Source organism: Conger conger, chromosome 13 (genome assembly GCF_963514075.1).
Source record: "Conger conger chromosome 13, fConCon1.1, whole genome shotgun sequence".
NCBI classification, from domain to species: domain Eukaryota; kingdom Metazoa; phylum Chordata; class Actinopteri; order Anguilliformes; family Congridae; genus Conger; species Conger conger.
Genome location: NC_083772.1, coordinates 26,365,341 through 26,509,519, shown reverse-complemented (window position 1 = coordinate 26,509,519; position 144,179 = coordinate 26,365,341). Strand labels below are relative to the sequence as shown.

At 41.3% G+C, this 144,179-nt stretch overlaps 2 protein-coding genes across 3 annotated transcripts; both read right to left on the bottom strand.

The window, feature by feature from the left end:
• Positions 1 to 50,695: 50,695 nt before the first annotated feature.
• si (sucrase-isomaltase) lies at positions 50,696 to 110,727 on the bottom strand. Its single transcript, XM_061216812.1, has 48 exons — positions 110,711 to 110,727; positions 107,410 to 107,545; positions 106,833 to 106,906; positions 106,409 to 106,529; positions 105,968 to 106,077; positions 105,253 to 105,401; positions 103,461 to 103,632; positions 102,915 to 103,014; positions 102,502 to 102,614; positions 102,241 to 102,366; positions 100,272 to 100,403; positions 99,502 to 99,618; positions 97,622 to 97,735; positions 97,435 to 97,519; positions 97,043 to 97,160; positions 96,639 to 96,810; positions 95,464 to 95,580; positions 92,955 to 93,109; positions 92,762 to 92,846; positions 87,930 to 87,986; positions 85,994 to 86,118; positions 84,715 to 84,803; positions 82,043 to 82,092; positions 81,420 to 81,593; positions 80,810 to 80,950; positions 78,758 to 78,964; positions 78,348 to 78,502; positions 77,268 to 77,436; positions 75,615 to 75,711; positions 73,612 to 73,724; positions 72,922 to 73,047; positions 72,363 to 72,491; positions 71,400 to 71,513; positions 62,070 to 62,132; positions 61,856 to 61,972; positions 61,189 to 61,279; positions 60,945 to 61,083; positions 60,612 to 60,745; positions 60,378 to 60,412; positions 60,116 to 60,232; positions 55,440 to 55,588; positions 54,802 to 54,886; positions 54,521 to 54,583; positions 54,260 to 54,384; positions 53,798 to 53,886; positions 53,146 to 53,195; positions 52,834 to 53,004; positions 50,696 to 50,919 (listed from the first exon to the last, which is right to left on the bottom strand). Exons 2-48 carry the CDS (start codon positions 107,543 to 107,545, stop codon positions 50,848 to 50,850), a joined length of 5,442 nt encoding a protein of 1,813 aa, XP_061072796.1. The 5' UTR covers positions 110,711 to 110,727; the 3' UTR covers positions 50,696 to 50,847.
• Positions 110,728 to 130,377: 19,650 nt separating this feature from the next.
• On the bottom strand, positions 130,378 to 135,584 carry slitrk3a (SLIT and NTRK-like family, member 3a). Of its 2 annotated transcripts, none has more exons than XM_061217455.1 (3): positions 135,516 to 135,584; positions 135,032 to 135,153; positions 130,378 to 133,866 (listed from the first exon to the last, which is right to left on the bottom strand). In XM_061217455.1, the coding sequence occupies exon 3, from the start codon at positions 133,815 to 133,817 to the stop codon at positions 131,205 to 131,207; it is 2,613 nt and encodes an 870-aa protein (XP_061073439.1). In that variant the 5' UTR covers positions 133,818 to 133,866; positions 135,032 to 135,153; positions 135,516 to 135,584; the 3' UTR covers positions 130,378 to 131,204. The 2 variants fall into 2 exon arrangements, with proteins under 2 accessions (XP_061073439.1, XP_061073437.1); XM_061217453.1 differs by having other exon boundaries at positions 135,036 to 135,153.
• Positions 135,585 to 144,179: the final 8,595 nt, after the last annotated feature.

Below are 144,179 nucleotides of genomic sequence, written 5' to 3'. Positions count from 1 at the left end.
GGGTTGAGGTCAGGTGATTGTGGATTGTCCAGCACTCCTTGCTCTTTTTTGGTCTTTGAGTAGTTCTTGCAAAGCTTCAGAGTAACTTTCATTTGTTTTTATTTTGCCAAATTCTAAAACGTTCTGTTTATTTCCAGGATTACACTAAACCCCCCAAATTTCCAATGTGGCCTCAGACTTTTGGACCCCACTGCATGTACCCAGGAATTCATTACCATCTGCACCATATACTGAAACTATGTGTGACTGTCCCTACTGAGGACTCCTATTATTCATGTGTTATTGGTAGAAGGACAATATTTCATTATTAGATTATCCCCCTCTGATGCGGACTCCATCACTCGTCTATCAGCTCCGATGTACTGTTGCAAATTCACCGTTGCCCAAGGGTTTGTTTGCTGTAATCCTAAATGCTGTAATCGAAAAACCAATTTCATTAAAGCCTTTTTTTAATTGTTTACATTTTTCAATGTCTCAGATTTCCCTCACAGCAGTACTTTTTTGCTGCCGGAACAACTCAGAAGTGTAATAATCTCCAATCTCCAGTTTTTCATTGTGATCCATAACACAACAAGTATTAGGAAAATAAACAAAATGCTAATTATGTGCCCAGAGAAGTACATCTTCACAGTTCAGCGACCATCTTTCATCTCACAGGCCACAAATACACCATTTCTATGTTTCTGCATATGTATTTGTGCGCGGAATGCAAACTGGATTTGGATGTCAGCCTGCATTTATCTGAAACGCTGTGTTCTTAAAAGCACTTGGAACTGGTAACTGTAATCCATATGTTCTGAACTTCTGACCTTCTGAGTACAGGATGCACTTATTTCTTTGTAGCATGTCTCCTGGTTTTCTGTTTTCTGGTTTTCATTGGCCCATTTCTTATAACACTTCTTAGAAAAGCAGGCTGTGTACCTTAATTCCTGACTCTGCATTGTGTCTCGGGTCATTGCTACAAACTCTAAGGATTGCATCCTTCAAATCTATATTTTCATATACAAATTCAGCTTTGTAACAATGTTCTCATTTAAAGTTTGTTTAAGATTGATTCTGGACCTTAACCACACTCAAAAAACAGCACTGAAAAAACTACATTTCACTACTCCCACCCCAAGAAAGGTGAGTTGTATCCTTGCCTATGTGTTTTATTTATGTTGGAAAGTTGTTTTAATTTCAGAGTAGGGAGAATTATTTAAACAGCGCTCATTTTGTTTGTTCATATCTCTTTGTTGGTTCATCCAATTACATTTGCATATCTTGCGGGCACCCTTGGGGGAAGGCAGCAGGCTGTGTGAAGATGGGTTGTGGGCTTGCGTGCCAAAGAGAACAGAAGCCGGAGGAATCACTCCGTGGGACAGCGCCGTTTAATAAACCATTTGGCAACCCCCGCTGATGCCGCTTCTCATCCAACAGTAGGTTGGCCAAGATGCCATCGTCAAATTACTTTAATTTCCTGAAGTGTAGACTTGCATGGCAGCTTCCTCCCATAAGAAAACAGGTTTGAGTGGCATTGGAAGAACGCAGAAGGTTTACGGGACCGGGAGTGGAGTTCGCAAAAGTTTGGCTGCCACTTTTTCGGTGTGCCATTCTTTTCACACCCAGAGTGAGACATCCAGGGGAGTCGACTGATCTTTGGATGTCCTTATAAAATGTTATATTACTGCCTCTGGTGGGGCAGACTGCCAGGGGGCACAGGGTGGGTGGATGGAGGGGGCTAAAGGTATGTGCTGGTTCTGAAAGGGGGTTGTCAGAGCAAAGGCAGATAAGGTCAGATCCGCTTTAGGTATTTTATTGATGCTGGAGGACTGCGGAGACGTCCGTCAAAGAAAGCAGCTGAGATCTGCTCTTCTGAGCAATATCCCAGGTCAGCAGCAGAGACCGTATAACAGAAACACAGCATGTATAGATGCAAAGAAAATACCTCTGCATTGACAAAATGCAGCGATATAACCGCAAGAAATTACATTCATGCAATAGATGCAAAAAGAGCAAATACACACAAGCAGATGCTCATACACAGGCAGATGCTCATACACAGGCATGCACACGTGCACACACAGCAAACAAGCACGCATTTACCCAGAGACACAAATGAGTACTCTGGCAGACACCAGAGATAAACAGACACACAAAATATTGTGGCGTACCAAATATTTTCCGACCATGCAGTTACCTGAACCCTAACACACAAATGAGTAGCCTGTGAATGAGTATGCAGTGGGCTTTCTGACTCAAGCTCACTTTCATCCCTTTCCCTGCCCTTCCTTAATATTCATCACTATTAAGACTTAAAGAAGATAACATCTTTGTTTATGGCTGCCTGTGCCTCTAACGGTAATGTACATTTGTAATTGTAATCCCCTTAGAGATTAGGAATATAAGAATCTGCCATAACGAAGATGATATATTAATTACACTAGATAGATTAGATAGATTGATACTGTAGATAGATAGATAGATAGATTAGATAGACAGAATGACAGATGTTTAACTTAGACTAAACTGTACGGAGGAGTGGAGGTCATTGGAGTCAGTCACACACTGAAGAGGCACTGTAGGTGTCTATATTGATTTTTCACATGGCTGAGCAACCCCCCCCCCCCCCTCACCCCTCCGCCCAACACACACACATCCCACCACTGCCCCCTAGCTCTGATGAGTGTGTGTGTGTGTGTGTGTTTGTGTGTGTGTGTGTGTCTGTAACCACACGGAGGACCCAGACACAGCTTTTCAGATTGCTCTGCTGGGGCCACTGGGGATAGGAGAAAATAATCAGCCACGTGATGCAGTCTGGACCCGTCACCACCCGAGAGGTCCTGGAGCTTGCCCTTCCCTCCCTCCCACACACACCGCAGGACAAAAAAAGAAAGAAAAAACAACTAAAAGAAAGCCTGAAGATGTGTTTTTGTGTGTGTGTATCTGTATGTGCGCACTACATAGGTTTTAACTGGCAAGGTTCAGCAAAAGGGCAGAAGCAAGGAAAGAAGAGAGGGGAAAACGTACAGTACATGCCACATGCCCTGTCAGTTCTAAAATCGCCATAGCTCTAAACCTCTCCAGCAGCCTATTACAGCCAGTCACCTTGACACACGACAGATTAATTAATCCAACTGCTTCTTTCACTTAGCATTACTTACTGCTGCTGGGAGGCAGATAAGCGCAGAGATGAATGTGACACAAGGATGAGGAGAAGGAGAGAGCTACAGAGGAAATGGACCACGTCTTGCAGAGAAAGCCACGGAGAATAGAGAAACCGGTGTGCATGAGCAGAACCTCACATCACATTTTTTCACATTGTCTATTGACAAATTAGCATTGGTACATTTACTGAGGTGGTGCCTCATAGAAGGACAGCTACAGTATATTATTTAAAGGCATCTGTGATAAAAGAAAAACAAACCAAATGGGCATATGCTCTTCATTATACAAAAAGAGAGCGAGACAATCTACCGATTCTCAGAATAAGATCAACAAAGTCACATTGAGAGTCACTATCTCAATCAAATCACAATCATTAGCCTCCTAATGATTAGCCAAAATGTACTTATTGAATTCTGCCTAATAGGTTACTATACCACATATCACAGAAGTACTGTTTCACTCAGCACACAATTATTATTCATTCACATTACTGTATTAGAAAATGCAGCCATATATTAAGATTAACGTCATGTATGAGTTGTCGCTTCTCTCAAACCATTGGACTTAACACGTTAGATCTTTTCCCATATTTTCACCCTTGCAAATTCCTCAATAATGTCCATGAAGTCCAGCAGCTTGTTGCACCAGTATAACGTAAGTTCAAACATAGGCTAGTTTGAACGTTAATTCAGAGTTACAACGCAACATAATTTAAACAGGTAGCACACATCGACTATAGAAAAAAATAGGTTGCAGCAACTGATTTAGTTCTGATGTAGAGTCAAGATACAACTTGCACCTAACCTACTCCCTACTGACTAATGTAGACTCGCTGTGTTCCGAACAGAATACGGGGAAGCGGCCGCTTCCACCAGAAGTTAACGTCCGTTCAATGGTAGTTTTTTTCCTGAGGAATATGGTTTATGATGATGGTTGCTTATTGGCTATTCCAGACACTGAAACACGTTTGATTGATGTGAATTGGACCAATAATTATTAGGAAAATAACGAATAACTACACAACTTCCTTGTGTTCGGAAGACCGTGTTAGCTCACAATGTTCCGAGCGCCTGTTCATGATGTTCCGAACAGCACTGGAAGCACAACTAGCTATGCCAGTTTTGCACACTGTTAGGCAGGACAATCTCTATAAAATCTTTATTTGTTTAATCTAAACATTAATTAAACACTGATACTGTCTATATAAAAAGACGTGTGTAGTTTTACAAGGAACACTTTTGGCTGAGCTGTATATGCCTGCCCGGTTCTTAGTGTTAGCTAGCTAGCTAGCTTGCTTTCATAAGATGACAATAATGTTAGCTAGCTAGTTTGTTTTCACAAGGACGTTATAGTTGTGCTCTATCTTCACTTGGTTAACTAGCTAGGAAAAAATATTATTGGTTAATCAGGGTCCTTACCTTAGCTATCAATAATTGATATACTAATTCAGCTAGCTTCTAAAAATTCTCCCATTCGCTTATCATGGAGATAGCTATGGTAACAAACAACAGTGTGTGGAAAATGGGAGCATGGTCTGTCAATCATAAATAATTGACAGTTCTCATTACCACACCCAGACAGTATGGTTGAACTTTTATAGTTGGGAATTTAGGCTTAGAAAAATAAGTTTAATGTCAATGTCAGCTAATGCAGTTTTTGTGATGAAAACGTCTTTTATTGCGATATTATTCGCATGTTTTCAAATACATCTTAATTATGTATTCTGATTCTGTAAAAGACACCCATGATGTTTGTAAAGGGTATAAGTTACTGATCATAATTGGCTAAAACCATAGACTGGGGCTAAAACACTGACACAACCATGTCATATGGTCTAAACAAAGATAATAACAAGACTAATAGAGTGCCTGTAAAATTTTCTGAGCAGGAGTGTTGTATGAGCAAATAGATCATTATGCGTGATGAACTGAGAATTGGTGTATTTTATTAAATTTTCTTAATTGCGTGCATTATGTTGGTAAACTTACCATTATGTTGGTCAATAAGTCTCGGTGGGTAGCCAAACAGAGCTGTATTTCCATTTTATTTCAGTGCAAAATGGCTCACAATGAAGACTCTTATCTTTTTCAGCAGAATACTACGTGTCAAGTTGTATATTACCCCAAAGTTTGCTGGCAATGCAGACACACATGCACACACACTGCTCTCTCATTCGTGTCCATTTAGTTGGCAATTATGAAGTAGCCTACTTATCGTTTGAAAATACACAGCACCGTGGTGCTGAGACAAACAATTCAAGGGTTCCCGTGCAACATTGCCACGCTGGCAAGCCGTTTGTCACATCGTCTGTGGCTCGCAGTTGTTGTCTCTCTCTTGTACATTGGTAAGAAGAAAAAAGACTTCAACTCCTTATCTGTTTAGTTTTATTGAACAGAGGGGTTCAAGTTTTTCGTCTCCACTACGGTTTTCCGTCATATATTATCCTGTAGAAGCTGTCTCTGAGATCGCTGTAAATTGAAATAACAGAACAATAATGGTTGCAATCCACCCAGCAGAAATCACTGTCAACACAGCTGCCGAGACATTTTTTTAAATTAATCACTATGTTGTTTTAAATAATTATTATGCAAAAAGTCTTCCCTGAGGTGGTGTTTGGTTGAGAGGAGGTAAAACGGGCCTAGCCTGGGAATATTAAGTAATTGTAACGTCAACACACATAACAGACAACAGGCAAGTATTCCTTTAATCATGCAATTCAATTGGACCTGTCGCTTCAATGTAAGTTAAACCTCAACATGCTTTTCTTTCTTTTGTTGGCATTAACCAGGTAAGCTTTGTCCCAGCATTCTGCAATAGCGAAAGGCTTAATAGCCTACTGTGCGTTATGTCATAACGTGTTTCCAACAACTCTGGTGCGTGTTGCCCTTTTGCTAGCTCCTGATAGTACATTAGCCAATATTTATCTTAGAATTTAACCTGATATTCGATGAGACAGAATTAGAAACAGAACAAGCCCAAATGATAAAATGGGCGAAGGGGGCATGGGGTTGTGACAATGAAAAGACAGTCGATAGAAGTTTAGTTTGTGATATAAAAACTAAAGGAACTGGGTGCATTTGCTCAAAGGCCAATTCTGAGGCTGTTATGTAAATAGTTGCCTTGCTTTCTTGTTCCTCAGCTGTGCCAGTTCTAGCCTATATGCCTTTAACCCTGGTACTTCCATATGGATTGGCTTTCTTGTTATGTTATTGGTGTTTTGGGGTCTTGGTTTTGGCCTGAATTCTTTTTCTGCAATTCAAACTTCCAACAATTACAAAATGTTTTCCCTGATTTTATTTTTGAATGCCAATGCCTCTGGATGAACTACAGAAATGACGGACAATTCTTTGTAAAGGTGAAAGTCAAAAGCAAGCATACAAAGCTTGACTGATCAAACAGCTGCCGGGCAGAACCCCTCCCTTCTGGGTTAAGTCTTATGAGTACAGTTAATATAGCTGGTTGAACGGATACAGATACAGATACAGATAATGCAGTACTTGCTCACCCCTAGTGACTAAGATTACGTGTTTATTGCTCCAATCTACCCAGAAGACTTGATGGGCAATTCCGTGGGGTTGTGTTGGTGTTGAAGCATCTCTGTAATGTATTATCTTGAGTTGAATGCGGAAAAACAAGTTGCCAACACCACAAAGCATGAGCTACTGATGTCAGAATATTTTTAATGTTTGTTGAGTCTTTAGTGAATTATCACAGGTGGGCTTACTGTGGTGACACATTTGTAATCCAACAGCCTGCAGTCTAAAGTTAGATAACTTTATATTCTATTAGTAACAATAATTAATCCCACCAAACATATCATAATGCAACACTGAGTTAATCGATAAGACTCATTTTCAAGTGATGCACTTAACCAGTAGGTGACAGGAGTTACTTGGTGAGCTAAAGCCAGGGGTGCACATCTAGCTGGAGAGCCATTTATACTGCGGATCAAGAGAGTAATAGCCTGTGGGTAAGGTCAGTCATGTGACCGCTCATAGCAGGCAATGCCTAACCTGGCAGGGTCAACGGCAGGCCATGTTCTGGGAGACCAGGACAAAGTCAAAGCTCCTTGTCAAGGTAGAATGCCCACACTCTAAGTCCACAATTTCTTTTTCGAATCTCAGGGTTCTGTTTCATCGGAAGCCCAAATGCAATCTTCAAAAGTTGCTCGAGCATGTCCGGGCCAGCCATTAATACAAATTAATCAAAGCAGTGCCAAGAGCCTCCGAGCAATATCCGAAACCTATATGCGCTATTTTCCTAATCGTATACATTTTCATTTAGCACTTATCCAGGGCAACTTAAAACGATGACATTTCTACATTGATACTGTTCCCTTATAAAGCAGGATATTTTTTTACTGAAGCAATTCAGGTTTAGTACCTTGCTCAAGGGAGCAACAGCAGTGCCTCATGTGGGAATCTAGCCTCTAACCCGGGAGTTGCAAACCGACTTCCATTATGCGATACTGCCACCCTCTATAGATGCATAATGGAGTGATAAGTCTCTTTTTATGCTCAGCATATTACAATTAATTTGTCATTGTAATATGTTCTCTCTGGTGTTCTGAACACGGAGGTGCAGTGTGAACTTGATGTTGTAACTGTGTGTAGGAGTCAATTGTGAGTATTGTAGCTGGCACATTTTTAGAAGATAAAAATCACCTCAGGGATCTCTGAAACAATGCACAGCATGACTGTTTGAATGCCGACTTTGACCTCAATGATCTAAAGTACAAATTAAAAAAACACTTTTTTTTCTTGTATTGCACACAGATACAACCCTTCTCTGAAGCCACACACACAAACACACACACGCATATGGTGTTTAACAGTAATCCATTGCTAAAGTGGGTATGCCATAGAAATGACAGCGCAGTACAAACCAATCACATGAAGTTATTTATTTGTACTGTGCAAACAGTAATTTATTTTATGAGTCAGAGTGTCTTGTTGTTCACCTGCACAAAGTGAATGCACTGCAGATGTATCAGATACCTTGCCTAGGATCAATCACTTCAAGGATAAAAAACAATCCCTGCATCCTGGGTCTTATTCCGGACAAATCCATTTCCTCCACTTTGTCCAAGATACAGGCATTGCAGCCGATCAGAAATCTTCATCCTACATGCGACAGGTTTCCTTCCAAAAATCTAAGATTAAAAATGGCCGTTACCAAGGAAACGGCTAACTGTAAAGAAACAAATGTTCGGCATCTTTGTAACACGTGCAAGACAGGTACACAAAAAATTCAACCAGAGCAGTGTCACACACACACACACACACCCCTGTTATTCCTCTCAGTAAATGTTGACAGTTCACATGTACGTTTTTACATATGACATACATTTCTATATACCATTATCTTCAGTGTGACAAAGAGCTGAGTTATGTGTGTTTGTGTGGAAGGGGAGATGCTATTTCAGATTAAGTCTCTGTAAAAGTGGACAAATGAGAGAGAGGTAAATAGAATGAAGGGAGAAGGAAAGCTGGTGAGGGTTTTCATTACAGGGAATGGCTTCAGTCTGGTGGTGATCGATTAAATGGGAACGCTCAGAGGACCTTGGAGCTGGTGATCGCTTGGATACTTGCTGGGGAGGTCTGGTACCAGAGCAGAGTGAGAATGAGAAAGGGAGGAGTGAGAAAGAGAAGACAGATGGAAAGAGTCTGCCTGTCCTTCTCGGGTGCTACCAAGCTGCCTTTCCCATGATATGGAAAGGTTCCGGAAAACATTATCACTGTAAAGTGCTTTCACTGATATCACCGGATATCCACTTAATAAATATTATGGAAGCTTGTAAACCTGTGTATTTATGCAATTTATAATCCTACCACAGGCTCATTTATGGGCCTATTTAGACTCTAAGCATAATAAAATAAAACTGAATTAAAAAACACACACCTAGGGCCTCAGATAGTTGAAATTGTTTTTTAATAGCAAGATTGATCTTGTCCAATAAAAAATAAATGACCGAGAGAAAAAAATACCTCTCAGGTAAACCTCACAAACGCAACATCTGCAAGTATTGACATTTTGAGTTTCCATGGTTATCTTGTCCATTTTTACACCACCTCTCAAAGACTCGCTTCTGATTACAGTAAGAAGAAAATGACAGGACTGTGTCATGGTGCAGATGTCCCCAGTTGATTCAGGAAGGCACTAATTTATTTCACAGCATTCAGATTTCAGATATGCAATATGTTCTGTCACTATAACCAAACACTCAGGAATTTATAAATGCCAGCTATTTTTAGGGGATACAGGCTGAGGCATTTTTCTGCACGTCTGAGTGTGTGTTTGTGAGTCTGAGTGCGTATGCCTGTGTGTGTTTGTGAGAAAGTGTATGTGAATGCAGCACTTTTGTCTGCCTCATACAAACTTTTAGCAAAACTTGCTGCCTCCTTGGCATTGCAGGAAAGGGCTTCGTCAGCAGTCTTGTAATGAAGCGATAGTCAGCACTCAGTCCACAGCCACTCGCTGAGGACCATGGAAGGATTTCTCTCCACCCATATCAGAATCAGACCCTCTCTCTTAAATTTCCTTATATTTGCAGAAAACCTGAAAATATATTGCTTATCCAGCATCCAGCAAAGTATCAGTGTACTTTGCCTAGACTGTGTACAGTATGTGTATGTATGTGTGAGTGTGTGTGTGAGAGTGAGAGAAAAGAGAGAAGAGAGAAAGGTTGTATGTATGTACAGATAATATAAAAAATGAAATAATGAAAGCTCTGAATGTACAAAACTGGAGAATAGGATGAAAGCCTTATTCAGTGCCAGCACTAGAAAGCAGTGGCCATGACATCGGGCTTCAAATCCCTGTTGAGACACTGCTTTTGCAGACTTGAGCAAAATAACTGATTCCGCATGGCTTCTGGGAATATCCTCCTGTATAACTGGTTGATGTGTGAAAAAGAAAACTTTGTATGTTGCCCTGGATAAAGGCATTTGCTGAGTGAATAAATTATGTAATAAGGTCATGGAAATCCCTATCCATTCTGGTCTCACTCTTCCATCCTTTTCTTGTGTCCCTCTTTCTCTCTCTCTCCTCTTTCCTCCCTGCCCTGCTTGCCTGTCTGTATCCACTGAGTATCAAACTTGCTGCTAAATTAATTGGATTAATGCACTTGCTGAGATCCTTGTGATTGTGGAGCTCTGACACGGGTACCAATCTCCACACAATCAATTTACAGCTGTCAGCCAGCCAGCTGTGGGAGCAGATGGGCAACTTCTCCAAGCGAGTTCCCACATTAGCTCTGCACTGTACCTCACTGTCTCCTATACACTCTCTGCACTGTACCTCACTGTCTCCTGCTCACTGCCTACACTGTACCTCACTGTCTCCTGCACACTGCCTGCACTGTACCTCACTGTTTCCTACACACTGCCTGCACTGTACCTCACTGTCTCATTACATTACATTACATTATTGGCATTTGGCAGACACTCTTATCCAGAGCGACGTACAACAAAGTGCATACCCATAACCAGGGATAAGTTCGCTTAACAAAGATAAGGACAAGGGCCATTTTTTTTTTTTTTTTTTTTGAACAAACAAACAAACAGAGCAAAAGTCACCAAAGTTAACTATCCAAACACTGCTTACCTAGCCAACTAAAAATACCGATACACAAAGCAAGTCACAGAGACAACAATTAAGGTTCACAGGGAGGTAGGGAGGGATGGTGGTCTGATGATTTTTTGCAGATAAGCTGGGGAAGACCCTTTAACTGCTTGGAAGGCTAGCACCAATGTTTTGAATTTGATGCGAGCCATGACAGGCAGCCAGTGGAGGGAAGTAAGCAGGGGGGTGACGTGTGAGTATTTGGGAAGGTTGAAGACCAGACGAGCTGCTGCATTCTGGATGAGTTGGAGGGGTCTGATGGCGGACGCTGGGAGGCCAGCCAAGAGGGAATTGCAGTAGTCCAGGCGGGACAGAACCATCGCTTGGACCAGGAGCTGGGTCGAGTAGGGGGTGAGAAAGGGGCGGATTCTCCGTATGTTGTATAGGAAGAACCTGCAAGACCGGGTCACCGCCGCAATGTTCTCGGAAAGGGACAGTCTGCTGTCCATCACCACGCCGAGGTTCCTTGCACTGGGTGACGGCGTGAGTGTGGTATCCCCGAGGGAAATGGAGAGATCCAGATGGGGAGAGGTATTAGCAGGGATGAATATCATTTCGTCTCCTACACACTCTCTGCACTGTAACTCACTGTCTCCTGCTCACTGCCTGCACTGTACCTCACTGTCTCCTGCACACTCTCTGCACTGTACCTCACTGTCTCCTACACAATGCCTGCACTGTACCTCACTGTCTCCTGCTCACTGCCTGCACTGTACCTCACTGTCTCCTGCACACTGCCTGCACTGTACCTCCCTGCATCTTCTATGCACTAAACAAACCATGGTTCAGCAGCTGACAGATAAGATGTAGCTAACATAGATGTTCCAGTATTTACTGTATAACTGTTTCTAATACAATATATCGCGGTGAGTGTGCTTCACTGGTGTAATGTCATTACAAATTAAAGTGTGCCATTAAAGAGTGTTCTGCACACAGTACATCAAAAAATAACAAGGATTTGCAATGCTCCATTTATTTATTTTATCTTGTGCTTTTCCCTTAACAGCAATGTGGGCTTAGTCAGATCTTGATTTAAAGTTATTATTCAATCAGCCGGTCATTACATTTATCGTAATGAAATCTATATCAAAGAAGTGCTGAGCGACTTTTAACTCTGTTCTATAGTGAAACCTGGCCCGTGTTCATTTGAATTTGAAATATGAATAAAAATGATCTTGAAGATTTAATCAAGATTATGCTCATGTTATTAGCATGAAGACTGAAAATATTTAATTTTCCACCCATGAGGGGAAATCAAATAACCTTCACGTAACTGAGGGTGATCTTACAAGGCCTTATCTGATTCTGTGGCGTATTGATGACCTCACATTTCAATAAGTCAGCAGGGAACAACGGTAACTTGTACTGAGCAGTAGCAGTGATTGGACACAGCAGCAAATGTCTTGTTGGTGTACAGAAAAAGAGAAATGTAAATCCTAAATATAATATAATCATATCTGGTTCAGGGGCGGCACGGATGGTGCAGTAGGTAGCACTGCCACCTCACAGCAAGGAGGTCCTGGGTCGAATCCCTGTCGGCCGGGGCCTCTCTGTGCGGAGTTTGCATGTTCTCCCCGTGTTCGCGTGGGTTTCCTCCGGGTACTCCGGTTTCCTCCCACAGTCAAAAGACATGCAGGTTAGGCTGATTGGAGAGTCTAAATTGCCCGTAGGTATGAGTGTTTGAGTGTATGGTGTGTGTGCTCTGCGATGGACTGGTGACCTGTTCAGGGTGTATTCCTGCCTTTCGCCCAATGTATGCTGGGATAGGCTCCAGCCCCCCTGTGACCCTGTTCAGGATAAGCGGGTTCAGATAATGGATGGATGGATGGATGGATATCTGGTTCATATTTTCTCACACCGGTTGCTTTTCTGCCAGTTGAAACCACAGCCCTCCATTCACTATGTTCTACCCCAGGCCCCATTCCCAGATGGCCCTATCCTTCCGCCCTGGAAGTCGCCCTTAACCTGAAGTCCTCAGTAAATATCCTGTGGAATAAGTGGATAATGAATAAAAAGATCAGTAAGTGGCTCTTCATAAGGGCATCTGCCAAGCTGATGAAAAATGCAATGTAATGAAGAATGTTGCACCCAAAGAATCATGGATATTCTCTTCTTCTGCCCTCTAAATTCCAGCAAGAATATCACAGTCCCTCACTGCCTTTTCTGGCCCAGAGGGACAGGGTGGCCTCGTTGTGACAGGCAGAGGGAAGGAGAGAGAGAGAGAGAGAGAGAGAGAGAGAGAGAGAGGTATTGATACCCCACACTGCCCCTTCCTCAATTCCTGTCTCTACAAAGAAGCAATACTCTGAGCAGTAGGTTCATAGTATGTTATGTACATGCATACTGTATGAATATTGCACTTTCATGTGTATGTACATGACACACTCGGAGTATTGCTGCTTCCAGTGTTATGCAACACATTGGCCTTTTTTTACACTTCTCTACCGAAAACCTTATAAAAAGTTGATTTCAGAAGGCACATCCGTTTTGCCATAAATCATGTTCCTGTATTTACGAGGCTGTCTTCTGGATCCTTTGAACAGGCCAGTAATTGGAGCGTTTACAGCCCCGTCAGGGAGAAGGGAGTGTGTCGCTCGGGACATGCTTGTTTAACGTCCCCTGGAAGAAGACGCACGCGCGCGCTTGTCACTTACAATCAACAGAACCCTTTTTATAGAAAGATAGACCGTAGCAATTAGGAGGAAGACTGTAATTAAAATCCGTGTGAGTCTGCACATCTCCTCCTGTTGTTCCCCAGGAGACCCTGCTGAACTCAGATGGATGTCTGTTTAGTCCCAGGGGGGATGAAGTCCTTTTTTTGATCTCAAATACGAGCAGTCCCTCTGCATTAATGACATGACTGCGCGGGGGTTGGGGAGGTGGGTTGTGTTAGAGGAGGCATTTCTACTTGTTGACACCTAGTCCCCGGAGCTGATGACAGAACACGGGGTCCAGTGTGGCCACTGGAAGGTGACAGTGGAGTGTTGACGGTTAGGCAGGAAGATTGTGCGTTTGCTCTGCATGAGAGAACAGGAGGTTCAGTGCCGCTGGGGTTGCAGAGACAGGTCCAGGTTGCCAGGGGGAAGGACAATCAGGAATGATAAGCAGAACCACAGACAATAACACAGATCTCATTTAAGATGTTAAGGAGACAATTTCTTCACTGCTCTCAAGTTTAACTGAGGATAACGCACAAAAGAGACTTCAATTGAGCTGAATAATTTGTTTCATTACAGTTTCATCACATTATTCAGTGTCTCTGTTCAGCTTGTTCACAGAAATTCACTTTTAATTTTAGTTTTGATAAGATTCAAAGAAATAAACTGGTCTGTGGAGGATGTATAAAAATATATAGAGACACTATAAAAGAAAAAGAATGATGAGTGTACATGTAATCTTTTTTTTATTTATTTATTTATTTATTTTTAGTTTACGATATTTTTATATGTATTGATGTCTTTTTGATCACTGCTTGGTCCTCCATTAAATTCTTCTGTTTTCAATGCAGGATGTAATCATTTTTATAAATGTATTCTGCCTTGGGGTTCTAGAAGTATCACAATGAAATGCCCACTTGGTCCTTGCTTTGGCCAGGGATGGAAGGTTTCAGTTGACAGGGTATTACCCGCCTCGTGCAACAGGACCTCCCTGTGTGGACTGGGTGCCTTGAGTCTCCCTGCAGCAGTCATGGAGTCTTCTGAAACAATATCAGGGACACTGCTGAGTGAAAAGCAGCCACCACTGGTAGGGCTGACATGATTAAATATTAAAAATGTGCATTTTCACATTTTGTAAAGACTAACAACAATGCCATCTGCTTCTGTCTGTGAATCTTGCAGTGGCAGGAAAAATACTTTTCCTTTACTTGAAAAACAAGAGTGGAAATATAGTTATTTTGCAAATGAGCACTCCATCAGAGCATTTTCTCATTACAGCAGGAAACATAGCCTGTTTGGTATTCCTTTATAACCAAGAAAGTGCTTGTCTTTGCATGCAACATCAAGGAGGATGCCTAAAATGGGGCGATAGCCTACAATTGGAAAGCATGTCTTCCTTTCTGCCTATAGGCATAAGTATTTTTATTTGTTTAATACTAATGGTGTTGTCCTAATTAATTGAAATTGCAAGCGGAAACATGTTTCTTTTTCTATTCAATAATGAGCTGTTTCCTAAAGAAGTAGTGGTAGAACATGCTTGAGCAGTAGCCTAATGAATTAATAATATCAAGGGTGATAATGATTCAAAATAATTCAATGTCTTGTAATTAGTAACCTACATAGCAAACATTGTTTCTATAAGACAGAGGGCAGGGGATCCATCGACTGAACCTATATGCAGTTGCAGGGAAACCTCATAAGGAGAGAAAGAAACAAAGAAAGAAGAGCAGTAACCAAGGTATGCAATGCTTTTCCTCAAGTTAAAATATAACTAAATAATAAAGGGCTGGGCTGTGTATCGAAAGCCCTGGAAGAAAATGGCGGCTCTCAAAGCACCACCTGTCCTGGATAGAGAGTCCAAACTGTGGGTGAGCAGAGCACAGGAAGGGCTCTGCTCATTTTCATATGCAAACAAGGCTAGGAGCAGTCGGGAGTCCCCAGGAGAGAGCATGGCAGATTGGACCTGCCCTGGTGTTGCCTCAAACAGGTGGCTAACGAGAGGCGGGAGGGGGAGAGGGATGGGAGAAGCATGCCGGCCTCTCCGTAGCATCCACCTGTAAACCTGTGCAGCATAAAAACATAGCGGCTCTGTGATTGTTTGCCACAGCCGCACCCAGCCGTATCTATCCAAGATGGACTGTGCTTCATCCAAAAATCTGCTCTCTTTAAACTCTGCACTCAATAAGTGAAATGAATGTGCCAGAGAGGGCTGTAACGAAAACCTGTTCCTCCAGAACCCCGCGGCAGCAGGCAGGAGCAAACTTCAAAGAGCCGTAGCCAGAAGAGTCTGTGAGCAGCTCTGTATTACCAAATCAGACCGGACAGAATTTGTCAACCACTTCGTCTGGCCAATGGTCACTGAGGATCTACAGAGTGTGTGTGTATGTGTGTGTGGGTGTGTGTTTGTGTGTGTCTGTGTGTCTCTGTGTGGGCAGATTTTTCACTCCATCTCAAAAATAAATGAGTCAGCATATCTCTGACTTGACAGGAATTCAGTAGCACTTCAATCTGGGTTTGAATGAGTTACTAATGGCATAGGCACTAATAGGAAGATAGCAATCCTTGAAAAAAGGCTTACATTTTCAGCTTTATGTGCTCAACCAATACAAAGCAGCAGGGAGCCTCTTTAAAAATCCTGTTTGCTATCCAGTTCAAATACTATAGCACAACTTCGAAAACAAATTATCGTTATGAATACCAAGCCAAATATAGTCTTGCAATTCTTGCACAAATACTTTTTGCAAAACTCTTTTGCGGGAGAGTAACAAGTATACATGGAAAGAATGCTTTGAAAAGCATTTCACAACAAGTCTGCACTCTGAGGTACCATGTTATTTCTTCATAACTGGTATCCTGCATTATGTTCCTAATTAGGCATATTTAAAGTTTGTTAAAAACAAAAACATCTTTCCTTTAGCGTTTTGTATTCCCCTGCAAATTATTCTACAGTACCTTATATGCATGCCTCAAGTACATATTTCACTAGCCAAACTGTAGATTATTAGAAACTAATGCATAGACATTTTACTATCAGTGTAATGCAAGCATCCGTAATGAAACTATAACACCATCTTGACAGTATACAAGCATTTTACACGTCACTTCAGAGAAGGCCATCTCTTTGTTACTGTTATTGATCGCCCCTTGTATTGTAGCACTGAGAGACTGCGGGACACTGTAAGGTATGTATGGTATGCATGGGGGTGCAATGTTTTCACCCGATCAGAAAAAAAGCTATTCTGCTATGAATCACCCTCTTTCACCTCGGATTTCAATGGACCAGTTTCACGTCAATGCTCCATTCACCTCACGTCTTATAAAAGGTAAAACATATTTTTTACATCATGGTTATTTTTCAGATACTGTCTTGTGCTTAGCTGTGAACAAATCATAGCGTATATCATTTGAAAGCACAATTTGTGGGCTATCCATTGATATTCTTATTGACAGGAAACAAACAACCCCACCGGCGGGTCCGTTGATGCAGATCTGTGTCCGATGTTTCCGATCAAGTTTCATAAACATCAGAAATAGTTGATAGACAGACTGAAAATATTGTCACTGTTATGGAAGCGATCTGTTAGCGATCGGGTAAAAGAAAAGTGTCACAACAGACCCCGATCTCCCCTATGTACTGACATCAGAGAGTACGAGGATTTCTCCCTCCTGCAGTAGCCAAGCAAATCTTTAAGGATTTCAGAGGCTGGTGGTTGTTCAGAGAATATAGGGGGAAGAGGAGCAAGTGTTGATCCTCCCTCAGAGTTCAAATGAGGGATGAGGTGACTTATGGGAGACAATGCAAGAAGCAACCACTCAGAGACAATGGAAATTTATTTAATGCTCTGCTTTTGGGACTCACTTAATAACAGTGCTCTTCATTTAGGACTTCTCAGAAATAGAACCTATTGTTGTTGGCGTTGTTATGTAATTTTAACTCTGACTTTTGATTGGCTTTTTATTCTTTTCCCTCAACCTCATGAAGTAGACTGCAGACAGCCGACCTGAAGATGCTAATGGTAATGCTAATGCTCTGACTTTTTGTGACCTTCCCCAGATGCTTTTCTTTTTTTCTCTCCCCAACTTCCAGTCATATTTGCAGGTCCAGCCCCATCGCGGTAACATGGACCATCTGTTCCGGGGAGTGCTAGTACACGCTCCGCTCTGAAAGGTGCGTAGCTGCATAGCTTTTCACTCTGCGGGCCACGCTAGCCGTGCTGCAACTGCGTCAAGTGACTGCGTCGCTTATGTAGCAGGTGCAAAGAGACCAGCGGCGTCCATAGAACAGTTCACCTGGGCAATGCGTTCACCATCTTTCACTCCGGTACATCTGCTTTGTAAACAGGCTAAAGGCTGTTTAAAATATAAAATATTAAGCATTACGATTGCCATGGATAAGAGCATCTGCCAAGCGTAATGAATAATGCAATGTTTGCTGCAGGAGAGACAGATGAGGGACCCATAGCAAAGCAGGTGTGACCATGCCTTCCTGACACACACAGAATCCTCCCCGCAGAAGTTTGAGTGAATTAAGACCGGGGGAAACTTCAAGTCGAAACATCCCAGGTTGAATCCCTCCAGCAAGTGGCACTCTGCCAGTCATTCCGAAGTGCATACATTTCATCTTAAACTAGTGAACTAGCATTGTTCACGAGCGCACGGTATGTCCATGCAGCATTCAGTGTGGATTCATCTACAAGATTCAAGATGTGCAGAAATGGCCAAATGATCTCAGCGGGACCGTCACAAGATGAAAAAGAGTTCTGTGGTAGAGACTGTCATCCCCCTCACCGATCAGCAGTTGTACCAACATATCCGTCCAGTGCTCTGCTTTGGCCAGTTCTGGGCTCTGTAGTCATTAAAGTGGCCTCACGTTTGTAATGGCTGGTAGTCTGCGCAGAGCAGAGTCAAATGCTGTGTACTTGTCCAAAGTTTCTTTCCAAGAGTCATCTTTTCCAAAAAAGTTTTAGAGAGGTTGAGTAAACTGAAAACAATTATCCCTTTTCCCTTCAAAGATAAATTGAGGGGGGAGGGGGATTGCACATTTTGGTAAATCCCTCTGCTGTAATGACTGATGGGACTTTGACCTGTAGAGCATTAGGACGATATATCACAAGTTGGCACAAGGATCTTTATTTGCTGGCAAATGTTTCTGGAAGGTTTTGATTCACTGATTATAATTCTGGCCATATCTATTATCAATGTGTGTCTGACAGGCAGTTGTGTTTAGTTACAGGTAATGAAATAATATTTTTATACATACTGTTTGAAGGAAAATATAGAGCATGTATATACATCACTTTATTAGTACTATATTAATATAATAAAGCAAAAATTATAACAAATAGTAAATATACAAATATACATATCCCTTGCAAAACAGGATGAATTAGGTAAAAAAAAACATTCATGTGTACATTCATGCTGTGTGCTTCTACCTATTTTACATATTTTTCCTCAGTAAAAAGGAGTCATCGCTTACCGATCAAAGCCAGGCTAATAAACACACTTTCTGATATTCATCATGGCAAATAGGCCTGTTTAATAGACAATGCATTTATTGACTTTCGCCTTCAGTGCAAAATGTATTTAACAACAAGACTATAAAACAATTTACTGATCATTTCAAGCTCATCTTTACGCGTATTCAAGATCATCAAGTTGTGACAGAGTAAAAACAGCCTATTGATAATGGGCAAACATAACATTAGGGCTATGATAGCCCATCACCAGCGCATTTACGTTCTCTTTTAATTTGTGGAGATACTTGACGGAATGGAAGTGAGCAGCTGCTGACTTCCTGCTGAAATTGAAAGTCTCATAAGGTTCAGTGCAGTTTAAGATTTGTATTAGCCCCTGTAACCCTCTCCTCCGGCTGGTGGCTTCTCAGTTCGGATTCGATCCTATAAATTGTTGCTTTTCTGAGGTGATAATGATACGTTTCTGAGGTTTTGAGACAAGTGAAATGCATATTTGAAATGGTGAGAGTCATCATTCAGGCTTAAGCTTGTTAATAATAATTTTTGTTTCTTTCTTTTTTTTGTCTGGAAGGCTTTGAATTTCTTGAACTTTTTACTTCCCAAAAAAGTGTGTGTGGCGTGTGTGGTGTGTGTGTTTGTGTGTGTGTGTGTATGTGTCTCTGCCCATCCTGGAATGACAGCCTTGCTGTTCTCCAAGACACAAAGGGGTTCGCTGTGATATACTCTTGATGCAACTCCTCTTCACTGCTGTGACATTAGGGGATTTTCTCGAGATGGCCTCAATGGATCTCTCCTTATGTGATCTGTATTTTCTGCTGAGATAGACCCACGCCTGTTTCCATCTCCAGCAGGCAAGCTTGGGAATTTTGGAGAGTGACATAGGGTTGCTGCTTTGTAGCATTTGAATGCCTTGGGAGACAGCTCAGAGGGCTAGTGCTTCTGTTGACTATGATTCATACTGTGTGTTAGGTGGCCCACTGGCTCTTCTCTATCCCCCCCTCCCCACACACACACATACACAAGCAGTTTCCTATATTCACAGATTATATTAAACTTTAATGTATTTTCATTCCAATCACAAAGTGTATGGCTTCATTGAAATATCTAGCTCAGGTGATTGCATATACCCGCCCTCACAGAATATTTCCATAACAAATACCAAATTCTAGCAATGGCTTTAGCATGAGCACCTAACTGGGTCAGAGTTCCGTGTAGTACTGCAGCCATTGGAGCAATTACTGTGAGGGCTAAGCACCAAATTCACATTTCCAGATCCAATTGGATATTGGATACAAATGGGGGGAAGAGGAAACCAAAATGTGCTTTTCACCAGGTACAAATCGCAGTACCAGAACAGTTGAACCACCAGCCGCACCACATAGGCTGCCAATGTTGACATCAGGAGCTCTTATTTATAAGAGAGTGAACTGAGGAAACAAAAAATAAATCTCATGCATCATATCACAGTTAACCAGTGATCAGAAAAACTGAAAATATACTTTAATATTCTTAAAAATATTAAGACAATAATACAGTTTTGCAGTACTGCCGTCTTGTTCTTCCCCATGCGATATTCATTGTGAGATGCTGCACTTGCTCCCAACATAACCCCTAACAATTGTCCAAAACAAGTGAGTAAACATGTTTGCACCACCTGTGCTTTAGCTTTATTTTAGCATACTGTGATCAGTAAATGTTCAGAGAAAGTATTTTACAAACATCATGGGTGTGCATTACAGTGTCTGCTAGAAAAGGTATACAACATTTGTAAGAAGTATTTAAATGCTACCTGACAGCTTTCATTGGCATCAGAGTGTATTCCTGTCCAAAGTGAAGGAGAGTGATAGGGTCACTGAGGCTTCATACAGACTCGCATGGACTGATGGGACGAGCCAGAGGCTCAGGTGTTCAGGTGTTTCCCTGAGCGCAGTGAGTCACTACTGACATAATTCCCCAGAAGTGAACAATGCAGCTCTCACATAGAACCATTGTAAGTGACTTTGTGGTTGTTCGGCCTAAAACTGGTGATACCAATGTGAATCTTTTCAGCATTGATGTGAAAGCTACTTCGGAGCTCTCTGTGAATTTTGGCATTTCAGAGGCTAGACTTGGAGAAGCTGATTGATTTGCAAAACAAATGCATCTTTAAGCAAAATCACACAGATGAATCCTTGGTGGACATCTGGATGCATTATGTATCAAACCAACCCTATGGTGCAGTTCTTACTTGCACAAGCAGCTTCACTTTATCTTCTACCTGTTTTGGCAATTAATGTCAGTAATCAGTAACTCCCTCTGTGACATGCACCTTAGTGATTGTATGCTGCAATGGCAGGATACCAGCCAGACGTTCCAGCCAAGTCACATCAATCTTTAATAGTTTTTGTAGCAGAGTGTACATTTTCTGTGGGACAGTGTAAATATTCCAACATTCAACAGTAGGTGGGGCAGCTTGATTTATAGAGAAGCATGGGTACAATTTATTTATTTTCTTTTTTTCCAGTTTGTAGTCAGGTTTTTTATTGGAACACATGGTTTTTATGGGCTAGGAGTGTTTAAAGAGGCCACTATTTGTATTTGTATATTTAATTGTTGAGACAGCAAAATTATTTGTATTTGAATTTGGATAAAGCGGAAGTGGTTTGACCTGGCAGTCAACAAGTTTAGTTCTTCAAGTTATGTTCTACCTAGGACTAAACTTTTTTCTCCCATAAAACACTTTACAACGCGGGTATTTATGTTCTCAATGGGAGCATTTACAGTCACTAAACACTATTCGGTAGACCTGTACACCAGCTTGTTAATGCAATTATTTAATCAGCCAATCATATGGCGGCAACTAAACGTATAAAGGCATGCAAACGTGGTCAAGAGGTTCAGCTGATTTTCAGACCAAATGTAGTGCCTGGAAATATCAGACTAGAGCCAAGAACCGTGACAGTGATATGCAGAAGAGCATCTCTGAATACACAATGTGTCAAACCTCTAAGTGGATAGGCTACAGCTGCTAAAGTCTAAAAAATAAGTACCTGATAAAATGCTCACTGAGTGTATTTGTCTATGCAGACGTTCCGACTTGCTCTGATGTAGCAGCAGTTTAGAGTACGGAATAATATAGTAGGCTATCCAGACTACTAACCAAGCTGTAAAAATGGGCTGACAGACAGCAGAATATAAACACTGTAATAGCGATAACAATTTACAATGTTTCACATCACGTGTAAACTCACCATTGGTCATGATAACTGCTTGAAAATATTAAATAATATACAATAATACAGATTTGCGGTACTGCCATCTTGTTGAGATAGTGAGAACACAGGGTTAGACCTTCCGCCATTTTTAAAATTTTCAAAAACAATTATTTTGCTTCTTCTATAAAATTGATCCAATCTTCACCAAATTGAAAAAGAGCATGCCTGGTGTAACCCACGGAAAAGTTATCACTTTTATTTGGATGGAGCAAGCCCTCGACCATGTCCATGACATGTCAATCATTACCTCAAACCATCGACCTTGCGGGTCCCTGTCATGTACCTTAACCAGTAGGCTACAGGCTGCCCTCAATTGTTGTGGGTATCGCCATTTTTACTACAACAGCTGTAACCCATGATTGCTTTATCCAATCATCATAAAACTCGGTGAGTATATTGCAGTCTTGGTCTACTACTGCCCCATTTTATTTGGGATCAGCCTTCCTTTAGAGGTTTCTATAGCAAATGTGCTTGTTTCAAAGACTGCACCTTTGGCTATTGTTAAGGGAAAATACTACTTACATCACTAGATCCTACTCCTTCCAATGACTAACTTAACATTAAGTAAAATCAGTAACCATTTTATATTTTCGCCATTTTGAATGTTTTCTTCTTCCACAAAGTTCATCTAATTTTCACCAAATTTGACACAGGGCATGCTGGGAGTATCAGTTATGACTGTTTTTTCATGCTGCAAACCGTTTGTTCATGGCATGTCAGTCAATTGTTGTGGTGTGCCCATTTTTACTGAAACAGCTGTCACTTTTGAATGCTTTATCTGATCATCACGCAACTTGCCAAGCTCGTGCATAAGTAGCACCTAGAGCAGCATGCCAATGCCCTCCATAATGTTTTGGACAGAGACCCAATGTGAGGTTAAGGGTGATAGAGATCCATTCAAATGCAGATTTGATATACTGTAGCTTGTAGAACAAGCTGAAAATAAGATATCCAGACTCTGATGATGTTGATAGGTCACAGATATCAGGAAGTCATAGCATGCAAATGATATGCACCAAAATAATAAACATGACTACTTTCATTTACATAACATTGATGTGTCCCAAACATTATGGTGCCCTGAAATGGGGGGAGTATGTATAAACACTGCTGTAATTTCTACACGGTGAAACCAAAATGAATAAAAATGCCCTTTATTAAAACCCTTTAATGCCCGCATTAACAAAAAAGCTATTGAAAAATTATGATGTGCTCTACAAAACAGTCAAGCAGAACATTAAAGGGTTAAAATCTGTCAATGTGCACTTTCACCACGTGACTTTCTTTTTATTACAAATCTCAAATTGCGGAGAACTGAGGCAAATAAATAAATGATGGGTTTTTTCATAAACATTATAGAGGGCACTGTAAATAAAGGAAGGAATATAAATAAAGTGCCTCAAACTCCTCAATTCATTTCTGTCAGCCCCCAATTGGATGTACAATGATAAAGTCATATCTGGAAAAATATGGCCGCAATCACCCAATCATTATTCTGCTGTCATTAAAAATTGTGAGAATTCGCCAATAGGCAGCACAACAGTAATATATCAACCTTTTGAGTGCTTCAACACATGTATTTCTCCCTGTATTTCCACTACTGTCATTAGCTTTATTGAACCATATGCGTCTGTGCCTGGAGAGCAAATGTGCTTCAATGACCCACCATGTCCCCCATATTGGATTTCAGCAAATTTGCATTTCTTGAAAAATGCTTAAAATGCATATTCTCCTAAACCAAGCTTCTACAGAAATGTCAATGAATCCTGCTGGAGCAGTGGTCCGGTGGTTAGCACAGTTACCTCTGAGAAATCAAGGTTCTTGGTTCAAATCCAGCCAGGTCCCTTTCTGTGTGGATTTTGCTTGTTTCTGGATATGCCAGCTACTGTGCACTGCCAAGATTTAACCAGTTAACTTATAACTTAACATATCTGTTATAATTAGATCTCTACAACTGCTACGCTCCTCTAAACTGGCTAAGTTTGGATTAGGAAATGTTAATCAGCAATGAACCATTCAAATATTTCTTGATATGCATTGCGGTGTGCATTTCTTTGGCTAGATGGTCAAGCTAGTCAGGCAGTTATTTATTGTACTCCTTAGCCTGTAGGCTACTGCATGTTGATACAAACTTGTAGAAAACAAATAATTGTGGAAGCATTTGTATTACATACTACTAACACCAGGCGTCAAGTAGGCATGTATGTGCACATGTGTTTGGTGCCCCCCCCCTCAGGTAAATGGCGACCAGCCGCCACTAACTAACTGACTATTGGAATAGAATTAACTATCCTACCTTGATTATACTCAGACAAAGTGATGTTTGAACCTATGCACTTTTTTTCTTATTTGCTGAGTTAAAATAATCATACAATAAAGACAAAATAAACACATTCATCATTTTTAGATTCCCCGTTTCAGAAAATCATAAATGTTACATAAACCATCAATAATGTATTTTGCATAACTCCACACTGTCATCATTAATAGACTTAATGTTTTATTAAAGAACCTAAAAAACCTGCAGTTACAATTTATGTACTGTTCTAATTATCTTTGCTAATTACCTTAGGGATGGGGCCTAAAAAAAGATTAGGAAAAAAATGGTAGTTGTGTAAGAGAAACACTGTTTTCACCATGGGTCTAAGCTCAGTGAACTGGACCAGCAACAGGAAAATAACAACTGAAAGTACTCCATTTTCATGCACATTTCGAAACACTTCAGTTCACAAAGATAATATGAATTTCCAAAAGGAAAATTAAATAGTGAAGGTTACAAAAAATCACCACTAGATAATTAAACTAATACATTTATATATGGTATATTGGTGCAGTAGGTACACTTAGGGGTTGGAAAAGGCAAGCATTGCTGTGCTCAACGGCCTGTTCTCACCATTACATTATTTTATGTTATATATTTTTACCTCAGATTAGATGGTGCTTGATTCTGATTGGCTAATAAGCATGCATATGTAGTATTTCACATGACATCATGCTGTAATCCTAGCACCATTTTGAGGACCAAAAACACTGCACATGACTTTATAAATGAACCTACTGTGTCTTTCATGGAGGAAGCTGTCTTGGCCATTAAGGCAGAAAGCAGCCTGCCTTCATACAGAAATTCAGTAGCTGTAGAATTTCTGCCTTTTGTGCACTGGAATGATTGTGGTACAAAAACTACAACCATTACATTGAATTACATTATGCACACTTAGCAGACGCATAAGCAGACATCAGTGTTTGTCTGAGAAATATGAAAATGTGGTATCACCAAGCCAAGGATGAAGGGGAAAGAAAGAGAGAGAAAAGATCAATGTTCAACTATTATTCTACCTTTTCCAAGGCTCTGAAGACTCAATTCTGCATGTTTTAATAAAGTGAGAAGGGTTTGGAAATGCTCCCTGTGGGAGTGCTGCAGATTAACTTCTGGGTTCAGATCTTTCATCTCTGGCTTCTTTCTGTCCCATTTAAATCCCTGATGCCAGCATGTAATTGATTGTTTGAAACCTATGCCAATTAATGGCAGGCAACAGGTTTCCAAAGCTTGCGGCAATTGTTGAGAATGACCCTCTGTCAAAACAATTAAAGCTGCTGACCTCTTTCCATTCATTCATATCATTTCATTTCGTTCTCTCATTTTTATTCTTTTGAAAAACATTACAATCATGTTGTTTGCTACTTGATATTTTTGCTACAGCCATAAATACAAACCCCAAGATTATGTAGTGTATACGCATGTACATATTTCAGCCAGTAAGACATAAAAAACAAAACAAAAAACCAATAGGAGTAATGAAAACAGATTGGTATCATTGTGCATGCTTATAACGGTGACCTGCAGATGTTGAGTATGAAGTATTGTTTGAAAAAATGCTAAGAACACATGGCCCTAACCCCTTGTTCTTGCAGTTCTTGTATTTGTTTATTTTTAGCAGCCTGTTGATGCCTGGCACATCATTGGGTTATGATAATACAGTGTTATCTGTAGGGACACTGACCTACTCATCCTCCTCATCCGAACCTTTGGACCTCTCCACCCCAATATTTAAATGCCTACAATACAACAATATCCAGGCACATGCATTCTTTCTCCCTCAAGCCCATGACTTCACAAATTAACTAATGCATTCAACAATACTATTATTACTGTGAGGATTACAATGGTGAGAGCCATCTGCAATCATCTCTTTTTCAGTGATCTCTGTTGTTACTGCGCAGTTCATTTGTCAACCCAGTCATTATTCGGTGGCTTTGTATCTCACTAGGTAAGTTCATCCAAAGAGGACAAAGAGAACATTTGTAGTGCTCTGACACACCCATTATTTGTGCAAACCTGGTAAAGCTCTCATGTACTACCATTCAGTGTTATTACTCTGATAATTAGGCCAGTCCACAGGAGACATGCACTAAACTCCTGCATGTAAACACACATGACTAAAATTAAGTTTTTGTGAGAGTTACCATGCTATTCTGCTTCCAAATAAACATCTCAGTCCTACAGATGTAACGGTTCTGAACTATTTTCTAATATATTTCCAGGCACTACCTTTTGTTTTTTGTTTTTTGTTTTTTTGTTTTTTTACCCTCGTCGCATTTATGCCAATTTGGTAATCAATTGCACTTTGGCAATGAACGGCGATTAGGTAATCAACTCCCTCGTGCTGACAACTGATTCCAATTGTCTTCCGCGTGTTACCAATCGAGGTCAGCTGTGTGTCTTTCTATATGAGCCGAGTCTTGGCTAGGCTTGGCTTTGTTTGTTGAATTCTCCATTTCATGTTGTTTTATGTTGCATTTGTGCCTTATGTGAGGTTATGTGACTGACGATTCTCATTTACCTGTTGTGACGGAGTCTATGGGAGCTAAACACATAGCGATTCTCCGTCACCTTAGGGTACTGAGGACAGTCTGACACACTTTCACATGCACATTTTGTTTTCTGCACAAATATCAGACACACGACAGTTGGTAGACTGGTTTCCTCTGGGAATTGAGACCCCTTTCACAGCTTCCTTCTGTCTTAGCCTAGTGTTGGTTTTGTGTTTATTTCACCATTTTTTGAATGCTTGCTCTTGTTGGCTGTTTGTCCACTTAGTTTATTTCTGCCTTGTCTGAAATCTACCTTTGGGAGGAAGGGGCATTACGCCCCGTTTCCCGTAGCGTGCTGTTTCTAAGTTTGACAGCCGTGATGCATTCACATTGGTATAGCAAGGTGTTCTTTTTGGTCACTTTTTCATACTCATTGTTTTCATTGTCATCATCTGTGTGTGTGTATGTGTGTGTATATATATATATATATATATATATATAGCGCCAAGGCTCGAGACCTCTTCACACCTCCAATGGTTAGGGGATCTGTGGTGGGTTGTGTATTTAGGTTTCTTCCACATAGGTGTCATGCACAAAATATTTATGCTCTTTGTTACCTCCTTAGAGCATGTTTGATTCTATGTATTACCCTATGGTTAAATACGCAAGTTTGGAGTTGATAGTCTAGTCATTACTCGTCTCATATTTGACTACCGCTGTAATCAGTGGGTCGTGAGGCTGAGTATCTCAGCCATTTCCCATTTCCTCGCTCGAGTCAGATTACACTTTTTGACCATTTTGAAAGGGTCGTTTTATTGGTTGGCTAATCGCCGGGGAGTTAGATAATCCCTTTCTTATTTACCCCTACCTCCTCTGGGGTGCATCCCTTGTCTCTAGGGATGCCCCCAGAAAATATCAGTGGTTGTGGGGGGCGGAGTGGTTAAGCTAAATGACTGGGACAGGCAAGGTTGGGGGTTCGAATCCCAGTGTAGCCACAATAAGATCCGCACAGCCGTTGGACCCTTGAGCAAGGCCCTTAACCCTGCATTGCTCCAGGGGAGGATTGTCTCCTGCTTAGTCTAATTAACTGTACGTCACTCTGGATAAGAGCGTCTGCCAATGCCAATAATGTAATGTAATGGTTCTCATGTCTGGTGACTAACTTTTAGAAACAAACTTGGTCGTGTTTGGTCCTCCGACCCTGCTCCCTTACAAGAGAGATTGGTCACCACACAACTTTATGTAGCACAATGGAAACTGGACCAGTCTGTACCAACAGTTTAATGGACCACAGAAAATAAATGTGAAACCAGGCTAACTGCCATACCAAGTTCAGAATGAATTCCAATGAATTCCACCAACTAATATATACCGTGGAGCTTCAGAGAGCAAACGAATGATCCAATATCTCAAATGCCTTATTTCACACAGACCTGAGCAGTACATCACCTGCAAGTTTTCAAACCTTCAATATTTTCATGACTAGCCTATATTTCCTATAAAACTTCAGTCCGGTCAGTTGGATTATAATGCACTTCCTCAGGTAACAGAACAGCATGGAAAAGGTGGTAGCCTGTGATTTCCCACGAGGCCCATTCAGCACTAGGTTACTGCCATGTGTTCCTGACCCCATGGTCACATGATTCCCATCCCTCCCCCAATATCTCAGCCTGCTGTCCATCCTGGCTGCTATTTCTATGGAGTCATGCAAGTTTAATCAATCTCTTCACCGAGACGTATTGAAAGCATGTCTCTAAGCCTTCCCCCTTCCCTTCTGTTACTCAGACATTTTGACTATGTTGCTCACTGTCCACTGTCTGTGGCCGTATAAATGCACATCTCATTCCCCTATCAGTTTGTCTGCCTTCTTTCATTGTCCTATTCCTTTCAGAGAGTCTCTATTTTACACTGCACCCATCAGCACCCTGCCCCCAGCACTGGACTTCCACACGTCGGCTCTCTGGTTTAATGAATAGAGATGAAAGCTTTGTCTGGCTATGAGCACCTGTAACACACAAAGTAAAGGCACAACTGCTGTGACAGAGTAGACAACATTATTTTTAATATAAACACAACACTACAAACATGAATGCATTAAAACAACGCAGTGACTGGCTCATATGCAATGTTAATGGCAATGCTTCAAAGTTAACAAGCCATAAATTGCTACATTAATAATTTACTTGAAGCTCTCACAAACGAGCCCTTTCACATGATTCCAGAAGCAGACAGACTAACCTTTAGTAGAAGAGGGAAATGGACCAAGGCTGTAAACATTAACAGGAGCCCCAGTCCTCTACAGTGTGGTATATATTGCTGCATCCAAAAAGTCCTGTCCTTCCTCTTTTTGAAATCCACCTGTGTCGGTGTCTACTTTCCTGTTCCTGAAAAGGAATTAAGGAAATGAGAGACTGGATGTTCAGACACCAGACATAATTTATCAAGACGGAAACTTCAGGGACTTCTCCTATAGCTGTCTGCCCTTTATTGGCACATACTGCAGCATCCAGACCCACCCATGGGCAGTAGATTGTGCATGTATTGCTCTTCTTGGCAGTCCCTGTACCTGTGCAAGGTACAAAGAGCTTGACAATGATATTCAAGTCTGGACTGACCTTCGGTGGAATCCATTCTTCTTTCCACTTGCACGATATTTTCTGTGCCCCCAACTGACACACAGCCCCAAAGCATAATGCATCCACCTCCATGGTTAACATTTGGCAAGGTATTCTTCTCTACAAAGGCCTTTTTTTTTTTCTCCAAACATACCTTGGTGGCCAAAAAGTTCCATTTTGGTTTCACTTTCTCATACTTCAGACACTTAGTTTTGTGTTGAGGTCGTTCTTTCTGGCAACTCTGCCATTCAGGTCTGTTGTTTAAAGTATGTTTTATTGTTGTCCTTTGAACAGCTAGACCTGTGTCTGATACTTTTTTTTTTGGGCAGCTCTTTTGCAGTGATGTGTGGGTTCTTCACCGGACTCATTGAAGCCCTAACGAGTAGCCTCCTGGGCTTGGGCCTTAGTAATCATGTTTAAGTAACGAAGAATAATCCAAAAGTTCCTAAACTTTTACATGGGGTCTTTTTCCTTTTTTATAATTTGTAAACATTACAAAAATGAAAATAAAAAGCATTTGTGCAGTACAATTTGTAGAAAGATCTCATGTTTAACTCTGTACCATTTAGAGTTCAGGTTTGCTTTCGATCACATACGGATTCATTGTGACAGACATTTACACCAGCGGTGCCCACATTTTTGCACTGCACTGTTTACAATAGGAATAAAAAACAATTACACAATTTGCGGTGACACGATATGATACTACAATTCCCATGAGCAATGGGTTCTCACTGTGCTCTTCCCATTGCCCATCCAGTTCACCCTCTTGTTGGAGTTTCCGCAATGGTAGAAGGTAAAAACTCCAGCCAGTTGAGAGCGCGGATTCAGATTCTTCAGTTTTATTGGAAACCACAAAGATGACAATTTCAACACCAAATAAACAACAATGGTTTGATATAGCAGCATGAACTTCAACCACAGACAGTTCTATAACTTCAACAGAAACTAAAGTGATTTTGAAATCATGGATGTCTATTTGGCACTGCAAAAAAATACAGTACAGTACAGTAGTCATTGCCACACCACTAATGGTATTTTGTTAATGCATTTAAAATAAATAAAAGTGCATCAGCAGAATTTCAAAGTTGATGTAAATTAATATAAGCACATTATATGCAGACTATGTGATACCATAAGATATAGCCTGTTCTTTCAGTGCAATGTTTAACTTTTTCCAATTGTAGGGCCACCCCAGGAAAATTGATCAAATTTCAAGTTGAAAATATTTACTTTTGCGGGTTTTGGCTTAACATCAGGATACCTGACCCAGGCAGGAGTATACATCTCAGACAGTATAACTTTTAATCAATTTTATGTACCATCTATGCCGCTTGCTTATCCCATTTTTATTATATCGACAACTACGGCACAACAGCCCCGTGGACTACCGTATATCAACGCTGCATATGAAAGGTCTTCCTCAGACTCTGCTCTGTGCAAGCTTAGCAGTAATCTGAAAAGAAGCAGCGGGTGACACAATGTGCTTCAGAGGAGAGTCGTGGAGATGGACATTCTCCCGAATCAACGGCGGGGTTCGAGCCTGAATGGCTGTGGCTGCCGATAATTGGGCATTCAAGATCAGGGTGGGAATTGGACATGTTCAGCCCCATATTGGATGCCAAATTTATATTTTTTTAAAAATGTAAAGATACTCAAAATTCTACAGATGTATTAGTATTATTTTATTTGAAGAAAGCCTCTGCAGACTCAGAAAAGCAATTTCCAAGGACAGGCATTTTTGAAGTGGAACCACCTGCTCCAAAAATGCCATGAGGCAAGACCTTTCCAGAAAAAAAAAAAAAAAAGTCAAATACGACAGAAAGATAAGTCTCGCTAGAGCCATCTTTCCGGCAGTGAGAACTGGGCTCTGAAGCCACTGCCGATAGTGAGAGGAAGGCAATTATCTCTCAAGGCCTGTAATCTTCCTTTAAACTGCTTAAGCGAATCCGTAATTCCTTCACAATTACACCAAAAGGAAAATACCATGCTTCGCTCACACTTCGGATTCTTGGTGTTGCCAGTCTGTCACGCTCCTTTGATACTGTAAATAAATATATGAATTGTGTAAATAAATGGGTAAAATACAAAGTGCAGACTGGTTGTGCAATCATTGCGTAGAAATCTTGAAAAACAAAAAGGAATAATTAATATAAATGAAGCACTGATATGTGTACTGCATCTACAGTGGGCTCCAGAATTAGTGGCTCCCTTGATAAATATGCACTCTACCAAAGTCTTCTATTATTGGCACCCCTGGGTTAATAGTTTGAGCAAACACCCCTGGCAAAGATGTCAGCGATGTCTTTTCCTATAATTTAGGGTAGAGAACACATTTGGAAGGACCATTCCACCATGCAGAACCTTTCAGAATTTCAGGATACCCCCCTCTTCTGTTCAGACCACAGGTTTTTCATGGGATGTGAGTCTGGAGTCGGAGATGGCCATTGCAGAACATTGTTGTTTTCACTTAACCATTTCTGTGTGGATTTTGATGTTTATGTTTATAATAATAATAATAATTAGTTATTCTGATGCTTTTACACAAAGCAACTTATACTTGATTCCCCCTGGAGCATCGTAGTGTTAAGGGCCTTGCTTAAGGGCCCAAAAGGTGCACTGATCTTATTGTGACTACACTGGGGCTTGAACTACCAAGCTTTTGGGTCCCAGCCATGTAATTTAGTCACTAGGTTACAGGCTGCCCAGAGTCATTGTACTGCTGGACAGTCTACCTATGACCAAGTCAACTTCCTTGCAGAGACAACCAGGTTTTGACTTTCTTGAATTCATTATGCCATTGAAAGTGCACTTGGACAACGTGGGGAAGAAATAGTTGTTCCCTGCTTTTTACCATGTTTTTATACTCTAATGAAATAGGAAGTGGAGTGGCACAATATAATTAGACTAAGAAATTAAATTAAATCTTATTGCCAATTACTGTTTGATTTTTAATAATTGTTATTGGTGTCAATAATATTGATACCTATGGTTTTCAGGAAAGAGAAGCATAAATGTAACAAATGTATGTGGTTTCCCCATGTTTGAACAAAACATAGAGATTAGTATCTGTGTTCATTATATGCAGCCTTTTTTATCATGGGTGCCAATTATTCTGGAGCTCACGGTATATATGAATTTGAAAATATTGCTGGTAACTTACTTGAATTTCATCTCCTGTAATTACTGTGATTATAATCTACAGTTAAGGGTTATTCATTTTAATTTCATTGTGTTTTTGCATAGTTTACTTTCATGATGTCACAGGGCTATGGGGGGAAAGATAATCTAAATAATCGTGATTATTAAATTGTTATTAATGTTTTGCAATATAACATACACAGACACAGCATGATTACTGAGTGAATCTCCAAGTGACTTTGCTCTCATTCTCTCAGTCTCGCTAATTGCTGAAAACAGCTTGGTACATATAATGGTTATTTAATGGCATGAATAGGGGCTCCTACAATTTTGCTAATTCATCACATTCTCTCAACCAATATCCTTTGTTTCCTTCATCTATGCTAATATTTGTCACATTGCTTTCCCATCTGTTTGTATATTTTCCACAAATTAACTGCAAGCATCCACTGAACTGAATATGTTTTATCGTGCTGCAATAATGGCTATATACATTGCATCCACTTGGTTCAGGCAATTTAGCTGCTTATAACAAATAGTCTAACCTTCAACATAAAACAATGGCTTGCAGCAGGAGCTTTGTGATTCATAGGTGACCTTTTAGACATTTCATCTTTAGTTCTTCAGTCAGAGGATTGGAAGGAGGAACACACACCAAATGATGGCTATATCTTTTAATTACATGTGTTCTCATGAAGAGGCATCTAATGAAAGTTGGGTGGTTAATGAAGGTGATCTAGATGAATTCAGAAAAGTTGCTTTGAAGCAGGCAATAATTAAAGTTTGGTAATTAAATGCAATTGATGCATGAAATGATTCGCAGCAAGCCTGCTTGGCAACTCTCAATTTCTACTTTCGCACCTTCATCGTGGCATGCTAATTGCAGCCTACGTCTTGGCAACCCCCTTGAGTTTTGGTCTAATCTATCTGGTGAAATCTAAGGAGCTTGTTATAGAGAAGTCAAAAAAGTTTTGACATTTAAAGCTGTGCAACCAAAGTCTCAAAGAGGATTACTTACACTCCGGCATCAAGGAGAGAGAGAGAAAGAAAGAGAGAAAGAGAGAGAGAGATGCCACAGAGAGCAATATTCAGAGCGACAACTCTGTCTCTGCTACACGACTAGAGAAAAATACATTTCCTGTTCACCAACAGAGAAGAAAGGGATCAGCTGCCTCTCTGATATGTGCCAGTCAACAGGGGCTTACATGTTCTACGAACAAGGGAGTGTGGTATCTACTTCAGCGCCATGGTCAGCAACCAGTCAGGATTAAGCAGAATGCCAGCTTAAATTTCAGCACACTGGAGACTCCTCTGAGAAGCTTAAGACGGGAGAACCTGAGGAAAGGGTACTTTCCCTTTGCAGTGGGCTGCCTGCTCTTTTGCTTCCAAAACAGAGCCAGAGGTGCAAATCAGTATTTTTATTTTATTTCATCTGAATTGCTTTGTGCCAAAGTGCCAAACAAATCTCACAACCTCCTTAAAAGTACCAAAGAGATAAAGGAGTTAACACTGGCTGAGTGGGATTTTGTATTTATTTTATTTCATAGCAATCGATGCTGTAAGCACTGATCTAATGCCGAAACACACTCCCTCTCTGGCTCTCTCTCAAACACACACACACACACACACACACACACACACACATCACAAGCACATCAGAAGTAATTTGTGACAGAGCTCTTAAATTATGTTTTACTTTTAATTTAGCAATTCCAGACATTTACTTAGGGCGGAAAAGGATGTTCACTGAATAATGCAGCAGGCTTTGGGGGCCAGCACCAACGGCCGCTGAAAGTTATGGCAGGGAATTTCTCTAGCTTCCATTTTATTTCTGTTCCTGTCAGTCCTCCAGACTTGTTAATCTCTGCTTCATGAATAGATTATGCAGCTATATTTATCTTTTTTCCTTTTTTAAATGTATTCTCTGAGATTTATTTTTATTAAAATACACCTTGAAAGGCATGCATGCATAAATGCCATGGAAATATTACCCTCTATATGTATTAATACACTGCACCAGGTGCAAAAGATGTGTGTATAGCTATCCCAGGTGCAACAAGCGAATTCTTGAAGTTATTGCAGGTGTAACAGGTGTGTGAGTGTGCGACTGTCAAACTAAAATGTGTGTAAACACCATTTTGACCCAAAAGCGTAGCGGTTAAGATATGTGACTGGGACCCGCATGGTCGGTTGTTCGATCCCCGGTGTAGCCACAATAAGATCCGCACAGCCGTTGGGCCCTTGAGCAAGGCCCTTAACCCTGCATTGCCTCCTGCTTAGTCCAATCAACTGTACGTTGCTCTGGATAAGATTAATGTAATGTGATCATTGACCTCCAATGTTGCATGTGATACCACATCTATCTGGTATTGGTTTAATGACCCAGTTGTAGCTGCTAATAGGCACTAGTATGACTCTAGATTTGCAGGCCCAGCATTTGAAGCATTCATACATTTTTTATTTTAAGTTTTGTCAGGTTAGTAATTTATTTTAGAAATGTTTGTGAATAAGCATATATATATCACATATAGTTAAGACATGTTTATGCACATACAGTAATCATATGCACAAGCACTCAAAAACATTGTCTGTTGCTAACTGATTATTATATACAACCTGTTTTTATGTGATTCTTCCACTGGACCTTATGTTGAACGATTATACAAAAAATAATCACCACCTAGCATCAGAATCGAGTATTCACCAAGACCGTGGTATAAAGATATGTAATGCTTTGATGCATGTCTTCTTGGGAGAGAAAATGAGAGTGAGGGGAAGAAGCACATTATGAATAATGCAATACGCTTTAGGGTGTTTGCGATATTTTTTTCCAAAATGGGAAGTGAATTTCTGTGTCAGTTTTAATAGGCTAACCTTTAGTACTGAAAGAGCCCTATTTTTATGATGGGTCAAAAGGGATCAGAGACATTCCTTTCTGGTGTCATCATTGCCTCATTGGGAGTGTAAAAATATCGTGTTCTCAAGAAGAGACAGGAAATGAAATTCCGTTGGACCTTTCCAGACAGTAAATAATTTTCTTTGAGATATGTGTGCAAACAGTGAGCACTGCTAACGCTGCTCTCATTATTGGTACTGTCAAATGCCGTGGGACTGTTACCATAATGGCAAGGCTGAGATTTCACAAGGTTTTGTTATATCCAAATATAACCCCGGGCTAGTTCATGTGTCACCATTTCTATATTGTTTGTTTGCCCTCTCTGTGATTGGGTTGAGATTTGCACAGGAGTATGGACCAGAGAATGATCTTTCATCCACAATGGTGGCCCTTCTCAGCTTGCAGAAAATGACCAATTAACAACAGACAAACAATTCCCGGCTTCTGTGAGGGGACTAATGTCAATATCACCATCCTGTCTATTGTAGGACTAATAGTTCTACTTCTGCCATAAGTGTCAGCAATTCCATCAACTTTAAATAACCAGTAATCATCAGCCTCCTGATCATTATCAGTGTCATTGTCATCACCGAAATGCATAGCAATAGATTTAAGCAGAGCGGGAGAGAGCAGAGGAAGATTGAAATGCAATGTACCATCATGGCTCCGGTGTTTATGTTGGAAGGGCCTTTTTTCAGATGCTCATCAGCCCAAACTGCCAGCTCTCATCCCACTAAAGTTCTGTCTCCCAAGAGCTGATTGGCATCAATCAAAGGACTCAAACAAATGCTTGTAGGGAGTTACCCATAATCACAGAACGGTGCAGGAAAATATATATTTTCCTATCGATTGCTGTCGCCACAGATACACAACTGCCATGGCGTGCGGACAGTGAAAGCAAGCATTTCATTGGTTGCGGTAAATTGTTCTTGCTTCTTTGCCTCTGGTTCTTTGGGGCACTGATGTAGTGGCTGTTGTGTGTAAAGGCAATTAGGGATGGTGACACTAAGATTTTTGTGATAATTGTGTCTTTGCTGTCCAGTGCAGGCAGCATGGCACAGTGTCTAGATTATCCCACTCCAGATTTATGACTAAGGCTGAACATTCAGTCAAGATAAGAGATTGCTGGTGATTCAAGGATATTCACTGGTGCCAGTACAATTTAATTTAACTGGCACCTCATTCCTCAGATGGAAAAAAGGCTTAGGTACGAATGATTTGAATTTCAACAGAAGGCGCTCTAAACGACCACGGGCATTTCAGTAAGTCAGGGTGTTATCCCACTTAATAAAATGTTTTAAAAAAGTTTAGATTGACATCAGCTGTAGTTATTAGGGCGATGTGGAGCAGCAAACCGTATTCGTTGTGGAGCAAGTATTAGTTCATTCAAGGATAATTTAAAATGGAGCCACATTACCATATAAGTCGAATCGTTTCACATCAGGAAAAGCAAAACAATTACTCATTCAACTGCAGTTGTATACATACTATAAAAAGCTTGGACTGCTACTCAGAGACCAATTGACTGCAACCAAACAAATCACATAGCCCATTGTGGTTGACTGAGCATCGACTGGTTTTTGACAAGCTATCATAATATTCAAGACCAAACACAATCAAAATATAAGTAGCACATTACACTAGCCATAAAAAGAAAAATAAAACGCACTAAATGTGTTGACATTTATTCCAAAAATGCAATAAGGCTCAATGAAATATGCAACAAAAATAGCATGGCATTTTAGGAAACTAATGAGAAACAGAGTGGATACTTGCTCGTAAATTCACTCGGCAAATACTTGCATTCCATTATATAGTGGATTTCAGGTCTTGAGTTTTCAACAGAACTGTTTATTGCCTCAACAGAACATAATGGGAAATTTATTTAAGAGGAATCTGCAAGGCTTAGTTATGGCAGAAAAGCATGCTAATGGGTGCTAAGGGGTATTCCAACTCACACCTGTGGACCCACTGTGTATGCTGCTTTTCATTCCTACGATAATTGCAACCCCAGAATAGCAACGAGCTGTTAATTGTTCTTAATTAGACACTTAATGCCTACTGAAAGATGATTTACCCTCCTTAAGGTCACATTATGTCAAATATCAATGTATGCTGTGAAGAATAAATGCGCTCTATTCATATCCCAGTCAGAACAACTAATATTCTAATTTTCTGTAATGCTCTGCATGACAAATGATTCCTTTAGAAAGGGATTATTCTTGACTTGCTTCAATTATTTACTGACAGGTAAAACCATTGTGGCCCTAACTGCCAAAAGTATGATTACCTGACCACTGAATGGAAACTATTTGTGAAAAATGAAGAGTTCAATGACACAGCAAAGGGCAATGAAAACAACCTGCATTATACTGGATAAGGACAAGACATTGGCTGTGACAAAAATAATCATATTATTATTATTAATATTATTAGTATTATTATTATTATTATTATTATTATTATTATTATTATTATTATTATTAGAAATATTTGAATATGATCATTATTATAATAGGTAGTTACTACAGCTTCCTCATAGCTTCCATTCTGCAGTGGAAATCATTCATTTTACTTTGAAAATATGAAAGCAAAAACAAATAAATATTAGCATGTTTGCTTCAAAATTACAGCCGCCTAAAATGTTTTCTTTCTCAAAGAAAGATGAAACGCATGAACACACACACACACAAACCACTTTCTCAATATTTCACAGACAGGAGTGAGATCCTCTCCTGTCCTGTGGAATAATAATGCTGCGGTTTCCCTGGTGACGTGACAAATGCAGAGTGATAATAATCCATCTGTCTCGTCAGCCTGCAGGCTTCAATCACTGTCTGCCATTCGCCTCTTCTCCTCTGCTCCAAGTTCACAAGGGTGGAGCCTCCCTCCCACTCAACTATTAATGTATAGGCCATATGCGACCCCACCCTGTTCATCTCTGCCTCAGTGTATTAGAGAGCTTGAGTACACCTCACCCTAAAAGAAGACCGCCATCCAATGATGTCTAGCGTGGAGAGAGCCATCACTTCCCTCTCTCTCTCAAACACTTTCAGTGCAGAATGAGACTGTGTTACTCATTGAGTAGGGAGAACCTCCCTCCTCTTTAAGAGACTACTTTGCTCGCTGTGCTTTTGCTGCCACTTTCCCTGTGGCTCTGAGATGCAGGACCACGTTCCGGGCAGCTGTACAAAGCCCTTCTCTCTGATTGGCACTCTCCTCGCGTATGCCAATGTCACAGAGTAACCTTGGCACACACACACTGTGGGCACAATGCTCTTCTGGTGCCATGGAGACTTCAGGCTTCACCTTTGTTTAATGATAACATGGTAAAATAATGCCATTTGCCATAGATATAATTGTGTGTGTGCATGCTTGCTGTATATGTTTACATTTTGAAAAACATTTGCAGTCAGGAGTACATTGAGATGTACAGCATTCACATTTCTGTGAACATTAAAAGCTTGGCTGTCATACAGTATACTGAAAACTATTACTTAATGTAGTGTGTAATGCAATTCATTACCATTTGTCCGCTATAATAATAACCATCATTATAATTAGTGACCAAATTTATATTACTTCAAGCAAGAATGATACACAATTACATGCTACAATTATTAACTGTATTTCCACAATGTGACCACAAAATGCACCTGCAGTGAACATTATACAAAAGCTAATTACTGAAATTGATCAGCTTAAAAAGTGACATTTTACTCTGAGCAGCTACATCTGTTTGAGGTTAAAGGGACAATAGGTAAGATTTTTGTATTAAACATTGTTACAAGATCATTGTAAATCCCTTCCTATCATTGAAAAAGACTCACTGACATGTTGACTCACACTTTGCCTGTGTTTATAATCCTTAAATTTCAAAATATACAGCTGACGGGCTGTCACTCTCTACCAAATCATTGCATAGCTGTACAATAATTCAAACTCATTGGTGGAAAAATGATTGTAATTGCCACAGCCAATGGCGTGGGGGGTTATTCTGATTGTTTGCATATAGCTGCCCAAATTGCACTCCAGACAAGCTACCACCGAAACTCTGTATACTATTGCTTATTATGCAAGGGAAGACTACATATCTAGTTATAAAACAATACCAGTTCGCTCTCAGTAGCAACAAGCAAATTAGCCATAGTAAGCTCAGCAAATTTACAAATATCCATATGAGGCAAATGAGCGTTGCGAGCATTGTTGCACACACGTTGTGTCTCAGGTGGATATTTGTAAATTTGGCAAGCTAACTAATGGCTAATTTGCTTGTTACCGATAATGAACTTGTATCGTTTTATGACTAAATTATGTATTCTTTGCTTGAATAATAAGCAATAGTATACAGAGTTTCAGTGATCGCTTGTCTGGAGTGCAATTTGGGCAGCTACACATTCCTTTTATCTCTTTACATGTTGAATCATGCGTGTTTAGCTAAACATTTATTTGTCTCAAAGTTGCAGTTGCATTGTTTGTGGTACACTATCACATCTTGGTTATATAGGCGACATGGTTATGGGGCGACATGGCTCAGGCAGTAAGAGCAGTCGTCTGGCAGTCGGAGGGTTGCCGGCTCGATCCCCCGCCCGGGCTGTGTCGAAGTGTCCCTGAGCAAAACACCTAACCCCTAAATGCTCCTGACAAGCGGGTTGGTGCCTTGCATGGTAGCCAATCGCCGTTGGTGTGTGAGTGTGTGTATGAATGGGTGAATGAGACGCATCAATTGTACAGCGCTTTGGATAAAGGCACTATATAAATGCCAACCATTTACCATTTATATAGCCAGCTAGTTCCATAGCCAAATTAGTTGCTTGTCATAGCATAGTTAGTTAGTTAAAGTGAAAACTTAAAAAAAGACCAAACATATAGTGTTGCGCAGCACACTAAAGTCAACATTTCATAAAGTCACCTGTTTGGCGAATATTTTCTTACTAGAACACTAAAAAAAGACAGCAAAAAAAGACGGCAGGCTCTATGAGACGGGTGCGTGGGGGTTGGACCCAAAATGCACGACTCAGAAACAATAATGGAATAAAGTCCCGTTAGGGCTTTATTTGGGACGAATCCCAGGAGCATAGTCACAACAAGCAAAGTCCATACACGTAGATCCAGCCAAACAAACGATAAACAAACAAAAAGCACAGTGCCGAGGGAAGAGGCAAACTCGTAGTCGGTAAAGGTGCAGGGAGGTCCGGTAGCAGGAGAGCTGTCAGCGGGGCAGATGAACAGGCGGACGGCAGGCAGAGTCGTAGTCGAGGGCGATGCGGAAGTCGAAACCATAAAACAATCAGCGAGGCAAAAGTACAAAACGGTAGGCGAAGACGTGGTCAAAAAACAAACAATGGTCAACGAAACAGAAATCATTAACGATGGTTGGTAAAACAGGCTTGGATCTTAACGTGAATCAAATCAGAAATAATGCTCAAGAGTTGCGTAGTAAACTAGAGGCAGGCAATTTTGCAGTGAACAGTTGCGCGACTGGGCTATAAATGCGGGTGTAGGCAGGTGTAGACAATTAGTTAGAGCGTAGCAAGGAAATGGAAAACAGGTGCGATGGATGACAAGTTTAACAAGGAGATTAGTAATCGTTAGTAATAAACCTATCCTGCCCTAGCATTAGTAAATTAGTAAATGACATGCACGAGAAACGTAAGGTAACATGAACACATGATTAGTTTGTTAGTTTCTACCCAATCCTGGGTAGTTAGTAGTTTTAGTAAATAGACAAATGGAAACAATTAGGGAGTGAATGACAGAAAGAGAGAGAGAGAATAGGCGGAACGCAAGGTTTGCGGAAAAACATGTAAAAGTGTATGCATAGACAACGACCAGTTCACGTAACAATAAACATAAATCAAAACATAACACAAAGCGAAACTAAGACGATAACCACTCAACATAACAAGGTGATATAAACGTACAAAACAACTAGACATGACAAGAAAATAAATCGTAACAAAACATAATTAAACATGGCAAGAAAATAAATCGTAACGAAACATAACTAAACAACATGACGAACCTAGACTAACATGATACATGATAAGACACTACGTGACTAAGACAACATGAATAAACATAAAACATGGCGAGACAGACCTGAAATGTGACACTCTATTGCGTTTGTCACCATCAACTTTCCAAAATGCATGTTGTTGAGGGTGTTTGTTGCTGCAATTCCTCTCTTGACCAAAATTACCTATTGTACCTTGTGGCCTATTGAAAATGGCAGTCAGTTCATGGACCTCTGAGGACATGGAAAACGGCTGTCTGTTGAAGTAAAACATCCCTTGATCTATGGAAAAAGTTGCTTGGTCTATGGAAAAAGGCCCTCGGTTGAAGGAAAACATCCCTCGATCTATGGGAAAGGTCCCTCAGTCTCTGGAAAACATCCTTCAATCTCCATTGTATTTGTTAGCTGAAATCGCTGAATTTAACCAGCCAGTGACTGCAATAGTAGCTGCATTGGAAAATGCGTGTGCTTACCAATGTCAGTCTGGCAGCATACTGGCCAACATAACTACCAGAGTTGAGTTCACCTTTACAGATGGAGGTTAGATTTAATGATAAGAAAGCTGGAACTGAACACATCAGTTAAATACGAGCCACAGAATATAAACACAAAATTACACACATCGGACGCAAGGAAATTCTATAATCAGAAGTTCACAAGACAAAAAGGCAAATAGATGATTTGGTGTTGATTTAGTTTGACAAACATGATAAGTTCCTGCTATGTGAACAACATCTACAGAAACCAAAATGCAATCCATATTTTAAGATTCAGCTCAAGTTTTAACGCCCTTACTTCTGAAAACAGAAACGAATGTGACTATGATTTAAAGATCATTCAATTAACCAACTCAAAGTACACAGCATGTCATAAAATAGAACCAAACTGCCAATGACTTCCGTTTTTCAGTCTATATCATTCTACTGCAATGTAGGAGCTCATTTTCTATTTATTACACCTGTTGGTAATTTATTGTTGTTTTTAGCATGCACACACACACACACACACACACACAATTGAGGAGGCTTTTGAGCTTGAATTCACATTTTGCCATCCTCAATTGATATGTGTGAGAGTTTCAAGTACTCTGTGCATGTGAAGTGTGCGAGCATGTTCAAGAGTCTTTCACTGTAGTTGTAAATTTGTGTCATCTAAAAAGGTCGCTTCATTTATACAATCTTCTGGTGATATGTGGCCTTTTTAAATTCAATTATTAACATTACTGAGAGGAAATGTCATCATAGACATCACATAAAATGGTACACTTCAAAAGAGTGACATTGTAAAAATGGCCAGTGCCTGCTGATTAAATCAAACTAAATTAAATCAACTTTAAATCAACTAAATCAAGAGTCTACTTGAACCACAGCTTCTATTAATTAGCATAACAACTCCATTGCTCTTGTAATTTTTTTAAATTTGAATTTCTCTTAACAGAAAAAAGAAATGCAGAACACTATTGTGGCCTTTCTTTTGGCAGTAAATAGAGGTAGCTGGCCTGCTTTGTGGGCGTCATTACATGTTAATTCAGTCTAAAGAAGCCTTTGTGGAAATTATTGCGTATTAATTTCCTTTTAATGATAGGTATATTCATTGCTCTCCACCTGTGGGACACACTGAAACAGGAGAGGAATAGAGAGGGACGGGTTGCATATCCCAAAGCCACTCTCTCCTTCCTACACCTAACCTTAGAAGACCTTAGGACTCAGACACCCATTTTTCCAAATTTTGAATGCCTATTTCAGGGTCATCGCATCGCCTCGACATCCTATCGATCTAGGAGAGCTTTTCTTAGCGCCCACGTCCTCTGAAATGCATAATGCTAGCATGCCATTTTTGTCTCCTTCTCAATCCATGAACTGCCATGCTTTTGTGGCTAACTCAGGTAAACCAAAATCAGACCGCAAACTACGAAATGACCAACCAGGAAGGGAGCCCGCCCAGAAACATTACAGCCCACAGTTGGCAGTTGACTCATCATTTGAGTCGCTCCACTGCACTAATAACATGTACTTTAGCTGGAGGCACTATGTTTCAGCCCACAAATATAACCTTTGACATGCCATAGCTCAAAAGAATGGTTTTTAACATAAATATTAAACCATATTGCTTGTTTCCTGGTGTGTTTTTTCCCCTTTGGACGTACCCTTATGTTAAAAAAAAAAAAAAAAAAACACATCCTAATTTTCATACAAGCATTGCATCTATATTTATATTGTATATGTATATTTCTGCTTCTATGAGAACTTCACCAAGAAACCCTCTTTGCTCAAATTCAAAACACCCATATAAATTCAACTAAAATAAATTGAGTAAATTTCAAGATATTCTATAGCACTTTGAATTGATTGAATGTGGTAAAAATGAGACTAGCCCACAACCTGTGTCCCATAGCTGGCAGGATGTATGGTGCAGTATGTGCTGTCTGCTACCAGCTGGCTTCTATTTCGGTAAGATGGCGCTGGAACGTATAACGGATCACTCTGCTCCCCGGGAACACTCAGGCCTGCTGAAGGCAGCAGCGCACCGTGTGTTGGCACTGCTCTCAGAGTGGTGTCTCAGAGAGGTGGCGTGCACCAGCCCCGGAGAGAATGGGAGAGTGTTCAGGAGCATCCATACGGGCCCTGAGAGCACAGATTACAGGGCCAGGAATATGGACTCTGGGTCCCCCATGCACACACAGTTCATGTCAACTCTAGTTCTGTCTTATCCTGGATTTCTGGGCGATCCATATGTTATCGATGTTGCCATGTGCCGAAGGTTTTAGGTCTAATGCGTGAGCACACAGATCAAGACTCTCTGAACTCGTACTTTCCATCACACACAAAAACATGCGCACACACACACACACACACACGAATACACACACATGCGATTACATTAACATAAACACACTCCTCTCACGTGACCCATAGTATTATCAGTTAAAAGTTTCATATTTTTATGAGTTTATGGTTAATAAGGCAGGAGATGACAGCTCCTCTCTGTTTCTTGTTGTTATTAATACCCGGTTTTATTCTTTCTTTCCTCACTCCTCTCTGTCCCTTCTTTCAGACGGACACATACACAACACCACATTGCACAACATTAATAACACTTCGACAGAGGCGGCTAGCAGTCAAACACTACAACGCTGGCTGAGAAAACAGCCTTCAAGCAAACAAACCCACACTTTCTGTGTGCCCTTGTTTTATTTGTCCACCGTAATTGGCATATAACTGAAATGAAGATTGTACGGCTACGGTAGGATGCGATGTGGTGAAATTGCTTGGAAGTCTTGGACAGAAGGGCTGTTATTTAGGCTGTTGCTGTGCCTCTCAGTCCTCCCAGTGACAGGCGGACAGACGAACGGTAATCCTCCCGCTATTTCGGGCAGCAGGACCGCGGCCAGCGCGGTTTCTCACCGGAGCAGATCACCCGTGGGCAGACGCTTAAAGAACAGCGAAACACGCAGCGATCCCTCGATACCGCACACCGCAGGCTGTTCGTGAAGAATACACAAATCTGATGCCTGTTATTTAGGATCACGATAACAGCTGAGCATTTTTGGGACGATTCACCGTAAATAAACAAAGGCTCACGGCCCCCCCTTTCAGCGCCAGCTGGTCAGTACAGGACAGACATAGCCACTTCTGCTCCTCCTTCCTATAATCACAGCCATCATCTAAAAGAGAACCCAAAAAATAAACAAATGGGAAGAAAGAACTGAGGATCTTTCTCTTACAACACAGTAGACCAATGCTGAAAACTGTCCAGTATTTTGTGTTTTTCACCATTCTGGCCTCTTGAGTAACAAGCTATGAATAAAAAATGTTTTTCATCGTCAAATTATTTTTGGTGATGTGTCACAGCTTGCTATTCAAAACATTTAGATGTATGAGAACCAAGGTAATCTTGATGACTTTTAAAGCAACAGTTATGGTGCTCTCGTGGTATATGGTAACTCATTTTACATTATAGGGTTCCACTCTACATAGAAAGATTCTGTTTTACACACTCAATTGAGCAATACCCTATTCAGCTTAAAATAAATATTTAGTCTATTCAATATACATATTGAGTGACATACTGTGAGTCAGGATGTAGAGTATGCAGTTAATTTCACTTACCTGTGGCACAGTGAACAGGTAATGACATTCATTCATTATATTACACTCACCTAAACTGAAACACAGTGAATCTAAAAGGGATATTCATTTATTTTTCATATGTATATACATGATACTGAAATACTGCAAACCATAGTTGGCATACTGGGAATAGTACTGAATTATTCGATGGATTAATACTTGCTTGATATTTGGACTGAAGGGGTGATTAATGGTGTTAAAAAACTTGCCGACATTTTTTCCCTACTTTTTCTTCCTTGAGTCACCCCTTGACCGAGAGTGGATTTTACTTCTGAGAGAGGAATGACACATTTGTTGTTTTGCATTACTAGTCCCAGAGATAAGAGCACAAACAAGAGTATGTTGTATTTGTGTGTGAAAAAGAAAAATTGGCTGAAGAATGAAAGTAATATTTATTCATTCAATTTTGAAAGGATCCCAAACCCCAGGTTTGGAACTACTTTCCATATAACTTTCATTTGTAACCCATTGAATTTTATTTTAAATAAATCCTCCTGGTTTTCACCTAAGGGAGTGGATTATGGTGGCTCCTTTGAAACGCTTTAGTGTGTTGTATAGGACTAAACATTGTGGCAATAAAGAGAGCCTTTGATGGCTATATATAGAAGTGTGCTCAACTGAATGACAGAGATAAGCAGGTCTCAATTTCCCCCGCTCATCTGCTGACCATTAAACGTGGCATTTTAGTAGTCTGGATTTGTGCTTTATGTTAAACTATGCAGTGGACACAGACGATGCCAGAAATAAGTCAGATGACTCAAGGTAAAACTGACTTGTGTTTGTTTTTGTTTTTTGTCTTTATGGAAACATTGTGTTTAGAGAATGGCGGATAATAAACAACTTTGTATGCGCGGACAACTGAGACAAACAAACCTTAAGCCTCTGATCTTGGCTGCTCTGTCACTGTAGGGCAGACAGAGGTTGTGGTCCTCGAAAACGTCCCACAGGAAAACAGCAGCTGTTGCTCAAAGCAAGCTCTGTCCCCTACAGACAAAAGATTATGGACTCATGCCTGAGGGCAGAGAGATGACAGAATGCAGCTGAGGGCCATGGGTCAAGGATATTCTGGTCATTTAGATAGCAGGACCACATCAAACTCCATTTTTCACAGCTTCTTTCTAGTGTGAGGTCACGCTATAACATTTAGCAGTGTGCATACATTTTCCCATTGGCTTCGTGTATGTCTTATAATGATGGAACCACATGTTTGGATGCTAAAATGTGCTACATTCTCATTCCAAAACTGCTATTAATTATCCACATCCATATGCCCTCTTACATCCAGCCCACAGCATCATTAGCGTCTTTATACGATGAGCTTATCTCATCATCCACTGTGACCTGCACTTCTTTTGCACACAACACAGAATTGATCAATTTGCAGTGATGATACTGACCTATTACGAAGTGGGATTACAGGATTAGCGATGCACTTTTATAGGTACATTTTCGCAGACATCAATATTTTCATGGGAATATTTTCATGGTTAACTTCACTTCACTGTCCAACTTCACTGAGCAAGTTGAAAACCACCTTCACAATAAGCCAGATTGTGTTTTGTGCAAACTATGGTAACAAAGACATGTTAACCTCTGACAGGTAGATACATTTAAATCAGTTTTATGGGAGAATGACACAGCTGTGGAACAAGCCGGATTTCAAATGATCACTAACTCTTCGGAAAATTAACATTTTGTGTTCCTCCATTTAAGCTTCACACTACTGCAACAAGAAAGTCAAGCCAAAAGTTTGAATGGGGCAAGAATGTGCACATATTACTGGACATTATTACATAAAATGAGCAATCTGTTTGTCATGATAATAAGTGTGTGGGGGGAAAAAAACAAAAGAACCGATCTTGCAGTAAGTGCGTTGTGCACATTTGTGTATATTCAACCTGGAGTTGAGGCATTGGTTTAAGGCAAGCTGCGGATTCTATTACTGTAGATGTCACTACATGAATAATGCAGGGCCTTAACTTCACAGATACGTGTATTAGCCTGTCAGGGTAAAACAATATTTAGCATGCTGTGCAAGATGTGTGAATGTGATATGTTAAGCAAAGCAAACTGTTACTTTACTGCTTTATTACCCCGGAGGCTCAAGGGTGTGTTCTTTATTATTTTCTGCAATATGGAGCTGGAGCGGTTATCAAAGAACAAAAAAGCAACATGACATTTTCTTGGACAGTTTAACTTTCTTTACAGTCTCCACAAGCATCCCCCAATGTGTTTGAAAATAGTTTTTCAAGGATTGTAAAGTCCCCCCTCTCACCAAACCTCCCAAGAAAGAAATGGACTCATCACAGCAATAAGTTTATATTATATATATGTTAGCAATTCCCTTGATGACTCTGCTACACGCTACACCTAGGCAGAAACAGATAAAAGGCTGTCATCCAATATGGGCCGTATCTATACGCTGAAAGCGGTACCTCCATTTTTCTCCTCGTGTTCACTGGGTTATGCAGAAAACAGAAAACTGTCATTGTTTTCTGGAGTCAAAAATCACCAGTCTGCCAAGCAAAATAAGCAATGTCAATTAGATGCCAATGGCAATCTCAATTCAGTCAAAATGAAATAAACATAAAAGGCTATTGAGAGAAACCTTCATCTAATGAGGTATAGCACAATTAGAACGGGGGGACTCGGGAATAAAGGTTAAGTGCACATATGATGTCGGAATGCCTTTTATATATCCGTGATGAAGGTCTGGGATAATCAACAGTAATTGCCTTATTTGGACAGCAGATGAATCCCCAGACACCCTCTTGGGCCGAGCCCCTTCCTCAGAGAGGCAATAAAAACGGAGCGGGCGGATAAATAATTCAGGCTTTAATGCGGCCATTCCCACTGTATTACCTTCACTGTGAAGGCAGGGGATTGTACGGGGGGACTGATAATAAAGAAAGAATGAAGCCACTGCATTAACTCAATTATTACAGACGGGCTGGGAGAAAGACAGGTGGGGAGGGAGGGGAGTTCAGTGTGCCATCAACACTGTCAATCTCACAGTTCCTGCAACGCTCAGTGTTGAAAGGCTTAATTTATGGTTAGGGGGGAAAAGAGAAAGGAGATGGATGTGATGTCATTATTTGTGTTTTTTTTTACACGGGGAGTTAATTAGCGTATATTTCATTGCTAATAACTAAATCTGCTTTTATTTTTCGATGCTCTATTTTTCAATGCATAGCAAAATTGTAAAGCACTTACCTGTAGCTGCAGATTATCAGAGTCTGTGAACAAATGCTCTTTGTGCTCAATATGTCAGGTGTACTGATGACAATCTGATCTGTTTGTATCTTGCCGTTTAAGTGCTCAGACACAGACTGATTTTAAGATCAATTATGAATTTGAAGATGGCCTAAGATTTATGCCTCCTCTGCTTGCCTGTGTTTTAGTTACTGGTGTTCATGATGTCTATTTTAACTGATGCTCCAGGACGTATAGAATTTGTCATATTCAACAAGAAATAAAGACCACCACTATATTTAAAAATGCGTGGCATCTAACCCTTTTTCACCCTTCTTCCCTCCATTGGAATTACATGTAACTGCATGTGGTGAAACTTCTGTTGGAATAGATCCCATGCATTTTTTATTATGGCGGGTCTTTATTTATTTTTTATTCTACAGGTCCTGGAGTGCCTGTTAAGGTAGATGTGATCATGAACACCATAGACATATATTTAAATGATAAAACAATGCACTATTAAGTGTTTAAAAACAGGTTTATTCAATTTAAAGCATTTTTAGTTGTGAAAACTGGTTTAAGCAGGTGGTTTTAATGCTGTGGCTGATCGGTATATGTTTTAGACTATGTTTTTGTTATGATTTTGTACTTCCATTAACTTCAATCTCCACTTCAGAGAAGCTTTTTTCTTTTTTTTTGACTATCTCTTTAAAAAGCCAAAGTTCCATATGATCTTTAGGGGCGTCAATTTATGCAAATCACAAATGTTGTGCACGCACCTTAGATTTACAATTACTTGGTATTTATCAACATACACATGTGGCTACAAAACAAATCTGTGTCTATGTGTGTGTCATGAATCTGCCGAAAGTTGTTAGTTCATTTCTGATCACAAATACTAATAAATTAGGGCCATTGACTTCATACCTACATACTCATTCACCTCAGCATTACTGTGGCGTAGATATCACTTATGTTTTTTGTATCAATGCTGACATTCTACAAATTTGATTGGTTATGCCAGAACTATGTCCAGCAAACAATATAGCCAGTCAACCTCCATAACATGTCTCAATCTCAAAGTTTATCTTCTTTGTTTTGCAGTCTGACTTCTCCATTTTCTTCAACGAATTGAAAAGACAAACTGATTCACCCAATGTGAATATGATATGCATATATTGGCAATTATTATTATTGTTATTATTACGGTTCTGGTATTCTTGGAATCATTACTGAGAGTACTGCTTCTCCTACTTTTCCATGATCATTAGCACCTCACTGTGCTCCACTCTCAATACCTCTCTCCCATCCCCCATCCCAAAAAAATAAACGATGATTGCCAATTAGAGCAGAAATCAATTAAATTCCCCATTGCTAAATTGATACCATTATCTTTACTGTTGTATGAATAATTGCTTATTGTATCATTACATCGGTGTTCAATGGTGCACAAACCTCACACTTGACAAATAGACATGCAGGTAATTCCATCCTCCCTGTTTGTGTTGGCTTTTCATAAATTCTTGTTCTAGTTTTCCATTTGTCTTGTGATCTTTCAGTTTTGTACTGCAGCCCATGCAGTTTTGTCCATAAAGCTTTGTGCCAACACAGCACAGACGACACAGGCATAATCTTCACCAACCCAGCGAAAGAATGAGACTTTTTGAATTAGCAGTAAAACATTTATTCAAGTTTATAACAGGTAGACAACGTTAAACAAACAATAAAACCTGGGTTTATTTATATTAAAACATTGCTCATTTTACTTATCTGTACTATTATTATTATCATTATTATTATACTTTTTTTATTTTTTATTATTATTAATAAATGTTTCATATGGTTTCTGGTCAATAACAGGTTTGTTATTATGTACATGTGAATTAATTAAGAAGACCAAGTCATGATGAAGGCCTGCTCCACTGAAACAGGTATTGTTGAAAAATCTATCTTCAGTTCCTGAAAGAAAAGAGAGAATCCAATAGCATTATTATGGGTATAAGCTAATAAAAACCTATACAGCATATCCTAACTTATTTGGAACTTTTCTTTTCTTTTTTTTCTCATCAGACTGAAAGGTCCCCTGTGATGACCAGAAATTACAGTACATTCCCTCCAGTGGAATGTCAAAGCTGTGCAACAAAGCAGGTAACAGTCTATTCAAAATGCCACCTTCAATCATGATCTAACTTCCAACTGCCAAACAAAGCTTCAAGATCAATGGTGGCCAGAGTACCTATTTCAAGTTTTATGCTGCAGAAAAATTACTAACGGAGATGAATGGACAAACATCTCCCCCCCATATAAAAATGTTTAAAAATATATGTAAATATAATTAAAATGTATGGCCATTCTTTACACACATACGCATGGGGGTATTGTCTTGCACAACATATTCAGTCAACCTGTTTTCAATTGCCAATGCTTGGCCACCAAGTTAATTGAATGATCATGGTCAAAGTAAAAGCAATTATGGTATTCATGCCATGTGATGGCAGTACTCCCCACTGACTTTGTACTGCAGTCCATCTTATATGGTATAAGATACAGGATAAAGATATATGTATATATAGCATGTGCCCATTCCAAAGATTCACTAAGGACATGAAACATTCACTACTGAGACTTAATTACGCAATCAAAAAACGGAGCACCTTAATTTGAAATTTTGCAGTAGAGACACCCGTAAAAATGTCTGAAAGGATATGCTTACACATTCACATCACAGCGTTTCAAAATGGATACAGAGCAACGAGATGCAAGCAGCAAATCAACCACAAGGAAAAGCTAACTTCAATTCACAGATCGGTAAATAGACATAATAGTCAATGAGGTACAGCATCAGAGCACTGTAAAGCATAATATAACCACAATACAGAGGACAGAGTGACAGTCTGGGGGTGGAAAGAATAGACATGGCTGAACTTGTGACAGGAGAATCCAACAGTTATGTCAGAAGGTACAGTATATCTATATTCACAATTTATTTTAAACCCTACTGAAGGCATGCACACAAGCCAATTCTGAACTGTTTGTAAACTATCTGCTACCTGATAACAGACAATATGCATATGTTAAATGAAATAAATAATTGAAATATCATGCCTGAACATTATTGTGATTTGTAGCAAAGTACAAAATATGAATTATTAAATGCCTGCAACTGCGTAGGCTAAATAAAATATTTGGTGAAAGGAAATGGTAATGGTAAGAAACTTCAATATAGCTGGCCAGGTTTAGTTTTTTTGGGGTTTTTTGTGAAGAACAATGAGCAACAATGAGCCCTAGGGGGTTCTTCTGGCTGGAAAATTCGAGGAAAGAACAAATATGAGCAGAAACACTACGGTTTATTACAGTTTTAATAATCTGTCTTTTTTTAGGAACATGGTTCAAGGCCCTCTTTTATATCATCTCCTGTGATTATTGTTGTGCAATATGACTGTCTCACTTCAATTATTTCATGTTCAGGTATCTGCAAGAAAGTCATTCCTGAATAAATGACCCTCTCCCATTACTGTTTTAATTGACACTCGTCAAATTGCCACCTGTTTTGAGTTCTTGAACACAAAGTAAACCAATAAATCGAGAGAAGAGTCAGAAATAAGCATGCTTTAGTTAATTAGACAGAGAACTTCATGGACCTAATTTACAAAATCTCCACTGTTGTTAAGCATGTTCACCCCAGGTAGACCAATGCATGACAGATTTAACAATACATCAAAAGAAAATCCCAATTCTGACCCATTGTCACTATTTACCAAACATAGCTACAGCGGCCTTGCAGCAACTACTGTTGCACTCCAAAAGCAGTTATCCTTTGGTTAATCTGGCCCCCAGCAATTCAAAATAAGGTAAGGGGGACTGGAGGCTCACCTGATTGATGGGGTTGTGAGTGAAGGTAACAGGGACAGGTGCCTCTGCTCCAATCTGCACTGCCACAGTTTTCACTGGCACCTGCCCAGCCCCCCATACCTTCACTTCCCCCAGTACCAGTCTGTCAGCGGGGGCAAGTCCATCGTGCACCACACGGTTCTCCAGGGAGCCCTGAGAAGAGACCAGAGAAACCCCTCAACATCATGTCCAATACACGTATTATATGTCCGAGCCATACTTCCAAGTGACTTCTGTCCTACCAGACAGAACCATTTCATTGTACTTCACATTGGCCATTCTTACAGAACGTACCTTGCTGGCATTGAAAGAAACCAGGAGGTATTGTTTTTTTCCATACGTGTCTGTAAAAAAGATTCAGGAAGAGTCAGGAAGAGAGGATAGACACGGACATCTGTGATAGAAAGCATGTACACAATCTGACAGAGGCAGCATCGCTGATTTTCCACACAATTTTATTCAGCGGAATGTGCTAGTGTACTTCAATGTCCCTTCAGCTGCCCATGAAAAATGGGCTTTCACACTTGAAAATTTCAAACCGATGAATAGAATGCAAGCAGAGCTATTCCTGTGCATTTGGCAGTATGTTTATGTCCTCGCCATAGGTTTCTGTCCTTGCCTTTGCATTAGCTTTTTGTACGTGTCTTGCCTTTCACATTGTTTCTTGATTTGGAGCGCGTTTCCCTTCTTTGTGTTTTTTAAGCGCGATCGTCCCTGTGGGCCATCGTAGGGGCTGTCCAAGGGAGCAAATACTGCCCTTTTATGTTTCTATATTTTAGTAAAACTCTGCATGTGTAATGACATTGTGTATTTTTGGGTAAATAATATGTAAAGAAGTATCCTAACTGTGTATATTACTGTATTATATATGTACATATTATATGTAAAAATCATATACATTTTTTTTTCATTATCCTCCAAAACTTAGGTCATGCTAGAAACATACCGATGCTTTTCCCATCGTCCCAGAACAGCGAGCCATCAGCTTTTCCTTCCGGGCTCAGAGCAACGATGAGCCCTAGGGGATTCTTCCGGCTGGAAAATTCAGGGAAAGAACAAATATGAGCAGAAACCAACTGCGGTTTATTACAGTTTTCTGTCAAAACAATGCAACGGTCTTTAGTTTGCACTCCCACACTAAAATATGAAACCAAGAGTGTCCTCTATTAATATTCACATTGGGGATTTTGCAGCCAATACTTCAGCCTCCAGGATATATGAAATAAAAAATAGCACTTAAAAGTGACGCACCGCATGAATCACAATGCATTGACCACCTGCTCCTAACTATCACCACAATCCCACAATTCAGGATGCGTTAACTACACATATGTGCTTTGTGGTTGGGTTGGGCTTTCCAATGAAAAGGGAAGCGCTACAGCGAAATCCTGTTGGCGGTTGAAATGACCTGTAGTGCGTGTTGTTCTCTGGTTTCTGCCAGGGAAGGATGTGTCCCCCTCGTACGTGGAGGTTGATCTTATCCCAGGGGGTCACCATATCCACCCAGCTGCGTCGAATTCCTATGTCTTTTGCCTGAGGGACACAGTGATCATCGTTTGGCAAGGTCCCTCGTGCTCTCCACATCGGTAACAGCCCAATGAATCAACAAAAGTAAATGTATAGTAGAAACATCCTTACTGTAGGATGCCGGCAGTATGTATGGACTTACTGTATCATAGTTAAACCAACGGTCATCTGGTATGTAAGCCCTCAGCGGCAAGGCGTTGACTGACTGAAATTCAAGGAGAAATATTACCAGAAACCCTTCCTGCCCTTCCACAATCAGTCTATAAAGTCAACCACAAATGCATTAAAATACATCTCACAATCTTCAATAAGGAATCACATGGCCAATTGTGAAACAATGTGCAATTTACATACTAAGTGCACTGTAGACATGAGCATGGATGTATTACTTATTAATGCACTCGTGAGTGTGTGAGTTCTCACCAAATCCAAAACTGGACTGATGAGCAGAGCAGGACCCCAGAGGAACTGCCTGTCTATCTTCCATGTCATCTCATCGTTTAAAAACCTGTGCAAGAGGAGAGAGACGTGGCGAGTCAGTGAATGCAAAGAACCAATCAGCCGGGGCAGCAATGGAGACTGTGCAGAGCGGTCCGACAGAGCGATGAGAGAGGAGACAGAAAGAAAGAACAGATGGAGGGTGAAGGAATAAAAAATGCAATGTGAGAGGTAGAGAAGGTAAGAGAGAACACTGTGAGAAGTGTAACTGGAACAAAAATAGCAGGGTGCAAAAATACCATGAGAGGAAATTAGGAAAAAGAGGAAGAGTCACTCAATCTGTAAAAACAACAGCTGATATAAAAATGACAAAGCCAGGTGAAAATAAACCGCAGGGCTAACTAAATCTTTTATGGAAGGAGAGTGAATTATATGAAGGAGAAGGAGAAGACGAAGAGGAAGGCTGGTAAGGCTGGTAGGTTTAAACCAGCGCTCGATCATTCCACCAGCCCGGGCATTAATATGAGGAGTGAACAGTGAGTGATGAATGTGAGGAGGATGCAGTGTCAGCGTGCGTGATTATTGCACAGTGTCTCCAGCAGAGAGACTGCTTTCTCACTTACTCGTGGAGCAGGGGCCTGACCACAGTGCTGCCCTCGCTGTGGGCCTGGAACATCAGCGTGTAGAGGTAGGGCAGCAGGGTGTAGCGGATGTTCAACACGTCCCGCGATGCATTCGCAAACTTCTCATCCCAGGCCACCGGGTCCTGTCTCTATCGCACACAAACATATGGACACGACGTATTGGCGCGGTGCCTGCTTCAGTCAGCTGTGTGCTCCTCTTCTATATAATATTCTCTGTCATCTTTACATCTTCATAAAAAGATTGATATTTCACCTCAGAGTGAGAACTCTGAAAAGATGCATAGGGTAGTCCAACATAAACCCAACACCCAGATGGGATATACCAGCTGGACTGACTTCTTAGATGTTTGGGCTCTCTCATAAAATGCCTCTGCCTCTATCCTCTACAGACGCCCAGCTTCTGAATAAGTTAAACAGCAATAATGCGGAATGCCTGGAGCTCTCCACTGCACAGATGCACTGATTGGTGGATGGCAACATGAAAAGCAAAATAAATCTCAACCAAGAGCACAGAACTAACAGTACGAACTGACTCCCTGTTTAATTCATAGACAGACCAGCTGTTTGCAAAATTTTACCACGCCCGCATTATCCATAGTGGTGTCACATAAACGGAAGGTTTGACATTTCTCATGTTTTATGTATTTTAAAAGCAATCTTTTATGTTTTAATGCTTTAGTTGACCACCTTAAAAAGCCTGACAGTAGGAGTCATTCCTTAGGACCAACAACAAAATAAATAAATAATACTTCCATATTTTGTTCTCTAGGAAAAACTAGCAGAAAATGGGGTCAGAAGAATGATTCACATTGGAGATTTTTATATGGATATTTTAGTCTTTCCTTTTCCCACATGAAGGAACTGAACTGGAAAATGGACTTGGAAAGCAAAGCTGAGGTCAGGACCTTCCTAACACACACTCATAATTCCTCAGGAGTGCTGGATCCACATAATTCATCCACATAAATCCCTCAGAGAAAACAAATGTGTCAATTTTTATCTTTTTATTTCCAGCAGCTAGTAGCTAAAATATTAATATCTACATGCAACTAACAAACCACTTTGGGAGTCAGTGTGACACCAGACCCAAGTAGTCAAGGGGCAATATTTTAAAGGGGAATCTCCCAAGGATGAACATGCGAGAAAGTTTCAGTTGTCAGTTTTTCAATTTGACGCAAAGTATAATAGAATTCTCAGAATGAACATTTTAACTGTTACGTACCTGATTGATCAGCCACATATTTCTGAAGCACAATTGCTAACTGCACAACTCAGTATATTATCATTAATTCACCTAACCCTGAACAGGGTCACAGGGGGGCTGGAGCCTATCCCAGCATACATTGGGCGAAAGGTAGGAATACACCCTGGATAGGTCGCCAGTCCATCACAGGGCACACACACCATTCATTCACTCACACACTCCTACCTAGGGGCAATTTAGACTCTCCAATCAGCCTAACCTGCATGTCTTTGGACTGTGGGAGGAAACCGGAGTAAACCCATGCAGACATGGGGAGAACATGCAAACTCCACACAGAGAGGCCCCGGCCGACAGGGATTCACACCCAGGACCTCCTTGCTGTAAGGTGGCAGTGCTACCCACTGCACCATCCGTGCCACAGTATATTATTATTATTATTATTATTATTATTATTATTATTATTATTATTTATTTGATTCCCTGGTACTTGCATTCAATTCCTCACTCCCAGTCAACCGCATGAATGAAAATAAAGTGAACGGTAATTACATGCCCTTTCCTGTTCTTTGAGTCACATTCCATTTGTTTGCCCTTCTCTGTCTCATTGTTATTAGCTGTGTAATGAAGGAGCAGGTGTCTGATAATCACCTCAGCCCAATGCAGGGCCAGGAGCCGTGTGTTCAGCCACTGTTACACCTCAGCCCAATGCAGGGCCAGGAGCTGTGTGTTCAGCCACTGTGTGTTCAGGCACTGTTACACCTCAGGCAACAAAGTGTGTTTACTGATCCCAATTACCCCTTCTTTCCACACCTCCACTTTTCACAGATCTGACAGGAAGGCTGACAAAATGCCTTTTTTCCCCCTTTTGTCTGAAAATGCTGGCTCCAGTGTCTCAATGCATCATTAAAGTCAAAAAGTTTGTAATTGTACCAATGTCAATGGCGTCCTTTTTTTTTTATCAAATCATAACCAATAAGAACAGATAAAAGAGGGATTTTTGTCCTCTCTCAAAAGGCAGAGCAGAATGGAGTCAAAGAGACCTTTTAAAAGTCTCAATTTACCTCCATACATCAATATGCTACCAAAATTAACAACAGTGTCCAATCAATACAGGATGAGAGCAAAGGAGGAAGTGCTTGAAAAGCGGCAGGTAGCCATTTCACTTAACACAGAAATGCTTTTATTGTCTGGAGAAAATAAGCCATTTTAATGGCTCAGCACCATTTTATGCTTTTGGCCTTCCTAAGGTCAGACTTCTAATGATTTTCAGCACTATTTATTTATACAAATATTTTATCGTTTCAAAAGTTAATAGATATGTACAGTTTTGGCTTTTGTTTGTTTTGGATTGGCACAGGCAGTTCTGTGTGCCATGTTGTATATTTCAGGTTTTATATGCCGACTAGGTATAGGGGCATTTCCAAGTTTGGGGTGTGAAGCAAGGAAATGCACTTCAAGTAATTAAAAATGCCTTGTAGAGCAACATTATGTTTCCAGAGGCTGTAAATAATAACACATTCATTTGATCGCAATTATTCACAATTAGGACACAAACATACACAATGTGTGTGTATTACCTGAATATTATGTTTTTAAATGACCTTATTTTTGACGCCTGCACTCAAGGACGAACCAGGGTGATATGAAGACAACTACTTATTATTTTAATGTATTTACAATAAACATGTGTTCATTCAGTATGTGCAGCCTCTAGGATCATACTGAAACTACATCACTGTTGAACTTGCTTCGCAGTCACATTAAGTACATTTTTAGTTTTAAACCAGAAATTGCAAATGCAAATGTTTGACAGAAACTTTTGTACATATCTTAAATATCATTGACTGCACACAAAAAACTGTCCAACAGAAAGCATTCACTAAAACTGAAGTGATATCAAAAACTCCAGAAAGTGAACTATCCCTTTAACATAGTTCTCTGGAGAAAGCTGATACCTAAATTATTCCAAATTTATTGTCTCCATTTGTCTGAATGTATCCTCATGCTATGACAACTCAACAGCGATGAATGTCTTCCTTTCATGGTTGTTGTTTTATTTCTGAGAAGCAAGAGACCTCTCTCTCTCTCTCTCTCTCTCTCTCTCTCTCTCTCTCTTCTCTCCCTCTCTCTCTCTCTCTCTCTCTCTCTCTCTCTCTCTCTCTCTCTCTCTCTCTCTCTCTCTCTCTCTCTCTCTCTCTCTCTCTCTCTCTCTCTCAATAAAGAACTCCTTGAATTTCCATATTAAAGCTAATGACCGTCAGAAGGACGATTAGACCAGAGGTCCAAGCATACACAGGCCGAGGTGCTATGTTAATGACCCAGCAGAAACACAGTCCTGCACTGTACTGAATTTGTAATTGTACGGACTTGTGTTTTTGTTGTTTGCCCCATTTACTTTTTAAAAAAACTTAGTCTGTCATGCAGTGTTGGCAATGCTGAGTCTGTTCTCCAACTTGTGTTTATATTACTCATTGTATAAGCATCCTTTCGCAAGCCGTTATGATAGGACTAGAAGCAAGGTGGGAAGAAGGGGGGGGGGTTTCACCTTGAAAATTCAATTTTGCGGTCGCTTCCCATCAGCAATGAAGTCATGTCGTATTTCAACGAGGAAATTTAGCAATGCCACATCGATTCTTGCAGCAGGCTTATTGGATTTTTAGATGTGTTCCAACACTCCTAAAAGGTCAGATTTTAATGGAGTGCCACAGTGAATACCTGAAAACCAACAGGCTACTGCATAGTAATATAACATCATTAATGACTGGTCCACAATTCGCCTAAACTACAGTGGTTATATGACCATGTAGCTTGTGTCCAGCCAGTACCCAGAACGGCCTACCGGATCTCACTCCAGTTTTATCGAATTTTGTAAACTGTGGAAGATACTTAGCTTAGCAGACTTCACCCATTCCAATAGCATCTTTAAAGTTTGTGATTGAAAGGAAAATAAAACATGCACATCTACCTGCACCTAACTCAATGAAATCAAGTAAATTCTATCTCCACTCTCAAATATGTATGTTCTGCCCCTTCTCCCCTCAGCCGGTATATCCAGTGCCTCACTCCAAGGCTGTTTACATATAGAGTATATCTATTATGTTGCAGAACAATGAATGTGCACGCATTTGGAATTAGCAGTAAGGATATTCAATCAATGAAACTTGTTTAGTACCATTTTCAGACAGGCACTGACTGCTGGTCACACGTTTACATACATGCATATAGTAGCATACATCTTTCCACTCATGGCACAATGATCTTTGCACTGACCAATATCCAGTGCAACAAAGTTCAGAACAGTAAGTAAGATATGTACTTTTACAAGTCAATGTCTGAACCTGCCATAGAAGGGCTTTAGGTCACTTAGAGTATCTCACTACTAAGTTCCTATCTTGAACTTCTCCCAACTACCCCCCTCCCCCCCACCCATCAAATTTGATTTCACACTTACTGGGTTGCCTAGCCCATTGTGATTACGGGAATAAGGGTAGAATGCGCCCAACTGCATCCAGCGAAGACACATCTCATAAGTAGGTTGACCAAAGAAGCCGCAGATATCGGCACCAGTCTGTAACAACGAATGCAGAGACATAGAAAGGAACCATATCAATGAAATAAAATATATTCTATGGGGAAATATTGGCATAATCTATGTGCATCCAAATACTTCTATCTATTGTAAAAGAAGAAATAAGAAACTTATGAGGACTTACATACGGGATTCCAAACAAACTAAACTCCATCATTCCTAAGAAATGGGAATAACAGAAAATTAATTCAGCCAACTCAGTTTCTTGGCAATTAGTCCTCAGATGACTCGCCTTTAAAAAAAGACATCGGTAGCTTGATCAGGCCACTCACATGCAGAGAGACAGACACGCTGTTTCCAGCTTACAGACACATAGTTTACAGTGTGTTTTACTGATGGTAAAATTCTGTTCCCATACCAATAATGGACTTGTGCAGCTGGTCCCAGCCAGCATAGTTGTCTCCGAGCCAGTGACCTGCCCACTTCCCACTCGAGGGGTATGTCGACCGAGTCACCACGATCCCTCGCTCCCCGGTGACATTCAACAAGGCACTGGGTTGAGAAAACAAAGACAGACGTAAGCAGAAAGAAGGGTTGGTGGAACAGGAATAAGAAATGATTCTTCACAGGGATATGTTCCACGCATTCCCTTCCAATAGGTGACAGTAGGTCCTAAAGAAGTAGTATGTTTAATGACGAATACAACTGGTCTCATGTCCACAGATCATCCATCCCATCTCCCTGCACTCACTCGTAAGTGGGTTTGGTGTGAGACCAGCCGTACAGGTTGTGGACATCGTAGTGCTTGACCGGAGTTCCGTCAGGAAGGAACTGCTCACTGTTCATGCACAGTGTCTTGTGGTTCAGTCCCATGGACTTGGATTCCAAAGCTGATATGAAAAATTAACCAAAGGAAATTTTAGAATGAATCACAAACACTTGGGAAAAATGGACAAGAAATATTACATTTCCTTTAACTGCAGCTATGGTCTTACGAGGCATGTAAGGTGGCTTGTCATAGATGGGGTTTCCCAGACATTTTCCATCAATGGTACCATGGACAAAACTTGCTGGCTCATTCATGTCCTTCAGATAAAAATAAAATCAATAAAATCAACATGTTAATGTTAGAAATGCTTCTCAGAACTGCTGTTAACCATACATACTGTGTGCATATGTAGCATCCAAAAGGGAGCAGGTGGATTTGGGTTCTACCCTGGAAAGACCACAATGGTCATACCATTGACAAACTGATATGACATGAATTCCTTTAAATTCCCCAGTTACATGCACAAATAATGTTAGTTATAGATACACAGTAGGTTTGTGCTTTGCATGCACAATGCCGTGGAAACGTATCCACAGGCAGAGGCCAGCTTGGGCTCTGGGTCCCCATCGGATTTGTGGTTTGATCCAAATTGAGACTTCTATTGTGGATTAAAACAACAATCCAATAAAACTACAGCAGAAGGTCACTCATTATGTGACATTTGATACACCATACTGACTCACGGTTATCACTTAAGTCATAATTCATAATTACTGCCAACAGCATAAATTTCATGAGCCATTAATATTTTTTTGTATCTCATAAAATGTAAGGAGATGATTGTGAGCAACTGCCCTGACGAGACTGGGATTATTTATTCAAATAACACTCACAATCCATATACCATCAAACTTCATTATGTTGTTGTAGAATTCTTCAATCTCTCTGAGCCACCATTTTGCGGTCCTGTTGCGGAAGAAGTCAGGGAAGGCTGCATAAGCTCTGTAGAGCTGGGAAAATAGACGCAAGATGGTGAAAAACTTCAGAAAAAGGCCTGTTATCAAATCATTGGTGTCTAAGCCAGCCAGTCACTTAACATAGGCATACCTTCACTTGTGAGTCCCAGTCAAAAGAAGTATTCACCGTGACGTTGGGAAAGTCAGGCCACACCTGGAATGCAGTGAGAGATGGGTTGTAGCGTCAACATAATCTGCATTATTTTTTAAATGAGTGGAGTTTATTCCCAGACTCTTAGCTATTGGGTCCAGATAATTTATGACCTCAAGAGGGACCTGAACTAATGGTCAATAAAAATTTAGTCTTATTGCACATATCCTCCCAAAGTTTCATGTGATTTTTATATAGAGATGTTTCTAAAGAGATTTGTAGCATGAGCTATGTGGCGGCACAGTAGTGCAGTGGATAAAGGCATCACCTCAAAACAAAAACGTTCTGTGTGGAGTTTGTGGTTTGCTATTTTATTGCACTTAATGCCTATGCACCATGCTCCTCGACTCCATCCCCTGTTCTGTTGGTATATGCAGGTTTACTTTGAGCCAATGTTCCTGGTTACGTATTAATTTGTGTCTGTGTCTCAATGCTCAATGTTTTGTCACGTTTCAGGTCTGTCTCGCCATGTTTTATGTTTATTCATGTTGTCTTAGTCACGTAGTGTCTTATCATGTATCATGTTAGTCTAGGTTCGTCATGTTGTTTAGTTATGTTTCGTTACGATTTATTTTCTTGTCATGTCTAGTTATGTTTCGTACGATTATATTACCTTGTTATGTTGAGTGGTTATCGTCTTAGTTTCGCTTTGTGTTATGTTTTGATTTATGTTTATTGTTACGTTAAATGGTCGTTGTTTATGCATACACTTTTACATGTTTTTCCGCAAACCTTGCGTTCCGCCTTTTCTCTCTCTCTCTCTCTCTCTTTCTGTCATTCACTCCCTAATTGTTTCCATTTGTCTATTTACTAAAACTACTAACGCTAGATCAGGATTGGGTAGAAACTAACAAACTAATCATGTGTTCATATTACCTTACGTTTCTCGTGCATGTCATTTACTAATTTACTAATGCTAGGATAGGTTTATTACTAACGATTACTAATCTCCTTGTTAAACTTGTCATCCATCGCACCTGTTTTCCATTTCCTTGCTACGCTCTAACTAATTGTCTACACCTGTCTACACCCGCATTTATAGCCCAGTCGTGCTACTGTTCTTCGCGAAATTGTCTGCCTCTGTTTACCACGCAACTCTTGAGCATTATTCACTGTTTGATTACACGTTACGATCCAAGCCTGTTACCGACCATTGTTTATTGATTTCTGTTTTGTTGACCACTGTTTGTTTTTGACCACGTCCTTGCCTACCGTTTTGTACTTTTGCTTCGCTGATTGTTTCATGGTTTCGACTCCCGCTTCGCCCACGACTACGCCTCTGCCTGCCGTCCGCCTGTTCATCTGCCCCGCTGACCGCTCTCCTGCTACCGGACCTCCCTGCACGTCTACCGACTACGAGCTTGCCTCTTCCCTCGGCACCGTGCTTTTTGTTTGTTTGTTATTTGTTTGGCTGGATCTTCGTGTATGGACTTTGCTTGTTTTGACTACGCTCCTGGGATTCGTCCCGAATAAAGCCCTAACGGGACTTTATTTAACCATTGTTTCTGAGTCGTGCATTTTGGGTCCAACCCCCACGCACCCGTCTCAGAACAATTTCGCCACAATGGACCCTGCTGACTCTACTGCCATGTTCCACGCCCTCCAGGAACAAGGAGCCATCGTCCGGCAGCATTCACAAGGAATCTCCAAACTTCACCTGGAGATTCGTGAACTGTGTGCGGAGATGAAGAGGCTCGCTGTCGTAGTCCTGCCGCAACCACGGGAGGAGCCTTCCCACCCACCCACATCCCCAGCGCTCAACCCCACGGGAACCTGCCACTTCCGAGAGCCCCAACAACCCCCTCCAGAGAGGTTTGGTGGAGAACCTGAGAGGTGCAAGGCTTTCCTACTACAATGCGACTTCGTGTTCAAGCAACAGCCCCAGACCTACAACAGCGACGACCGTCGGATTGGCTACGTGATGGGGCTACTCAAGGGGAGGGCGTTGGACTGGGCTACGGCGGTGTGGTCCGGGGATTCATTCTCTCCTCTTTACCCAGTCTTCGCCGATGAGATTCGGAAGGTCTTCCAACACGCATCCAGCGACCAGGAGCCATCCCAGAGACTGATTGCTCTGCGCCAGGGACGGAAGACCGCGGCAGACCACTCCATTGACTTCCGCACCCTCGCGGCGGCTACTAGCTGGAACGATGCGGCGTTGGCGAATCTCTTCCTGGCCAGCCTGAGTGAGACGCTCCAGGACGAGTTGGCGCGACTGGGCCCCATCACCCAGTTCGACCAGCTCGTACGCACCACGATCCGCCTGGACAACCGTGCCAGACAACGTCGGTCGGAGAGACCGATCCTTCCTGGCAACCATTACCCCAGGCAGGGGCCAAGTCCTCGACTGGAGGAGCAGCAGTCTGAGGGATCCGAACCCATGGATCTGTCCCGGGCCGGTACTAGGATCTCTACCGAGGAACGAGCACGCCGCAGAACCACCGGTTCGTGCTTCTACTGTGGGAGGCCGGGTCACACCCAGACTCGGTGCTCCTTCAAGACCAGGAGACCTGTGGAAGTAAGAGCTGTCGACAGACATGAGGGGTCTGACAGAGACAACCATCGTCCCACGCTCACGACTCTGTTAATTCTGCCCGACAGAACAACCCGGATTAACGCGTTGGTGGATTCTGGAGCGGACGCCAATCTCATCGACGAAGTGTTGGTGTCTGAACTGAACATCCCCACCCTCCCTCTACCCCACCCTGAGAACGCGCGGTCGCTGGATGGAAGGACTTTCTGCCGCATGACGCACATCACTATTCCCTTACAACTGATCATTTCTGGGAACCATCGGGAGATGATCCAGTTCCGCGTCATCCAGTCCCCTAATGACCAACTCATCTTGGGGTTACCCTGGCTCCAGAAACACAACCCCATGATCAACTGGAGTTCTAACCAAGTGCAAGCATGGGATCCTAAGTGCCATCTGTCCTGCTTGCGTTCCGCCCCACCACCAGCAGAGGGAGTGCCAGCTCTACCACAGACTCCCAAACCCTCCCTGGAGAGGGTCCCCTCTCCTTACCATGACCTGGGCACAGTGTTCTCCAAGACACAAGCTCTGTCTTTGCCGCCTCATCGACCCTACGACTGCGCCATCGAGCTCCTTCCTGGTTCGTCACTTCCCTCAAGTCGCCTATACAACATCTCCAGACCAGAGAGGGAGGCGATGGAGAAATACATCCGTGACTGCCTGGCTAACGAACTAATTCGCCCTTCTTCCTCTCCCGTCGGTGCGGGATTCTTCTTAGTTCAGAAGAAAGATGGCTCCCTACGCCCGTGCATCGACTACAGGGAGCTGAACAACATCACGGTGAGGAACAGGTATCATCTGCCCCTGATGGACTCCGCGTTCCACCCACTTCACGAGGCCACTATCTTCACAAAGTTGGATCTCCGCAACGCTTACCACCTGGTCCGTATCCGTGAGGGCGATGAATGGAAGACCGCCTTCAACACCTCTCTCGGACACTTTGAATACCTGGTCATGCCATTCGGCCTCACCAACGCTCCTGCTGTCTTCCAGGCCCTGGTTAATGACGTTCTTCGGGACTTGTTGGGTCGCCATGTGTTCGTCTACCTGGATGACATCTTAATTTACTCTAATAATGCCAAGGATCATGAGAACCACGTCAGGCAAGTGCTACAGAGACTTCTAGAGAACAGATTCTTCATCAAGGCGGAGAAGTGCGTCTTCCACTCTGACACAGTTGAGTTCCTTGGATTCATTCTTGAGAGGGGACGGATCAGGGCGGATCCCAAGAAGATTCTGGCGGTCACCGACTGGCCCACACTCACCCCACGTAAGCAACTCCAGCGCTTCTTGGGATTCGCCAACTTCTACCGAAGGTTCATCCGATCCTATAGCCAAGTGGTCTCCCCTCTAACCAAGCTCACGTCCCCTGCGGTGCCATTCCGGTGGAGCCCCGAAGCTGAGACGGCCTTCACCAAGGTCAAGAGACTGTTCTCTTCCGCTCCCATCCTGGTTCACGCCCGACCCCACCCGCCAGTTTGTGGTTGAGACGGATGCTTCCGACTCGGGGGTGGGAGCTGTGCTCTCTCAGGTGGCGGCCGCGGACAACCGACTACACCCCTGCGCTTTCTTCTCCAAGAAGCTGTCCCCGGCGGAGAGGAATTATGATGTCGGAAATCGCGAACTGCTGGCAGTCAAACTGGCGTTGGAGGAGTGGAGACATTGGCTGGAGGGGTCCGAGAAGCCGTTCATCGTTTGGACCGACCACAAGAACCTAGCATACCTCCAGACAGCCAAGAGGCTGAACTCCCGACAGGCCAGATGGGCACTGTTCTTCGGGAGGTTCAACTTCTCACTCACCTACCACCCGGGTTCTAAGAACGTTAAGCCTGACGCCCTTTCTCCCCAATTTAACACCTGTCCTGAGCGTGAGGTTCCTGAGAACATCCTTCCGGCTTCCTGCACCGTGGGGTCCGTCACCTGCAAGATCGAGTCGGTGATCCAGAGGGCTCTACAGGAGGAACCCGATCCTAGGCCCAACCCCGGATTACGCCTATACGTTCCCGCAGCCGCTCGGACACAGGTGCTGCAATGGGCCCATTCATCCCTCCTTTCCTGCCACCCCGGCTTTACCCGCACCTTGGCGGTGCTGAAGAGGAGATTCTGGTGGAGTTCCATGATCCCCGACACCAGACGCTTCATCAAGGCTTGCACCACATGCGCCAGAAGCAAAGCATCACACCAGGCCCCTGCTGGACTGCTTCAACTATTGCCGGTGCCCAGCCGACCCTGGAGCCACATTGGAGTGGACTTTGTGACCGGACTTCCCCTTTCCGAGGGTAACACCACCATCCTGACTGTGGTGGACCGATTCAGCAAAGCGGCACACTTCATCCCCCTGGCTGGATTGCCCACCGCCCAAGAGACAGCTGACGTCCTCGTGAGAGAGGTTTTCCGCATCCACGGACTTCCCTCGGATATCGTTTCTGACCGCGGCCCCCAGTTCATCTCCCAGGTTTGGAAAGCGTTCTGTGTGGCCCTCGGGGCTACAGCTAGCCTCTCTTCGGGCTACCACCTGCAGTCCAACGGCCAAACTGAGAGGGCCAATCAGGACCTGGGGGCCGCCCTACGCTGCGTATCGGCCAAGAATCCTGCCGCATGGAGCAAGATGCTCACCTGGGTGGAGTACGCACACAACACCTTACCCTGCGCCGCCACCGGGAAATCTCCATTTGAGGTCTCCCTGGGCTACCAACCTCCACTGTTCCCTGACCAAGAAGCCGAGATCGCTGTTCCCTCCCTCGCCATCCACATGAAACGGTGCGCCAAGGTTTGGAGGGATGCCAAGGCCGCGCTGCTAAGCATGGCAGACCGTAATCTGCGTTTTGCTGATCGCCACCGCACTCCAGCTCCGGCCTACAAACCAGGTGACTCAGTCTGGCTGTCCACTAAGGACATTCCCCTCCAAGCCACTTCCCACAAACTGCAACCCCGCTTTATTGGTCCCTTTAAAATCCACAGAATCATCAATCCTTCCTCTGTAAAATTGTCACTCCCTGCTTCCCTTAAGATTCACCCCACATTCCATGTCTCTTGTATTAAGCCTGTATCCTCTCACCCCATATGTCCCCCGGATCCCTCACCACCTCCCCCCCGCATTATTGACAACCACCCTGCATTCACTGTTAAAAAGCTCTTGAACATTCGTAAGAGGGGCCGTGGGGTGCAATACTTGGTTGATTGGGAGGGCTATGGCCCTGAGGAGCGTTCCTAGGTCGCTCCCAGTCTCATTCTGGACAAATCGCTCATCAAAGACTTCCATCGTGACCACCCTGATAAATTCCAAGGACCGCCAGGAGTCGGTCGTTAAGGGGGGGGTCCTGTCACGTTTCAGGTCTGTCTTGCCATGTTTTATGTTTATTCATGTTGTCTTAGTCACGTAGTGTCTTATGTATTATGTTAGTCTAGGTTCGTCATGTTGTTTAGTTATGTTTCGTTACGATTTATTTTCTTGTCATGTCTAGTTATGTTTCGTACGATTATATTACCTTGTTATGTTGAGTGGTTATCGTCTTAGTTTCGCTTTGTGTTATGTTTTGATTTATGTTTATTGTTACGTTAACTGGTCGTTGTTTATGCATACACTTTTACATGTTTTTCCGCAAACCTTGCGTTCCGCCTTTTCTCTCTCTCTCTCTCTCTCTCTCTCTTTCTGTCATTCACTCCCTAATTGTTTCCATTTGTCTATTTACTAAAACTACTAATGCTAGATCAGGATTGGGTAGAAACTAACAAACTAATCATGTGTTCATGTTACCTTACGTTTCTCGTGCATGTCATTTACTAATTTACTAATGCTAGGGCAGGATAGGTTAATTACTAACGATTACTAATCTCCTTGTTAAACTTGTCATCCATCGCACCTGTTTTCCATTTCCTTGCTACGCTCTAACTAATTGTCTACACCTGTCTACACCCGCATTTATAGCCCAGTCATGCTACTGTTCTTCGCGAAATTGTCTGCCTCTGTTTACCACGCAACTCTTGAGCATTATTTACTGTTTGATTACACGTTACGATCCAAGCCTGTTACCGACCATTGTTTATTGATTTCTGTTTTGTTGACCACTGTTTGTTTTTGACCACGTCCTCGCCTACCGTTTTGTACTTTTGCTTCGCTGATTGTTTCATGGTTTCGACTCCCGCTTCGCCCACGACTACGCCTCTGCCTGCCGTCCGCCTGTTCATCTGCCCCGCTGACCACTCTCCTGCTACCGGACCTCCCTGCACATCTACCGACTACGAGCTTGCCTCTTCCCTCGGCACCGTGCTTTTTGTTTGTTTGTTATTTGTTTGGCTGGATCTTCGTGTATGGACTTTGCTTGTTTTGACTACGCTCCTGGGATTCGTCCCGAATAAAGCCCTAATGGGACTTTATTTAACCATTGTTTCTGAGTCGTGCATTTTGGGTCCAACCCCCACGCACCCGTCTCAGAACAATTTCGCCACAATGGACCCTGCTGACTCTACTGCCATGTTCCACGCCCTCCAGGAACAAGGAGCCATCGTCCGGCAGCATTCACAAGGAATCTCCAAACTTCACCTGGAGATTCGTGAACTGTGTGCGGAGATGAAGAGGCTCGCTGTCGCAGTCCTGCCGCAACCACGGGAGGAGCCTTCCCACCCACCCACATCCCCAGCGCTCAACCCCACGGGAACCTGCCACTTCCGAGAGCCCCAACAACCCCCTCCAGAGAGGTTTGGTGGAGAACCTGAGAGGTGCAAGGCTTTCCTACTACAATGCGACTTCGTGTTCAAGCAACAGCCCCAGACCTACAACAGCGACGACCGTCGGATTGGCTACGTGATGGGGCTACTCAAGGGGAGGGCGTTGGACTGGGCTATGGCGGTGTGGTCCGGGGATTCATTCTCTCCTCTTTACCCAGTCTTCGCCGATGAGATTCGGAAGGTCTTCCAACACGCATCCAGCGACCAGGAGCCATCCCAGAGACTGATTGCTCTGCGCCAGGGACGGAAGACCGCGGCAGACCACTCCATTGACTTCCGCACCCTCGCGGCGGCTACTAGCTGGAACGATGCGGCGTTGGCGAATCTCTTCCTGGCCAGCCTGAGTGAGACGCTCCAGGACGAGTTGGCGCGACTGGGCCCCATCACCCAGTTCGACCAGCTCGTACGCACCACGATCCGCCTGGACAACCGTGCCAGACAACGTCGGTCGGAGAGACCGATCCTTCCTGGCAACCATTACCCCAGGCAGGGGCCAAGTCCTCGACTGGAGGAGCAGCAGTCTGAGGGATCCGAACCCATGGACCTGTCCCGGGCCGGTACTAGGATCTCTACCGAGGAACGAGCACGCCGCAGAACCACCGGTTCGTGCTTCTACTGTGGGAGGCCGGGTCACACCCAGACTCGGTGCTCCTTCAAGACCAGGAGACCTGTGGAAGTAAGAGCTGTCGACAGACATGAGGGGTCTGACAGAGACAACCATCGTCCCACGCTCACGACTCTGTTAATTCTGCCCGACAGAACAACCCGGATTAACACGTTGGTGGATTCTGGAGCGGACGCCAATCTCATCGACGAAGTGTTGGTGTCTGAACTGAACATCCCCACCCTCCCTCTACCCCACCCTGAGAACGCGCGGTCGCTGGATGGAAGGACTTTCTGCCGCATGACGCACATCACTATTCCCTTACAACTGATCATTTCTGGGAACCATCGGGAGATGATCCAGTTCCGCGTCATCCAGTCCCCTAATGACCAACTCATCTTGGGGTTACCCTGGCTCCAGAAACACAACCCCATGATCAACTGGAGTTCTAACCAAGTGCAAGCATGGGATCCTAAGTGCCATCTGTCCTGCTTGCGTTCCGCCCCACCACCAGCAGAGGGAGTGCCAGCTCTACCACAGACTCCCAAACCCTCCCTGGAGAGGGTCCCCTCTCCTTACCATGACCTGGGCACAGTGTTCTCCAAGACACAAGCTCTGTCTTTGCCGCCTCATCGACCCTACGACTGCGCCATCAAGCTCCTTCCTGGTTCTTCACTTCCCTCAAGTCGCCTATACAACGTCTCCAGACCAGAGAGGGAGGCGATGGAGAAATACATCCGTGACTGCCTGGCTAACGAACTAATTCGCCCTTCTTCCTCTCCTGTCGGTGCGGGATTCTTCTTCGTTCAGAAGAAAGATGGCTCCCTACGCCCGTGCATCGACTACAGGGAGCTGAACAACATCACGGTGAGGAACAGGTATCATCTGCCCCTGATGGACTCCGCGTTTGTTTGGCTGGATCTTTGTGTATGGACTTTGCTTGTTTTGACTACGCTCCTGGGATTCGTCCCGAATAAAGCCCTAACGGGACTTTATTTAACCATTGTTTCTGAGTCGTGCATTTTGGGTCCAACCCCCACGCACCCGTCTCATGTTTGTGCCTATTATGCAACTTGTGCTTGAAACTTAGAAGTTATTTTGTAGCTATAAATAGGCTGACTATGTCTAAAATCTATAATAAACTATATTTTGTGGTTTCAGCCCAAAATAACACTTTTCACACAATTTCATCAATAGTCGATGTCGACTTGATGATGATCAAATATTTTTCCTCCACTCCGTTGCTCCACATACTTCCGGAGTAGTGGGGGAGTGGTAGTGGGGGAGTGGATGGAGTTCAGGAGGGAGGTGGGGTGGTGCGGTGAGGTTGTTTCCAGCCCCTTTACAGTCACTTAACGTAGGATATTTTTATTTACTTAAAAAAAGCATGAATGCCGCTCAGTACCTTCCCCCAGACAATATCATTACTGATGTCACTGGGCCATTTAATGAAGACGTCCTCCTGGACTCCTCGATCGAAAGCAGGATACACTGTCTCATTGCCTGAGATTGCGGGGTCCTAAAACACAAAAGGAAGGGAGAGAGCCAAACTGAGAAGCTATAGCCCTGTATGGAGACAGAGACACTGAAAAACCCTTATTGCTCATTTGCATGTTGTTAAGGTTATTCATATAGTACATCTCTGCTATATTACTATTGAATTATGAAACTCGCCCATATCAAATGTTAAGCAGGAAGGGAGTGTAGAATGAAAGAACAAAGGCAATTATCTGCTGAATCTAAGCATAAGAATTAATAGCTCATTTGACGCCCACTCATCCCAGCCCTGTTCTAGGCCGTTGTTACACGTACATTCCTGGTGTTACATGATTTATAACCCGCTATGTCACTGGCACCCGGATTACCACAATCAGTGATATTCCTGTCGCACTGATCTCTCTTTTGCCGAAATGCAACAAGGAACATAGTTTCATTATTTATTATTGAATATTCATTAACACTGTTTAAAATCAAATAAATAATAACAATCATAATAACGTTTTACTAACAAAAATAAATTCACACATACGGTTTAATGCAAATTGCTGACACAGTGACGCAAATTGGCAAGTGAATTATTATTCCTTTTGGACTGGATTTTACTATGTATAAATAAGGCTGTAACTACACAGATCAGCCAATATAAATGTAAATGCCCTCAAGTTAAAGCTGACAGACTTAACTTCAACCTCATATTCATCGTTTTATTTAAAATCCAATGTGCTGGAGTACAGAGCCAACACAACTAATTTGTGTTCTAAAATGTGAATACTTGCATTTTATCTGTAAAGCACTTTAAAAAAGGCAAGGAATAATGATTCGTATGGCAAAATATTAGACTGGTTTGTGGCATAAAAGAAAATGTTACCAGAATGAAAATGAATTTCATGCCCTCATTTCTCATCTGGTCCACCAGCGCAGGTAATCCCTGAAAGTTTTTATCCAGGGTGAAGTCCAGCTGCCTCTCCATGTAGTCAATGTCTGCATACTGGACATCCTGTACAAGCAAAAGGTCACAGGGTTCATGCACTTGTTTATGTAAACAAAAAGAATCCACCGTTTTTCACCGTGATTCACCGTTTATTATTCATACGTACCAGGCACTCGCACTTTACAAAAGAGGGTTCCTGAGCTTGATTTGAAAATACTTCAAATTCTATTTATGCTGCTCGGGAATGTGAATCTCTGGCTAGAAAGAGAACCCTGGAAGGAAGGCATTTTAATGAGCCACCGCTGAAATGTGGCTTACTCTCGCCACAAATATAGCAGAGAGGTCAGCCGGTGTGAGGGACCAAGTTATTGAGGAACGTCATCCCTGGAAATGATTTTTATCAGAAAACATCTGTGCCTGCACAGTGTGTGTTCATCAATGTGTTTTCATGGCGATATTGACAAATGAGCTGAACTAGTTGTCGTAGGGTGCTTACATAGGGAATGCCAGCTTTCCTCATATCTTGGTACAGTTCTGAAATTTCCGTGTCATTCTCATATCCATAACGACAGAGCTGGAACCCGAGTGACCAGTATGCTGGCATAACTGGACGACCAATGAGCTGAAAGACAGGAACAGGCAGGCAAGCAATTCGACTCCTTTTTTATCCGGTTTCAATGCAAATGTCTCTTCACTGTCTTAACAAAGTGTGTGTTTGTGTGTGTGTGTGTGTGTGTGTGTGTGTGTGTGCGCGTGTGTGCGTGCACATGTATGTGTGTGTGGAATAGTTATTGAAAAACCCCTGTCCGGTGGTACATGCACACACACGCACATGCATGCATGTCCACACAGGTTCCCACGCACACACAAACTAGTGTTATTCCAAATTGAACAAACAAATATTTTTGATTAAAAAATTTTACTCCACATGAGCTGAACTCCCTCCCCCTGCTGTCTTTTTTAAGATGCTACAGTTGGCATTTTGCTAGAGCCAGGCAGACATATAAAGTAAATAATACATAGTAAAATTTAAATTTTACAATGAGTGAAAACTTAAAAATTTGATTCATTTTGATGAATCAAACTTCCTAACGCAAACACATAGGGTGAGTATTCGGCTCATCTTATAGGCCATGTGTCAGTATTTTCAGTGTGTCGTGAGTGAAGTTGATATGGGAGGACTCACGGCAGTATACTGCTGTACCACCATCTCTGGGGTTGGCCCCATAACCATGTAGAAGTCCAAGATACCACCAAGGGTCCGATAGGTCAGCGATGGGACCTGCTGGAGGGTCACATCTGCAGGGAGCAGTAAGGACGCAAACTATGTACAATGGATTTGAAATGAAACAATGCGTGGTGACTGACAGATTTAATTAGGAGGGTATTTATATCCAAAACCTCCTAGTAGGCTATCAACAAGTAGCAAGACCGCACAGGGCTACAGGAGTCTTCCAGAATCTTTCACAATTTTTTTTCCAGCCATTTTGTTGTGCCTATTTTAACCTTTTCTTGTTTGTGAGTTTCAGAAGTGGCTGATTCACCGAAATGGACACTTGGCTGAGATGGTCAACGTCTTAAAAGTCGTAAAAAATAAATAATAATAACAATAATTTAAATCCTGCATTATTATTATTATTGTTATTGTTATTGTTGTTATTATTATTATCATTATTACTATTATTATTATTATTATTACTCTAAGACTGAAGAATTTCAGAGTAGCCAAATGAACATGAAATGAATGCAGCGGAGTAGGCTATGGCATGCAAGATTTTAAAGAGGACACTCTGTGAAAACTTCAGTAATATCATATCACACTTATTATAATGCACTACTTGATATAATGCACAACAAAAGTACCATGACAAATCTCTAGGTGAAGGAAAGCGATAGCGATCCTCTAAACGCAAGTTAAACCCGAGTGCAATTCAACCAGGAAGGACCAAATTGCAAAGCACGTCACGTATAATCACTAATGACATGTTGCCTCTTCATTTTAATCTAAATAAAGGCTTTTTTGACCCCATGGAATAATATACCAAATGCAAGATCATTACAGCTCAGAATGAGAAGGACCATCTTGTACTTCAAAAACAGCATGAGATGGGATTTAACTGAAAAATAGGCAGTGGGGAATGAGAGACCACGCAAGCACCTCGCTATTGGACTAGCGACTCACTCTCGTGCACTAGCTGCAAGCCACTCTCCTAGACTAACAGCTCTCTCGCCTGAACTAGCAACCCGCCTTCCTAAGCTAGCAACATAGGCTCCTAGGCTGGCTTTTCCCAGTCATATGATCGTTATTTTCACATTAGACCACCAGTTTGCATTGAACTAACACAGGGAAAAGCGGGCTTGCATCACTCGTAATGCCTAGCTATCTGATGTCTCTGTTGGTTAACCTTTGATATCCTCTTCATATTGTTATTAATGTAAATAAATGTAGTTGGCTAGCCTCCTGTTGTTTTTAAAAAGTACATATTGTTTTAGCCTATCACGTGTGCACATTCCTGGGAAGGAGTCAGCAGAATGCTTGCATGGCTCTGGTGTAGATGTTTTATTTACACTTTTCCCAGGTGTAATTTCCTCTTCACAAGTTTGAACTGTCATATTAGCTCTGCATATGTGTAGTACCATCCTCTTTTTACATGGGAAAATTGAAATATTTACAGAGCTTCGCTCCGAAGATCTCAGAGAAAATCTGGTTTTTTTTTCACTTTCTTACCCAACTTTGCTGAGAGATTCGTATGCTCACGCAGCCATAAAATTACCCGTAGATAGTTATGATCTTTAAAAAATGACACATTTCCTGATGTGTCAGGATGCAGGCTTTTAGTGAAATCGAGAGAGAAGTGCAAGGTGGTTAGTCAGGTACAGATGCAACACAAGTGTCACAACTGTACTCCCGGACTGGAAAACCATTCAAACTAATGTCTCTGACACCCAAATATCAGTTTAGAAATCAGAACAAAAATTGATTTACCTAAACTTCAATTTAAAATGTATTCCCAGTGTTTTAAAAAAAAACATGCTAATTTAAATCTTTCCCAGCTTATTATTACTCATCCAAGCAGTAACTCATAACACGAGAGACTCATGGAGACTTTCCCTGCTTATTCCTGACATATCTCCCAGTGAAATCAGGAGAAGAGGGCACAGCACGGGGCAGGGGATCGGAGGTCTCACCCATGGCATTACTGTTGAGCAGCAGAACTCCGTGGGCATTGTGAGGATGCTCCAATCCCATGTAGAAGGGATGCACACCATAGCAGTTCATTTTGTACTGGGGAGAAGGTAAAATAGAAGCGATGAGAGAGGGAAAATAATTAGCAACACATCACTATTGGCATGCTGAATGCTAGGAAGCAAGGTGTCAAAGTGTGAAAATGTAGCTTTCAGGAAAATTGTCCAGTAGAATGTGGACATGATGGATGGGGTGATTTGGCGGAAAAGGTCGTTAGCGTGTCTGCTAACTAGGGCTGATTGCTAATGACGGCACACCTTTCCAAGGTTCTCTATGGGGAGTTTGAGCCTGATGCAGCATGAATTATTTCAGGAAATGCCGTACTGCAGCCAAGACTGCGGAGGAACATTTTTTCTTAAATGAGAAGTTTGGGAAAGGGGCCCTGATAACATTACAATGCTGTGATGATTGTTACAATGGCAGCATATAGCAAGGAATAATGCTGCTTTATTTGTTTGAGTATTAATAATAACCATAATCCATGTACCTAAATTGTTTTAATGTTGCTTATATTTATTATATATATTTTTATAACAATGTCCTAATTGTTTTTGACACACACTACCACTGCCTTGGGAATAATAATAATATAAGATAATAATAATTATCAGTATTATTAATATTATTTGTTTTGCTATTTATTATGGTCAGAACATTCTGACACATAAATCCATTAAGTCCTGATGCCTTTCCCTTGCCTTTCCTCATGTCTAAAGGATCACTTGATGAAGATGAAGTTAAAGAAGGAAGCATTTGACCGGCATATACAGTACACTACCGTTCAAAAGTTTGGGGTCACCTTTCTGTTTTTTCTGATTTCATATTTTATTTCCTCCGTTTACAATCAAACAATTCATACATGGTCAAAGCACAGGCTGAGCTTTTATGAATTATATTCCGGTTTCAACATGTAGTAATGACAGCAGTTTTTATATGTTTTATATTTATATCCCCCATTTCAATATTTGAGACAAATTAACTAGACGTCAAATAAGAGTCATGTTTTGTATTTGGTTGCATGTCCTTTCCATGCCATGATGTCTGTGACCCATTAAGATCATCAGTTTGACACATTTTCCTGTTGTACTCAGTAAAACTCAAATCAGGAGAAAACCTTCCTGTAGTACTGCATATCTGACAGGAGCACAGTGGGTGTGAGGCTCATTTGGACCCTCGATGACTTAAAGCCATTTAGCCAACAAATGTGTTCCATGCTGAATCTAGTCCAACCCGCCAATTCCCATAGAGATCCATTCAAATGCAAAGAGTTTTAGTATCACTTGTAGGACAATCTGAAAATAAGATATCCAGACATGCAAAGGAGATGCAACCAAATCGTATTTGACATTATGGTAATTTGTCTCAAACATTGAAATGGGGGTGTACATATAAAAAGTGGTACAATTACATGGTCAGAGCAAAATGTATACACAAAATAAAATAAAAGCCCTGTGATTTGACCACTTATGAATTGTTTGATTACAAACAGAGAAATTTAAATATTAGCACAAACCTTTGAAGGGTAGCGTACATGCATGAATGGAAAGAGGGGAGCAGAAAGAGCGATGAGACGGAGAGGTTGGGGTGTCACTTACTCCTGGAGGCTGGTCTTTTGCAAACATGCCCCATGTGTTCCAGTTCAGATCGTGGTGATATTGTTGGTGCTCCGTCTCCCCAAACCCATAGATGTAGTTAGAGGGAAGGCGAGTGGATATCTGAATGAAGAGGTCAGAAAACGTGAAGCCAGGAAGAGAAGAATCCCATCTGAGAGAGAAACAGAGAGAGGTAAAGAAAGAGGAGTGTAGAGGTAAAACAAACAAAAAAAACATTGTCAGAAGTTCCACCCTGACACCAGGAAGTGTGTTAATGTATTTGACGATGGTTGACACAGAAAACTAAACTGGAATGATCAAATGCAGTGCTCACATTTGGTAAATAAAAGCAGATTAAAAAGTCCAGCTCTCTGCAAGTACAGATGGAAAAATATCCATCTCTAACATTTTAATGGAATGGATGGATACAGACAGATGGATGCCCGGACAGAAAGACGAAACCACAAAAGCTATCAATCATTGAGATCAAGCCAGAGTTTTCCTGTTGTGAATATCCATTAGCACGCTTTTAAACAGAGCGCATCACATCACTGCAGGTTTCATGTAGTAAACAAAAGGCCAGCTTCTGCATTCCTTCTATCCAGTGCACTTTCACCCTACTCTTTCAGGTTCAGGCTGATGACCGGAGCTTCTAGTACTATTCATGAAGTGAGTCAATGCCAAATGCATGCCTCATGCATTTTCCACTGAAATTGTGGCAATACATATATGTTCTGTCTGTCCTTTGCCATGCTCCTTAATGGAATTTGGCAGATTCAGAGCGACATACAGTTGATTAGACTAAGGAGGAGACAATCGTCCCCTGGAGCAATGCAGGGTTAAGGGCCTGCGGATCTTATTGTGGCTTCACCGGGGATCGAACCACCAACCTTGCGGGTCCCAGTCATTTACCTTAACCACTACGCTACAGGCTGCCCTTAATAATGTGAAAACCTTTGAGTGTGCTGCACCAGTGACTAGCCATTGCACCCCTGTAGGTACAATTGTTGAACGTTTTTTTTTGGAAGTGTGCTCACAAACAAACAGGGAACCAAAATCACGTTGTTTACTCATGTCACTCACATGACTCTTCCTGTGCTCTTCCTCACCACGACGATCCCAAAAGGAAAGGTCACCACCTTCACCGTATATAACCTCTTCCCCTCAACCGTCTCTGGTATGTCTGGCACATTTAAAGGGATAGGGACTTCATACCGTTTCTTAGCAGGGTCATACACCTTGGAGAGGACCACCAAAGGAAAGAATGGTTATCATAAATGAATGTGTGTTCATATTAATTTTATTTATTTTTATTTTTTGGATGGAGAGGAGCTCCTTAGAAGCATAAATGTAGCCTCAGAAAGATAATCTCCCTTTCTACTTTGTTTCGTAGAAAGGCATGCTATCAAATTATGGAGAGGTAGGGATATAGGTAACACATTCATTATAATGTACACCATCATATATGATATGATCAAATTATGAGCAGACACCTTGAACTGCAGCATGTCACCACTGAGGTATTTGATTTCCACCTGCAGGAGGTCAATATCTGGCGAGCCCGGTCGCCGAGCGATCTGGCGCTTGCTGTCCCTTCGGATCACAAAGGACATGCCATCGTTGTTTTCTTGCACGTTTTCCACGGCGTAACCATGGTCCCTGGGGTAATAACACCAGGGGATTGGCGACGAGTCGAACGGCTGCAAAATAAGCCGGTAAATGGCAAGTTTAGATGAGTCGAATGCCCTGTTCTCATCACTATGTGTTCATATGTTATAGAAAATGAAAAGGATTTCAGGATGAAATAAAATCATAAAAAATCCAGTGCATCATGAGATGAAGAAAAGTCTTAACTGGTTGTGCAATTAAGATAATGAACGGTATCTTAATAAGTGAGATGGAGACATCTGTGCGTTTTACCCAGCCTTAAACTTCCTGTCTTACATACCTTCAACCCCTTCCGGGACACCTCCCCCATTTTAGACACAAAATGATCTAATTTGTTCACTCACGACTTAACTTAAATGTACTTTTATAGAACATTTTCAATTATTTTTCTTTCTTTTCTTGTTATCTTACACACTGAACATTTAACTACATTTGCACATTTGTATGATGCAACAGCAAATACTTAGTCAGCCACTAGTATTCAAAGATTCAACTTCTCCGGTGGATGTGTGACCCTGAACTAGTAGTTTTCACTGTTCCTTGAGTGTCCCATGGGGCATCTAGACAATGAGCTGTCTCTGAGATTGTATCAGTAGATTGGTTCAGTGGACGAAGGTGGATTCTGTTGCGTCTGAGAAAACCCCTGCCTGTAGCAACATGGTAATACCTTGGTGCTCCTGTTCTGCTGACAACTGAACCAGACTTCTGATCCAGTGTAAGCAAGACTTTCTGACCTGGCGACAGTTTAGGCAGTGGATGGGTGCGATCACGGCAAAGTGTATTGCCTGAAGTACGCGGCCTGCCTTATCTGCTTCCTTGAATTTCCTGACGTTATTATTAATATTATAATCAGTCAGTTTGTTTGTTTTTTTACAATGGAAGCCATTTGACTGACTTATACCCATGTGTCAAGTGATCTATGGTCTTCAGCCAGTCTTGTCTTGTCCCGTAAATATTGTTTACCCATTGACTGCTGATTCTCTTACGCTTAATGATTGTTTTAACATACATTCAGTGTGCAATTTATTAGATAGACCTGTGCACCAGCTTGTTGATGCAAATATTTAATCAGCCAATCATGTGGCAGCAACTAAACGCATAAAAGAATGTGACATGTTATTCTGACAAGAGGTTCAGCTGTGGTTCAGACCAAGTGTTAGAATAGGGAAGAAATGTGATCTACGTGACTTCGACCGTGGAATGATTGATGGTGGCAGACAGGGTGGTTTGAGTATCTCAGAAACTGCTGATTTTCATGCACAACAGTTTCTAGAGTTTGCAGAGAATAGTTCAAAAAACATCCAGTGGGTTGCAGTTCTGCAGGCAAAAACTGTTAATGAGAGAGGTCAGAGGAGAATGGCCAGACTGTTTGAAGCTGACAGGAAGGTGACAGTAACGCAAACAACCACACATTACAACAGTGATATGCAGAAGAGCATCTCTGAACACAAAACGTGTCAAACCTCATAAGCGGATACTGCAGCAGAAGACCAATAAGTAAAAAAAATAAGTCTAATAAATGCCTAGTAAAGTGCTCACTGAGCGTAAGTTTGCACTGAATGTAATATTACTATAAGAGATTGACGATGACAAAGATCAGAAATAGTATAATAATGTATAATTTTAATTAATTAATTAATTTAATTTTATAATTTAGAAGGATTTCTGAAGTGTGTGGGTGATGGTGATCCTCATTGTAGCTGTGATGTAGAGGTTTATCGTTATTTAACTTTCAGTATTGGTGAATTTCAAAGCCAACCAAGTAAAGTGGTTCAGCACGGCTATCAAATAAAGCCAATATGTGCCCATTTGCTGGCTTGTCTACAAGTGTATGGGTGTGCTGGTGATTATGAACAGTGGCTTGATTCTCCACACACCTCCCAGATGCAGCCCCTGGCCTTGCATGTCTCCTCAGTGGCGCGCTCTTCAGGGTGGCAGTCGAACCTCTCCATGGTGTTGTCCCACTCCAGGGTGTAGTCCTGCCCCAGCTCCAGCTGCAGGCCCGTGATGCGCAGGACCTGCGAGGAGGGTGTGGACGAGCGAGATCAAATACCCGGCCGACCGCAGGCCTCTCCTCCGCCAGGTCCGGAGGCTGGGCTCGTCTCGCGCGCTGTTTAATTGGCACCTGCTGAGCCACCTCGGGCTTTAAAGGTCACTGGAAATAACTTCATCTAAAAGGTAGATGAAAGAGTGAAGGGCTTCCGAATGAAATATCCTTCATGGCACCCCCCGAGCCGCTGCCGACGGCAGGCTGGGCCGCAGCGGGGGAGACAGCCCCACGCTCGCGCCCCTGCTTTATTGCTTTTGTCTCATGCCCTGTACCCCGCAGCTCACCCCCCTTACCGACCCCCCCTCCACTAAAAAAAACTCATCGCACGCAGCTTTTACGGAAGAGCTTGTTCTCAGTCACGCTATTCCCAGACCTTGGACAGGCAAGATTGATATGGCGCGCATAACAGCAGACTTAACACCGCGTGGGTCGCGTACCTGCTTGGTGCCGTTGTAGGTAATGCTTGCAGGAGGTACAGGGACGGTGTTGGTGCCCTGGGTGACCGTGACATTAGCGGGCTTGTAAGCAAAACCCAGGAAGGTGATGGTCTCAAACTTCAGGTTGTTGGGATCGGTGTAACCCTTGTTCAGAGCCTGCAGTCTCAGAACGGTCTGTGGTGGATAGAGCACAATCAATGTTAACTCTGTATATTGATGCCTGCACTTTTTTCTTTCAAAAAGGTCAGTCGAACTCCAATACTATTACCCAGAGTAAGTATCTTTTGCACAGAATGAAGTTATGCGTAATGTAAGTACCATGCCATATTAGAAAGTGCTTTGATGTAATTTTATGCGATTATACAGGTACAAGGCCACAGTAATGTAAAATAAGATCCTTGCACTTTTCACTTTTTGATTCTGTTCTTATGTATCCTGGTTTGCAAATGATCCAATCAATTGATAAATTTTGTGTAAATGGGCTTAATTATGGATTAAAAAAGGCTTCAGTATGTATCATAACCATAAAAATAGCAAGCAAAGAAAATGATACTGAAACTGTACAAACATTTTCAAAGTGATCATTATATTACTAATATATTCATATGAGTAAATTCACTTACGGAATCCAAAGAGAAGTTGTAATGGATGTATTTGCCAGATGACACCGTGTCTGAAAATAATGTGAAGATGGTGATTTTAAAACCATATTAAAAAACACAGTGCTGAGGATACACTTTACTCCACAGGGCTCTTTAGAGGCCATTCTAATGAGTCCTACTCACTTCTGATGAGTTAATATAATTCACCTTGTAGAGCAGAGGTGGGCAAAGAGGGCCATATCCCTTTCCGGATTTCATACCAACTTCTGGCCTTAATTACATAATTAGCCTTTTATGCCATCTGACATTTCAGCTATATACATTTCTTGATGTGCATGAATGACAGCTGAAGACTGCTTGTGTCCCCTGTTTTACTGTGATCTTATCTTTGAGTGAACCAGTGTTGGTGCATGCTGCCAATTAGTGCATTTAGCCAGAGTAATTGGTGGAAACAAAAACCTGCATACACACCGGCCCTCCAGGACCGGAATTGCCCACCCCTGTTGTAGAGCCTAATTTTACCATTTGGCCTGACTGCGTGTGTGAGTGCATTTGTGTGTGTGTGTGTATGTTTGTGTGTGTGTGTATGCAGGAGTGTATGTGTGGACGTTCAATGGGGAGACACTGTCCACCCTTTAAAGCCTATGGGTTGGATTCACAGACACATATTAACCTTATTCCTGGACTAAATTGAGTTTTGTATGGAGAATATTTTTTAAAGCCACTTTTAGAATTACCTTGAGTTACAGTTTGGTACCTTCCCTCATTAATTTATTTTGTAACTAACTTTTATTAATGCCCATGTCTGTAGCATTCACTGTTTGTTGAAACTTTAAATGATGTTGAATAGTTTGTCTGGCAAATAAACCTCTTAATTTCAATCGAGTTTCATGTTTTGATTAAGGCTGGTCCGCTAGTAATTTATAATTGGTGTCTTATTAATTTAGCCCTTGATGACACTTGTATTATGCTTTCAGAGTACCGAACATTAAACAAGCATGCTAAGGGTGTTAACTGGATTTAAGAATCATGGATTTCAACAAATTTGCATTTGCCCGATAACCTGCTCTGAAACTCTATTCAAAATACTTAATGTAAAAGAAAATACAAGAAAACCAATTCATTCTCAAGAGCTCATTATTTCATCATGAAGATTTAGTTGGCAAAAGGATGAAAATTATGATCTTTTGAAGAGCATTCCCTCTCTGCAGAACTACCATATAATTATAATTTGTATTATAACAAATACTGTGGAAGCAATTTCAGGGAGTTGTGGCAAATGCTTTGAACACTGACTAGCCAATCCGGTATCATATAAATATTACCTTTACTGTAAGAGCTACAGGTGAAAATCATATTAAAATATAGTGAGTCATATAAAGTCTGTATATTTTTGCAGAAAAGTCAAATAACACTAATCTGTTAACAGATTCTACCTGGTTTCAAGAAAGTCTTTTGAATTAATTTAAGTGGGCAGTGATTATTATATTATTTTCACATTGGCAACAATGTTGAACTGTGTCTCAAAACAAAAAGTCCCCTTTCTTATGTTAAATAATTGCCCATATGATGTAGGATGGTTTAGGCTTCAAGACAATATTTTATGAAGCTCACGTGTAGGGGAGACCGGGGAATAACCAAACACCGGTTTTCGGCAATTAAAATATATATACCCACAGTAGAGCAAATATTTGACATTCAGAAAGAAGATGCATGTCTTTGCTATGACTTTCCAGGACATTCCTGCTGATTACAGTTCAGTTGAAAGCAGCCGGAGTGGCCCGGCTATGGGGCAGGTTTAAACCGTTCCGGGAGAAGTGAAAAGTCAAAAGCTTGTGAATCTTACAGTTTACATTTTGCATCTGAAAATTGTCTATAATGGAAAATTGTCTATGAATAGGTTATTATGGTGTCTGCAATAACCGCATATGACATTATTTATATGGTCTTCATGGAATATACAACGTTACATTAAAAGTTATTGTGGCTGATGCACTAATAACAGGCGGGAGCATGTTGGAACACACCGTTCCAATGTGCCCCGGCAAGTTGTACTCCAGCAAGGCTCACAGTTTCTGCTTGCTTGTGATATGTGTTGAATCTATACAGTCTAACACCCACAAGATGCATATTTAGAGTCTGTGGCGGTCACATATCATCAATAATTCTGAAAATACTTCGGTGAAAAAACATAATTTGCTAATAACTCTTTATGAAGTTCTCAAATTATCCAGCCACTCACACATGAAAAGCGTGTTGCTATAATACATCAATGAAAACAAACCCATCATTCTTGTGCAAATGCAACTATGCAACATCCCCACATGACATGCCCCTGCACCTCTGGCAAAAGAAGAAGGACAAATGATGGCTGTGCTTTTCAAACAATAAATTCATTGAACTCTGGACTTCAGAGTCACGTTTATCTTTGCTTATACTTTGACTTCTCTCAACACTGATCCTACATCCTCTGTCAGATAAGTTTGCCTGTGAAACTTCATCAAGAAGTTAATTAATAACTGCAAATATGAGGAGCCATTGAAGGAACAGCACGCATTTTGGCAATCTCACCACACACACAAAAATGTAGCATGCGTGCGCGCACACAGACACACACACACACACACACACTTAGAAATGAACTCTCTATAAAATAAAGGAATCCATTACTTGTAATTAACAGACCATAATACCTCGAGAGTCACCGTCATCCCAGAATAGCTCTCCTGCAGCTCTGTTGGCGTCATCAAGTGCGATGATCAGCCCCATGGGGTTAAGCCGGCTGAGGGAACACAGGAGTACAGGAGCTCTTATATCACCAACTCATTTTTTTACCGGGAAGAAAATAATAATAATTTAAAATATATATATATATATATATATATATATATATATATATATATATATATATATATATATACTCACTGAGCACTTTATTAGGCCTGTACGCCTACTTATTCATGCGATTATCTAATCAGCGAATCATGTGGCAGCAGTGCAATGCATAAAATCATGCAGATATGGGTCAGGAGCTTCAGTTAATGTTCGCATCAACCATTAGAATGGGGAAAAATGTGATTTCAGTGATTTTGAACAAAGGTCGTCTCAAACTGGTTTCATGAGCATGACAATGAGTTCAATGTTCTTCAGTGGCCTTCCCAGTCCCATGTAGTTACTGTTCTGTAGAAGCAGATGCATTAGAAATATTGGAACTGGAAAGGCAAGATTTGTTTTAAAAGAGGTTGCCAGCTCTGGTTACCACCTTTCTTTAAAGCACTTGGATATACTTGGTTTGCAGGTGCTTTAGACACCTATTTTTCCAGACAAACAGGAAGAAAACCTAGATATACTGTATGAATGACAGCACGATATCCCAGAAGATATAGCTGTTACTAGTGATCGCACTATGGTAACATTTTTACTTTGTGTTCAGCTAATTTGTATGAAATGTGTTTAATAAATAAAGCCTGATTAATCGAATGATATTGTGTTCATCAGATGAAGGAATTGTTCAGACAGGCACTTGCATACAGACATGTACAGATGTTTATCAATTTGGACAGAGGAGAAAATGAGCTTACCTGTACAACCTGGCCTACAAACAAGCATGTAGAACAGTACTAACATATACAGACAAGCCAACTGACAGGTGTTTACCTGTACAAGCACTCATCTAGGAAATACTTAATGCACAATGAAATGGGCCATATCACTGCCAGTATCATTTTCTGATCAGATGAGATGTCTGGAGGCTTGACACTATAAAAATGACTATTATATATATTATTCTCCCTACCATACAACTTTGTAAAAGTTGTAGTTTGAACAGGCAGGTGTTTATTCTTACTGAAATGCAAAGGTGTAAAGACATACACAAATACATTTATTTGAATAGATTTAGCCATGTGAACTCCCAATGCGAAGTGATGTTTACCTTGACAGGCAGGTGTACAGACAGCTCCCTGTGATTACCTGTAGACAGTGGTGACGGCTGGAATCTGTGTTGGGAGAATGGCCCCGCCTCGGATGTGCAGGCCTAATTTGTCAGCAGGGAGGTACATTTGGAGATGCTGCTTACGGGATGTCAGTCGCTCTTCCTGGATGCGGGTGAGTAAAAAGACATTTCAGATCACCAGGATATAACTATATTAGTCACTGTAAGACTATGAACACTAGTCTTACAACTAGTACTTGCTAGTCCTAACACTATCAGTAATTAAACAAATGGCTTTGCATACCAAATATTTAGAAAAAGAATAGTATTGTCAAAGTGAACACCTATCTTCTAAGTTTATTCAATCACTTGTTTTGTAAAGATATTAAAAATGGAACCTGCACCTACATTGTAAACAGTACTGTGTTGGAAAGGGGTGCTGTGTTAGTTGGCATTATCTCCACATCTCCGAAGCCACTCTCCGCTTCACACGAAGCGGCCGCATAAAACCCCAAAATGGCTGGAAGACACTGTACATCTGAAATACCAATTCCTGTGCAATTAATTTCCTCGCTCCCTGGAGGAGACATTCAACAGATCGGAGCGAGGAGAATCTAAAACGTATTCTATCTCTTCTTCTTTTCTTTTTTTTCCTCCTTTGTATTCAGAGGGGTCGATGTGTTCGGGGGAGCTGCGAATCACTGAGGCGGTCATAAGCAATTTCAGATCCTATCGCGCTTCATTGTCGGCCGTGATAAGAGCACTTAGGTTCCTCCGTCTCTCTGCGAGGAGCGGAATCAGGCCCGCTGGCCAGGAGCCGTTCTCTTAATCGACACTGTCTCTGATGACCCCCCCCCCCCCCCCTCCCAATGGGGCCACATGAGGTTCAACCCCCCTGGAAGCCTGTTCCTCTTATCGCCCATCAGACAGACCTCTCAAAGTAATGCAAACCACCCGTCAGGGCCCGGGTCCCCCTACCTCTCTCACACATTTGTTTATACAACAATACAGTCACCTGTCTGAGAAAATAGCATTTGTGTGTAACCACAACTTAATTCATGTCAAATATCAACTCATATATCAGAGTTCTATGAGGTTGTTCCCCATTTTAATGGAAAGGTCTAGAGTACAGAGTTGCTATAACAAGCAGGCCTGATTATGTTACAGGCGGTTAAAAAAAACAGCGCTCTTCATCACTGTTATCACGGACCGCCATGTCATAACATCATGTGCCAAATTATGCATGCAGGGAATAGTGCTGAGGACGAGCGGTCAGAGAAATTCACTCTGGCTGTGTGGGTCATGCATCGAATACCAAAGTGAGAAATGAATGTTTGTACCCTTGAGCAAGGTTCTTTACAAAATCTCATCCTTTAGAGTATGGCACTGTAAATCGGTTACAGAATGTGTAACAAGTAAATACATTAAGCATTACTAATAGGATGAAATGAGACATTGTAAGCACAGTAAAAAGACACAGACAAAATGGCTGCTAAGCAAATGCATATTAAAAACATCATTGTATTTTAGCCTTGAAAAGTGAAACTAAACTCACCGTAGCAGAGACAGTAATGAAGCGCAAATCTAAAATTCTAAGCAAATCAATTCTACTGACCGGAGGCCAAATATTATTGTACTTTAAATGTCCAACATCCCTCCCAATGTTGCCCTGAGTGAAATGCATCATTCTGTCAATATGAATCCCACCACATCTCAGGAGAGAGTGACAGACAGAGCAGGGGACTCCAGTCTTGGATGGGCACCGTGTCTGCAGGTATTTGTTCTTTCCTTTCAATCAGCAGCCAGTGAAGGACTTAAGAAGGTGTGTGGAATATTTATTCTTAATAATAATTTGACTTAAATTAACCACTCACATGTGCTGAAGCGCATTTAAAACCAGCAGGCAGGCTGGAAGTTTGACGCACCTCAACTATAGGGAGCAACTATGGCTTTCATAGAAGACGGGGATCTTACCGTTTCATAGTCGTACCACACTGCATCTGGGATATATGCCCAGACTCTGACCACATCCTGCAGAAAAAAACAATTAAAATAAATTACAACACTGAGAGGGTGAATATGGAACATACCAAATCAGACACTGCAGAGACACTGTTCTCTAGATCATCTAGATGTCTAGATTCCTGGTTAAAAAGCAACAGTATATATTACATAACTGATGTGTCAACAGCTTATTTTCCATCTTGGGAAATGCATACTGCCACAAGAGGCAAGCACTTATGTGGATGCATGCCTGTGACACAAATACACTACATGCAAAACCATATTACAATGATGATAATGAGAATGATTAATAGAAGTTCATGTTGTTCCACAGTCTGAGCCAACACTGGGATCATATGGCCTGGGATCAGCCGTACCATAATGCAACCTGCTCCAGCAGAATGGCTGAGGCTTACATATGGGAATATGGGCTTGGTAAGTACTTTGAAGGGAGACTTCCGGAGAAAACTTAGTTGCTGCTACAGTAGTGCTGGTCTTCCCTCTGGTCAAATAAATCCCAATGCCCCAGTGCAGTGATGGGGACGCTGTGTTGTAGGAGATGCCTTCATTCGGATGAGACGTTTAACAAAGGCCCTGACTCACTGTGGTCATTAAAGATCCCATGGCAGTCATGACAAAGAGTAGGGGGTTACCTGGTGTCCTGGATAAATTGCAAAAACTTGCCTCTCTCAACCTGCCATGAACAGTACTCCATAAATGCTCTTATAGTTGTTATTATTATTATCATTATAAGAGCAAGTGGAGGGTAAGACACTCTTTTACCTCTTAGGGTAATCCATAATGCTGTCACTCATCCTTTCCATTCTTGTCATATTTTGTTTAATGTTTCACCGATTTCCACCATTAAGGTACTGAAGCAGATGAAAGCAGAAGCAGCAGAGATAGCTGCTGCATTGTGCAGTTTTTATTGTGGCTTGTGAATCGTGCATGAAATGATAGAGGAACAGCTTTTTGGTGATGAGGAGTAAAGAGATAAAATAGATTTTTCTTCTTGTAAAAATAAATGCCTGACTGAGTATAAAAGCTAGGCAGCAACATCTAGCAGGATCAAATCAGTCTCCAAATATTTCAAATGTTATTCAATATACTATATAGGCATGAGTGGCTTTGGTTCCAAAACAACAGTAACAATCTCTTTATTTCTTGTAAGTCCTATTTGATGGTTTTACTCTTAGAGCTTTGGCTCAGTCTAGTAGTTATATATATGTGCTGTAAAATATCTGGAATCAATAGCCTTTTTCTCCAGTGTCCTTGTCAATATCACCCTTTGAATACACTTCAATTGTATTGAAGAGAATACAATGCAAACAGTTAATCTCCTATGTAATGGGAGCTTACCTCACCAACATCTTCCTAGCTAATAATGGGTTTCTTACGTCATAAAGGGTGTAGGGCACCATTCCTAGAGGCCGTATATCCTCTGATAATGAGAAAGGACTTACTTCTCACTCAGTCAGTTATAGCTATTTAAGTGGGTCAAATCTCAATGAACGAACTGAATATACACAGACAATAAAGCTTAGCAGATATAAGGCATGTTTCTGGATTTTGCTTTATTCTGCCCGAGTCCCTAATTACACTGCAACTGAGTAAACTTAGTCTACATTTTATTTCAGAATACCCAGGTTTAACAACTGGCTTGATTTAAGCTTCGCAATATCACCTCAAATTAACTGAAACATGCTTCACAGCACCCCTAAATCCCCTCTAACTTCAATCCATAAAGTAGATGGATATAGACCCAGGTTTTTAGTAATACGTTCTTGCTTTAAGGCAGCCAAATAAAGAAAATGGCTTTAAATCTACCCAAAAAGCATAGGTCAAAGAGACAGGGCACAAGATGGCTGCTGGCTGGCAGGTGGATAGACTGCAGGAGGCACAGACAGTAACCGCAGGGATCAGTTTCCCATTCGAGGACATAAAAGGGTGGGGTGTTGGGAAGAAGCTGACTTCACTGAGCAGGAGGACATCTGGTTTGGCTTTAATGGTCAGCTCCCATTATAAAAATGATGAGGTGAAGTAGATGACAGGATGTGTTTGGAAATAAAAGAAGCAAAAATGAGAAGGAGAAGGAGGAGGAGGTGACGGCAACACTGTTGGAGATTCCCTGAGTCTCTCTTAAGAGATGGAGTTTTGCTGTTTTTATCATCTGTAGGATCTGGTATGTCATGAGAAGAGCTTGCAAGAGCCTTGATACAGAAAGGGCAAATCGTTTTTTAAGCACCCTGCATACTCTCCTCTACCACATTATAATTATGCTTCTCTGAAGGCTGTGACATCACCAACTGCATGAGTATTTTTTTGGTACCTTTATCCTATAAATGGGTCACCTCAGCATCAGATCTCCTGGGACAAGGGAAGCTCCCACCATGCACTGTAAACTCAACAAAAACTTTCCACCAGTCCCAGACTGAACTTCTGGGCCCCAGTTTTAATCTGAGTGATCTATTTTGCTTCTTTTGTAACGTGTGAGGGGACATGTTAAATTGGCAATTAATCACCCACTTTAACATGACCGCAATCTATCTTCAATTCTAATTTCTCCGTAATGAGGTCAACGCTCTCATTAAAAAAAGAGAAAGGAAGGGAAAAAATGATAGTGAGGGGAGAAAAGGTTCCCATGGGACATACTTGTCCCAGAGGAGGTCAAGTTAGGCCCACAGGAAGTACAAGCATGTACCCTGTAATTCTTTTGTGATTGGCTGGGATGCACGGTACTAAACCTACTTGTAATAATAGGCTCTGGCTGATGAGGTAACAGTATGTTTGTCTCATTCTTTGTTGCTCTGAGTTCCATTTTACGGGTTAATTAAGATGGTGATTTGAGGTGGTTACTCCCACAATATTACAGTTTATGTGTCATGAAGCCAGCTTATGGCATCCCCAAACACTTATAAATTGAACTTCTCATAAAAATCTATCAAACCAAAAACTGCATCCAAACTCCCGCATTGCGTCCCACTCCGATGCTAATCTGTCCAAAAAAACAAGCTTGTCAATTTTTTTTCCGGTTCGGTTCACCTTGGAACGCTTCAGACTTGAACATATCCCCCCCCCTACAGTTCGAAACCGATGGGAAACAATTCAATTTTTCGTACAAAGACCACAGGTTTTTCCTGTTTAAACAGCCTGTGGATTCAGTGGAGAGAGCATGAGTGGCGAGGACAGCTGGGTGCCCCCCAGGGCCAGCTTTTGTGTGCCTGTGATGAACATCAAACATCTCCACAGCGCCTGCCACGCCCGCACAGCCCTGCACTATTATCCCTATGACAGGCTCGGAGAATTCTGCTCCTCAAGACAATGGCCAGAGCTGTGTATGAATTGCAAATGAGCCTAATTAAAGTGAATTAAATCCTGAAATTACAAAACAAAAAGACAATGACAGCCCAGCTAAAGCAGCTGCCAAATTGGGATTCTGTCTTACTCTGCTGTCTCAGTCACCTGGTACCCGCTCTCCCTTATTAACCGTTTATTTAAATATAGTGAAGAATGGTGACACCAGAGGGACTGACTGCTCAAACAAGCCAGGCCAAATGGAACAATCACACGCAACACAATCACACTGTCACCTGCAGAAACAAAGCACTCAAGTACCTATCCCTGCGCACGTTATACATTCTGCTTCTGATGAACTGATTTATGGTCACAAGGGTACTTTTCCCTCATTCCGCTTTAGCTTGGAATAGAATACCATTTCTCATACACGCTCCTTTGGGTACCATGTATGCTGAGTTTCCACTGAGCATTCAATTAATTACTGTAGGCTTTAGCTGTTATCTGTATACTGACCTGAAATTGACAGTGCTTAACAAATATCGGCTGTTGGTTCTCTAGCTGATAAAGGTTAGAATAGACGGGGGGGGGGGGTTTCTAGTAGAAGGGACTGTACTTGTGAACTTGTTCTCTTTAGCCACTGCTATACCTTTAGCTTTCATGAATAAAACATACAGGCATTCAACTCTCATAAGAACAATAATTGCGCAGGAATAAGTGGCTCCATAATGTTTGTTCATCTGAAAGATATTGACCCTAAACATGAATGTTATTCATTAATTTCATGTACTTAAGAAATATCCATTGACCCAGTGGCATTTTTTTTTTCTCTCAAAAATGTTTGCCAATTCCTCATTTCAAGATTCATGGAAATGTATGAACAAGGAATATAAGCAGCTAAGTCTCTGTAATAAAAAATAAAAAAATACAAATGGCACTAAATGTTGTATGTGTGGTTGCAACCATATTCATAAATTGTGTTATTCTCATTAAAAACGTGCTTACAAGCTAAAGTGGGTAAATGCTTGTTTCTCAAAGTAAGAAAATGAGAAAATGTATTCTATTAATTATTAGTATGAAACATACTTTTAATAAAAGTATGCTGGGCATCTTCTTTATATAACAGAAACAACTCCAAAATAAATGTATTTTATATAGAATGCTCATCAGGTTATGCTTAGATTCATCAAATAAGGATCAGTACTTGGTTCAGCTCATGACAGCCTAAAAAATAGAGAGCTCAACCCAGGTCTGAGCAATACTGCGAAAGCTTATGACGTGGGTTGGATGATTACTGGTATAGTCTCAAGTTCCTTTAGTCTGAAGGAGCTTACATGTTAGCCTGAGGTTGTAATGCCAGTTCAGAATATTTTACTGACAAATGCAGTGCTCCTACTGACAACTAAAGCTGAATGTGTATGCATGTCTGTACCAGTATGTCTCATTCTGTGTGGTGTGTGTGTGTGTGTGTGGGTGTGGGTGTACGTGTGTATACGTGAGAGACTCACAGGGTCCAGGACAGGTGTGATGAGAAGGTAAGGTCCCCACAGGAACTGCCGGTCCACAGTCCAGGTGGCACTGTCACTGTAGAATCTGAGCAATATAAACAGGGTCAAGTCTGCAGGTGCTCCAGTTCAATCACTGCCTGCAACAATAGGCAGCAGATAGGATGTATTCAGGGCAAGAAGCAGTGTCACTCACTCATGCATCATGGACCGCACAACTGTGTCCCCACGAACATGGGCTTTGTAGAAGAGAGTGTACAGGTAAGGCAGGAGAGTGTAGCGGATATTCAGGTAGTGCTTGGAGGTATTCACCAGCAGTGAGTCTGCACCAAATATAGCTGGATCTTGTGGCTGAGAGAGAGACAGAGAGAGAGAGACAGAGAGAGAAAGAACATGAGTGGCTATTCTATTACATCAAGCTGACAATGTCACAGTTATTGAAAAGCTGAAACAGAAGTTAGAGCAGCACTAGCTTCTGCGATATGACATATATACAGATCTTTCAGGGGAATTTTGGAAGGGTGGGGAATCCATTTGACTAACATCAAATGAAGAGCCAGACATTAAATGTGGATGTATGCCACTGTGTGAAAAGGATATTGATTAGAGGGGAGCTGAAATTTGACGATGATATTTAATCGACACTGGTACATGATGATGTAACATCTCGTAAACTCTTGTTTTCCAGGAAGTAGAAAATACACAAGTATTACAATTGTATACATTTTTTGGAATATATACACTCACTGAGCACTTTATTAGGAACACCTGCACACCTACTTATTCATGCGATTATCTAATCAGCTGATCGTGAGGCAGCAGTGCAATGCATAAAATCATGCAGATATGGGTCAGGAGTTTCAGTTAATGTTCAACCATCAGAATGGGGGGAAAATGTGATCTCAGGGATTTTGACCATTTTTTCATGCACAACAGTCTCTAGAGTTTGCAAAGAATGGTGCAAAAACAAAATAAATCCAGTGTACAGCAAGAAAGTGACAGTAACGCAAATAACCACACATCATTAGTGCACATTAGTGGTATGCAGAAGAGCATCTCTGAACACACAACACATCATAGCTTTAAGTGGATAGGCTACAGCAGTAGAAGTCTAAAAAATAAGGCTACTAAAAACCTAATAAAATGCTCACTGAGTGTATATTTAGATAATGATAGCACTATCAGTCGTGGATGTTTGGACACTGCTCATATGTACAGTGAGCACCATAATTAATTGGAAAATGACACATTTTGTGATTGCGGTTCTGTACTCTAGAACTGATACAGTACAGTATACAAAGACAATCAGGATGAAGTTCACTGTCAGCTTTCCAAAAATAACAGTTTGGTTCATTATTAGCAAGACAAAAACAACTGGTGAAGTCAATTATGTCAAAAGACCTGGTAGAGAGAGGAAGACCATTGTTGTGGATGACCGAAGAATACTGTATTGTGAAGAAAACCCCCCTGCCAATGGCCCAACAGATCAAAAACACTCTCCTGGATGCAGGTGTAGATGTGTTCAAGTCTATCATATGTTGAAGACTACACTGGCAGGACATGCAAAGCACTGAAGGTGAAACAGAAAGGGGAAATTAAAGTTTGATTAAAGAAGAGCCCCAAGAGTGCTGGAACTCCTGGACAGATGAGACAAAGATTTATCAGAGAGGAAAGAAAGAAAACCTACTGCTAGAGCAACAAAGGCATTTTTTTACAGCCAAAATATGCCTGGCCAAGTCATTCACAGGATCTGAATCCAATTGAACATGTGTTTTACATGCTGAAGAGGAAATTGAAGGCAAAAAGTCCCCGAAAAAAGCAGGAACTAAAGATGGCAGCAGTCCAGGCCAGCACAGCATCGCCAGGGAAGATAACAAGTGTCTGGTGATGTCAAGCAGTCATTGCATGCAAAGAATATGCAACCAAATATTACAAATTACTTACTTTCTTCTACACTAAGTTCAATATTGTTTGATACCCGGAAATGGGGGCAAAATCTTTTTCTAAACGGCTCATCCCATATGGATGATAATTCCCTTGAATTAATGCTGACAGTCTGCACTTCAACCCCATTGTATCCTTTCAAACTCAAAGTGCACTGTATGTACTGTTAATGTTATTCTTCTGATGTATTTCATATTAGTTGATGTCACATCATTTTATGCATAAAAATCTAAAACTGTTTCCTCAACAGACAGGAGATAAGTATAACCACAGAAAACTTTCCAAAAGGCAGGAAACTAGTCTTACTCTAAAAAAAAGGAAGGGCTTTGTTGTGCTGGAAACATTTTTTTAAACTTTGGCAGTAACTGAAAATGCTGTTCAAGTGAATAAAGCACCTTTTGAATGTGAGGGAGAGAAAAGAAGCAAACATAAATCAAGCATATGACAGATGGAGGCAGATGAATGAGAGCTGAAAGGTCAGTGTGAATTGCTTCTCTCTTATTGCTGGGTGATTGCTTATGTTTTGAGACAGAGGAGTTTTACCCCGGGCCTAAAATTGAATCAGGTGATTAGTGGACACAAAAGGTCAAGGACCATTCATCTGGAATTGGGAGCAATAACAGCGTCAATTTGTCATCATTTCTTGTCTGAAAACACGTAGGGAAATGGCATTCCCGTTAATGTCTACTAATAAATGACTTATTGCTTCTCAGCACTAATTCAATGATGAAGAAGGAATAAATTATTAAATAAAAACGTACCTGAAAATGCTGTGCGTTGTGATTCCGGCTAAAGGGGTAGAACGCCCCGACTTGCATCCAGCGTCGGCAGAGCTCCTCTGTGGTGTTATCAAAAAAGCCACAGATGTCCGCACCAATCTGCGAATGTGTGAACAGAGATCGCTCAGGATAACACTGCCATAATGCAATTACAGCTGCACTATGATAAAGTTCAAGACTGAACAGAAAGGTATGCTGGCTTTAGTTGTTTCTCGGCACTTAACTGATTGCAATTAATGCAAATGAGTACATACAAGGATGCACCACATGGAAACTATAGGGCCAATAACCAACCCAAGCATAGATGAACAAGGATCATCATTTTATTATTTTCAGAGTTTCTTTTTTTTAAGAAATCAGGGAATTTTTTGGGTTTTATGCTTAATTTTTAAAAACTGCTTAGGAGAACGCAACGTATCAACTTGAAAACTTGGAAAAATGTAACACATTTTATTTGCGTAAGTAGAGACCATGCATCCAGAGAACTAATGAGCTTGTGAATTAAAAAAAAATAATAAATTACAAATAACAAAAAAGATCATATATGTGATCGTGATATGTTTCGGCTACTTTTTGAGCGTGACATTTGCATTAATTTGCAGCGTCACTATGCATTGTCTCTTTGGCATGTATTTTATCATACTGGCCATAATTTAACCTTATCAGCCAGTACCAACTGTTCTTAGTTTTTATCAGCCGACATGAAATCAATCCTGATTGCTCTATTATTACATAGTTCACCCATCTCACGTGGTGTCTTGGGCTGCCAATGGCTATTGATTTAATTGACCCCTACTCCACTGAATGCGTATATTGACACTTGCCTCCTACAACTGTATTTAATCGTCCTTCTGTTCTGCACATCAGTCCCCTCTGGAGACTTCCTGTCCAAAACTAGACATCTTTCAGGCTCTCTCTCACCAGAAAACCATAACGCTTTTTGGTAAATGTTTCGTAAATGGCCCATCTTAGGGAGGTTGTATGTTTTTTGTTATTATATGACACTGTATTCACTTATGCATGCAGAGGAAGCTGGATTTTAATAAAGCTAATTTTAAAGTCTTTACTCTAAGCTATGCAGATTAATATCACACTCACTCATTGTCTGGCACTATCACTACCTCACTCTACTCTCCCAGAGTCGATCCTACACTCACATAAGGGATCCCAAAAAGGCCAAATTCCAGCATTCCCGGGATAGCCCACTTGATGTCATTCCAGTTGGCCGCATTGTCGCCTAGCCAGTGTCCAGAGTACTTTCCCACCCCGGGGAAGGAGGATCTGGTGAGCATCAGCGTCCGGTTGTTGCCAAACACTCGTTTCAGAGCACTGGGTTTAACAGGGAAAGGGTCAAAAAAGGGATGAAGACAGGATGTGGAAAAATAGAAGATCTGCTCACAAAGTTCTGCAGGCAAAAGAACAGTCACTGACTGGCAGCTTGAACTTGCAGTACTCAATCAATGTCTTCCTTTCTCCTTGAAAAGTAATTTTGAGACTCATCTCTTTTTAGCAGCCATCAACATACACTATGCACCTTATTGCACTTATAAATTTAACTCACACTTCCGTGGCCAGGACCATCGAGTATCCGTAAAGGCTGTGGACATCGTAGTTGTCGCCCCACGTTTGCTTGGCATCCATACAGAGAGTCTTGCTGTACATGACACCATCTAGGATTTCTTGAATGAAGTGGTACAAAGGCATTCAAGGGGTAAATGGGCAGCAGGCAAATGTTTTGCACAAACCTGTGCATTCATGCAAGCTGATATTCTTATCAGGTTGTTTTTGATAAACTCTCTTTGGCAAAGGAAAGCATTTCAGGCTATACTCAGAGGGAGTTGTACAGTTTCTAGATTATTAAACAGACTTGGAAATCAATGGCACTATATGTTAAACTACTATATTCAAATATTCTAAAAGAAGAGTCATTTAGATGGCAGATTAGTAACTTACTTGGAGTAAAAGGAGGGTAATTCAGGTTGTTGGCAGCACATCCTTTATTAGAGCCTTTCTTGAAGTTTGCCACCTCATTCATGTCCTTAGGAAATTTCAGAAAAACATTAGTTCACAAAAGCGTTCCTTGTCTAAATGATATGATCTCAGGCTGGGTCTGTCAGAGAGGCCAGTACTGGCAACTTACGATCCAGAGTGCATCATGCTTCACTTCTTTATAGAACTTCTCCATCTCATCTGCCCACCACTCAATGCAGGCAGGGTTGGTATAGTCGGGAAACACAGTCTCCCCTGGCCACACCTGCAGGAAAAGATGAAGGTTAGAGTAGTAAAGGGACAAAAAAAACAATTATATAATTAGGACTGAAAAGAAAAAAGAAAACCCAAAATATTCCAACTAGTTTTCAGCACATGCTTGGGGAACAATGGAACAATGGCCTGCACCATCAGTAGACCATCTACAATCAGGAAAGATATTGGGTTGAGCTACAACTTGGTGTGAACCCGCAAAGCCAAAATAAGATCAATAAAAATGCTGTTGATGTGATGATTCACATTAATGCATCAACCACTCAAACACATGTGAATACAGACGTGTGACTTGTGTAAAGGGGTCACTTCTCAGGGAAGCCAATTTATAGGCTGAAACAGGAATACATTTTTGGTAGACATGTGATGCATCCACTTTGTCCCGCAAAGTTAGGGTTAATCTCTCTCTCTCTCTCTGTAGTTATTTGTGTTAATATCTTCCTGTCTTCCTTTTGTACTGTATACTATATGTCCATCAGCAAACATTCAATGGGGTTCTTTTTTCCGAAGGATGTTTGAAGAGAAGATTGTGAAAAGAAAGAGAAATATGAGATCTGGGACGTGGAACCTAAATGCATTGCTTAGAAGCTTAACAAAACAACAAGTATTGTAGGGCTATTTGACTAGGTTGTACATCCAGCAGGATTGTTAATAAAATGTTTTATATTATTATATATAATCATTATACAATCATTAATTTTATAGCCCCACCACAACAATAAAAGAGTCATCAAAGCTCTATGGCTCCTAATTAAGGGAATTATCAAAGGCAATCTACAATGCATGTCGTTTTCCTTATTATTCTGCACACAGAACCTTATGACGTGATAAAATCAGAGCCAGCCCCACTCCCACCCTCTCCACGTGGGCCTGCCAGGGCACCATGTTGGGCACTTGAGCTCCTCCATGCATGTGAGCGCAATGGAGGCTGGCATGCGTGTCACTTCCTGCCGAGCAAAACCTTGACCCCACTCCTCAGCGACTGTTGCGTTTTTGCTAGTATACAGCTCCAGTCCGCTGCACGTCACCCCGGGGTGTGGAGCGATCAATTGTTTACAATTCAGCATGACCTTCCAGTCAGACTTTCGCTTGAACAAACAACAGTCTAAGATTTGATTTTCTGATTGAGCACTCACCTCATTTTGACCCTTGATTTTCATACAACCAGGTAAAATGACAAAGACTACCTCTAATACCTTTTCAAAGTAGGTTCTTTTTTTCAGAATATTCTTGGCAGTAACAGGATTTTTGCTAACCTTGGCCTAGATGCTGTATGATAGGTTTAATCTGAGGAGGCTCATTGCACAGACAGTGGAGATACTGTAGATCTGAGAAGATGAGTAATCACATTCATGTCTTTACTTGATCATGGCTTCATTCTCTAGCTATCTTTCTGTTTCTTCTTCCTCCCCTTCATGAGAAAGCGTTGGTTTTTAACCAGCCATAAAAAATGCCAGGGGAGCATGAGAGTACAGCCACTCTCTTTCAGGCTGTGTCTCTTGACTTATACAGCTGGCTGTGTGCGGTGATTTTCTCAATCAGAAAGTAATCATGACAGCCACATAGAGGAGATTGTACAGTTTATTAGGGATGTAGTATTGCCGCTTGTAACTGCCAACTTGATGCTTCTCACTCCACCACTCTCTCACAGGAGTATCTCTCGTCAAGAAGTGTTGATTTGCCGTCATCTGTTCCAACCCCATATTATGTATATTCATTACCCATCAGCCCTGCCCCACCACCATTTGTCCAGGTTACCTCTCCCAGTAGTGGCGTTTTCCCATCAGACTCTGTCACCCAGGCGTTCTTCGCCGTGCCACTGTCATACGAATCATATGGCCCGTTCACCCTCCGACTGGTGGCAATAGCTGGGTCCTGAGGCAGACGTATTTCATGTGGAGTTAGTGAAACGCAACCTATTATTAACCTAGTATTACTCTAGCCTTACTTTTTAAGAGGCTCTTATTTTCTAGCTATATATCATATTTGTTATTCATTCATTCATTCATTCATTATCCTAACCCGCTTATCCTGAACAGGGTCGCAGTGGGGGCTGGAGCCTATCCCAGCATAAATTGGGCGAAAGGCAGGAATACACCCTGGACAGGTCACCAGTCCATCAGAGGGCACACACACCATTCACTCACACACACACACACACACACACTCATACCTACGGGCAATTTAGACTCTCCAATCAGCCTAACCTGCATGTCTTTGGACTGTGGGAGGAAACCGGAGTACCCGGAAGAAACCCATGCAGACACTCCACACAGAGAGGCCCCGGCCGACGAGGATTCAAACCCAGGACCTCCTTGCTGTGAGGCAGCAGTGCTACCCACTGCACCATCCGTGCCGCCTCATATTTGTTATGTTAAAAACAATGGATTTTTTAAATCCTAGTCTGTAACACTCTATGAATATATGTATGCAGTATGTACAGTATGCATATATGTCAAACTGCATCCTGAGAGTATGTTAAGTGTTTTATTAATGCGATAGCAGCACTACAACATGTTTACACTTACCAAAATGAGAATATATTTCTGTCCCTTCGCATGCATGTAATCAGCAAACTGAGGCAGGTCTTTGAATTTCACTGCATCATATGTAAAGTCCTTTTTGTCTTCCATGTAGTCAATATCTGTGTACTGGATTTCCTATAGCATAGAGTGACATAACAAAAGCAAGTCTTAATATATTCATATTTACTTTACAGATCTGAACTGCTCCTATGGACAGTATGCAGTATAAATAGGTGTAACTTTTTTGCACAATTTTCCTAATTCACAAATATTTTATGTGCCAACAAACCATGTTTGAGAAAAAAGGCTTCAAAGTTTCGAGGCTGGGAGACTACCGATACTGGACTAATGAAAATTTGGGCTATAACTTGTCATCTTATGTATAAACCCTTTAAAACTGTATGTTTACTCAATGCCAAGGGTAAATGTTCTAAGACATACAGACCATGAAAGCAAATACATTAACATGTAGCCACGAATGCAGTTGATGTGGTTGCTTGCGACAAATGAATGGTGACAAGCTGGTTAGCCTCCAAACAATGCTTAATTCTGGTGTTACTTTCACTTCGCGTTTAAAAGCTTTAAAATTATATTTTTACTGTGAATGTGGCATAAAGACATGCTATGTTATGAAATCCAAGACATTGCTCTAAAAAAGTTAAAAATGTTTTACATTAACATCCATTAGCCTATCCTCCTAAGACCCCCACTCTTTTTTGGTATGCATTTTTAATTTCTCTTTGCTATTTGGGATTATTGGGACCTGATAAGTATAAAAACTAAGCATCATCTTTTGACATGATGTAGTTTTTGAGGTATCCACGTATGTGTACATCGGGCCCCAGTTAAGCAGAATTAAGTATTATGGTTGTACAGCCCAAAATGTGGAGTCCACGCATGTGTACGCCAGGTTTTAGGAGGCTAATGTGAAATTTGCCATCGCGATTTCCGCCTGATTAGAACCACATATTCACATGAATCCAAGTGTTTTATTGTCTGGGATAGCCATAATCATAAGCCACATTCCTCAGGAGAAAAACTACCATCGAAGGAATGGTAAATGGCAAATGTGGTGTTGATGAATATAAATGCCGGCTGTTTTTAAATCAAATAAACACGGCTTTAATCAAATCACATAGAGGATTTAGTTCATTCTGTCATGGTTGCCTCGCTTCCTTGGGCATTACCTCTTGGGATTATGAGATAGTGTGCGTGACACATAGTTGGTAATCGCAAACAGGTGTTATTGATCTATATAAAACGTGTATTTTCTAAACCCCGTGTTTCTGTTTGACACTTCACGTCTTTTCATTCACAAAGCCGGTAAAGAGTCGGGAGACTAGAACCCTTTTAAAATTAAAATGATTCCGGGACTTTCCCCAGTTAGGGCTGACGTAGATTGTAGGGAACCCGTTTAGGGGTTTCTAGTTGAGGGGCTCGCTGCCTAACACTTCGGCAGTTTCATATCTCTGAAATCTCCTCTCGCCCGGGTTATCGGCTCGTTTAGTGTTAGCAGAGCAGAAGGCGAGTCGGCTTGTGAATGGAGTTCGTATACGGTAGTGGAAAGACGGGAATGTTTCAAAGTAAAATGAATCCCGGTCCTTCCTGTAGCTAGGTAACCGAGTTTATGGAGTGGCGTTCTTTGCCACATTTCGATGGAGACTCACGGCCTGACACATTCATGTGGTTGACGTTGCATGCAATGGTCTTGCTTGTTAATTCACCTGTTGAATGTATTATTAGACATTGGAAATGAGGCACGGAATAGCTTCCATACATTTGAGAGGTCATTGGAAATTCTATGTACCTAAAATATTGCTAATTGCACAAAAAACATCCTGCTTAATGAAAAAACACACAAAACTAGAACGATGCAACTCATGGCAAAATTAAGGTAGCTCTCATAAACACAAATTTGGGGGTGCAGAGGAAGAGATGCACACAGCAGTTAAGAGGCGAGCCCAGGTCTTACGTAAGGCAGCTCAATCTGGCGGTTCCTTTCCACTGTGCGCTTTACTTCCTCCAGGCTTCCGTAGTCCCACCGGGACAGCTGGAAGCCCAGCGACCAATAGGGTGGGATCACCGGCCTGCCAATCAGCTGGAACAAAAGGGAAACCGGTGTGTGAGCATTAAGGAATGTGATTAAAGTTTGCAACACAAATAGTTAGTGTCAGTGAGGCACAATCAATAAAATAAAGTCTTGCATTCATTACACTGATTTCTGGCCTCTTACCTCAAGATATTCTTGGACCACTTCCTCTGGAGTATCTCCCACAAAAATATAGAAGTCCAGAATGCCTCCGATAGTCCGGTAGGTAACTGCTGGGGCTGGCTGAATTGTTACCTCTTTGTAAGAACAAGACCACAGTGGTTTAACATGAACATGAGCCTTAAACAGAACAGTGTAAAACAGCTGAAAATTGCCCCAATTTTGCTTCTGCAAAGAGAGGTTAATGTAATGTGAAAGCACACATGTCAAGTGTGTAAAATGTCAAGAGACAATTTCGAAATAAGCATGTGCAGAGCATGGACAATGTTAAACGAACAATGCCTCACTCATTTCCTTTGATATTGTCTATCTCACAGTGATTAGACCGACAATGGGATCAGGAAAAATGGAATGGTTCCAGAATTAGCTTTAGTTACCCATGGCATTGCTGTTCATAAGGAAGACACCAAATGATTTTCCACTCTCATCCTCAAGGCACAGGAAAAAGGTGTGGGCGCCATAGAGGTTATGGGTTCCCTGGAAGAGCATGAGGGGGTAACCTTTTAATCAAATAACAATTATTGCATTTCCCAGAATGCACTTCCGAAGCACAGCTTTCAGGACCAACACTGATGAATGGATACATGTCATTTGATAAGTATGAACACACAATATCATGTGATTAGGTCTCTAGCACTCCCATACGTGGGATAGTCCAGGGGGGAACCTTTTCACCCAGACCTGTATACAAAAGACTACCAGTTTACCGGAGTAAAGCATTATTGTCTGTGTATATTTTGTTTACATGCTTTTGTATGTGTGTGTGTATATTCACAGACACGTGTGTGTATTTTCATGGGTGAAATATTTGTAAATGTGTGTTTTGTGAATGAGAGAGAGTGTAACATATAAGCAGACTGTGTGGCTGCTGTGATATTTAAGGAGCAGAAGCAGAGTTAGAAGAGACCGTGAAGCAGACTCACTCCATTGGGGAAGGCATCACGGGTGAAGATGGGCCAGGTCCTCCAGTTTGTGTCATGGCGGAAACGCTGATGGACATGCTCTCCCAGTCCATAGATGTTAGATGAGGCAAGTTTGGCTGAAAGCTGTAGGTACTGATCAGCAAATACCAGTGGACCTATGGTAGTGTCAAACCTGGAATCATGAGGCAAATAACATAAGTGAGAAATCAGCACTGGCCATGATTCCTTTGTTGAGAGGCCATGCCTTATGGAAACAAAATGAAATAAATAATTAACAGATCCACAATACAAGGAACAGGCACCAGCTCAACAAAATAAGTATTCTCAGTTCTACAAAGGTTTTGTTGCGGAACTGAGGAAACCACCAAAAAGGGAAAACATTAAGAAATGAACGGAGCCTGTATCTTTACAAAGATAAAGTTAAGACTCACCAAAACCCTTATTGTCTATGCACACATAAAGATTTAATAAAGCAGACAGTGTAAGTGAACATCATTCAGGCTTGTTTGACTAACAGTGGTCAGATTAGTTAATCCACAGTTGATTAGACCTCAGAATAGCATAGAGCAATCAGATATCTGGATGGTAGATCTCCAGGAACAAGGTTGCTTTGATATAGAGTATTCTCAAGCCATGCCCCTAAGAGTACAAATAATCCAAGTTACAAAGATCACCCTGTCGATGTACTAAAAATATACCAATAATTACTTAATTCTGCCATAAATATTATATGGTTATACAGATTGCTTGTAATGTGCAATAAATTGGGCAGTATAATCCACTAAATACGTAGATACCTGTGTACTATTATCCTGCTAATTCAGTTACACTCATCAAGATATCAGCAGTGTGATATTAAAAATTGTTGAGATAACTTTCATTGTGCATTGTATGAAACTGAGAAAGGATATGTTCAGATCCCTGGTAATCTCAGACAAACTTTGACCCCGGTCTGCACCATGAGATCACATTGTCTGAGGGGCTCTCTATTCAAAACTACTTCAAACTGAAACATTAGCTGTAAAAACAGAATTAATGAAAGGGTCGTTATCTTTCTTCTCTTTAATAATAAGGCTTTAATTGTAGAGGAGAGTGCATTCTTCAGTTCGTTTGAGAAGTAATTGATTCCTCTAATGACACAAATCTGCTGAACAGTCCCTGAAGTGACACAACCATAATTATGTTGTCTCTCCCTCTTTCAGTGACTGACAGGGAACAGGGAAATAAATACTCTTCTTTTAATGAATGCATAATAAAAATATTGCTTAATGGTAAACTAAAAGCTGGTGAGGGATCCAATTTGATATGACAGCATCACATTTGCCAGTTATCCTCCTTGTGGCACGGGGGAGAAGAAACTTGCCGAGGGCTGCTATCCCGTCTTGACCTAGAAAGGCAATCTTGGCGATGATTTTAAAGCCAGCACTAATTCAGTGCTTGGCACTGACATTAAATGAGGTGGGCTGTGGGTATATAGGTGGCTATGCTATATAATAGCTGCACCAGTGCATCTGCCTGTTCTCACAACAGTTGATTAAAACTCTGACCCTATGAGGCAGAAATACCGTACGTGGCATCATAATCTCATGCTCAGGGAGAGCAAAGGTGCCTGATAAAGCAGTATTGGCAGCATTATTGGCTGATATGAAATCTCTTCAGATCAGGCTACGAAGCAGGGTTTTAGCCAATGAGCAAATGGGTTTAGCAAATGCTGTGGAGGAGATGGTTTGGAGATGTGAAGACATGATTGTTGACAGAAGGAGGGAGTGAGGAGACGGGTAAAGAGACTCACAGGACTTTTCCAGACTTCCTGCCCACCCGCACACCAAAGGGATCTTGGACCAGCTCAAACTTATAGTTGTGGGTATCAGGCTGTGGCCCCTCAGGTGGTTTTATATGCTCATGAGGCACTTCGAACCTGTTTTTCTGAGCATCTGTGATCTGAAAGGGAAGGCGTGGGAAAAGGTGTGCAGGTGAGACTGAGTGTCATGCACATATGCAACAGGCGCAGGCACAACCAATAAATTATATATATGACACTCAAAGTCACCACTACAGAGCTAACCTAAAGCCCACCACCCATAGAAAGGTAGCAGTCTGTCCAAAAATATGATCCTATACCATAGAAGAGTACGAATAGCTTTGCTAAGTTCATTTAGTTTGCCTCAGATGTTTTTTGCCATCTGAGCAACAGTATAAATATATCATTTTGATTCAGTATCTGATTTCTGGATGTCAGAATTATGATGTACTCATAATACTTTACCTGAAACAGGACATACTACATCATGTGAGGGGCACATCAGTTCTACATTTTTAAAGCTTCTGTAAACACTGATATACAAATGATATACAGTCAGTCAGGCTTCAAGCCCTCGGTATGTTTTTACCAACAGATTGAAATGAATGGTTAGATTGATGATGAGAAGAGTCTATCACCGGGCTGTGCCACGTGCCCAGCTGGTCTGGGTCTCAGGGGGAATGACGACGCGCTCTCTTGGACAAACCTTGAATCGAAAGCGGTTGGCTGTCTGCATTTCGGCGTGGAACGTGAGCTCCTCTATGTCAGCTCCAAAGAGCGAGGGAGAAGGCATCCTTTTCAGCTGGGCCTTTAGGTCTTCAAAAAGATAAGAACCCACAAGTGAGCCCACAAACCAATGGACATGGAATATATTGGCATGGGACTTACTGGAATTACTGATGCAAATGCAGTGAGAGAGAAATAAATGAATATAAATAGTATTGCAGAATAAAATGGAACAAAATAATAAATAGTAGAGATAATAAAATCACGCCAAACGCCAAACAACTGATGTCCAGGGCTTTCAGATTTATTTGAACTCTAACACGCTGACTGCCTTTTGTCCACCTCATATTGTGATATTGTGGTAACAGAGTGGACTTTGCCTTGGAATGAGACACAAAACAAAAAACAGAAAGAGACATACTTCCTGGTCCAGAGCTTTGCTGAGTCATAACTTCATATCCATGGTTGGTGGGGAAGAAGCACCATGGAACATAAGACTCATTAAGTGGCTGCCAGCAGCATCCTCGAGCAATGCATGAACTCTGTGGAGAGACAGGATGGCATAGTGCACTGCACTTCAGCTAGATGACCGCTCCACCACAAGTCCTAATGGGCTTTGGTGTGTGTATTTCATACACCTACATACAGAAAATTGGCGGCAGTGCCATTCTCAAACGGCTTTGGTGAGTGCATAAAAAACACAAACTTACGAAAGCATAAAACTATAATGGCCTTTGGTCTGTGTAAACAGCAACTACCAAAATGACAGTGTTGCATATTGATGAGTATGTTTGAAAATTAGGTGACAAACTTAGTCAAGTCATTGGCAGTTAAATGTAACTGACCTGTGATGCTCCAGAATCAGGGTAACAGTCAATTCTCTCTCCCAGTGCCATGATTGGACATTCGGGAACAAACTCTGTAAGATATAATAACTATTTAGCATTTACCAGTTTGCATGGAATGTGTGATAGATGTGGAACTTTGGATTCAGTGGCACCTGTTACTGAAGTATAGTTACTCTAATTGGCCATGACTGGAACCAAATTTGGTCTTGTTTCTACATTTATAATCTTTCTCCCACACAATAACAAACACACGCACAAGCACACGAATGAACACACACACGCACACTTTTATCTCTCCCTTCGCAGTGAAGTCATATTCCAAATAGAAGCTTTAATTATAATCACACTGTAAAGTTAATCACTGTTTGCATTTTGTTTTTAATAGAACATAATAGAATGAACTCTTATTATAGTACAATATGAGAATTCTTAATGGTAATCCTTCTCATATAACGAAAGCTGAGTACATCCTTTAAGTCTACTCTTTTTGATTAAAATGCCACTGGATCACTTTGGATGTGTTCATATTCCCAATGGGACTGACTAAGCCCTCCCGTATAGGTATTTCACCCACTGTCGTCACCATCATCCTTAATGACACCGTTCTCCCCAGTGGCCATCAGCGCAATCAGGGCCACTGCAACCACGGACACCAGCAGGAACATCACGATGAGTATGATCTCCAACCCTGAGAACTTCCGCTTCCCCATCTGCACACACCACATAGGCATATTACACACATACACACACATACACACACGCACACATACACACATACACGTGCGCAAACACACACACACAAGCACACCCATACATTACACTACTGAAACATCATACAGTACGAGCTAAGATACACGCAAACATCTTGGAAGGGGATACTGTATACCCCAAGGATAAAGTCACTCATTTTCTAAAAGAAATGAGGCATCCACACAGATTAGCCCACTCATTATTGTGTTAGAAATGTTACAGTTGTATGGATATGACAAGGTAAATACACTGAATTCCCCCTCAAAGCAGAAAAAGAATCCTTAAAACCTATAACACTAAAACCTTTTTAAAACCATGATTACTGCCTATGAAAAGAGTCCAGTCCAGAGTCCTACAAAGTCTTCTCTTTATGATTTGTTCTTTGTGCCAAACAGTTCTGTATTTCAATATGCTCTATGTATTTTATTCCTTTGTAGAAATCATCTCAAATGACTATTATTTTATATTTTCCCAGATTCAGCCCATGTTTTAATGTTCGCAGTAATGCTATTTATTTTATGACCATGTTCATGCAGTTTATTTATCTCGAGTCATGTGTCTCATAACTCCACAAGGCAGATTAGCATGACATGACATTGGCTCATTCAGCTCTTTCACAGAGGTCAGTGGCATGCACACTGTTTCATTTTCCATTCTCTGCTCAATCCATCTTCAATTAATGTTTTCCTTTTCCAGGAACATGAAGCACAATACTGAGGAAATATTGGAAACGCTGTAAAAGATGATGCTTCTGCATCACTTATTTACTTCACGTAGGTTCATCAATCACTCTGGTGCACCTGCTAAAAGAATAAAATCTGAATAATCTTTATTCCCAAACAACTTTTACAGCTGGGGGACTATCACAAGGTCACTTGGACATCGTCCAAAAGCCTTGAGAAGAAAGAAGAGGGGACAGGCTGAGCAAGGTTTCCAGGCAGGGCAACACATGACAAATCAGGTTAACTCTTATCACTGCAAAAACAAGGATTTCTATATTTTAGTTATGCACCGTATAGTATGAACTCGAACACGCAACATTAGTAATTAGCACTGTTTCATGCAGTCAAGTATTTTAAATATACCAGATGAACTTTTATTTTGGTGCTTGAGTCTACTGCTAATACCTTCAGCTAAACAAATGAATCTCTGAGAATAAATATACCTTTTGTTCTTTATCAACACGAACATGGTAAAATGCTTTCTACTAAGTTATAGTATAGTACGTCACACAGATAGTACGGACAAGACCCCTTAGAGAAATGGAATATCAGACCACGCTGTAAACGTCACCCTGCCTGACTCTGACAAATATAGCTAAGATAAGGAATAAACTGTAGGCTCTCTCTTTCATTGCGCCTGTAATCTATGAATGACAAGATGAATTCTATGAATTATATGAATTCACCACTTGTTGCTATTATTCTGAAGCAAGGAATTTAGTTGTAGTGAAGCAAAATAGATTTTACTGAAATTGTGTAGCAGCTAGCTTGGTAGAATCTGAAGTTTAATCGAAGTTAATAAAAATGTTGAACTGAACTGTGGTCTCGCTATTGGGTTCATTGTTCTGAAGCCTGACACGTGCAGTAAATCGTTTTTGAGATATTGACACTTTTATAGGACTATTACAAAAGAAGTGTAAATTGGAAAGGGTTAAGTGGCGGTTTGTTATATTGCATGTCACAATTTATAATTAACAGGTGCAGTATATTGGTACAGGCATAGCCTTTGTGTGTGTGTGTGTGTGTGCGTGTGTGTGTATACTGTATGTGTTTGTGTGTGCGCTGGGTATGTGTGTAGAATCTTAGATAGAGCTAAAGAGAGACAGATTGAGCACTTCTTCTATGAATTCATTCTTGCTCTTTCAAGAACAAAATCCTGCCATTATAAACAAGCAGTCAGGTGGCTTCTTCACTTGGTTCCTTTCTCAGTGCCGAACTTCCTCACCCATCAAAGGTGAGGCATCTGTGAAGCACGGCCAATGGCTTAATGCCATGTGAAGAACGAGGGAGGACACTGAGGAGAGCCGGCCACAACTTGCTTATTTATACCCCTCACTTCACCACAACGGGGGAAACTAAATGCTTTCATACAATGACTGTTTCTGTCTTCTTTAAAAAACTGTTTTATCATAAGCCAATTTTGTATGTATACCAAGGGTATTTACTACTAACTCTGAGGGCCGTCAGGGCTGTCACTAGTTGGTAGATACGTTAGATTGTTCGATTCACTAGCAATTAATGAAAATGAAAATGCGTACAAATGTGTTTATTTTTAATATTGTTTCCACTATCTTCTGTTCTATTGTCAATATAAAATTAGAAAAGTTACAGAACAAACATCCTTAAACTATCTTGCATCATTAAATAACATTGCACTTTATGCACTATTTTACACTTCAGGTTAGATGCCAAACTGTATTTCATTATCATAGTACTTGTACGCTGTGCAGTGACAATAAAGTTTAATCTAATCTAATCTAAAATAACTGTCCTACATTTACCACAACAGACTTTACACATGCAAGCCAATACTCTGTCCTCCTCCAATTACTCCTGTAGGTTCATAAACAATGACTCATTAGTTGTTTTTAACTAAAAGAATAAAGTAATGATTTGCTCTTTTGTAATCTTTAGGCCAAAACAAGTCATTGTAACGGTTTGCCTTTTATCAAACTGGATATGATTCATAGGCCTTATTCTCACAGATGTGTAATATCTGTAATATTTCAAGGAGATCTATGGGTGGGAAGTTGCTGAAACATCTGTCAGCCAAATAATACATTACAGCTCTGCTTTAAATACATTAGAGACCTGCCACAGAAATGACTCCTTTTCAACGTCTCTAATGAAATTTGCTTAGATGACACACATGCACAGAAAAGTCAGATATAACCAAGTGCCAGCTGTTTTTCTTTTTTTTTCTTTTTTTTGCTAAATGGTGAATTAGCATATCCATAGCATAAACATGATTCATTTTAATAGCTTAAGATCTGCCCAAATGTATACTATTGTAGTCAAGTTCATATAAACTCATGACTAGACCCATCACATGTCCTTTCATTCTATCATATGTTGAAGCATTTCATTTTCTTTTTAATTTTGCGACAAAAAGAATTCACTCACACAACTTGAAACCGGGTTGCAGTGGATTTGGGTTTAGCATTAACAGTCAAAGGTTCAAAGGTAGCAATTGATTCTCAGCACTGTGCATTTTGCCAAAAACAATATTTACATTTGTAAGGGATGTAAAACTTGATAATAAAATCTTTCTCATCTCATTACATTCCTGGAATTGTATTTATTTACTTTTCATTTGTAAATTAAGATGAAATGTTTCTTCATGAAATTATCCTCTCCAAATGCCATGCTCTATATATAGGCTAGTCATCATGTGTAGGCTATACACATCATGCAGGCTAGTAGTCTTACCTTAATGGTTGACTTTCTGTATTGTCAGGAAAATGCTTGTCACTCAGTATCAATACACGCCTGATGGCCCCTCTATATATCAAAATTTCTGTGTGTGTGTGTGTGTGTGTGTGTGTGTGTGTGTGCGTGCGTATGTTTTATGGCGAGATTGTAAAGTCTAGGGGGAATAAAACTTAAATATGTTTGTGCGCATGTGTGCATATTTAAGCTTTATTCCCCATAGATTTTAAAGTCTGACAATAAACACGCGGACACACACACACACAGGCACATACAGGTTGAGGCGCTGAAAAGATGGATCAAACAAAGGAGGCGTTTCTCTCCTTTGAAAACATTGATTTATGCAAATTCATATTTTCCCATGTATAAAGTGTACACTGACCTGGGAATCTTATTCTTCAAGCTTGAGTGCTGGTACAGTACCCAGTTTCAGTTATTGAAATAATGGTTTTGCATGTGAGGAACAGGAGAGAATGTAAAAGGCAAAAGTGTGCCGTTTATTTGTCCATTTGATCCTACCAGCAGTGCGACTCGACAAAAACGATTATTGAGATTGCTCTGAGATTGAGAAAGACGATACGGCAATACAAATGTTTCTTGACAGTGGAATATGGTGCTTTTCAGAGCAGATCTTTCTTTTGAAATCTCGAAAGGCAACACTTTCACTCCTGCTAACTTTACCCTGGGTCAATGTTTAACAACTGCCTGCTTTATGTCCTCTCAAAGCGTTGCCATTCTGGGACCTTGAGTTCTTGGGTAAGAAAGAAAACAAGTCAACCCAAGGAAAGAATGCAGCAGGATCCATTTTGCCAAGCGTCAGTAAAATTAATGCCACCTACATAAGCAGCACTAAGTACACAACCCAGCTGGCCACTTGCTTTCCACCTCCAGACTCAAGATTCAACAGTGATTTGCGGTTCCCAAATGTTTAAGGCCCTATGCCCTCATAACATTAATTTTCCTGTGACCCAGTCTTTATTGTATTGTTATTGTTTGAAACTCATTATTATTATTATTATTATTATTATTATTATTATTGATACATGACAGTATAAACCAAAGTACCTACATGTACGTGTACAAACCGGTGCAGACTGATATACCACTTTTGGATCAAAATCTGAAATAACTTATCCATGTGTTTAAATGATTTATAATGATTTTAGCTGGCATATGTATCCTGGTACATGGACATTCCAGTATATTCTTTCAGCATGTACAACGCAGTACTTTCCATCTGGATGTGTTTCTCAGACACAGTGAACACACATATGTGGACAGCCATGTTGGGGATATATTAAAACATGCTGATTACTGTACTTTAGACCAGGATGTGCTGTGAGCGGTGTTCTCCTTAATGGATTCTGTCTGGAGCAATAACCATGGTGCAAATGACTAATGATTGGGGGAAGGGTTGGTGACAGAAAATGATTTTTTTGTCTAGACCTGCAAAATGAGGAAATATTTAAATATTTCCAAAAACAATAAGAACATAACTGGTAAGAGAATAGTGCTTCTAAATTTGGCTCCCTTATAAATATTTGAAGGACGAACTTTCATATTGGGATAGTTTTTTTTTTCTTTGCAGGTTTGCTTGTCTTATTTTTTAAATTAATGTATGACTCATTCCACCTTCAGATGAAACACAAATTCTTATTCACATTTATCTGCGTAGCATGAAAGTTCTATTGTGTTGTTATGACAGCTAATTACTTCATCCATTACTCTGACAATGTTAATGAAAGTGCTGCTTATAGCCTGTATATTCATACAATATTTTCATTGAGAGTATAATGGTCTCTTTGTCCATTCATTTTAAAAATAATATTCCCAGTGGTGATTATCCTTATTTCTATCTGCAAGTGGAAAGGATATTGATATAATTACTGTCAAGTAGTGCCTTATTTTAAAAATATACAGATCACAATAGTAAAGGAGATATTTGACATTGAAATAGCAAAAGAAAATCATTATTCTTGTTTACCTTTTAATTAACATAAACTGCTAACTTCCCATGTCTTGTGGTTGCATCCATTGGCATGCAAACTATTCTATAAAAAAGGCATATGCTGTCATTACTATGTTGATACAAATGGCAGCATTTCAATTTCAGGAGCTGATTAATAAAATCAAACAGATGCTGAGTTCAGAATTCATATTTCCTCTCTACATACATTATACTGAACCTAAGCCGTATGCATAATTATAAGTAATTTTTGGGTATGCTGAGTTGTTGAACAAAATCTGCCACTAAATATCAATACTATTTTCTGTTTGTACTTAAAATGCATTCACCTGCTCATTCATCAGTGTTTTATACCATGAAAGCATGATTATGTTTTTCTTATTGTGCTGTTTTGTGTTGGAGTTATAAGCTATGTACATGTGCAAGGCCAACATCCATCCATCCAGATGTTTCTGCTGCTTGCTAATTAGTAAATGCAGTGCAACTGCTTAATTGGGGTGGTGTCTATTTAAGCAGGAGAGTTTCCTCATTCTGTGAGTGACTCCACGTGTACAGGAGAGGTTCCTCATTCTGTGGGTGACTCCACGTGTACAGTCACCCTGAAGGCAGTGCTGTGAAACCATTGTAACTGGGTATCAAGGGCTAGAGTGCTCGTTAATGTATGTTAAGCCAGTTGGTAAAACAGTAGAAATTAGAGGGATTTAGTGGTTTGTTCAACACTCTACAGAGGAACAAATGTCCCTTGTCTAGTTGTCGGATAGGATGCTTTCTCTTGCCATACCAATAAAACATGCAGGTGTTTTCTTGTATTTGCAGTGGGGTAGCCAGTTCTGTCATTGCCTTCCCATCCAGAGGAAGGGCTGTTGGACTGGCTGTCCAATCCCCATCTTGCTCCTGACAGACAGGCCTTGGCAAACTGGACCCTCTGTCATTTTCCAAGCCCTATATACCACACAAACTGCAATGAAGTGTTCAACCATAAAACCAGGCCACTCTGTGTCTCTCATTCCGTTCACTCCGGAGAGATGTTATAGTCTGTTCGTCTTTTTGCTTACAATCCCTTGCTCTGATTAATGGGGAACTTCACAGTTACTGCATATTCATATCCTCATTAACAATAATAATGAATAAATCGTGCTTCTTTTTTCCCTTTCCCTGTTTTTTTTCTTCACTGTACCCAAATCCCACTCGTGGCACAGATGGCCAGATTCGGAGCGAGTGAAGACTGCTCGCTGCCAGCTGCCTGCTAAGGCAGGTCTGCCATTACTCCCTGCGCATTCAGAGAGACCGTCCTGAGTCTGTGACAGAGAGGCCTCTCAGTGATGTTCCGACTGGACCGGAGAGGACATATGTTCGGTACTGAAGCCCGTCTCAGCAGCCACGGGCCCGGCCCATAGCTTATGCTTTGACTGTACCGTGTGTTTGGACTCAGCCGTATGTTTAGATTGCACCATATGTTTGGCAATGATTTTTCAACCTTGCTTTTTTTGTGCCATTAATCATCATTGCTTATCTGGCAATGGTGATGGGGGGGTAAATAGAACACGACCAACAGCAACACAAATCACACCTACCCACACTATTTTTAAAGCTTATTAGTAATATATTCTTCTGTAGTCCTTGCACATGCCGAAGTAGACGTAATAGCTCGTATAATGACGAGGATCAAATAATGACATTTCTAAGCTGATTACCGATGATTAAATTCATGTGAAACCACAATCCCAGTTTAAATACGATCAGAATCAGGCTCCAAATTACAATGAAGTGAGGTGTTATTGTGTTGAAATGGAAATGCTGTCAAAGAAAATATTGATACCAATATACGTCATGGATGCACATTCCACAGCAAAGTAGTTTTTTTCGGAGCTCTAAAATGAAAGTGTAAGAACGGAGATCAGGGAGGAATATTCAAGTTGTATTCTATGTATAGATAATATTCTGTTTCCTGTTTTTATATGAGAGAGATCAGCATAACCTGGTTTTATTTCAATTACACAAATAGCTTTGAGATTTTGTAAGGGGATGCATGGTAGGATGATGTTATCTTTATCAGTGAGCACCTTGGGTCAGCTTACTTTCTCCCAATAATGGAGAAATATGATCTCTAGCACTAAGCCAGGAAACACATCTTCCTCTCCCCTGCAGCAACAGAGCGAGAGTTCAGGTGGACAACAAGATTCTAATCCCCCAGAATGCCCTGCAACACAATCTGATGGAATAATGAGAATGCACTTTTCTTAGTGAAAGTGTTACACACACACACATTGCCAAAAAGTACAAATAAAGACAAATTAAAAGGAATGGACTGGCATAAATGATCACTAGCTGGTCCTACAGAGGTGCTCATCACGGCATGTCCTGGGCTATATTGCAATGACCAGCACTAATTAATCACCAGTTACTCACTAATGAAGTGATATTCCATGGTATTAAAACGATTGGCCACAGGTCAGAGAAGACCGACCCAGTTAATCTCCCTCTGTTGTCCCAGGGCTGTTGGGGGCATGTCACCTTTTCAGTAGTTCCTCGTCCTGCCCATTGCAGTGAGATGTTGGGGAATTATGGATGTGATCTGCTTTGTCTGCTCCAGAAGAAGAGCAAAAGAGAAATAAAGGGGACTCGAGGAAAAGTGCTTCAGTTAGTGTGGAACATTTCTCTCTCTCTCTCACGCACTCACTCACACACATACACATACATTCTCTCTATTTCTCTTTCTTTCTCTCACACACATTCTCTCTCTCTCTTTCTCTCTCTCACTCACACACACCCATTTTTCTCTCTCCCTCTCTCTCTCTCTCTCTCTCTCTCTCTCTCTCTCTCTATCTCTCTCAACAGACACTGTTGGGATGCCTGGGCCCCAGCGAGACTCCCTCCCTTACATGTGCTCCAGGGTCAGATCCCAACAGACGCAACATCAACACGGCCACTGCTGCACTCTGGGAGGGACGGATACAAACCCATCCCTGCGGGAGGGGGGAAGGGGAGGGAGACAGAAATGTGATAAAAACAACCCTCTGTGTCAGCATGATCGTGTAGCCGCCCCGCCATCAAAGTGGACCCTGATTGAGTCAATCTAATATTCTGTTTAAAGTGGAAGCTCTTTTCTTCTGCGGGCAGAGGGAGGGATGCAGGCCAGTACTGCAGGCTCCAAACGCTCACCCACACAACACATGGTGCAGCAGAGCAAGCAGGTCTAACCTGGGCCCAGTCCCTAAATCAACAGTCTTCCCATATTAGACCAACACTTTATCAACATCAGAGGCAGCAGTCAAAATGCAACACGCCGCCAGCAATGCATAAGCAACATTTGGGTAACATAAGAAAACAGAAAGGCAAGGTTTCATCTGCCAGATTTATTACAACAATATTAGTGCACCTAGCAATTGTAGGAAAATACTGTTTGACAGATGAAGCTCATGTTTTCCATTTATTATTTAATCCTGGCCAATGTCCGTTTAAACTGCACTCATACATATGTATTGGGGAAGTCTAAATATGATCCATATTCATATGAAATGTGAGGCCAGCTCTGCAGTCAAAGCACACGTGTGCACATCAGGACAGCTGCTATTCACATGACACATTAGAGCATCACAGACAGCCTTCAGCTGGCCATTGCAGTGCAATAAGCGGCATGCATATTTATCTGATACTGATATATATCTACACACTCTGCATACTAAGACAGGGAGAAATAATATGGAGATGGGACCTGGGAAAAGAAAATGAGAAAGATCTAGCAAAAGGAACAGGGGAGAGGGAAAAGAGGGAGGCAGAGAATGAGAATCAATGACACACAGACACACACACATCACACTACACACTCACACTTGTACATACTCACAAAGGTGCGTATTGCATAGACACAAATAGGAAGAGGAAACTTTGTCTCCATTTCAAAGTGAGCGAAGTTGGCCAAAACCAAGTGATTCATCACGCAGACGGAACGCGATGTCATTGGAGGGTTTGTGCCACACTGACCCCATCTGTGGAAAAAGCTGTTGTGTCCAAAACGTTTTTCGAGAGAGCACTGGCAGGAGGAAAAAGGGGGAAATTCAATCTCAGAGAGCCTGTCGGAGCTGATGGTTAGAACCATGAATCACTCACTCCCTGACAGCAGCGGTTCTGATCCCGGCCGGGCCAGAGACCCAGAGAAGAGGGATGGTTTAGCCCAAACCACCAGGACAAGCTTAGAGATGCACACAAGGTGACAGATCTTATCACTCACATGTCCAAAGCTGTCGCAAATGCTTCTTTTTTTGACACCCAGTGCAATTGTTTCCCATGGCTCCTCAAAAGTGGACAAGCTGATCCTGCACCACTGTTATGTAATGCTAATTGGAACTTTGGTTTCTTTGACCCTTCCCTCGATTTATTTTTCATCGCTCTGCAAGGTGACTGATATTCTCTTTTGTCATACTGAAAACCATAACGATCTCAGAGGAAATTTACAATAAGAAAGAAAAAAGCCCAGCATGAGGAGGAGATAAGAGCATAGGGGAAGACACAAAAATGAAAAAGGAAAAACAAATAAACAACCCTCATCAAATCACATTTAACCAAATCACAAGTTCAGCCTCAATTATTTATCCCTGGTCACATGGACACAATGTCCACTTATACATCCACATTGTGATTCTAATTTCATTCACAAAACTCAGGCATTCTGTTTATGATGCATACAGCCCATGTAAACACTTTATTCTGAAAAGCGAAACCCAGAAGCCCTTATTCTGAATATGCAAATAGCATTGGTTGTATATGCCTCGAATAACCCTCAAATTAAAAACATGTAAACACCTTATTTGTGTGTAACACTTCACCATGGTCTGCATGTACTGTGTACATTCACAAGGTGTCTTTGGTGTTGCAGACAGCCTGCTAGCCTACTGTAATAATAAGCAAGCCTGAAACTAGGGCTGGGCAATAAACCATAGACAGTTAGTTTTATGCATAATAATAATCACTGCTGTCTTGCTGCCTATCCATGCCATTAGATTAGTGCCATTAAAAATTGTTATATTGATTAGTTGGTAATAATTTGTAAACCTTTTTTCTTTATACAGAAATATAATGTCATATATTTTTTGCACTCATTTAGGGGTGGGGTCTGTGCACTGACTGACAGCTGCCCTGGAGCTCTAGCCCAACCCAGACCAAAACATACGCGGTGTGGATGGTTGAATGCACACACTTCCAGCAAAGCATTATAAACATAGCAATGTGCTAATAGGCGCAAAACATAAATCTAGACTATGGACTGATGTAAGAAGGGCTGTTCTGGGTTTTACTCTGTGCAGTTATCCAGCTAACTCAGTAATTCTGCTTTTTGGAACGGGCCCCTGATGGAGTGTTGCTGTTTATTATTATACTGTGGTTTCTTCTGCATAGAAAGCATGTTTTATATAACAACAAGCATGTACAAAAAAAGCATTCTGTGCTTGCCAAAAGTCCAGATCCACCACACTTGCGGCGATGTGATCCATAACCTTTAGTCTTTGCTGTAACGTAGGGGAACGTGGTAGGCTATAAGGTACTGAAACCGTATGATATGAACAGCAATAACTGCAACATTTAACTGGTATAGCTAGCTACTATTTGCTCAAGGGCAGTTGTCACGCAATGCTGAGACGCCCATGTGAGAAGAGTGCCAAAACTGTAATAGAAGTAACGGAGACTTGAGTGAAAAGTCATTACAAGTGCAAGGAACAAAGCCAAAGGTGAAAGTCATTTCTGATCAAAGAAAATTCAGAATTGAATAGAAAAGCATTTACTTACATTGGCAATGTTTTCAAACATTATAGATTTTGTTTCTAGAAAACTCTACTTTTAAAATTGAATAATTATTACCAATCATATTTTCTATATCAGTTTTTAATGGCACTAATCTAATGCCATGCATGTCAGCTTTTTTTCTCTTTTTTCTTTATTCATGTGCTAGTAAACATCCACACTACAGATGCCACGGGACAGGAAATGATTCCAGGAAAAAAACAGACAATAAAATGATTGCCACCTTTTCACGTGTTGATAAGACAGGCCTTTGCTGCTTCCCTGTGTTTAATAAGGACAGGTCACATGGGAACTGTAGCCTATGACTGCTGTTGATGGACATATGCTGTCTATGATTGGTATTACACTTATCAAAAATATATAACCATAGATCTACACTTATGGGGACTGATTGGTATTTAACACAATAATAATAATAATAATAATAATAATAATAATAATAATAATAATAATAATAATAATGATTACACTCTTGTGTTGTCTTCAGGGTCAAAAATGACCCACCACTATGTTTAAGAGCAGATAAACCCCCTGAATGATCTTTTTTCACCTTGAAATTTGATGACAAAGTTTGTGATGAGTGACAGGTTGTCTCTTCATGCAACCGAAATTTGGGGTTTAAAATTTGATTAAGTTGCTTAATTTTAGGGGTTTAGTGAAGGCGATCATTTTTGTCCCTTAGGACAAGGGGAGTATACAGAACACCATAATTATTGCAAATAGAGTTACTATGTTAGCATTAGCAGCCTTCAGTTTAAGGCTTCTTGTGTTTCACACCCAGCTAATTTTAAACACTTAATACAGAGGGAACAATTACTAAGATACCATTCAGGGAACCATGTATGCAGGAATAAAACTGGGCTATTCCTTTCCTATGGCCAGAACCAGAATAACGATCATTATGTAAACTTGATCATTGCTACCTAAGACACCTTATGACGTCTGTCCATCATTTGTCGTCTGTCCATCATATCTGGAAAAGTAATGGCCAGATTGCCATGACACTTTTGGTGCATGTTCAGGCTCCCAAGAGGAAGAGACCTGTCGATTTATGACCCCATAACCCTTCCTTTCATGCCACCATCAGGTCAATATCTCATAACAGAATAAGTGGATTGCCATGATATTTGCGGTGCACAAGAGGAAGATTGTGGTGGCTTTGAGGTCTGCACTCTCCTGAGTGCATGGTTCACAGAATAGTTGCAAGTAAAATCATTTCATTTTCACGGGACATAGCAAAGGGAAATAAATAGGATTACATTATGAATATACTCCAATGTAAAATGTCTTGACTGTACTGGAAATACACACACATGCAAACCCGCATTCTCCAACGGGGTATACAGTATATCCAATCTAACCAGGGTTCCATTGACCATCACCGTAGCCTTAAAAATTAGCAGTGAATGGTACAATGTGTGTGTGTGTGTGTGTGTGTGTGTGTGTGATATCAAAATTAAGACAACACCCTGCATTTAAATTAATCCTGTAAGTTCAAATATAGAATATTTACTTTTGACACAGACCAGTACAGTACATACTGTCTTGACAGCATATAACAGTTGAAACATATGTTACACAATGACTTGGTGATAAATAGCACAACACACTTTTGTGGTCTTATAACCATCCATCCATCCATCCATTATCTGAACCCGCTTATCCTGAACAGGGTCGCAGGGGGGCTGGAGCCTATCCCAGCATACATTGGGCGAAAGGCAGGAATACACCCTGGACAGGTCGCCAGTCCATCGCAGGGCACACACACCATTCACTCACACACTCATACCTACGGGCAATTTAGACTCTCCAATCAGCCTAACATGCATGTCTTTGGACTGTGGGAGGAAACCGGAGTACCCGGAGGAAACCCACGCAGACACGGGGAGAACATGCAAACTCCGCACAGAGAGGCCCCGGCCGATGGGGATTCGAACCCAGGACCTCCTTGCTGTGAGGCGCTTATAACCATCTTAATACATATTATTTGTCCAGAACTCAGAATAACTGTCTTGGCATGCTGCTAGAGCAGTTATCCTGAGGAAGTGAAACCCGGTCATGCTCACAGTCATTTTCTGGCCATGACTATGGAGCGCAACACAAAGATCCACGGCATCACCCAGGGAGGCTGGGCACCAGTGAACACGATTCCCCCACCTCCTCACTCCTCCTCCTGGTCGATCAGCTGCCTGCAGGCTCCTGGAGCCAGCAGCACATGAAGGGCAGTCCTCCGGGGCGGTGGCTGCAGCTCAACCGCTGGACTGCAGAGCTGAGAGAAACAGTGGCTGGCTCTGCTTGTCTGGGCTCTCCTGAACTGACACTGGACGCCGAGGATGTGACAGGTCAACAAATAGCACTGAACATTCCAAATATGAGGTAAAAAATATGTATGGATTTAAAGAATGTTAAAAAGCAGTCGGAAAATACGATACAAGATGTATTTCTGAAGGTCATCTCTCGGTGATATCACAGATAACTTCCCATCACTGAAAATGTAGCTGCTGTATATTTTCAGATATGACATGGGGAAATAAGTAAAGAAAATCGACGGCCTGCTGGGTTTGGTTAAGGCACTACACTGTGGTGCTGAGATGAGGTTCACGTTAACAGGCTGAATCTGGACCATGCCCCACTGCTGCCTGTGGCCTGTAGCTCCATAGGGGGTGATGTGCAATTGGTGATTGCATCCCCCAGGCTATGAGGGGTTTCGGCTGGTTAAGGGCCCATGTTTTGCCAGCGCCTCCTTATGGCTAGAGGTGAAAATTCCAGGGGTCAGAAAGAAAAGTCCTGCCATTTGTTACCCATGAACTCATCCAGCTGATTGTATTCATTAGTTCTACCTCCTGGATGAATTATTGCGCACAATTAGCAAACTCAGGTGATTGCTTCAAAATGAAAGAGGACTTTTATTTTCAGAACCTGGATGTTCTACCTTTGCGAATGGCCTGTATGCTAAAACCACATGTGAAAGGTCCTCCTATGACTCTGCTCTGTGCAAGCTTAGCTGCTGTTGCAGTGTGAAAAGAAGCAGTTGGTGACACCATGGGGACCTGCAGTTGTCTCCCGAATCAACAGTGGGGTTTATGCATGAAGCTCCGGTCAGACATTTCAAAATAGGGTGGGAAAAGAACAAGCTCAGCCCCGAGTTCATAATAAATAAATTAAAACATAAATAAATAAACTGGTTCCACAAAAGTTACATATGGTGTTTTATGGTTACCTCATGCACACATAGTTATTCAGCATTGTCTCAATGTTTTTGTAAAGATACCCATTTCTTGCCGTAAAACAACACAACTTTCATGACCTACCCTGACTGACAGTTTTGTTTTTCAATATTGAAACCTCAGTGAAAATATGCACCTAGCAATTGGCTGTTACATAGAGCCTATTTTACTTTTCTGCATTAGCATCCTGAAAATGAGTCGACACGGTATGCATATACCATATATGCATACACATACGTAAGTCTGTACTGACATTTATACATGAACATATACATACATTTATCCATGATGCTGTCTGCTGTCTCAGCGCACTCAAAGACACATGAGGCACTGTGGAGTCAAAGCCCTGTCTCTCTGACAGACATATTCATAGGCTTTCCCATAGGCTTCCTATAGAACCTTCAGTGGTATCCTGACTGGTCTCTGTTTTTCCCTTCCTGACATTGAGTGCATTGTGTGCATACTGACAGCATGTACACTTGTGCATACTGACAGCATGTACACTTGTGCACACAAACAAATGCACAAACATACATCCATCTGTACATACAAATGCCTGACCCCACAGACTTGCAAATTCCCACACATACATACCCACAGTGAGATAAGGGAAGAGAATGCGGGAGAAAGGAGCTCACAAACACACACACACACACACACCCACACACACACACAGGCATGCACACACACAAACACGCACATCCAAAGGCACAAACAGCAGTGGTTCAACGCTCAAAGTGAGACCTCCAACCACTCTGCCTATGAACCCACATTCGCCCCCTGCTCTCTCATGCTCTGCTCCTCGCTTGATCAGCCCTGATAGAACACAGACGCAGTGCTTCAACGGTGTCCTAACAGCAGTAACACAGCATTAACAGGGTGCTGAGTAAACCTCAGAATCACTGTTGTGACACACTCCATAGGATACAGACCCGGGACCAGCAAGACAGTCATGTACTAATAGCTCAGATACACTTCATTACATTGCAGTGGTAGCAGTAAATTCACACAGACTCTACTCCGCACAGCAGTGATGCACAAGTGTGATGGACCAATGGAACAGAGACCATCCTTCAACACAGCAGTAATACGATAACAGGAAGCAACGTTCACATCACTAAACCTGACACCCCCAAAGAGCAATCAATGAGAAGCCATTTAATGCTTGGAAAGTGCATAGACATTTTCATTTAAAACTCAAATGTGCTTTCCAATGTGTAGCTTTTAAATTAAGCAGGGGAAAGGGGTGGTGGGGTAAACAACCCCCAGAGTGAATTTCAGCACCACAGACTGAGCCATTTCAACTGCAGTCCAATCAATTTCCTTATCTGAGTAATTCCTCAGAACAGTCTGTTTATAAAATGTCATATCAGTTTCTCCTGAACGACATCATAATAACACCTATAAAATAACACGTATTTATATATATTAACAATAAGCAATGAATGTAAGGTTAGACTGCAGACAGCATATCCATATCAGTTGAACCTTTTAAGGCATAGGTCTCCCATTTTATTGCAGAAATATAATTGGACAATTGATAACATAGTCAAAATGTTGGGTGTGTCAAAATCAACTGAGGATACATTGTAAGGAACTAAGAATGCACTGATGAGCTCAGCAATAGTAAACAACCTGGTAGACTATGGACGACCACTGTAGTGGATGACTGAAGAATACTTTAGATTGTGAAAAAACACCCCTTTTTCAACTGTCAAACAGATCGAGAACACTCTCCAGGATGTAACATACAGGTATATGTGTCAAAGCCCACCACTACACCAGCATAACGTCAGAGCGTTCTTTGCGAGATGCAAACCGCTGGTAAGCCCCAACAACAGGACAACCAGGTTACAGTTTGCTAAAAAAAGTACATGATTGTTACCCTCTACTAAAGTGATGGAAATAGAAGAGTACAGAAAGAAAGGAACTGCTCATAATCCAAAGCACCCTGTCATGTTATGGCTTGCGTGTGTATGGCTGCCACTGGAACTGGCTCACTTGTCTTCACTGATGTGTGTTCACAGTAGCAGCGTGACGAGTAGAATGAAAAGCTATAATGTTCTTTACTGGCCTAGTCAATCAACCTGTCCTGAATCCAACTGAACTTGTACTGTAGTTGCAGTTCAGAAAAGACTGAAGCCACAAATCCCACAAAATAAACAGGAACTGAAGATGGCTGCTCTACATGCCTGACAAAGCATCCCTAGGGAAGACTAAGAGACCCCAGGGTCCTCTTAAAATGGGGGCTGCAATTCGTACACAGCCATGGTTCACCTAATATGGATGTAAATACCAACAAATAAAAGCTGACAGGCTGCACTTTAAACTTGTTTTTATTTCAATTCCAGTGTGCTGGGGTACAGACCCAAAACAAAAAAAAATGTGTCACCGTCCAAAATTCATTCAACCCACAGTCAGATGTGTTTTGCAAGCAATGGGGGAAAAGCCAGTTGAACCTCACCTCAGCATATTTTATCCACTGCACATTCAGCTCAGTGAACAGAAGAGAAAGTTTATTTAGTCATTAAAAGGGTGATTTATAACCAATACATCAGTGTGCTGACTTCTTTCTTTATTGGTATCCAGCTAAAATAAAAATCAGAAACCATATGGATTTTAAAGACCACAAATGTTGTTGACTGAAGGAAATTATATCTTATTGAGAAAATATTTACTGTATGGACCACCTGTTCCTGGCAAGATGCCACCTCACCATTCAATCAACCAAATCAATAAAGTTTGATTTCACACTCGTGTCATCACGGAGTGTGTTCCACAGGAACAATATGAGAGGTAGCAGTAGTACATATACTGTGAGTGGAAGAGAAATACTGCTATGGAACCAGGAAATAAATCACATACAGTGATATAGTGGCATTGAAGCAATGAAATGGGTTTAAATAATATGACAAAACATATATGGTTACCTTCAAATTAAACTTACATTACTTCAACAATATAAATATAAACCATTCATCATCTATTAAAACAAATATATACCTGAACCTATAATGAGAACTCAAGTTAAAGCTTTAGAGCAAATCCACTTCAATTATATGATTATGAATTTCTGTTGGAATAAAAATATCAGCAATAAAAAACAAATATAAATTAACAAAGTAAAAGGGAAAATTATATTGCACTGCATATGCGTGTTTATTTAAGGCCAACCTAACCCCAAAACCTGAAAATTAAATCAGGACAGCCAACGAGTGATAACGCAGACAGCCAATCACTTAAATAACTTAAATTCCCTTTTTCTTTCCAAATGATATGTGCACACAGTACCTGAATTTTAAGCTAAAAACTTTTCTATAGTTGCTGATATCTCTCCTTTCACTCCAAATGTCAAATGAGTTCTGATGGTCCTGTCTTGATAGAAGAGAGCTGATAGATGGTGATAATTTTAAAAGCACAAAATGAAATAATGATGAAAAGTCATAGAACTTTACTAAACAACAAAACAGCTTGTTTCACAAAGTACCTCCAAGAGGAATTATTACGGAACACAATGGGTGATAAATATGCATTAGACATGAATAAATCCACTGTTATCCAGAAATCTACTTTGAGTATCCAAATATCAATTAAACAGCAGGCTTTTTGTGGTGCTGTTTCCTAATGCTAGCATGATACCAAGTCATTAGGTAAAGATTCTGCAACTTTGTGGCTCCTCTTAGTGCAAACATTAGTCATGGTACGTGTCTCTAATCAACAAAACAAATGCAAACATCATTATCCAATTGAGAATTCTAAATGTTAAGACAACACGGGGTCAGACTGTCGTTGATGGCACTACATTTAATGGAAAGAAAATGTGGCAAATCTTCAAAAAATTATATAAGCCTTTAATGGAGCTCAAGCTAATTCAGCGATAGTTCTTCCTCACAGTTTTTGATAGAATGCCGAGTGCATCGTGACAATCACGCCGGTGCAAAGGCAAAACAAAGAATGCTTTTAGAAAAATACAGGGCTGCTTATAGCGCTGACCAGCCATGTTCTCCCCCAACCTCAACCAATCAAGTCCCTCCAACCGCATCATACTGACAATACACTGTCCAACTCCACAGGACCTCCTCAGCAGCAGGCAAAACAGCAAATGTCAGCACCACACTCATTGATATTCCTGTGTGCACTCGCCCACATGCAAACACTCACACACACATATGCACACACACGCGCACACACACATATGCACACACACACATACATACGCGCACACACGCACATACATGCACACACATACGCACAAACATACATGCACACACACGTACACACACACACGCACACACACATATGCAGACACACACATACACATGCACACATGCACACGAACATACGCACACATACACGCACACGCACATGCGTGCGTGAATACAAAAGATCCATTCTCTTTATCGACTGGAGAGGCTGTTGCCTCAATCAATATCCCGCAGTTGCCTCAGGCTCCAAATGTAAATTTTAATCAGCTAGAAATGGAGGAAGACCTCAAGAGTGCGCACTACATGCATGCTACATAATGACATCATGTGGCTATCTTCACTATTTTAAGACAGAACCACAAGACACAAATACACATCCCCTGCTCTTATCAGCTGGTGAGGAAACCATAGTTTATGCAGTTGTATTGTAGTGGCACACTTCAGAAATATAATGAATTAAGTTTACTTGCCAGATGAGTCTGAACTAGAGCCAGAGTGTGTGACCACACCACATTAGAAAGCCAGCAATCAACGGGACAAGTCCTTACACTGGAACACTTCATCCCGAGAAAATGTCAAGGTTTTCCACAGGAAACCAAAACCACAGCAGGCAAATATCACCATTTAAATATCAAATCACTGTAATGCTCGTTTTCATAATCATGGTTATGTTTTCATTATTTGTGTTCATTAGGCACATACAACTGATCCTGAAATGCATACTCCTATAACTTTCTATAACCACCATGCCTGGTCATTCATATCAGAAACACTGCCTCGATCACTGCTGAATTGCAGAGCTTAATACTCATTTTATATTAACAGTACAGTAAACAGGGGGTGTGGGGTACTGCTGTTCAGTTTAGGGCCTGGGGCAGCAGGTTTTAAAAGGAAATTCAATACAATCCTCACTGAGCACAAAGCAGGCAGAAGTAGCCCAAGCCTGGCTTTTCAAATATACTGATCAGAATGCAAAATGACAGTGATCCAAGTGCAGTCAGAAACTAAACTGAAATTGGGTGCATTGGCTATAACAGGACCTATAGTATAAAATGAATGGTTGATTCAAAGATCAAGTATGCAATGACATCTATTCAACCATCTTCAGAACAGCAGAGCTCAAGGAGCCAAACCACGCAACACAGACCTAATACAGAAACGTACAGGCCAAACCTCAAGGACTCCACTTGTAGGAGAAGACAAGGAGAACACGATGACCCAGCGTCTATGCCTCATAGAGCCCTTACTGGTCTGAACACCATGACCCAGTGTCTCTGCCTCATAGAGCCCTTACTGGTCTGAGAGCCCTTACTGGTCTGAACACCATGACCCAGTGTCTCTGCCTCATAAAGATCTTACTGGTCTGAACACCATGACCCAGTGTCTCTGCCTCATAAAGATCTTACTGGTCTGAACACCATGACCCAGTGTCTCTGCCTCATAAAGATCTTACTGGTCTGAGAGCCCTTACTGGTCTGAACACGATGACCCAGTGTCTCTGCTTCATAGAGCCCTTACTGTTCTGAACACGATGACCCAGTGTCTCTGTCTCATAGAGCCCTTACTGGTCTGAACACGATGACCCAGCGTCTCTGCCTCATAGAGATCTGACTGGTCTGAACAGTGATGCACTGGGTCAGTGACCAGTCATTTAACTCAGAGGAGTACTGCCAACACAGTGAATTCAGCACCTTGGACAGCGCACATCTGCGTTATTGTACAATCAATATTCCCTGCAGAAACCATGAGACCCAACATCTCCAGTACACCTCAACCTCACGCACACACGCATGCACACACACACACTCACACACACACACATACAGAGTACAGTATAGTAATAATCGCTTCACCCAATACACCAATGGGCTTGTTTAGATAATTTCATTTTCTACTTAAAAGGGTGAAAATACACATGTAACACATAGTAAATCCTAAAGCGTTCTCCAATCATCTAACTGGCTAGACCCTGATTTTCTAGTTTCTTCTTCACTTCCCTGTGCTTTTTTGTCATTTCCCAGCTAATTAGGGCTTCTGACAGCCCAGAAGCAAACAATTATGGCAAAGGAGAACGCAAAATCCAAATCAACATTTTCACAATAAAACTCCACCACTGCTACAATAACAACCACAGAAGCCACAAAACATCTCTATGGACAACGGCATGAGGATGCAGCCACAACTGCACAACCCTGCAGGTATGTTGTCTGCTGTCCCTGAAACCAGATATTATAGCAAAAGGGCAATTATTGGGAAAAAATAAAAATAAAAACATCATGTAGCATCACAAAAATATCATTACATAGTAATAGCTTCACACAGCAGAGAGTGCGAGAATGTTATATGGTGCTGTCGCTGGGAACATGGTCTGCTACAAGCCCTTCAGTAGGGACCCTTTGAAATTAAGAGGCAGCAGCTCCCTTTGGACCCTCTCTCTGGATAAGAACACTCTGTGAAATAACACTGAACCCCCACCCCCGCAAGCCGACGCTCTGCCACTCCAGAAAGCCACGGCCATGTGTCAGTCACAATCACGTCATTCCACTCGGTGTGAACAGTAGATTTTTATGGCACCACTTTGCCCATCTGGCCTTTGAAAGCAAGCGATGAGGGACAAGCTGTGTCATTTTAAAGTGAGCACATCATGTATTCCCTCCTTGAAATAATGCCTAGCCCACGTCCTCCTACGGAGTCATCTGAGTGATAGCCAAGCCGCGTCTCTACACGGGGAGAAGACTGTGTGCGGAAGGAATTACCTATTGATGAAAGCTGGGCTGCTGGGCCTCGCGCTGCAGTACTCCTCGCGCTATAAGACTTCTGCTATGGAATACTAACGCGATAACAGCCCAGCCACTCTTCCCAGCTCATTCATTTGTCTTTGTATACTAATAATAAGAACCATAATAATCTTCTTCTTCTTTTTTTAACTAAGGGACAAATATGAATGTGCAACTATGAATGATGGCTTGTATTGCTAATCTATTTTTCAATTTCCATTTAAAGTAGAAAGTAGAAGCCTTATTAGCAAGGCTTTACAAGAGTGCACGCATAAACGATTGGTGGACGATGACTTTAGACCCGGTACGTGGAAAATATGATTATGTATTTTCGTTAGTACAAACTGTGCTCTGTGAGTGATTGATATTGACTCTTGCTGGCTAAGACAAACGATTTACGTCAGAAACATCTACTGCCAGAGCCACACAGAATAGTCATTAAATAATTGTAAAGTGGGTACTGTGGATGGATTAGGTATAGCAAGGCTTCTACACGTTGCTATTTCTTTAAACATTGACATGAAACCCATTACACGGTGTACTGTCAAGTCGCAAACGCTTTTTCCGCGCTTTGTTGCGCTTTTAGCAAAATACTTCAAGCAAACTCAAACCATGTGCATAATGAAAATGAAGGTGAATGTAAGATTCTGTAGGACATTTCAAGATATATTATAAGTCAAGACCAGAGTCTGATCAATTGCGTTTTTCAGGAATTAAAACGAATGCAGTAACATTAGACTGTTACAAACGTCCAGCATTTTAGGAATCATCAATACAGGCATTTCTCTAAAACCGTAGCCGATTCTGCTACAAATGAAAGTGAGGCTTGGAAACTCGCATGCCTTATGAATGAGGTCGGAACCAGAAAGAAGACCTTTTGTATAGTTTACTGAGTTCCAATAGATTAAAGATTTGTATTCACTAAGGATTCTTAAAAGGGACTATTCTGGCGACATTTATATTGACTTGAAGAGAATTGGTGTACGGGGCGAACATGAGCGTCTCATTGCCGCCCCCCTGTGGATAACATTGGCACTAATAGTTTGCAGCGAAAGAAGCTCAGAAAAATGCCACATTTCACATTTCAAAGCCGCCCACTGCATACATACACACTGGGAAATTAAGCCGCATTTTAAATACTTGAACTTTCACAGTTTTTTTTTTCTTCTTTAGACTTTCCATAACAAGTTTAATACCGCTTCATACCCAAGCTTCACTCACAGGTTTTATATTAATTCCACCCTCTGAAACCAGAGCATATCCCAAATCTACACCAAATGGCGTCTTGCAACAGCAGTGAAGGGACATTTATAATTCATAACAAAATTCAAGAGTTTTTTCAGGCAAATACAAATAAAAGTTTAATGATCTGCAATTATTTTTTCTTGCTATATTGACGTATCAGTAGTTCGGTGTCAGTCACAAAATAGTATATTTTAGCACCTTTTATTTGATTTAGGTTTTTTTATTATGAAGGCTATACCAGACGCATAATCACTATACATTGATTTAACATTACCTTTACAGTTAAATTTTCACTGAAATTACAGAATAAATATATGCACATTTTTTCAAATCTTTGTGAGAGAAAACATTAAAAGTGCGTCCTACAAAGCCGTTAGTGATAATATCCAGAAGCTTTTTTTAAGAAAGTGCGTTGAACTCCATAAAATCTTGAGCGTCATAATATATTCACAAATGTTGATCCGTAGGTGCGTCCTTGAGACAGAAACTCGGTTGTCCTTTATAATATATAAAATTAAATAGAACACTGAACAGTAATGCGTTGCAGTATCTCTATTATACGTGAGTTATAGTTTGAGCGATACCCACCCCTGCAGTTGAATGCATGCAGCAAACTGCAATAATCTACAAACTGTGCCTGGCCTTGGGCAATTCCGCATGAGACAGCCGCGAGGGCATCCCGTTTCTCCCACATCCGAGCACAAGCGATGTCTCCTCACTGCGCGAAGGCTTCATATTTAGAATTAAGAACTTCCGAAGCCTCCGTTGCACAAACAAATCAGTTCCATATAAAAATAAGGATTGTTAACATTGCTGGCTACTCTGAAAAAGGCACTTCATTGAATATCTGAGTATGGCCTTTCCTCCAAAGCGACTTGGGGAAAACATTTTATATATCTTATATTATCATGCTGCTTGTGTCCCTTATTCTTTGTTTAGGGCTATGGAAAAGATGAGTATTTGTTCTCTGTTTTAGAATCGATATGATTTCTCCAGGACTTCGAGGTAATCCGGCTTGGTTTGGAGTTTGGCCCTTAACTCGAGGTATTCGCTTTGGGTTTGATCGGGGAAACCTTTCCCCGCAGTGAAAAGAAGTGTTTCTTTTAGTCTGGCGTCTTGTTGTAAATCAGGGTATTGCATTCCTGGGGGGTGTGCGTGTGCAACGTGCATGTCCTTTAGTTTGGGAACTGTGCCGTAAAGGCAATCCACAAACCCCACCGTAGGAGTGGGTCTCTGGCTGTCTATTACCGTGGGACAAAGCACCCCATTTTCATGAAAGCCTGCTATGTCCCCCGACTGATTGATAGTAACTATGGTGTTGAGTTGGGAATTGGACACAGCCATTGTCCATTCCTTCTCTTTCTCGATCAGAGTTCGATAGTTACTATTGTTTTCTTTAGTTTCGGCAAACTGCTCTTCGATTTCCCCCTCGCGCGGTTTGTAAATAGGATTGTTGCACATTTGCGTGACTGGATGAGGGATGTAGTCGTATACGTGACCGGGAGGTTTCTCTGGCGAGGCCGTCTGACGGTCCTCGAATATTCTGCACTGCATTTGAATGCCGGTCAGGTCCACCTCCTGTCTCTTCCTGAAGGGCAGTTTCTTACGTCTCCGCAACACAAAAGCAAAAAGTCCAGCCGCCACAAAGACGGCAGAGATGAATAAAATTAGGAGACTTAGAATAAGCACCGAAAGAGGAATAGCACCCCTTGTTGGAGTGTATCCTAAGCCATAATTACTTGTAGACGTCATGTCATCAGGGATGGCAGGAGAGGGGGCGGAGAATTTAAGCTCAGGACACAGGACTTCAGAATCCAGAAAGCGCAGATCCTTCCCAAATGCGAACTCTGGGGTTTTGCAGATGACTTCCCCGACAACAATGACTGAGCTCAGCTTCTCCATCCACTGTTTGAGGGGGATGATGTCACAGGAGCAGTCCCAGGGGTTCTGGTGCAGGTCAATCTGAACGATTGAGTGGAGGTGCTCCAGCACGCCGCTGACGGGCAGGTAAAGGAAGTAGTTGTTGCGCAGATTAAGCCTGGCCAAAGACGTGCCTGCGAACGCGTCAACGGGCAGTGTGCGCAGCAGGTTGTCGTTGAGAAACACAAGTTGCAGGTTGGGCATTAAACTGAAGGCGGCCGGCTGAATCTCTCTGATCACGTTGTATTCAAAGTACAAGTAACTTAACGTCTGCAGCCCTCGAAACATGCCGGGTGTGAGTCTCTCGATATCGTTCCCATTTAAATACAGGCTTTTTAGATTAGGCAGATTTATAAAGGCCCCTTCTTGTACGTACGATATCCGATTGTTACCCAAATGCAATAAATCCAAACTGGAAAAGTTCCAGAAATCTGACCTGTAAATCTTCTGTATCAAATTTCCACTCAGGTAAAGTTTCTTTGCGTTGAGTGGTCTTGGTAGGAGCTCAGATATGTTGCGAAATCCCTTTTCTTTGCAGTTGACGGTCAATCCTAAATCGTTTATGTGTAGATTGCACATACATCCAGTGGGGCAAATAATTGGAATGGGGGGTCTCGTTTGGTAAGCAGCGATAGGGGGCTGATTTGGCCCGGGATAAATACTGCGTGGAGTCGGAGGCATTTTGGGAATCCTGGGTCGTTTGGTTGGTTTTGTATGTTTCTCTTTATATTCAACTGAAGATGCAGTGTTGTGGAACGAAGACAACATGGACGAAGGTTTTGTGGGCCACGTATTCTCATTATTGAACGGCAACCGAGGGATGCCTAAACTTGCCTCCACCTCTGCGTCAGACAGCAAGGGACACAGTTCACTTCGCTTTATTTCCCTCAGGTCTTTGCCATGGAAGTGGAAAGGATGCTCACAGGTGATCTCGCCGACCAGAGCGGTGTAAGGTATGCGTTCAAGCCATGTCTTGAGCTGTACAATGTCGCAAACACAGTTCCATGGGTTCTCCTCTAACTGGATCTCCATCAAGCTCCGACCGATATATTCCAGCGTACCCTTATACGGAAGGATTTTTAACCGGTTCCCACGCAAGTCAAGATGCGTTAAAGACACAGACCTGAATAAAAAACTGGGTAGCACGGGTATCAAGTTGTCATTCAAAATAAGTACTCTTAACTTGTTTAGGTTCCTGAACGCCCCGCTTTCAATTCGTTTAATGACATTGTAATCAGCCTGGAGATATTCAAGACTTTCTAGTCCCAAAAAAGTGTCGTTTCTGAACACCTCCAGTTTGTTTTCGTGTAAATAAAGCCTTTTCAAAATACTCAAGCCGTTAAATGCACCGACGTGGATGTCCTGAAGCGCGTTGTTTCCCAAATTTATAGACACAGCATTGTTCAGGTGCAAGAAGCTGTTGAAATAAAGCTTCCTCATGGAGTTTCTCTGTAGGTAGAGTTTAAAGGGCCTAGACCATGACTGTGAAATCTGGCTGATGTTTGTAAATCCTTTGCTGTCGCAGTGGATGTGGAATATGCTCTCTTTCACCTCGCAGTAGCAGGGGTCAAAGCAAGGCTCGTCTATCTCCTCGGACTCCTCCAGCAAAGGGATTGGTGTAGTCCATCCTAAAGCTATTGTGCTTAACAGAGTAACCCACAGCATCCTTCCTCCAAGAACTGATGAAGTTACGGCCGAAAGCCACTTCACAGCACTGAAAAACACAGAGAGATTAGACGGCACCATTGTCACTTGCACGGAAGGCTACTTTGACATTTGCTGCAACGGTGCATGCGTTTGCGCAATATACAAAACATCAGTGCAGTAATAATCATAATTTAAATAATGCAAGAAGGCTATAGCCTGCATGAGTAATATGGCCATCCCCGTTTATTATAATTAATTGCATGCTATAATGAATGCAGTAGCCTACTATACATAATTAACACAATCAGTTCACGTAGCTATGCACGAGATGCATTGACTAAGAATTATTAATAACAATCTCATCCAGTTCATTATAACATGTAACATATTGAATTCCCTCTAATATTACTTAAATTAATGACAGTGCGGTTTTCAAAGATTCGTCATTTTTACCTCCGGTCACTAAAACATTGTTAGATTCATCAGGCTGGCTCCCGATGAACAGATATCAGAGGACGTCTGGCCACATACCACCTCTGTTAAACCGTCCTCTCTGCTAATTTACATGGAGCAAATAAATACTAAACATGTGTATTAATAGATAGAATTGTATCCTTGCATTAGTTTCTGTTTTGACATCTGCATGCTATTCCCTTAGGCGGCCAGTTGCGTTGGTTGTTTTGGGTTTTAAAGATACAATGGCAGGCAGATTCTGAATCCTTAGCTATTAGCAAAAGGTATTTTTACTTTCTTGATCTATGTATTTTTTAACGCAGAGTAATATAGCCTACACTTAATTACGACGGATACCAATCCCATGCTATCGGAAGATCTGTAGAGAAACTAAAACAATTGATGGTGTCCGATAACGGGGGCTGATTATAATCCTGCGCCGTTATTTGAATACGAGTCTTCCAGATTCTCAGTGGCTTTTGACATGAAATTGCCAGTCTCCTTCATCTCGTTGGTGTCTACAATATATATATCCGACTTAAAAGTCGTCCCTTCGAAACATATGTCTCAGGCTATATATTGAAATGTATAGTTTCCTCAATTATATAGGCTATAAAAAGTGACCACAAGCTGCAATGAATAGCGTACTTTGTGCTACTGTCCTGCCTCTCCATTTCAAATATCGCTGTCCATAGTCTACTGCTAGAGTCGAAATAAGAAAACACGCACACCGAATAACGCATGCCTTGCGCATTTATAGATATTAATTTAATGTATACCTACTCGGTTTCAATGGGGTCCAACTTTACATCGCCTGCTCCCCGGTGAAGGAAGAGACGGGCGGTCCCGGATAGCTTCAGTCTGCCTGAGAGCGGACATGCAAAGGAATGAATAATACGATCTACATGCCACATCCGAGGAAAGGAGGCGGCAGTCGCATTGGGGGAGAAAAGAAAAGAAAGCACAACTGTCACGCAAATGACCAAAATACAGAGAAATATAAGCTACTTATTAAATAAATTACAAACCATCAGACGGGCATGAAAAGCTGAAAGGGGACTGACTGCATGATCACAAGACATGACATTACTGTGCTAACCATTTTATTCAGTTGGACTTAATAAATTAATTGCAAGTAAACACAAACGCAAAAAAAGAAGAGATATGCTACTCTGCTTGCAGTGCAATCAGTTTTTTTTCAGTCAGCTTCTCCTCCCACTTCCAAATCTATACAACACCGATAAGCAGAGACGTGCTACTCACCTTTTTGCAGTGGAATTTAGGAGCATCCGAAAAACACTAGTTTAAAGATGTTGGATCTCTCCTTCTCCCTCTGCTCTGTGCTCTCTCTCTCTCCCTCTCTCCCTCTCTCTCTCTCTCTCTCTCTCTCTCTCTCTCTTTCTCTCTCTCTCTCTTCCCTCCCTCCCTCTACTCCTGCTGTGGTCGAGGCAAAAGAGAAAAAAATGAAGACGTGATAGGAATGCAATGTCCTTTCTTTCTATAGGATTGCTTATGATGCAGGTCCGCTTCCCCGGTGAGCGCTCAACAGTGTAGCTGGAGAAGATGCTGCACAGAGCGCAGATGCCGTATTTTCCCCGTGTACCAGCACATCACTGGGATGCAGTATCATAACGAAGAATCGTTTTCTTCTGATCAGGTCTTTTTAGACGTCATGGCAATGAGCTTGAAGAAAAGGAGGCAAAACCGGTCCGGAGGGAGGGGGGGGGGGGGGGGGGGGTGGTATCAGATAAGACGGTGTGTGTACATGGGGGGGGGGGGTTAAAGGATTGCCGTGCGCGCTTTGTACTGCATCGGGAGCGCGCATCAGTGAGCCCTCTCTCCGAGATTTTTGATTTCAAGACAAGGTATCGAAGCGCGGGCGGTTCGCCTGCGTGTGCTATAGACCTGTAGATGTTCGAGATAGCGATATTTTCACTGAGACCCGACTTGAGAGTAGTAAAATAAAATAGAAACAAAGCTCCTATATATTGGTATTTTTCTATTTTACAAATCGTCCTACTATAACAGGATTCTTACAGAATTTAACAAGCTTTAAAAGGATAGATTTCGGTTCGTGACTATGGGGGTTTCAATAGTGTGCGTAATTAATGAACTTTGTAACCTCCTTCTTGGTTTATGGAGGTGGTTGGAATTATTTGGCAATAGACCACTGTTGAAAGCAAACATCCACGCCAGCAACCTTTTTTCTCTCGTCTTTCTACAGTAGAAGAGCGGGTGTTGTTTCGATCTCTCTGCAGCAGCAGGAGCTGAAGAAAAGGCTCTCTGTCTTAGCACAGCTCACTAAGCCCTCTCGTGCTCGCATCCTCATGTAGGCTAGCTTCCTTGCCCAGCCTACAGCAGGCAACAGATCTCCACGCGTAGGATCGCTCGGATAGTATTGCTGCTGCATATTTATTTATTTATTTATTTATTTATTTTCTAGTATTGCCAAAATAAATGTCTGGGTATACTGATATATTTCAACTAAGGGAACAAAGGATTTTTTTTTATCATTCATTCTACAACTTAATAAGGTATTTAACTGTTGGATTAAAGTTGGAGTCATCGCACTGAAATGTATGGTAATATATTCTTGTGTCTATTATTGTTAATTCAGAAGACATGTATTCTTCTTCTTCTTCATCTTTTTCATATTATTATTATTATTATTATTATTATTATTATTATTTGCCGCAGTATTAGTGTGTGTGTGTATATATATGATCATTTTCATCCTAATTATAATAATAACAATAATATCTGATTCAATATGTTCATGCTAAATTCACGGTGACTGTATTGTCCATTAACCTTCTGAAACTGTACCCTCTTTAACAACATTTATTTATTAAGTTTAGGCAACAGCACTTCAATATGGTTAAAGGTACAATAGGTAATTTTGGACTTCTAACGGTCAAGAGAGGAATACCAGCGACAAACACCTTCAAACCACAACACTGTTTATCCCTCCCCCTTCTCTGTAAACACGCTGATGTTTAAACGCCATTGGCTGTAGCAATTAGAACCAGTTTTGTTTGAATTATTGTACAGTTGTACAATGTTTTGGTACAGAGTGTCAGGCCATCAACTGTATATTTTGAAACCCTATAGACTATAAACACAAGTAAAGGGTGAGTCATCCTGTCAGTGAGCCTTTTTCAATGTTAGGAAGGGATTTACAATGGTCTTGTAACAATGTTTTAACACTAAAATCGTATCTATTGTACCTTAAAGGACCATGCCATTTCATCACAAGGTTGCCAGTTTGATTACCAGGTGGGGAAATGTTTTATTCTTGAGAAATCATACCCCTAAATAAATATTTTGCTACCAATATCACAGAATTTGCCGTAAGTAAGTTCTTGGGTAAAAGAATGGACAATAGGGGTCCCAAAATGAGAGGAAGTAAAGTGCTGTGTTGGCACTGGACCTGGAAAAAGTGTCCATGCCTTTCAGAATGATTTATGCCATGAAGTCAAACGGGGTGGATATCCTATGAATCTATAGGCTGCCAAGTACTTTACACTATCTGTGACACAATTATCTTCTGCAATGTATATGGTTTTGTGAGATCAGCTGCCCCCCCCCCCTCCCCACACACACACACACACACACACGCACACACACACGCACACAAACACAATTGTTCTTCCTTCTCTACTTATTTTACCTCAAATAGAAATGCAGATCATCACTGTCCTGAAATTCTGGATGTGGCTTGGCCTTCGAGCAGCCTAGAATAATGTCCTACTTCACAGAATGGTTTGGAGGACGAGGGCTGCCATCCTGGGAACTGGCAGTTATGGGTGGTTCCAGGAGCGAGAGATGAGAATCTACGCTGTGACACAGGAACAGGGCACTTTGGTCTTTGATGTTATTTCACTCAGTTACATACAGACTCCTGTGCGGCTTGGAAGCTGTCAAATTATGTGCAATATTACATCAGACTTGAACAATTCTGACACTTATATTAGTATTTTTATGGAATTCCCTGAGGAGTCATTTGTTCTCAGCTAAAATGGTTTACAGCAGACAGTTGCAAATTAAGGTCTTTAAAAATAACAGCAAGAGGCATTGAAAATGACTTAAAAACAATTCTGACACAATTCTGAATGAATGCATTCATTTTCATCCTCTGTTTTAGTGGAGTTGTTTAAAGAGAAAGAATAAAACTGAGATATTTTCAATTTTAATGGCAAAATTAATCTAAATGAATGGCGAAAGGCCAAAAACTAATAAATACAGAAAGGCCACAAATTAGTCTGGTTGGATTTTTAAAACCAGATTTTATTTCCAGAATTGTTGACCGCACGTTTATGAAGCAGCTACACGTGAAATGGCCATTTCTTGTTGAAAATTACATCTTAAAACCAAAGTATCCCAAAAAGAACCCATTTGAGTCAGAGGCAATCACTGAAGCCATGCAGTCACATGGCCATTGTCCAGGCTTTACTGCTCAACCCAAGATCCCCTTGCAGACAGGCCCATGGCACCGCCACTGTGCTGCTCCACAAGTTTCCTCCGGGCCCCCCCTTCCATCGGAAGAGATTTCTTGCATGACAGAAGGTGGGGATGCAGTAAGCAGTGGCAGAAAGGGCCACTGGATCCTAGTTGCAGGGGAAAAGCGGGCAGACTGCAGCCTGCGTTGGTGTGCACTGCACGTGCCGCCCTGCCTCTCTTTGCGAGCATCTTGTTTGGCACTGATGTCATGCGGGCTGACATTTCCGTGGGAGGAAACTTGGCCGGGTTGTTCTGTGCAGAGATTCCGTAAAGGCCACTCTCTGACAGCTTGTTACGGGATGAATGAGCTTACCCGTTCCCCAAACGCGGAACGGGTGTGACAACCCGTGTCATCGGAGACAGCCAAACAAAACAACAACAGAAGAAAAAGGAAATGTATTTACTTAGTTATAGATATATTTATTTTTTTATTATTTGGCTCAGCCGAGCGTTTTTGTGGAATTTCGGGGAGGGCTGATATGACTATTCTGAATAATGCTGAATCGCATTGAATCAGATGAAGATGGAAGGATCCTGAGGAGACAGCAAGAGACACTGACAGGTGCACACACCATCCACAGAGTTTTCTCTCAGATAGGGAGGGCCTTCCCCATCTCAATACCAGCTCTCCATTGTTATATGTGTTTATGGGGACGGGAAGGAGGAGCAGTCTGTTCACTAAAAACATAGCAAAACAAAGTCTTCGGGCCATCAACTTCGCAGGGCGCATTGGTGCAGTCAACTGGCAGGGTGCATGGCGTACTGGGCGTGGCTACTGAATATTGCCATTTTCCCTAGCCAATCGAGTGGAAACAGTGACTGACAGGTGGAAACAGGCGGGATTATTCTCACTATATTATGAGTGCACCTTGATTCAATTGTATACATGCATATTACACAGGTCGGATTGACAATTTCTGTCGTCTCTATGAATACAATGGAAGACGATGATGAAGGCAGATGTTTTTGCATACACACAGTTATTTAAAAATAAAATTCTTCTGTCAGAATTTCAATAAAACATTGCCCAATGTTCATAATGGGCTAATTTTAATTCCCCATTAAACCTGTAGCTCAATACTTCAGAAGAAATATTCTAAGAAACTAAGAAATACTGACACGTTTTGCAAGTACTTCTTAAGTTTTAATAAAACCAGGGAAGATCATAACACATAGCATAATCAAGCCGTTTGCAGCAGTGAATGACTTGGTTTGAACTGTTGCTCAAACAAATTAAAAAAATAATATACAATTAAATCATTCATTCATATGAATGGTATGGCTTACTAAACTGAATGGAGCAATGTTCTTCTGAGTGGAAAGCTTGTGTATGCAGCTTTCTCCTTGGATATTTGAACTTGAACTTGACCCAAATACTGATTTTCCTGTGAATGTAGCTGGCCCTCCCGAAAAAAAATTATAACAACACGTCTTGTTGTTTATCAATCTCATTGACATTGAGCATCCGGATGATATTTGTGAGAAATATATGCTAGGCCCTAAATGCAGCTCACACATACAGCGGTTTATTGTTTCATTGGGCGCTTCTGCCTCCGAAGATCTGCTGGGCTGTGTATACTTGCAGGTTCTGATAGTATGGGGGCAGCAGTGCCCTTTGTCATCATGAGAAGCTTGTGTTATCATGAAAGTGCTGAAAAGTCTGATTCCAGAAGTAAAACGACCAAAATACTCACCAGAGTTCAAACAGACATTTGAATCATGTTTTGTTTGTATTTATACAATCGGATAAAAAGTTTTAAACCTGGACTTATTTGTTAGGGGTGAAATTTCTCTCTCCTTTTCCAAGAATGCGGACAACCCTGGTGGAGAATAGATGAGCTTGTAGCTGGGGCAACAGAGTCTTAAGCACAAACCTGCAAAAGCCAAGGTTTAAGGTTAAGTTAGGAGGATAATATGTACATAGCCTATATAAACCACCTGGTAAAATCACACTCAGACAGCAGAAATTAGTTCAGCTGTTGTAAGCAAGCTTCTTGTCAATGAACAAGCCATCCGGTTTAGTCGTGAGGGAATAATTTACCTCCAGATTACCTCCGATTAATAGGAGGATTAATTGGAAGAAGTATCCACAATCAAGGGGTCCAGAAGGGCAACTAAGCGACGAGGAAGTAAATATCTAGCTAACAAGCTGTATCAAAATCTTGGTAGTGGATACTTGGTAAGTACTGCAGGATGTAGCAAGGGTTTGATCGGAGTTATTATCGACAGTGATGCAAACCCCGTGTTCGGTTTGTGCCAACAGCCGTTGCCCTCAATCCCATTCGTTGCTGCAAAGGCTCTCTGTCTCGGTAGGCATGGGTTCACAGTTCCCACACTGACACCAATTTCTGTTCCCACTTCTCTGCTGTTAGCTTCGGATTCCTCGTCCTCCACTGTCTGTCTCTCTCGTTCACGCAATTCTTCCTCTGTAAATTCTGCATGGTTTTATTTCGTTGTCAATATTGAAAAGTTTGTCCTCTAACTCGGCGAAGTCAGAACTGTCTGTCATATCCTCAGGCTAGCCAAGTTAAATTACATGATATTTGTATGCTAATATTCAAGATATATGATGCTAACATTACCGTATTTTGGTGAGAGTGTTATGTGATCGCCTGGATGGGTGGCCATCCATAAACCAGTCTTTGCATTCAAGGGTGGTGTTTGAGCACCTGTTACCTTCTGGGAAACACAGGCTAGAGATTCAAGCCAAACCCGTCCAGTGACGTCACTGAACGTGTTTGCCCTTAAAAGTTTTGCCCCATATTTAGGAAACGGCTACACTGAAGGTGATTTTATTAAGCCCTACACACACCATTTAATAATTTATTCCAAATAACCTCAACTGAAACAAGTGTGTTTAGTAGTAACCACATCATGGTAGGTGTGATGATCATTACTTGTTTAAAACAAATAGGTTTTTAACACATTTATTACATATTACTTATTATGTCAAGAGAGTGATTTTTTGCAAAATATCAGATTAATCGTCAAACAGTTTCCAAATGTTTCCAAACGCAAATTATCTGTAATTTGCGCCAGGAAGCACTGCTGTAGCTATCATTTTAACTATAGCCACGTAATTAAACTGAAAATATTTTACATTAGAAGAAAATAAGTTGTGTTATGCCATTCTTCTAATTACAGATGGGTGTAAGAAAAAGAGCCACAAACCATTATAAACAGAAATAAACAGAAATGTTGCTATGCAATGTTAGTAAACTCTGACGTTGTTCCACCAAACTCGCTAGCTTGCAAGATACCATGAATGAGCAAACATAAGTTTTTGCCTTATTGATGCTTATTTGAACATTCCTATTGTGCAAACACTAAAAAACTGTCCATCGGTGGGATCACGTTGCATTGCTCTACTCCTGTCATTATTTGGAGAAGATGCATCTGCTTTCTCCCGTCCACAAGTTTCAGTCACCAGAGAGAGCTATCGCACATCTGCCCACTTTTACGGAGACAAATCTCTCTTGCCTCAGACCCGCATTGAATACTTTCTGAATAATGTGAAAGCGGAGGCAGTGTTAGTGTAGCTCTGTGTCCCTTTTTGCTTGCAAATCCTTGTTGCGAGGTGATTGACGTGGATTGGTTTACATGGAATGCTTTTTCATATGACTTGAATGGCTGCTTTGCTGTAGAAAGAGAACTGTACACAAGCATTAGAATTCATTGCAGTGGTATGTTATTATTTTATCACTGCCATTAACCAATCAGATTGTGAGATTTGTCTTGCCCGTTTTAAATATATACACTCATTGATCACTTTAATAGGTAGACCTGTACATCAGCTTGTTAATGCAAATACTTCATCAGCCAATCATGTGGCAGAAACAAAATGCATAAAAGCATTTAAACATGGTCAAGAGCTTCAACTGTTGTTCAGAACAAACGTCAGAATGGGGAAGAAATGTGATCTAAGTGACTTTTAGAATGATTGTTGATGCCGGACAGGGCAGTTTGAATATCTCAGTCACTGCTGATCTCCTGTGATTTTCACACAAAAGTCTCTAGAGTTTGCAGGGAATGGTGCGAGAAAAAATAAAATGTCTGGTTAATGAAAGAGGTCAGTGGAGAAGAGCCAAACTGGTCAAAGCGGACAGGAAGGTGACAGTAACGCAAATAACGACACATTACAACAGTGGTATGCAGAAGAGCATCTCTGAACACACAATGCGTCAAACCTCTCACGTGGATGATAATAAATACCAAATAAAGTTCTCAATGAGTGTACAAGTTGAAAGATAACGGGAGTTGCACCACTGGAGATGATGATAACAGCCATGGGTGCCCTTTAAAGGCATCTTCAGGGCTAATCTCCCATGGAAATTAGGGTCAGTTAGAGGTCTGTTGATTTCTAAGTGTTAGCAATTACCATTATTCATTTGACACCCCACCTGTGAAGGAAAAAGTTGCCCCTTGCTGAACACTGTGTGGAATTCATACTACAACTACTACTACTACTACTACTACTACTACTACTACTAATAATAATAATAATGATAATAATAATATATATGATATATATTATATATATTATTATATATATAATAATAATAATAATAATAATAATAATAATAATACAACTTATTCCTAACCATATTCAGAACAATAGGGAAGTAAATAGCAATAAAAAGTTAAAAACACAGAATTGTTATGGGATAAAACATATGATGCAGTTTATAAATGTGGAGTGCAGAATGTATTGGCTGAAGAGATGAGTGTTTAGTGAGTGGTGAATTACCATGGTGATACAGAAATCATACCGAATATTAAGCAAATTAAAATTAAGACAAACTTTAAATCCCATTAATGCCTGCCCTTATGGATGCCAAATATGACCTTTTCAACATAGTGAAGAAAACCGTTCAATGTATAAGTATGAATGTCTTAAAGATATAACTTCATATAACTTCTGTGTGTTTTCATATTAGTTTCTAAAAAGCAGAGTCTGTGAGTCTGAGTCTGTGGGGCCTTAGGCGAGATCTTGAAATGGGATCCAAAATAATAAATAATAAAAATGATAAATAAAAAAACAGCACACAGGGGCCCCTTATCCATGCCAGGGCCCTGGGAGGTCGCTTATATGCCCTAATGGATGGGCCGGCTCTGAGAAAAAGCAATACATTTTAAATGCAAATGTAAAAATTGAATAACCCCATCATAATATACTGTCTATACTAGCCATTGGTTTAAAAAATTATATGTCATTGAAAGTCAGGAAGCAAACTGCTCTCTTTCTGTATAGTGTATTAAAGAACATTCCAGTGCTCATGAAAGGCATTGAAAGAATACTAAATGATTTCACACGCACTTACTCGTGATGACATCCACATTCACAATTTGTTTTTGTGTGTGTACACGCATGCATACATGCGTGTACACACACACGTGTATGTGTGTGTGTTTCTCTGTGAGAGTTTG

Bases quoted from the DNA above. Each gene is read 5' to 3' on its own strand.
- si (XM_061216812.1), bottom strand. From the start codon at position 107,545: ATGGGGAAGCGGAAGTTCTCAGGGTTGGAGATCATACTCATCGTGATG. The intron at 97,520-97,621 runs GTAAGTTGCCAG...AAATTTCCTAAG, and splicing joins AGCATGATGCACTCTGGATC to GACATGAATGAGGTGGCAAA. The intron at 53,005-53,145 runs GTACGTTCTGTA...GTCTCTTCTCAG, and splicing joins TTTCTTTCAATGCCAGCAAG to GGCTCCCTGGAGAACCGTGT.
- slitrk3a (XM_061217455.1), bottom strand. From the start codon at position 133,817: ATGCTGTGGGTTACTCTGTTAAGCACAATAGCTTTAGGATGGACTACA.